The 102,457-nt window shown below is 40.2% G+C and overlaps 2 protein-coding genes across 3 annotated transcripts; one reads left to right on the top strand and one right to left on the bottom strand.

Annotated features, from left to right (window-relative positions):
* Window positions 1–15,147: 15,147 nt before the first annotated feature.
* Window positions 15,148–50,595, bottom strand: LOC131763491 (uricase-like). Its single transcript, XM_059075757.2, is given in 9 exon segments — window positions 15,148–15,347; window positions 17,809–17,892; window positions 19,864–19,986; window positions 21,529–21,725; window positions 36,884–36,962; window positions 37,062–37,178; window positions 39,542–39,635; window positions 39,866–39,990; window positions 50,569–50,595. Coding segments are annotated over 9 exon segments (921 nt in total). The 3' UTR covers window positions 15,148–15,272.
* Window positions 50,596–51,387: 792 nt separating this feature from the next.
* On the top strand, window positions 51,388–65,283 carry DNASE2B (deoxyribonuclease 2 beta). Of its 2 annotated transcripts, none has more exons than XM_059047571.1 (6): window positions 51,388–51,500; window positions 54,698–54,875; window positions 58,719–58,800; window positions 61,192–61,287; window positions 62,653–62,850; window positions 64,943–65,283. In XM_059047571.1, exons 1-6 carry the CDS (start codon window positions 51,388–51,390, stop codon window positions 65,281–65,283), a joined length of 1,008 nt encoding a protein of 335 aa, XP_058903554.1. The 2 variants fall into 2 exon arrangements, with proteins under 2 accessions (XP_058903554.1, XP_058903543.1); XM_059047560.1 differs by having other exon boundaries at window positions 61,126–61,287.
* Window positions 65,284–102,457: the final 37,174 nt, after the last annotated feature.

Below are 102,457 nucleotides of genomic sequence, written 5' to 3'. Positions count from 1 at the left end.
ACTGTCAGCCGGCTGTTGAATACTTGGAGAAAATGACACTGAAAGTGTGTATTTTTCTCTATGTATCTTCTCTATGTATTGTATTTTTCTCTAGATTTGAACTTGGGCTCACATTCCCTTCAGTCTCTGGATACTTTTTATCACAGTCACCTTTCACAGCTGTTGGAAGCCTTGTTCACTACCCTCAACCTAACTCAACTAAGCTTTAGACCTGGACTACTCTATAAATGCTTGTCAGAAAAAAAAAAAAAAAAAAGGGAGAGGAAAATATCTTAATTGAAAAGCAAACTGAAAAAAAAATCAAATCATTCCTCAGTCTCTGTTGACAGCTTTCAGGCAAAATTAGCAAATTAAAGATAGTCTGCCTTTCTTATACCCAGAATAAAGGCCTATGACAGGCAGGCCTGAGTGCCTTGGCAATATCTGAAGGTGCTTTCCTCCCTCCCTCCTTCCCCCCACCCCATCCAGGGAAAAGCAGTGTGATCAAAATAGGCCATAGAGAGAGGCTGGAAGTACTTGAAATTCAGCAGGTAGGCAGCCTTTGTCTCCAGACAGCTGTAAAACCAGAGATGTCTGATTTCTTTTCAGATCACACTGGATTTCTATTAATGTGATCTGGGTCTGCAACAAACAGCAAAAACGCATGCTACATAAGGAAGCAATTCATGAGTATAAGTGGGAATGAGCTTGCCTTGATGCCAATATATTTTATGTGAGAACTGTTTAATGATGAATTTGATTATTCTCAACCAGAGGGGCAGACAGGATATCAGAATCACGAGGGATTTTAAAAAGTAATTGCCATCCACCTCCCCTCCCCACATTTGAACCTCAGAACCAGACTCTACAAAGGACATTTAATGAATTGATTTATAGGCAAGGTCACAAACTGGTTGCTTTTAAGTAGAATCTAAGCTGACATGTTTTCCTTTGGCCAGTGCAGTATGTGTATGTTTTTACAACTACATCTGTGTTCTTCTAGGTGAGGCCGAAAGCCTTTATTAGTAAAGGCTTTATTAGTAAAGAGACTTTATTAGTCTCTTTACTTCCCTAATATCTTGCAACCAGCAGCTGCACCCTTTTACACTAACTGGACTCTGATCTAAAACAGAACACACACAAAGAGCCTCCTTAGAGTAAGTTAATTCCGGAACTAGAAATTGCATATAGATTTAGCTGAAAAGAAAACATGCTGGCATGTTGCATTGGAATGTGCAGCAGGCTTAAGCATCATTTTTTGATACCTACTGGACAGGATGACAATGAAAAAGAGACCGGTTGGTAGCAGTCTCTTCATTTTGTCCTCGACAAATATCCTATGTGAGCAGGAATTTGTCCCTCTGAGCTTAGCATCCACTGTCAGAGGCACACAATGTCCTTCTATTGCATTAGTGAAATATATCTTTGAAGGAATTTAATTTGAAAAAGTCTAATGACCTAGAGTTGCCCAACCACTCCCATATTTAGAAGCGGAATGCAAAAAGTACTTGCTGATGGTGATCCATCTGTCTTTGACGGTCATTACAAATGGGATCTGCAGGGGTCAGGTCTGGGCACAGAGCCATTAAGTGTTTTCTGTAATGATTTGCAAGATGAAGTTAAATGTTCAAATACCTGACTGCTATAGGACTGATATGCCTCTTAGAAAAAAACTTGTTAATTCTGCTTCTAAACCAGGAACAGAGTCTACAGGAAGGAGAGAGTGTGCAATGGGTGCATTAATGAGCAGCTTGTTAGCTTCATGCTGTAGCTCTGTAGGCAATTAAGCATTTTGTGTACCATTTCTGGCCAGTACTGGCAGTTCTATACAGAGAGAAAGAGATTAAAATGATCACATCCAGGCTCATTTGGTGACTGTGGCTGCCGTGTCTTTGTGAACCTCAAGAAAATAGTGTCTAGTCTAACACGGGGGAGGAATAATGGAGGACCCTGTGAGTAAAGCAAGAGCAGTTTTTGGCTACCCACAATAGGTAGCTAGGTTGATGTCTCTTTACCTTAGTTGGACTGGGTGTACCTGTTTACAGTTGTCTTTAGGGAGAAACCACAAAAGCTGGGGATGCCAGGCAATCTCCAAAGAAAAAATATGCCCTTCTTCCACAGAATAAGTGGATTATACTCTATTTTTATATACTGGGAAATAGACAATTTGAAAATAACACTATAAAATTTATCAGAATATAAATGTATTTTGAGGAAAACTCAGTAAAACTCTTCAAGCAACCAGCAGTTCCTGCCTTTAAGAATGAGTGTTTGGGGCTTCAGAATGTTTGGTGGTGCAGTGGTTGATAATCCGCCTGCCAATGCAGGAGACGGGTTCGATCCCTGGTCTGGGAAGATCCCACATGCTGTGGAGCAACCAAGCCCCGTGCACTACAACTACTGAGCCCGTGCTCTAGAGCCCGCAAGCCACAACTACTGAGCCCGCGTGCCTAGAGCCCGTGCTCCGCAACAAGAGAAGCCATCACAATGAGAAGCCCGCACACTGCAACGAAGAGTAGCCCACGCTCGCGGCAACTAGAGAAACCCCGCACGCAGCAATGAAGACCCAACACAGCCAAAAATAAATAAATAAAATAAATAAATTTATTAAAATAAAAAAAAGAATGTTTGGGCCAGTATCCTCCCTGCTGTGCCAGAACCCAGTGACACCAGTTGAAAAGCACTGTGGTACAATGGTGGAAGCACTGGGGCTGCTCCAGATAGTTCTGAGCGTGAATCCAGCCCCATCATTGACTTGACATGGGAACCTGGGTAAGTTGTACGGCTCCTCTTAGCCTCAGGTACCTCATCTATTCTCTAGTGCAGATACAGAGAGCAAAGCAGCACTAGCCTGGCACTGTCCAATAAAAATATAAACATAAGCCACATATGCAATTTAAATTTTTCTAGTAGTCACATTTTAAAAAGTGAAAGGAAACAGGAGACTATATTTAACCTAGTATATCCAAAATATTACCATTTTCCATATGTAATCAATATAAAAATTATTAATGATGTACTTTACAATCGTTTCTTCAGGTCTTCAAAATCCACTGTGTATTTTATACTTACAGTACATCTCAGGACAGACAGTTCCAGTGTATTAGTTAGGATTAGTTTCAGTTGACAACCCAAATAACAGTGACTTAGACAAGACAGAATTTCTCTACAGCATATATGAGGTCTCAAGGTAAGCAGATAAGAGTTGGTATGGCTACTCCATAATCGTTAGGTCCCAGTCTTCTAGAATTTTGCTCTACCATCCTCAACACATAGCTTCCTATGTGGTCCATGATGGCTGCTTAAGCCTCAGTATCACAACTGTATTCTAGCCAAGAAGGAGGAGGAGGAGGAGAGAAAGATACCTGTCATGAGAAGTTGCATACAGCATTTCCACTTGCATCTCTTTAACCAGAACTTAGTCATTTGGCCATACCTAGCTGCCAGGAAGGCTGGGAAATCTAGTCTTTCTTTCAGGTAGCCAAGTATTCAGCTAAACAAGGACAGAAGGATGGATAGTGGCAGGAAGCTAGCAATCCTTCCATAGTACCAATCTCATAAGGTTGATGGAGGATTGATTGAGAGTACATTGTACAGTCATTAGTATTACATGACGAGTACTTTAAAGTGTGGTTTTATTACTATGATCTCACTCCATTTTAAACCCAGCCCAGTCCCGAAATTAACAAACACATGCTAAACTCCAATACTGTTCATCTGGTGCACCCTAATATTACTGAAATATAAAATAATTACTTTCTTAGGTCCTTGGATATTGGGTGGTTCTAGATACTTTATCTTCATAAAGGCACATAAAAGGAAAAAACTTGCATAACTTAAGCTCCATGAAAAATTGTTATGCTGAGTTAAGGGAAATGTGCTCAGCAAAATATATATAAGCTTTTATTGGTCCCCAAAGACGTAGAGAAGTTAGTTTGAGGCATTTGGTGCATTCTAAATACATCCTCTTCCTAATCCAAATTGAACATTCAATGACATTCAAAGTGGTTTTGTGAGACAAAGGAAAGGGAGACCTCTGATACCTTTGTGATTTTAATGAAGGCGTGTGGGTCAATAATAAACAGCAAAAAAAAATTTTAATAAAAATTTTAAAAATCTCAGTAGATCTGCATTAATTTGAGCCAATTAGGTTGACATCAGTTTGTCTAATTGTCTATCTGGGCTGATTTTATAATGAATTTTTAATGCTAACGTGACTTCTCCCAGCCACCAGAATGTCCGTAGGCTATTCGTCAGCCTTCTGTATGGTGTGCATGTAGAATGCAGAGTAAGTTAACATTGGCCTAATCCACACATAGTTAAAAGGGAAAACTGGAGATTTGAATCCACAGAAGAGGAAGGGAACACTGGACTAGGGGTCAGGAGACCTGGGTTCTAGTCCTGGATCCACTGCCGACTTATCTATATAAGACCTTGTACAAGCCTCTTAACCTCTCTTGCTTCAACTGCCTCCCATGTAAAATAAAAGGTTCAATTAGAAGTTTATTTCAGCACTCAATGTCTGATTTTCTAAGAATCCAATTATTTGATTTATATGTGTCACTGCTTCTCTCCACCATTCGATTAAAACTCACAGCATTGTCACGTTTTACAATGTCATTTCCCCTTCATAAATGTCCTATGGTTTCGGTCTGATTATGATTCTGTCTTGGCTGTGTAGTGGGCTGGAAACAGCTGCCTTTCTTGAGAATTGTCAGATTTGCTTATTGTACAACCCCGTGGCTTTCACTTTAAACTACTCTCACTTTAAACCCATGGTGGAAGTATCTCCTCTCTATGAATAGGACCTTTACACAAACAGAGCCTAGAGTTGAGGGGATGGGAAAGCACAAACTTCCCAAGTGGGTCACTAGGATGATGGTAAGTGGGGCCATTTCTATTTTTACACTTTGTTTACCATATCCACGTGTTCTACTTTTGGGAGACATAGCACCAAATAAGAATCAAGTGTTTAGGGAATGTACTACATCCTGGGAGATGATACCCCATCATCACATAGTATCATCCCCAACCTGGAGCCCCAGTTATGCCTTTAAAAAAACCACTCCATCACCATCAGGCCAGCAGCTTCTGGATGGTGCAGTATGTGCTAGGACAAGGGGATCATATGGTCATTTACAAACTGCCACATCTCCTTTAAAATAGGCATTTTGGTCCCTTAGTCTGAGTAATGTTATGCAAGATTAATGTGTAAGCCCTTGGACAGTGCTGCTGGCTTGAGTCCCCACTGGCAGGAAAGGGAAACTTATATCCAAAATATATATCAATTCTAGTTAAGATGAGTCACTGCTCCTTTCAGAGTGAAAAGAAACTATGTATTCAATTTGCTGCCAAGTAGCTGATTAGTCTTCACAAGGATTTGTGCCATAAAGATCTCACTTGATATTGGTCTCTACCACTAGAAAGTTGGATATCTGTTAGCAACAGTTATGATCAGTAATGGAAAGCAGGATTCCAGGCTTTTGGGTCCATGCATAGCCTCCATCCCTGCCACCATGACTACTCTATTCATGAGCTCATTGTGCCAGTGCTGGGATTGCCAATGACAGAGGCCGACTGACATCAACTGGCCAAGTCATTCTGTCTACTTGATTGGCCAGTGCCTCTTCAATGGTTGATGCCCTTTGGTAAATATTATGCAATACAAAAATATTCACATTTAATGACCACTCCCACAGAGACTTGTGCCCAGGTTTTAACTTAAAAAAGAATGTATTACCTACATTTCCTGAGAAAAGGGGGCATGCCATGCCATGCAGGGCCACAATGGAAACATCAGGTTTTGGTTAGGAGGCAGAAGCAGAAGCTAGGGGAAAGCCTAGGTTTTGCTGGGGTAACCACTGTAAAGACCAGGCAGGGCAGAGTAAATTGTTTAAGGTTGGCTGGTTTGAATAATTCCAGCAGGCTTTGGGGTCATAGGGTTCTGGTTCTAGCTCTAGCTCTAGCTCTCTGGGTCCTGGCCTTGGGTTGACATAGGGCAGGGGAAGTATTGGCTTGGTGTTTGATTGTTCAATAAGGAAGTGGTTGACTTGCATATGAGAGGCATGCTGTCAAGTAAGTTGTTTTCTCTCTTTAGGTACTAGCTACCTGTGGGAGGAGCAATCTCTCCCTGGGTCTTTAAGGCCCCCAAGATGTCAAAACATAAAATACAGAAAATTTAAAACATGATTAATATACACAGATCCATTCACAAGCCTCTTTTTTTCTCCCCAGTCTTCCAATCTTTCTCTTTTCAGAATCCTTACCAACCAATCAGGGCATTTGCCACTGCCCATGAGTTTATATATATTATCTAAAACCACTTTCTTCCCCCAGAGTAGATGACCCTTTGGGGCATTTCCTGAAGCTTTATTCGTTAGAAGGATTTCCCATCACCACTGTCATAAGAAGAGAGTGGCTCTTACAGCCACGAGAGGTGCTGAAGCAGTGGTGTATGACATGGAGGTTGGGGCCATATGCCCTTCTTGTGTCCTGTAGCCCTACTTGTGCCTAATCCTGGATCTATCACCTCCATCTTACAATGGATTGTTGCTAGGCTGCAGACTGTAATACTTGATAGGTTTGATAGAAACCAGCTCCACCACAGAATCCCTTTCTTTCCCTTAGTCAGACATTTGTCTTTACCAAGACCCAATAACACACAGGGAGCTATTTTTCAAATGGTCAGTAATTCTCTGCTACAGATAGTATAGACTTTCTCTAGAATCCTAGGAGTCTATCTTGTAATTTTCCTACTGGGACTTACCATAAATCCCATATCTTCCACAATCAGAGACACCTCTAATAGCATAGGCTCTGCTGATTCATATGGCCCAAGTAGCAGGAATATTTGTACCCAGCCTGGACCTGCTGCAGAGTCTTTTACTGCTCTGGGCCCACACAAAACTGGAAGCCCTCTTTTTGTCACTCAGTAAATGGGTTGGATGAATATTCTCACTGGGATATCCCAGTGGAACATGACGCCTCTGAAACCTGAAGAGACTACTAGGCACAGTGTTTTCTTCTTTGTGGTAGAAAATTTGAAATGCAGTAATGTGTCCTTTATTTTGGAAGGGATGTCCTGGAATGCCCAAGACAAGGGATCAAAAACATTTTCTATATAAGGCCATAGTAAATATTTCAGGCTTTGTGGGCCAAATAGCCTGTTATAACTACCCAACTCTGCCATTGTAGCACAAAAGCCACCACGACAATATATAAGCAAATGGGCATGACTGTGTTCCAATTAAAACTTACAAAAATAGGTGGTGGGACAGATTTGCCCTAGACCACTGGACTCCTAAAAACCACTAATATGGTAGGCCTGTGATGGGTTTCTCTACCATTCTCTAGAGAACAAATGTCACTTTTGCTCTTCCAGTCCAATTAACATGATATTATGGATACAATGGACCAATGTGATGTTCTGAGGAATGTCCCCAGGTCACATATACAAATAGCAAGAGAGTTAATGTAGTCCTAGGGCAAAACCATAAATGTATACAATGATCCATCCCATGCAAATGGAAACCACTTCTTTTCTTCCTTGATTGAAAGTCTGATAGGTTTTATCCCATCAGCACCCTCAGTATCAAGTCCCATGTATAATCCTCCAGCTCCTGTATATATTGATTGAGTCTTTGCCACTCTTTTGGTCTATAGTCCCTTTCCTCCTGTAGCAGGCCCAGCATGTCTCTGGGTAGTGTACGATGTGAATTGATCCTATTTATAGGTCTGGTAGCCAGGAGGGGAGGTGGGGATACATCTCAAGGGGGCATGTGTTTCCTTGCCAGGCAGAAGCCTCTGCATTGTCTTCAGGCAAGGAGTGCAGTGCTAGCTTTTAACAGCGAGGATTAGGTCACTTCTGCAGGTCCAGAGAGTTGAGGGAGATCTAAGGATTCAAGATTTCAGATGCATCAGTCAGGACCCTAACCTTGGGGTGGCAGACCTGTCAGGGTTGGAAACTCAATCTTTCTTGGAGCCCTGCTTTTCTTAATTAAGTCCTGGGCCCAATCCTAAGTTTTTCTGCCATCTGGCTGTATCAGCAACATCTGAGATATTGCCCCTGCCAGTATATTCCTGGCCTCTAGTATCACATCCCAACTCAACTCTGGTAAAAGTTGTAACAATGGCATGACTACAACATTCCAGGGGCTCATTGCCAGCTGGCCTATGGGTGGCCCAGCTCCTAAACTCTCATTTTACAGACCCCTTCCTATACCCTGGTATCACAGATAGTCTTGCCCATGAAACACATAGTGAGACCCTGAGATTTTTATGCAGGACGTTTAGTGAGGAGTGCTCTCCAGAACAATGCCTGTGAGCAGAGAGCAAAGCAGGACTGGGCACAGCGAGAATTTGAGCTGTGATGCAGTTGCTGAAGCCTCAGCCAACCAGGAGCTATGGAGCTGGAATGCCCCTGATGGGTTGTCCCAATTGAGGCAAGAGAATCAAGATTTTGTATCTCCCACATTGACCAGCACTGGATATGAGCAGCTCCCAGGGAGTGGCTGTAAACTTGGGTGAGACAACCTCCTCCAGCCAAGGGCAATTCCTGCAGAGGGAACCAACTATAGGTCATCAGAGACCAACACTTCCGCCATCTGAGTGCTTTGGTCCCAGGGGAGACCTGCGTGGGTAATATACCACAGCATCTTTAATAGGAGCTTTCTCATCCACTTTGTGTCCATGGAGGAACCATTACCAAACACTGGAGACAGCAGAGCAAAAGATGGCATGAGGCCGAGTTGCCAAATCAATCCTGGATAGCTTATCTCTAAACTTAGTAAGAAGGCCTTTCCGTTTAAGACACAGTAAGGTATTCAGTTGCTGGCAACCAAAAGCATTCTAACTCATGCATGCATTACCTCAGTTAATCCTCAGTTACTCTGAAGTAGCTATTATTACTCCCATTTCAAAATTAGAGAATTAAAGTTTAGGGTAACTTCTCCAAGGTCATACAGCTTAGAAATTGGTGGAACCTAGTCTAAAACATCACACTATCTAAATCCAAAGTCCATGCTCTTTTCCATTTTAAAAACATCTATGTGATCAAACTGGGAAGGGGATGTGACATCCCCAGATCTGAAAGCAACAGTAGCCTGTGTGTAGCTAAAGATTCAATATTTACCAGAAGAGCTGCCCTCAGGAAGCTTACTGTTCCCTGAGTGGTGGCTCCAAAATACTATGTCTACATCCTAATTGCCAGAACCTATAAGTGTGACCTTATGTGGAAAAAAGGTCTTTGTAGTAGTCATTAAGTTAAGGATCTTGAGATGATGAGAACACGTTGGGTTGTCTGTGTGAGCCCTAAATCCAATGACAAGTGCCCTTATAAAGGTCAAACAGTGGAGACTAACAGAAGAGGTGATGTGATTATGAAGGCAGAGCTTGGAGTGATGCAGCCTCAACCAAGGAATCCCTAAAGGTACCCAAAGAGTAAGGACCATCTCCTCTTAGCACCTTTAGAGAGCATAATCCTGCCAACACCTTGATTTTAGACTTCAGGCCTCCGGAACAATAAGGGAATAAATTTCTATTGTTATGCACACCACCAAGTTTGTGTTACTTTGTTACAGTAGGCTCAGTAAATTAATACATCTGCAACCATTCTTTTATTCTAAACACACTTATATCCTTTCTCATATAAAGGTAACCAGTATGCCTTTCTGCTACATTTGATTGAATATATTCCTTATGTGGTAAATTTCTAATGGAATCCTTTATACTTTAAAGACAGAGTGTAAACATTTTCCTTAGCAGATGTTGAGCATCTGTAGGGATGTGAATGAATGTTTTGCTGAGAAGAAGGTCCATAGCCATTATATTTACAATAGGGTCTCCATAGGATCCAAAGAACATTAAGAATTTCTGAGAAAGAGTTGGGCAAATGGAAGAATGAGAGGCATCTGAGCTCTGGGAGAAGCAAGAACAAAGACTATAAAAAATAAAAGATGAAGATTCCAGTATTTGGAAGCAGGAATAACCCAGTGCGTCTGGTTAGAAGACTGGAAATCCATGTCTTTAGAAATAAGCTTTGGTTTCCTCATACACATAGGTGAGGAAGCAGGAGTTACAAAGGTTTTATAAAGGAGTCTACAAAACGAGAAGTCCAGACAGCCCCAAGTCCAAAGGAAAGAGAGTGCTTTCTCTGAATAGAGGGTTTAGGAGGTTAGAGAAATTCAGATTTCTGTAGTTGAATCTTGCAGGTGATTGAAAAGGGTATATTCTGTTTCAATGACAAAGTAAAATGTTGTCTCAAGAGTTATTTCTATTATATTGGGGGGGAAAAGGGGAGGAAAAGCAGGTTACTAAGAGTAAAGAATGGTATGAACTTAAGTCTAACTGTAAAAAGGAAGGGAAGGGACACTTGCTGAGCCTGTCTCTATGAAAACCTATGAGATGAGATTTAGAGGATTTGGAATAAGTCTTAGCCAGAATCTTGGCTGCCAAAACCCCAAGCGCCATGTGACAGCTGTTCCACTGAGACCATGCAGACTGCCTCCCAGGTAGTGAATGGGCTAGAATCGCCTGCTTTATTCCTCTATGAAAGTACTTGAGGGGTTGGGCTAAACATGGGGAGATGAGAGGGAAAAGTGCTGTGAGAGTAGCTCTGCTTCCCAGAAAATTGGAATAGAGTCCATGTGACCCTCCATAACGAAATTACAAAGTGTTTTGATACAAATTACCTCACAGGTGTTTGCAGTTCAGGACAGCCTGCTCCTCTGCCAGTGCTGAGAGAAGCAGGTGAAACAGGAAGCCTGCTTTTCTGCATATAATTTACAATTCTAACCACAAGAAGACATCTATTGGGCTGCATCATGCAGGCCTTGTAATTGCCCGGCCTTGAGACTGAGGAAAGAGCCCACAGACAGTGACAGAGGAGTCAGTGGCTTATTGGATAGGGGATCTTACACGTCCAAAACAAAGGGTCCACCGCGTCCGCCCGGCAGACGGCAGGCAGGACATGGCGGAGATCTTCGCTTCTTGGGGGAGAAGGAGGCTACAATTTATAGGGGGAATTGACGTCAGGTTGGCTCATCACTTACCTAGGAAACCAGCAGCTGGGGCAGGGGGCAAGCATGTAGGCAGTTACCGCTTAAGCCCTATGATTCAGAGGATTGGATGGTCACGGGAATGAAGCAGAGACTGGCTGAGCAGGGGACGCACCGAGAGCAAGAGAACAGCCATCTGGAGGGGCTGACCACACGCTTCATTCCCACGCACCCTGCACGGCCCTAACCATCTGGGTCTGCCCCTCTTCCGCAGTACCCCTGTGGCCAGGTGTGTAGAGGTGCACTGCAACCGGATGCCGCAAATGCAGCACACACACCAGCAGCTAAGGAGTATCCACAGGAAGCCCGGCGCTTGTGTCCGGTGTCCGTGAAGTCCAGAGGAGGACGACAACAGTATCTCACTGTCGACCCAGAAATCAGATTCGATTTCAGTGAGGCCACCACTGCTGCCCAGTAGGAACAGATTGCCCCTGCTCAGACGCGGGACGAAATGCGAGATGTTTAACAGGTGCGATACCGGGAAGATCATGGCCGTTAAGCGAACTACAAGCAGTAACGGCGGTCTAGATAACACCACCCCTGCGCGTGGTCTTGTCCTGGCCGGCAGCACCATCCCGCCTGTCCGCCCTCAGTGCCCACAGCCGGTGCCGAGGCCAGGAGCGGCGGCGTAACCACAGACCACAGGGTTAACGCAGCGGTGCCTCTCTCGGTAGGGCTGGATTAGTCACCTCGGTAGTCTTGGCTGCGGCCAGGCAGAAGACAGGTGAAACCCGCAAGTCCCTTCCTAATCCTGTTTCCCACAGGGCGGCAAACTCAAACCACCGGGGGCTTACCTGCCAGTCCCAGGGCCTTTCCGTAGTGGGTTCCCCTGGGCGTAGATCCTGTGGCCAGGGCAGAAGCGACTCACGGTCCTGACCAATAGCTGGCGGTGGTCCTTCCACGGTCAACAGTTGAACTTGGATGATGTGGTCTAGTTGCCTCTGGGTTAACGTGGCGTAGGCACTGGGACAGTCGCTCCTGGGGTGTGTCCATGTGTTGGGAGCCTCAGTTGTTGTTGAAGTCGCCCATTCCTCCTTTTGATTAGCCTGGCAGCAGTGGGGTCTTAAGGCAGCTGGAAACGCCAGTGTATGGTGTTTTTATCAGCCCATTTCTGAACTTCCTGGCCAGTAAAGTGGCTTCCTTGGTCACTCTCAATGTCCATGGGCATCCTGTATAGCATGCATAGCTGTTCTAGAACACAAAAAGTGGTTTTTCTTGTTGATGACTAGGGTAGGCCTTTTGTAACGTCTCCCACCTGTTGTAAGGCACTGTAGGCTGCATATGGCTGCTGTTCCATCACACTGTATCCTGGCTCTGCCCCCTTCCAGAGCTGGGGCCGGAAGTCCAAGGGCACCTATTATTTTGCCATTGCCACAGGCCCCAACCAAACCCTTCTGAGGTAACCAGCCACGTCCATTTCACAAGCCTGTCCCTGAGTTAGTATCTCTAAAGCCTGTGTCAATGGCTTATTATTTAGGGGTGGTGGGCTGGGGCTATGTTTGTCTTACCCGACCAGATAACACCCAAGTTTTTGACAGATAATCCAGGTCCTTGTGTTTTGTCTGTATTCACCAGCCACCCCCATGCAGTCAGATGAGCCACAGGCACAGGGCTGCTACTTTTAAACTGGAAAAAGACTCTAAGGTTAATGGAATATATCAGTATAATCGGAGAGAAAGGCATGGTGCTCAGCTGCCACAGGACCCCACATGCTAGTGGATGGCCACCTCTGGGGTACCCCTTCAACTTTCCATTCCCAGTCCTTAGTTCCTGACATCTTGGTGCTCACAGGAGTCTCCTTGGCCTCTTGGCTGACTCGCCAATTGTTGGGCTGCACCAGCAGGACTGCAAGCCTTGTAGTTGCCCAGGCTTGAGACTGAAGAAAGAGCCCAGTGACAGAGATAGCGAGACATCAATGGCTTATTGGACAGGAGATCTTACATGTCCAGAACAAAGGGTCCTGGAGCAATACCCTACCGTGTCTGGCAGATGGCAGACAGGACATGGCAACAATCCTCACTACTTGGGGGAGGAGAAGGCTACCATTTATAGGGGGAATTGACGTCAGGTTGGCTCATCAGTTACCAGGGAAACCAGCAGCTGGGGCAGGGGGCAAGCACATAGGCAGTTACTGATTAATCCTTATGATTCAGAGGATTGGAAAGTCATGTGAGTGAAGCAGGGACTGGTAGAGCAGGGGACGCACAGAGAACAAGAGAACAGACATCTTGAGTGGCCTAACCATACAACATCCTTCACAAAACAGTAATCTGGTCCTTGAAATTTTCACAGACTACACGCTTTCCTGCCACACACCTAGGATATAATTTCCAATAGCTCATTTGTAACTCATTACAATAAATGTTTTAAGAACTCAGGAGAAGCAAAATGCATATATGTATAAAAGAAGCCACAGTTTCTAAGAATTCTGCTCTTCTTCCCTGAAACAAATACAGTGTTTCTAAAATTCATATGATGAAAAAATATCGAGTAAAGAGGACCTTATTAAGTTTTTTGGTTTTTTGCTCTTCTTTTAGGAAAAATCATGTTAGAGTCTAAATTCCTCTTTGCAGAGAATTATCAAATCAGCAGAGGAATAAAATGTACTAGCCATTTGGCCATGCAAGTTACATGATGTAGAAGCACATTTTGTAACATGAGTAGTCAACATAGCACAAAACATTCCTTATCACATTACTTCATCCTTCTTATCTCATGTTCTTTGCAAGTAGGCAGCAGCTCAAGAATGGCCTGTGGCACCTTCTACGGTTTGCTGCTCTCAGACCTCCCATCTTTCATCTCACCCATAAAGTCCAGTGATGACTTTCCATGTAGGTCTAACAACAAATGAAAAGAAGGCAGGATTTTTCATTTAACAAACACAGAAATTTCTGTGTCAGGCATAAATACTACCATTTCTCTTTACAAATATTAATTCATTTAATCCTCAAAAAAATCCTATAAGGCAGGTTCTATTTTCATATCCATTTTACAGATGAGGAATCTTGTCATAGAGCTAGTAAGAGATGGGGCCAGGATTTAAATGAGTTTGTGCAAACACAGCACCATAGTGCCTTAAGTAGTAGTATCATAAAGGTGAATGCAGAATTATCAAATAATACTAAGTACTCTTAGGTAAGTATTTATTAAAAATGGAGACCAAAAGTTTAAATAAATAGAGATTTTTAAATGGAGGAAGGTTATCTAGAATGTTCGTGTACACAACTTTCTGTCATGGATTGCTAAAATTATAGTTTATGAAGCTTTATGGTATATATACAACAGTAGTGTTAGTTAACTGATACAAAGATAACCACCACTCAAATCTGCATACATCTTTAAATCATCAGTTAAATTTATTTCCCTGATTATAAAAGTAATAAACGTTCATATCTGGAAGATTCAGAAAATCACATGACAAAAAAAATAAAAATCACTCATAATCCCACCATCCAGAAATCATCATTGCTGATATTTTCATAAATATAGTCTCTAGTCTTTCTATATGTATATTCAACCACCTGGCTATTGACTTACCACTTATTAAATGTGGCTCTTTGTGCCAAAGTGATGCATTATTCAAAGAAAAACCATTTACACTTTTTTCAGCACCTCAGTGTATACTAAATATTCTTTAAGGGTTGTAAAAGTCATAAAACCAATACATTAAGATTACAAAAGTACTTTCAAAGTGGAAATATACTCCCAATGATACATATGCTAGAGCATTCTTAAGAACTCGAGTATTTAGTCTAATTGAAGTCACAATGGTGATATTTTTCAAAATATGATACTATCATTACATTTTCTGCATTACCAAGGAGCAAGTTTTAGCATCAGTAGGATGAAAACAATGCTGATTTCTTAAATTTGTGCACAAAATTAACTGGTATCACACCTCCATTGATTCATGATTATCTTTTTAATGAATGGATTCTAAAGCTTCTCTAAGAAAGGAAGGAATAAGACCACTGAAATGAAATATTGATTTATGATTATTCTAATACTGCTCAGCATTTGTGAAGTAAACTGTGTCCACAAAGCATGTTATAAATACTAATTCTGAAACATTTTGCTGAGCTAGGTGTAGAAGAATTCTTTCATGTAGGTGCAAAATGAACACTATAAATCAACATACTAGGTTGAAATTTTGCATGGCTACACACCATGATTTCCAGCATCACAAGTGGCTTAAGGAATGCCTCAACTGAGAATGGACTCCCACTGGTGGCCACAATGTTACAGCTTTGAAGTCAGCTTCCTCTTGACTGTACCAGTAATTCTGCCATATGGATTGTCTAATGGTAGCAAGACCTGTAGAAAAACCACATGGTAAATTCAGAGGCATTAAAACAGACCTACCCTTTTTTCTACAAATCAATATGAAATCAACAACAAAAAACAACTTGCTAAACAGGAAAATGTATAGGCCCTACAGTAGTTACTTCAAGCAAGGTAATACCTTACTTTTCTGGCAATAGTTGAGACATGAGGCAATTTTCCTGAAAATTAAAGAGGTTTTTGAAAAATTTTAATCATCAGGATATAAATGTTTCTCAAATGCATTACATATCCCTGCTTTTTAAACAGAGTGTGGTGAACATAATTTGGCCTTTGCTTGATGACTCGCTCTGAACGCCAATCATTGTCAATGCTAAATACTGCCGTGCCCTCAGGAATATTTGAGGTCCTCAGGGCTCTTAGCCCAATGCTAAATGGCTCCAGACAGCTGTGCATTTACAGTTCTTCTGTCTTCCCACCCTGTCATTTGTCCCTTTTCTGCTGTTCTCAGTGTGTCCTGACTCACTGAGGGCTTCTCATATGTTGCCCTCACTATGTACACACCTGCTGAGCGAGGGCCCGAGAGTGGCTCCAGCCGTCCCCAGAGAGCAGACACAGACATGGGGACAGCTTGTTCAGCCACTCAGGTGCCTTTATGCGGAGCCCTGGCCCAAAGGGACTCGGGCCTTCCTGCCTCCAAGTCTCCAGAGGAAGCTTCGTGTCTTACTTCTTGAGCAAAAGACACTGTGGCCTCAGTCTGCTAGCACACCATCGAGCTAGGATCACTGCAGGCCTGAGGCATCAGGGGGCCCTGGGAGACCCTCCTCTCTCCATCGGGGCTCCTGAGCTAAGCAGTGCTCTAGTCATGATGCCTGACCCCTTCTCTGTTTGGGGCCCACTGGTTTCACCTTTGTTGAACATGGCCAGGTCCCTTTCCTGCCCTTTAGAAAGTAATCAGTAGGGACTTCCCTGGTGGTGCAGTGGTTAAGAATCCACCTGCCAAAGCAGGAGACACGGGTTCGAGCCCTGGTCTGGGAAGATCCCACATGCTACGGAGCGACGAAGCCCGTGCACCACAACTACTGAGCCTGCTCTCTAGAGCCTGCGAGTCACAACTACTGAGCCCGTGCAGCACAACTACTGAAGCCCACATGCTCTAGGGCCCCGTGCTCAGCAACAAGAGAAGCCACTGCAACGAGAAGCCCGCTCACCGCAACTAGGGAAAGCCTGCGTGCAGCAATGAAGACCCAACGCAGGAAACAAAAAAAAAGTTCTGGAAATGTATAGTGGTTAAAAAAAAAAAAGCAATCAGTCAAAAAAGTCTTTACATTCTAATTAACAGCATTCTGGGAATCTACATCCTCTCTTTCCTCTGAAGTAAATAGTGCTGCCTCTCCTTCCAGCTGAACGGACAGTGAGTGGGATGAAGATTGGACTCCGCTTTAACTCAGGGCCCTATGCCAGCTATACCCGGCACCCGAGCATGGCCTTAGTTACCCAGCCCTGCTCCCCAGCCTCCAGCTACAGCTGTAGTGCAGAGCCCGATGGAGCCATCAACATAATTTGCAGAACAGAAACAAGGTACCTGTCCAGAAGGGCTGTGACTAATAAGGCTCCTGGATCAGCAGGCCCAGAATGTAGGACCTTTTGGACTCCATTCATTGGCCTCTATCCATCAAAGGATATGAGCAGCAGGGCCATGGTAACAGATAGTCCCTTCCTATCTCACTCCCCCTCCACTCTAAAAGCAGCCAATAGAAGGGTGTTTTTTAGCATTCTAGAAGCCCATGGGAAGATGGATCAAATAAAGAAAACCTGCCATTCTGAGAGTGGTCCAAGTGGGGAAGGGACAGTTCTGATCTCCCAGGACTGACCACAGCAGGCTCCCTGTTGGGACTTCAGCATGGCTAGTAAGACACACTGACTTTGCTTAGCCTTTTGCATGGCTAAAAACAAGTCAGGGTAAGTTCTTTTTTCAAGGCAAGGATTCCTTTCAAAAAATGAACTTCCTCATCTTGCCTGCTGTAATTGCAACTAGAAACACAAATATCTTCACTTTTTTGGCGTGTATATTGTATTCCACTTAAATTGACTACTTAAAAGTTAGAGATGATAGAAGAAAACGAAAATAGAATCTTTCTTTTCCTCCTCATCGCTTCCTGATAGAATAATGGAGCTGTGACCTTCTGTGGCAATTTTCGGAGAAGTAGATCTCAAAGCTATTTCCTTGGGCACACTCTGTTCCTTCTTTGTCTTTTACTCTCTGCAACTTCCAACCTTCCTTTGTAAGTATTCATCCACTTCTAGCATGCTCCAGCCTCAGATAGTGAAAGGCCAGAGTCTAAGAGGGCTCTGAACAGTGGCAACTATAAATATTCCAAAAGCAACAGCTGTTAGGAGTTGTGACAGGGGATAGTATCATGCCAAGTTTATAAAGAGGGGTAAAGAGTAGGTGGGGGGAAATGTGCTTTAAATACATTTGAAGTTCTCTTACCTCTTCCCTGTTGATCAGTCCCATTTGGGACATGTCTATGTTAAAATAGTGAATGTTTGGCAGGCTGATTTCCATAGCTTCTATCTGAAATCCACAACAATATGCATTACATGGGGAAACTGTGAATCTGTCTCTGTTACTCCTTCCCCCCAACCCCCAACTACCCACTAGCTCATTACTCAGATTCTACCTGTCTCTGAGATGTTCCCCTACTGCTTGACACTGTTCTCTCCTGCTAGTACTATTATTAAATGATGGACCCAGTCTTCTCTCTGTGTATGAAATCCGTTTCTCAGAAAATTAAAATCTCCTTGAGTCAGAAACCTGGGACATCTGCAGCATCCAACTGGCCTCCTGGTGCTGGCTCCTCAACCTCATAAGTTCCCCCTCCATCCATTCCCTCCTCTCCAGGCTTGTCCCTAACATTTGCAGGCCCCGGAGTAAGAGTATAATTGGATGTCCCCATACCAGATGTTTAAAGATTTAAAAGTTATGAATCAAGCTAAAATACTTTCAAGTGAAATATATTCTATCCGTCTAACTTGACAAATATTCCTTCATCACAATCTGGAAGGGCAGGATCGAATTTAAAATTCTCTGATTCCTTGCAGTATCGTGCCAGGACCTGGCATCATGGGAAGAGCCAGCCCTCAGCCCTGGCCATCTCATCTTCTCTCTTGGACTCATGTGGGTGGTTACCCCAGTTTGCATGTCAAGTCCCATTCATACCTCTAGCAAATGTCTGCCCCTTTTCTCACTCTCGGGCTTAAGGGTACACTGATGGCATGACCTGCACTCTAGGGGATAGATCTGGGGAACAGGCTTGTACAGGTTCTGGAAGTAGTCTCGGGGTTATTTGGGCAGGACATTCTGGGATGTAAACATCCAGAGAATGGTCTAGAAGGGGAAGCACAGGCTCCTGAAGTGTTTGTTGCCTTGGTCCCACCGACTCCTCACCCAGCGGAGAAAGGCATAGCTAGAGGAGGGCTTGGAGGGGGTGTGTGGGCCATGGCAGGAGTCCCTTGTCTAAGGTGCCCAGGTCTAAGGATGGCACTGTTCCTCTCTATCCCATCATGGCCTTAGTTCACATCCTCGTTGCCAGTTTTCTGCAACAGCCTCCCAACAGGTCTCCTTGTCTATGGCCCATCGTCCCTTTAATCTATCACATGTCTTTCAGAGTGGTCTTTCCAGAGTGCAAATCTGGTAGCACCACACCTTGCTTAGACCCCTCAGTGGCTCCTAAGAGTTTTCAGTATAAAATACACTCTACAGAGAAGCCCACAAAGGGCTTCCCAATCTGCTTCCCAACTAATCTCTAGGCACATGGAAAGACTTTCGCTCCTGGAGCTTCACTTGTGGCAGAACCTCAGCAGTAAATGACTGTTCCATGCTGCCTCCTGTCTCCACCCCTACCCCCTCCCTCACCCTTGAGTATGAACTCAGATAACCCCTACCTGTCCCTTAAGACTCAGCTCAAATACCTCTTCCTCCAGAAAGCCTGGCTTGTACTATCCCTTACACAGGAGTTAGGTGACTTCCTCTGAATTTCCATAATATTCTATTCTCTAGTGAACTGTTAGTTTACTTATTTTCTTCTTTCACTTAATGATGAACTCTTTGAGGGTAGGGATGATGTCTAATTTATCTCTGATTTCCTCATGTGCTGACAGAGACATAATAACCATTCAATAATATCGAATGGATGGATGGATGAAATCTCTCTGCATTTATCCTTCATTCTCTGGCTCTCCTGAAACATAGACCCTTGGGATAATTACCCCTCCTTCAGAGCATGTGAATGTCCTAAATTGTAGCAGGTTGAAGAGACTCAGAATTTTCAACAAAACTACAGAACTACAGCAGTGGCCTGTGTTTTCAGGTCAGACAGATTTTTACATTTTTTTATTCTCTTCTCACTTGCTATAACAAGCTTTTGAGCAACAACAGATGTCATTTTTCATGTGTCTTCCACTTTCTTATTTTAACTCTCTTTCTCAGAGCTGACAGGAGACACAAGTTCTCTCAGTCCTCGGAATGGCAAGTGACAAAACCTACCTCAGGAACCTGGCTCAGGGAGAGCACCTGGGTGTCATAGAGGGTCTTCTGGATAGAGGGCAAGTACTCACCTTTGTCATAGGGCCCAGCAAATTTCTTCAGGACAACGTCCCTAAGAGTGTCCTTAAAACACAGAAAAGAGAACTGAGGGCTCTCACAGGGTGGTCTTTGGGGAACATATTATGAAGCTAAGAAGCGGTACCCTCTCTGTCTCCCCGAAAACAATTTCATTGCTGGTTTTAGAGAGGATTAATATCCTGTAATGCCAAAAAGAAAAAAAAAAAAAAAAACCCTAACTTCCCATTTCCCTACGCACACACAAACATGCGCACAAGTCAATAAACATATTGAGCATAACTAGGTTACCTTCATAATCTGGCACCAGGGCCCAGTGGGCCTTCCAGGGTAAGTTTCCCTCCATGCTTGAAGAGGACTTCCTAGTAATCTAATCTGCTTGGCTTGGCCCGTTGCTTGAATTGCTGCATTTTCAGGGGTATTACCGTGTCAGGCTGTGTGCTAAGTATTTTATGTAATTACTTCATTAAATTCTCTCAATATACCTGAGGCAGGTACTATTATTATCTCCAATTTATAGAGATGAGGAATCCGAGCTAAAAGTTAAATGATCTACTCAGTTCCCCTCCTTAGTGGGAGGCCCAGCTTGTACCCCGACTGGCTCAATTTCGTGCTCTTTTCAACATAAATACATCAGACTGCTGCCCATGGGGAACACTTGAAAAAAGGAGAAAAAAAGATTGAGGTGAGGTTCTCTTCAAGCCATTTCCAACCTACCACATAATAAAAGGAGCAGAGTAACACTCTGCCAGTGGGAGGAAGCTACCAGCAGGCAGATTCCAGCTTATCACAGGGTAGAAGTTTCTAACAATTAGAGCTTCAGCAAAGGAATGAGATACCTGCTCAAAAAGCAAACTGGGATTCAGAGACCTAATCACTGCTTGTTGAGGATGTTAAAATAAGAGTCATACCTTACAGTGCTAAAGCATTTATCATATATAAAATGCTTCTGTAACTGTCATCTCATTTTGAGTTTAGCCTAGGGTGGTCACTTGTCCCAGTTTGCCTGGGACCAAGGGGTTTCCTAGGACACAGGACTTTCAGTGTTAAAATCAGGAAAGTCCTTGACAAACTGGGACAAGTTGGTCAACCTGGTTTAGCCCTCTCTGCATCTGCCATGAAGTAACAAGGCCATTATCCTCATTTGATCCCGTGTTTCTTAAAGTGTGGCCTTTGGTCCAGCAGCATGAGCATCACCTGGGAGTTTGTTAGAAATGCACGTTCTCAGGCCCCATTAGAACCTTTGAGGTTGGGCTCAGTGATCTGCAGTTTAAGAAGCCCTCCAGGTGATTCTGATACACAATCATGTTTGAGTACTACTGATTTAGTCAATTAAAAAACAGATGATCAGGGAAATCAGGTGGTCCGCTCAAGGTCATTATAGCTAATAGCATCTTAGCTATTAGTGCAGATTTACTAAGTCAAAGTAAGACCAGTATTCGTCCTGCTATCCATCAGAAGGGATGTCTTACAATGGGGAGGCAGAATTGAATGGCTTCCAAGTTTCTGTTTCAGATGGAAGACTCCATGAACTCTGGGCCCCTGGAAAAGAGGGTGGACACTACCTCCACCAGCACCAGGCCCTAGCACTCGCTCATACCAGGTGGCCTCAAAGTCCATGTCTCTGCCCTGGTGGTAGCGCCACTTGCAGTACACTTGGGTGGCAAAGCACCAGTCCTTCACCTCAGGGAGGGTGGTGAACTGGTCCCTGATGAATCCTTCAAATCCGGACTGGGTTGTTTTCAAGACTTTGAGGTCCTTGATTCCAGAGTTAATGACTGGAGATCCTGTTTTACGTCAAAAGGTAAGAGGGGATGAGGTCATAAAGAAAACAGTGCCTTCTTTCTTACTGCCTAGTCTTGAGGATCCTGGTCATTAAAACATGGCACACTACATTTGTACAAAGAGCTACATCACTGCCTGTGTTTTCTCTCTCCCTGTCTCCTCTGAAGTCCACATGATGAAGACAGTGTGCCTTTCCCTCTCTTGAATTCCACAACTCCCTGCCTTCTCATGCCCTAGGAGAACTGAAGGTCAGAGACTAAACGTACATGCTGTGTTGAAGCCCACAGGAACAAATACCTTTTTCTCAGCTATGTGCAGAGGTATCTTCTAGGCCAATTACCTTCCACATTTTGAGCTCCATCTCATCCAGCAGGCAGTCATGCTGGAATGAGTTAATAAACTCAAAAGCAGCTCCCATGGGCTTCCCTGGTGGCGCAGTGGTTGAGAGTCCGCCTGCTAATGCAGGGGATACGGGTTCGTGCCCCGGTCCGGGAAGATCCCACATGCTGCGGAGCGGCTGGGCCCGTGAGCCATGGCCGCTGGGCCTGCGCGTCCGGAGCTTGTGCTCCGCAACGGGAGACGCCACAGCAGTGAGAGGCCCGCGTACTGAAAAAAAAAAAGCAGCTCCTCTGTCTGCTATTGTGACGCCCTTTACTGGGGGTGGTCCTCATGTGGATTGTCTACACTGCTGATGGCTCCAATCACCACCAGACCCCTCAGTTCCCTTGCGTTTATGAACTCAGCAACACCAGAGAAGTTCATGACTAGGTAGCATCATGGGCCTGGATGAGCCTAAATAGAGACTGGGAAGATGAGGTCAGAGACCCATGAGGTATAGATTGCCTATGTGGATACTCATAAAGGCCTTTGTTTTTTGGCTGAACTGAGAAGGCGCAAAGTTGGCTTGTGGGGACCCGGGCGGGGTGGGCAGAGTTGAAAACAATGGAGGAGATGACATGGCTTTCTGGCCGTCCCTACATTACCTCATGAGGTGCATCAGGGAGGTGGAGGGGAGAGAGGCATAATCTGAAAAAGCTGTTTACTTATGCCTGGCAGTTCTAGGCCAGGGCCCAGATGACAGGTAGGGTACTGAGTGAGTGAGGGGAAGATTCTCTCTTTCTTTTTCTATGTGGAACACACTGTAGTTCCAGCAGTTTGGTGAAGCCTGAAGAACACATGGCACCAGGTGACACGCCGGGAAGCCCCAGGGTACAGTGTCTGTGGAAGGCAGCCTTCTTCCCGAGGAGGAGTGGTAACTGGCACAGCAAATGCTGGGCAGAGCCAGTGAGGCAGCAGTCATACTCAGTGGATGCAAAATTCTCCCTGAGCATGTGTGAGACAGCCCTCCAGGCTGGGAGAAGGTAGGAACGTTTGGCTGGAGAGGTACAGCAGTTTTGTAATGAGAGAGAAACAAGGTCGGGGAAATTCAGGAATTAACTTCACCATGGCCTTGTTTGTATGTGCAGGCTGGTGAGGCCAGGACACTCAGGGGTCACTTGGGTACAGACTCCCAAAAGCATAGTCAAGGCAGAATGACTTAGATCACCTCTTTTCAGTCTTGAAATTTGTCCAGACTAATATCTATGCGTTTTGACCTGTTGAATCTTAAGCCAAGAGCTGGAGGTATCAGGCATCACTATGTTGTACATGGTCTTAGTTGAAGAATAAGAATGTAACCCATAATGCTCAATTAAAGTCCAGGGCAGCTCTTAATAATCCAATGGTTCACATCATCCTGTGTGATTTCTATTGCTGTGGTTAACTCAGGAGCTGTGGACTTTCAGAAGTAGGTAAATAATGACTATATTTTGATATTTTCCCAACCACATGTGTGTGCCTACCAGAGAGAGCAGTGGTCATAGTTAGTGGTAGATTTGCTGATTAAATATGTGCTGATTAAATAAGGTGTTCTGGTCACAGTGTTCTAGGATAATGTGGTAAGAGAGAAAATGGTATTTTCTCAATTGGAAAATACTGAAGTTCTCATTGGAAGCTATATCTGAATGAGGATCAAGAGAAAGATACCAGCAATGATTTCATGCCTTAGGTTGGCTGGGTTTATCAGATTCTAAGTGTTATCAAGACACGATTCTGCAAAATTAGCATTTCTAACAGTGTACAGCTGACCCAAGTGAGTCTTAAGTCTCAGACCCAAGAGAATTGCAGAAGCAATCAATAAGTATCCGTTAAATGAATGAATGAGTGCAGTAAAATTGACTCACCTTAACAACTTAGCCTTACAACTTAGTGTCTTTTTCTTCTAGACAGTTCTCCTCCATCAATCTTTACCATTTCCCTTCCTGATCTGCCCCCTCCCCTCAACCCTCACACACACACAGTGTGACAGGGGGAGAAGGGGAGGGCATCAACACTGATTGAGAAGGTTCTGACTGCCAGCACGCGTTCTAGTCGTATGGCTAGACACTGGCAGAGGTGGAGTTTGAACTCAGCACCCCGTTGCGAGATTTCATGTTTTTCTTCCCCCTTTTTGGATCACTCCTCATCCTCAAAATGTTTCTTCCTTCCTTTAACTCTCTCTTCCCATTTCTGTAATAAAAGAGGACATTCCAAGAGATAAGAAAGTTGCCACCGCCATTCTGCAATGTGCATTCAAGGCTCAGACAGAGCCCCCAGTTGAAAAATACCATCCCCGTTGGTTTGAAATGAAGATTGAAGCATCACTTTTAGAAATGACCCCATGTGTCTTGCAAACATTTTATCATTAAAAAATTTCCTATTGAAATACCAAGACCCCTTAGAGGAGTGACTCCTTAAGCCTTTATAAACTAATATCATAATTTACTTCCAAAAATAATCCCTTCTAGAAAAAAAAATCCTATAGAAATGAAACTTGAATTTGCAATCAGAAGTGGGGTTAGAACAAGTAGTGGGAATCCTCGAAGGGGGATAAAGAGAAGTTAAGGGAAACCAAAGGCAAACTTTATCTATTTCTACTTTTCCTATACAGCTGGCCTTGATCTCCAGCATCTATGTGAGCCAACCAGACTCTGAATCCTCAGTTGTCTCAATCATAAAAGGATTTCCAGATGCAGGGTTACATATGTTTTAGTCCACAGTCTTGGGACTCAGGTTCCTTGAATTCAGTCTCAGTACTCTCCATGCCTCTCCTCCCCTATTTATGGGCAGTATTTCCTTGATAGAATTACTTAACCTCTCTCTACCTTAATTTTCTCATCTGCAGGAGATGATAATCATAACTATTTCCTAGAGATGATAGATATCTAAGATGATACACATAAAGGACTTAGTAAAATGGCTGTCCAGGAGAAAATGCTCTATAAAATTATTATGATGATTTTGCCCTAATTGACCTTTTCTTATTGACGTCAACCCCCTGTAAATACTTCCCATGTTTCACAAAGGCTCATTGGGTTCTGAAAACTCCCTCTGACATGCCATCCCTATCGACCTCCAGCCCTGTGATGAGATTTATTGATCTTTGGGGAGTGTCAGCCTGCTAGGCAACTTTGAAATGATCTACTTTCTTGCTAGAATCTGAAAATGGAGAAAGCAGTTGCATTTTCTAATGTGTTTTGACCTCAGTTTCACATGGAATAAAACATCTCACGTTCTCAAAGACAGTTCACTACTGCCACAGTTTAGGCAGAACGCAAAACATCTACTCTGGTGTGCTCATCATTCTATGAACAACGACTAAAACCTATTCTCTTTGAATTTGAAAAAATACATTTTCTTGGCATGCATCAGACACCCTGGATGAAATCTGGGAGCTTATTTTATCTTCTCTGTTGGCGGTGCCCCAGCTTTCTGAACACTGGTAGGAACCTGAGCCTTTCAAATGCATGGGCCCATCAACTAAAAATATGATGCTTCACACACTCTTAAAAAGATTCCAGTTTAGACTAACAAGAAGTAATTCAACCCAAAAGACTGTCCTTTTCTAGGTTACTTCCTATGAAACCACTTAATCAGCTCTTTTTTGCCTTTCTGCCATAGTTATGGAGTAACGCAAAAGGAAGATTTTCACATTTTACTTTGCTAGAACATAATCTTTTCTAACTTTCAGTGTCCTCCTACACACTTAACAGATTGTGGTTTATCTCTCAGAGAAGCATACATCCTACCCCTTCAGGTCTCTAAGGGAAAAAAACTGCAAATTAATAGAAACTAAGCCTGATTCCTTACCTACGCATCAGGTGTCACAAAGCACAAAGCTTTACTGAGCCAAGAAAAAAAAAAAATCCTGTCATGAAGGGGATAATTGCTTCCACATTTAACACCTCCAAAAAGGACACAAATAGCTAAAAGGAGGATATTTTAAAACTATATTAAATCATTCTACTAGAAAACCTCAAATTTGTAAAGTGCTAGAAAAAGTGAAGATCAATTAAATATCATTTGCCTTTGAGAGTCCATTTAGCTCATGGAGGTAGGATGAAAGCTCCCTGTGTGCAGTTCTGGATGGGGAGAGATGACGTCACCCAGATGGAAGGAAGTTAACTGGGTTTTTGTACGATGAGGTGACGATCAAGATGATTTTTTTTTTTTTTTTTTTTTTCGGTACGCGGGCCTCTCACTGTTGTGGCCTCTCCCGTTGTGGAGCACAGGCTCCGGACGCGCAGGCTCAGTGGCCATGGCTCACAGGCCCAGCTGCTCCGCGGCAGGTGGGATCTTCCCCGACCAGGGCACGAACCCGTGTCCCCTGCATCGGCAGGTGGATTCTCAACCACTGCGCCACCAGGGAAGCCCGATCAAGATGATTTTTTAAAGATCTTCTGCTTGCCAAGAACTTTTCTTTTGGAATAACTGAAGAGTGTCTTAGTCTTGATATCAAAATGACACAAGCAGCCTTCTTGGCAGTGGCCATCTCTGTCCCGAGTCTCCCACTTTCCCCATCTCATTTTTTCCATCTGCCCTGCTTGACACCTCTTACATCTCTTCTCCTCCAGGACTTTAGTTTTCTCAACCCCATTCCTAAAATCTTCCTCCTACCCCTACTAGTTTCCATGCCAATAGATTTTTTTTTTCACCACAAGACAGTATCTCTTATTTGAAACCTCTTCTCTATCTTCCATTCCTCTATTTGGTTATGCTTTAGTTGAATTTTTATAATTAGTGTCAGATTGGGAGAAATTTGATGCTTAAAGAATTATGAATTAGAATTCAAATTGTGTGTGTGGGGGGGTCGTTGGGGAGATGCTCTGCTTAGTTCAACTAGTTTAAATTAGTGACTCAACCATCCCAGTGACTTCAAGGCTTGGCTAAGCTTGTAGTTCACAGAGACTCACAGAGAAACAGTTTGGAAGATCGAGGTTCCATATAACACCTACATCAACAGCCTGTACCACACATGCAGAGCCTAGCTCTCCTCTCGGAGCTGGGGAAGTCACAAAAATAACATCAGCCCTCATCCCTTTGGTGAAAAAATTTCTCTCTCTCTTCCAGATTCCCCCATGGAACTAGCAGACTTTGAAACAGCTAAAAGAACACTTAATGATGTAGCTTAAAAAGATAACCTAGGAAAAAAATAGTGTAATGGGAGTTTTATAGCAATGCTCAGGGCCTTAAGTGGGTGCTTCAGATTCAGTAGGCTTTCTATAAATGTCTGTTCAATTAATAAGAATGAATCCAGTCCACCAGGAGAAACCCAGTTACATATCCTGCTGGGAAAATTTGCAGGCTGAATGGGTGATTAAGTACATGTGTTTGAGGGGGCAGAATTCTCACTATCCTGGCCAGCCCCCCACAAAAAGCCCTACTTAGAGGTTTGTAACAACAGCCTTCAGCATGTGAATTGGGGTGTGTGTGTGTTGTGTAAAATGATTATTTTCTTTAGTTAAGCCTATGCAAGGGCATTTCTTATGACAGTGATTGTACACTGAAACACCTCATGATATCTGCAGTTTTAGTTCCTGGAAAATAAGCAAATTAAGAATTAAACTTTGTTACCATAAAAAAATGGCATAGACCCCTACTCTCCAAAGAGGGACAGAGTACAAATGTCATCTTCAAATAGACAACACAGGAAGATACACACACTCAGGAATGTGTGCACACATACTGCACACACCCAAGGCAGCAGATGCCTCCTTCCCTGCTGACCCCTGCCGGCCCCCGCATGCTATGGGAGGGGGGAGGTGCTGGACTCCAGACAAGTCAAGCTGGAGTTCTGGGAACACTGCCACAGTGATCGCAACACCCTGAAGTTTTCTGCAGAAAGAAAAAGCTTTGGCCTGATTCTGTTGATTAGTTTCCACCCTGTAGCAGCCAGGTGACTAGAATTCAGGCTGATGATAGCTCCTGGTAATTCCTGGAAAGAACAAGGGTGTGAAGAGCAGCCTGTTTTCTTCCTATGATCAGCTGAGCCCTATACTTGGCCACTCCACTTCCACCTCCAGGGGTCTGCTAAATATTCTTGCAGAAGGAGGTTACCAATGATGCCTACTGGTCAAACTGCACACTCTCTTCAGTCTTCTTTTAAACCAAACTTCTTAACCTTCCTGTGGCGGAGACCACTGGCAGGTCCTCTTCCTCCTGGGTCCCCAGCTAGACTACATTTCCTGGCCTTCCTTGCAGTTAGGTGTGGCTGTGTGACTGGGTTCTCTTCATCTGATGTGCTCTGTGCTACTTCAGGCCTTGAGCAGTTTCGCCTCCTCCTTTTTTTCTTCAAGCTCTTTTCTTCTCCTTGTTGTCTGGTATGGGGAATCTACTCTCAAGGTGATCCCAGAAAGTGAGGATCAAAACTGTCTGGCTGCATCAACCTGGATTCCTGAATAACTTCCTGGAGTGGAGCATCCTCCCAACATACACACACACACACACACACACACACACACACACACACACACATGCACACACAGAACTTGACTTTTACAAAAAGCTGTAAACTTCACATGCGAAGCCACTACATATAAGCCTACTTATTATACATTCTATTATCCCAATAACTATCCCTCATTTCTTGAAATGTATTTTCCCTTTGCTTCCATAACACCACTGTCTCCAAGCCTCCTGCTGTCCCTCTGACCATTCTTCTCTCTCACTCTTTAAACTGTCTAACCCTTAAACTGGGGAATTTTCCCCCAGGCCCTCTCATCTTTCCTCTTCTCACTTTATATGTTTTTCTGGATTGTTCCTTCTTCCCCATGGCTTCACCAACCAGTTTGGAAATAGACAGTCTCCAAATCCATCCCTTATTCCCAAACTTACTAGCTTCCTCTGGAAACTTTCTCATTATATGTATTATTCTTAGTGAACACCCACAGGCCCCTGACTTTAGGATAACTTTAACCTCTCCTTCTCTCTAACCTTCCATCCTTATGCAAATACTCAGACTTATAAGCACACTTCAGAAATGCCTGACATAATGTCTCTCCCCAACCTCTGTAGTCTTTTCATCTCTACCTCTTCTGCCTTAGTTCAGACTTCATCATTTCTTCATCTCTGCAACAAGTCTCCAAATGTCTCACTACTGCCTGTTTCTCCAGCCAGTTTACCATAACCTTGGTCAGAATTACTAAACAGTACACACATACACATAAAGACCTTTCCTGGATCTCTATTATCATTCAAAATAATCATAATAACAGCTTTCTCTCAAGGAGTGCTTCTTATGTGCCAGGTACTGTGCTAAATGTTAAATTAACATTTATCTCCTTTCATTCTCTGGGTAATTGCTGAGTTAGACACTGTTATTCTCATGTTAGAAATAAAAAAAAAAACACTGAAGTAGTATATTTAATGTGCTCACAGTCACAAAGTTTTTAAGTAGAGAAGCTCAAATTCAAAAACAGTTCAGTCTTCATACAATAAAGGTAGGAAATCATCTACATGCAATGCTAGTAGGGAGGTTAAAAGACAAAAGTAGTCAATTCATTTGTATCCATGATAAGCAGTTAAGGGATATACAAAACAATTAGATGTAAAATATAATATCAAAAACAGTAATCATGAAAGGAGCAGAGTACAAATGCAAGGTATCTATATATAGAGAGATTGCTATACAAAAACCTCATGGTAAACACAAAACAAAAATACCCACAAAAAAGAAAAAGAAATCCAAACATAATACTAAAGATAGTCATCAAATCACAAGAGAAGGGAACAAAAGAAGAAAGGGGAAAAAAGAAGACCTACCAAAACAAATCCAAAACATTAACAAAATGACAATAGGAACATACATATTGATAATTATCCTAAACATAAATGGACTAAATGGTTCAACCAAAATACATAGACTGGTTAATGGATAAAAATGCAGCAACCATATATGTACTGCCTACAAGAGACTCACTTTAGACCTAGAGACACACCAGACTGAAAGTGAGGGGATAGAAAAAGGTATTCAATGCAAATGGAAATTGAAAGAAAGCTGAAGTAGCAATACTTATATCAGACAAAATACACTTAAAGACTGTCACAAGAGACAAAGGACACTACATAATAATCAAAGGATCAATCTGAAAAGAAGATATAACAATTGTAAATATATATGCACCCAACATAGGAACACCTTAATATATAAGGCAAATGTTAACAGACATAAAAGGAGAAATTGACAGTAACATAATAATAGTGGGGGACATCAGCTCTCCATTACATCAATGGACAGATCATCCAGACAGAAAATCAATAAGGAAACACAGACCTTAAATGATACATTAGATCAGCTGGCCTTACTTGATATTTATAGAACATTCCATCTGAAAGCAGCAGAATACACATTCTTTTCAAGTGCACATGGAACATTCTCCAGGATAGATCACACTGAGCAACAAAGCAAGCCTCGGTAAATTTAAGAAAATTGAAATCATATCAAGATCTTTTCCAACTGCAACACTATGAGGCTAGAAATCAACTACAAGAAAAAAACTGCAAAAAAACACAAACAATTGGAGGCTAAACAATATGTTGCTAAACAACCAATGGATCACTGAAGAAGTCAAAGGGGAAATCAAAAATACCTAGAGACAAATGAAAATGAAAACACAATGATCCAAAACCTATGGGACACAGAAAATGCCGTTCTAAGAGGGACGTTTATAGCAATACAAGCTTACCTCAGGAAACAAGAAAAATCTCAAATAAACAACCTAAGCCTACACATAAAGCAACTAGAGAAAGAAGAATAAACAAAACCCAAAGTTAGTAGAAGGAAAGAAATCATAAAGATCAGAGCAGAAATAAATGAAATAGAGACTAAAAAAAAACAATAGAAAAGATCAATGAAACTAAAACTGGTTCCTTGAAAAGATAAACAAAATTGATAAACCTTTAGCCAGACTCATGAAGAAAAAACGATAGAGGGCCCAAATCAAAATCAGAAATGAAGAAGGAGAAGTTACAACTGACACCACAGAAATACAATATGCCAATAAATTGGACAACCTAGAAAAATGGACAAATTCTTAGAAAGGTACAATCTCCTAAGACTGAACCAGGAAGAAATAGAAAATATGCACAGAACAATTAACAGTAGTGAAATGGAATCAGTAATTTAAAAACTCACAATGAATAAAATTGCTGGACCAGATGGCATCACAGGTGAATTCTATGAAACATTTAGAGAAAAGATAACACCTACCCTTCTGAAACTATTCCAAAAAATTGCAGAGGAAGGAACACTTCCAAACTCGTTCTATAAGGCCACCATCACCCTGATACCAAAACCAGACAAAGATAGTACAAAAAAAGAAATTTATAGGTCAATAACACTGATGAACATAAATGCAAAAATCTTCAACAAAATACTAGCAAACTGAATCCAACAGTACATTAAAAGGCTCATACAACATAATCAAGTGGGATTTATCCCAGGGATGCAAGGATTTTTCAAAATCCACAAATCCATGAGTGTGATACACCACATTAACAAATTGAAGAATAAAAACCATATGATCATCTCAATTTATGCAGAAAATCTTTTGATAAAATTCAACATACATTTATGATAAAAACTCTCCAGAAAGTGAGCATAGAGCGAACATACCTCAACATAGTAAAGTCCATATATGACAAACCCACAGCTAACATCATACTCAATGGTGAGAAGCTGAAAGCATTTCCTCTAAGATCAGGAACAAGACAAGGATGCTCACTCTAGCCACTTTTATTCGACATAGTTCTGGAAGTCCTAGCCACATAAATCAGAGAAGCAAAAGAAATAAAAGAAATCCAAATTGGAAAAGAAGTAAAACAGTCACTGTTTGCCGATGACATGATGCTATACATAGAACATCCTAAAGATGCTACCAGAAAACTACTAAGCTCATCAATGAGTTTGGTAAAGTTGCTGGATACAAAATTAATACACAGAAATCTGTTGCATTTCTATACACTAACAATGAAAGATTGGAAAGAGAAATTAAGGAACACTCCCATTTACCATCGCATCAAAAGGAATAAAATACCTAGAAATAAACCTACCTAAGGAGGCAAAAGACCTGTACTCCAAAAACTGTAAGACACTGATGAAAGAACTTCAAGATGACACAAACAGATGGAAACATATACCATGTTCTTGGATTGGAAGAATCAATATTGTTAAAATGACCATACTACCCAAGGCAATCTACAGATTCAATACAATCCCTATCAAATTACCAATGGCATTTTTCACAGAAATAGAACAAAAAAAAATTAATTCATATGGAAACACAAAAGACCCTGAAGAGCAAAAGCAATCTTGAGAAAGAAGAACAGAGCTGGAGAGATCATGCTCCCTGACTTCAGACTATACTACAAAGCTACAGTAATCAAAACAGTATGGTACTGGCACAAAAAGAGACATATAGATCCATGTTATAGGATAGAAAGCCCAGAAATAAACCCATTCACTTATGATCAATTAATCTATGACAAAGAGGTAAGAATTTACAATGGAGAAAATACAGTCTCTTCCATAAGAGGACAGCTACATGTAAAAGAATGAACATAGAACATTCTCTAATACAATATACAAAAATAAATTCAAAATGGATTAAAGACCTAAATTTAAGACTGGATAGTATAAAACTCCTAGAGGAAAACATAGGCAGAACACTGTTTGACATAAATCGCAGAAATACTTTTTTGGATTCATCTCCTAGAGTAATAGAAATAAAAACAGAAATAAACAAATGGAACCTAATTAAACTTAAAAGTTTTGCATAGCAAAAGAAACCATAAACAAAATGAATAGACAACCTACGGACTGGGAGAAAATATTTGCAAACAATGCTACTGACGAGGGATTAATTTCCAAAATATACAAACAGCTCATACAGCTTAATATCAAAAAACCAAAGAACCCAATTAAAAAAATGGTCAGAAGACCTAAATAGACATTTCTCCAAAGAAGACACAAATGTCAAGGGCCAACAGGCACTTGAAAGATGCTCAATATTGCTAATTATTAGAGAAATGCAAATCAAAACTACAATGAGGTATCACTCTCACAGGTCAGAATGGCCATTATTAAAATGTTTATTAATACTAAAAGCTGGAGAGGGTGTGGAGAAAAAGGAACCCTCCTGCACTGTTGGTGGGAATGTAATTTGGTGCAGCCACTATGGAGAACAGTATGGAGTTTCCTTAAAAAACTAAAAATAGAGTTAATCATATGATCCTGCAATCCCACTCCTGGCCATATATCCAGAGAAAATTCTGATTTGAAAAGGTACATGCATCCCAATGTTCACAGCCACACTGTTTACAGTAGCCAAGACATGGAAGCAACCTAAATGTTCATCAACAGATAAATGGATAAAGAATATTACTCAGACATAAAAAAAGTGTGAAATAATGATATCTGCAGCAATATGGATGGACCTAGAGATTATCATATTAAGTGAAGTAAATCAAAGACAAATATCATATGATATCACTTACATGTGGAATCTAAAAAAAATGATACAGATGGACTTATTTACAAAATAGAAATAGACCCACAGAAATAGAAAACAAACTTATGGTTACCAAAGGGGATAGAAGGAGTGGGGGGGAGATAAATTGGGAATTTGGGATTAACATATACACACTACTATATATAAAATAGATAAACAACAAGGACCTACTGTATAGTACATGGAACTATATTCAGTATTTGTAATAATCTCTAATGGAAAAGAATCTGAAAAATAATATATATATATACATATACATGTATGTATGTGTGTGTGTATAACTGAATCACTTTACTGTACACCTGAAACTAACACAACATTGTAAATTAACTATACTGCAATTTAAAAAATGTTTTATAAAAATCTGTTAATAAAAATAGCAGGGCTTCCCTGGTGGCACAGTGGTTGAGAGTCCGCCTGCCGATGCAGGGGATGGGGGTTTGTGCCCTGGTCTGGGAGGATCCCACATGCTGTGGAGCGGCTGGGCCCGTGAGCCATGGCCGCTGAGCCTGCGCGTCCAGAGCCTGTGCTCCGCAACAGAAGGGCCACAACAGTGAGAGGCCTGTGTACTGAAAAAAAAAGCAAAGCAGTAAAAAAATAAACAAAAGAAAACAGTTTAGTCTGAAAAGACCTATGGACTTAACTACCATGCAAAAACTGCCTCCTAGTTACACCAATTTTTTTTTTTTTTTTAGCCATGCTGCACGGCTTGCAGGATCTTAGTCCCCAACCAGAGATCAAACCTGGGCCCTCAACAGTGAAAGTGCACAGTCCTAACCACTGGACCACCAGGAATTCCCTAGTTAGGCCAATCTTGCTAGTATGGTACATTAGGCCCAAACCAAGCTCTTCATCCTCATCTCCACTCCTTACATTCTAAAAACTGTACCCTTCAACCCTGCTACCGTTGCTCAAATTCTTTGCCCTTTCAACACTAACATCATTTGCCTAGTGTGGTGATCTACATAAGGCAGATGCTCAAAATATTTGTTTCCCTCTTCCACTCTTCATGACTCCTACCCATGTATATTCTGTTTCTTCTGCCTGTAATATCCTTTCCCCTTTCTATGTCCAACACACTCTGAATCATTTTTCAAAAGTCAGTTGGAATATTTCCTCCTCCCCCATCAAGCCTTCCAGACTGCCCTAGGAAGAGTTAGTTTTCTGCATCTCTTTACTCCCATAGCATACCTTTAATTCCTTCATAGTGGTCTTTAGCCCCTCATACTGCAATAAATCTATTTATAAGTCTATCTCCTACTATTCATCTACTGTGAACTCACTAGGGTCAGAAAATGTCTTATTCACGTCTGAGTTTACCACCACTAGTATACCTAACAAGTCCTCAAAATCATTATTGAATGAATAGTATTTCAATCAATGACATAAATATATTTTATACAGGCTCTTATCTTTTTAGTTAGCTCTCCTGAAATCTAATTCTAGCCCCTGCTATTATTTTACATAATTAAAAGTGGAATGAGAAACATGTTAAGTATTGCAAAAATCACTCAAAATGGTTTAGAGCTAACCAATATGGCAGCCACTAGCCACATGTGGCTATGACGCCCTTGGAATATGGTAAATGGGAAATGAGACAACCTGTAAATATAAAATACACACAGAAATTCAAATATTAAATATTTCATTAATATTTTTTATATTTCTTACATATATAAGTGGCATTTTGGATATATTAGGTTAAATAAAAAGTATTATTAAAATTAATTTGTTTCTACTTTTCTAATGTGACTACTAGGTAGGAAATTTTTAAATTAGATATGTGGCTTGCATTATATTTCTGCTGGAAAGTGCCAGTTTATAGTTTATAATTTTATAATATATATAATATAATATAATATATATTATATATTATAAATATATATAATATTATATATACTATATAATATATATTATATAATATATAATATAATATATTTTATATAATATAATATAGTTTATAATTTTACAGAGGTATTCACTGTGATTTGCATAGGAAAACACTGGCCTGGGGAAGCAGGAACCTCTCTCTCTCCTCCAAAGTCAAATACATAAAGCAAGAAAGAAGGAAGGAAAGAAAGGAAGTTACATTTTAACTAACAAACAGCTCAGTAGCTCAGTAAACAAGTTAATATATCACATGAGTACATATTTGGAGGATTAAAAAAAATCATTATCTTTTCAACTTAACTAGTTATTCAGTCTTCTTTATATAATAATAATTTCATAACTGTTAATCAAACACTGAGAAGGCCCTGGCTGTGTCTAGAATTTAATACAGATAGGGAAAAATAATAAATGATAGCTAAAACACTAAGACTTCCTAAGGGAAGGCATTATCCAATAGAACTTAGAATGAGAGGAACTTATACTTTATTAACCTTTTAATATTTCTGACATTTATGAGACGTCACCTCAAATTCTTACTGAAGAGAGCTAGAGAAGAAAGAAAAAGAGATACAGAAAGAAAAAAAATGAAATGAAAGAAACAAGCAGGAAAGGGAAGGAAAGGAGAAGAAAAAAGAGAAAAGGAAAATAGAAAAGAAAAAATTTCAGTCTACACTCTATATTTATAATGATCATTAAAGTTTATTTTTTATTAGGATAGAGACATTTCTACCATGGTGGGTCTATGGTTCTTAGAGGTCTTCTAGTCTAAGTCTTAGTCAATTATTGAACTCTGCTCTGACAACCTCAACAAATCAGTGGAAAACACACTTTGCTAAGTTCAATAATCAGTACTAATAAGGTCTATATTGTAATTGTTCCACAGTTAATTTTTAGATTTCTTGGTAAATAGAAGGAATTATATAATTGTCACTACTATTTTTAAATGAGGTTTATTTTATGGTAACTATAATAATATCAGTGGTTTTATTATTATGACAAAATTTCAAGGAAATGTGACTGTTATTTTCTAGGTATTTCCTATAAAGGTTATTATAATCATAGCATGGTATGGTACAAAAATTACTGGTCAGAAAATTCAGAAATTTGAGCTTTTGTCAGCCTGTGCCTTTTTTTCCCTCACTTCAAAATCATGCAGTAAAAATGATCTACTCCACTCAACCCACAGATTTGTTGCAAAGGGTATTATTTCATTTTTATATTTTTAAGATAGAAAGCAGATAGTTCTTTAATGTAATCCAAGGTCACACTGTTCACTCCCATCTCAGATTTAAAAGACTTCAAAATTCTCTACAGTTTGCCTTGGTGTTAATAAACAGAGTTGTTTAAAAGAGAAAAAAAACTGAAATTGCTATTGCAGAATCAAAACATGAAAAACATTTTCTCACCACTCCTCAACTGTTCAACCTCACAGAAGTGCGTTCCAGTGAGAGTATGAATAAATGCATGGACATGCTTAACTCCATTCTGAAAATTAGAAAAAAAAATTATTTCCAGTAAAATTTCAACATATGTCATAAAGCCAATTTCTTTAATTAAACTGAGAGCACGAATAAGTGAGGTAACCTTTTCAAAACGCTTCCAAGGGACTTCTTCCACATAGACTTGAACTCAAATAACATGGTTAAAAGAAGAAAGGAAATGCTCACAGATATTCACAGCAAAAGTTTCTATGCTTTTGATCTATAAAAAGAAATAAATATGAATGATCAGAAATACTTGCCCCACTTAAAAATCATTTTTAAATATCCATGGGACTCTCTTTCCTGATAAAGTGTTTTTTTAGAATCAGAGAAACAAATTAGAAAGAATTAGAGATGAATTGGTCCTAATGCCAATTTTTCACAAGAGCTCCTAAGTGTAGTTAATGGATCACCATCATCAGGTGAGACTATCCCGTTTTTAAAAGAAAACTGTGTGCAGGAGAGGATGTGTCTATCCATCAGTGGATGAGCAAAAAGGAACTTAACGTTCAGATTCTCCTCACGCTGAGCTCAGTCATCACCCATGCCAGCTAAAGTAGTGCAGGATACTTCAAAACACTCTGCTCTCTTCATGAGGCTGGGAAACAGACCTCCCAGTTTCCCAAAGAAAAAATGTTAATGAAGGGTCACTTCAGCTTCCTTGCCTTGCAAACAGGCCTTCTATTGACCATCCCCAGCTCTCCACCCCCATAAAGCAGCTCTCTACTTCCATCCAAATTCTTCAGGTTAATCTCTAGGCAATGTTTTATGGTCCTAGTATAGTCTACAGATTATTTATGGCTTTGCCTATAATTAAGGTAGACTGTATAGGTTTCCCAAGGATAGTTTTGTTTTATACCTGTTGTCTCAGAATAATTATTTTTATTTTATTTTTTTTTTTGCAGTACGCGGGCTTCTCACTGTTGTGGCCTCTCCCGTTGCGGAGCACAGGCTCCGGACACGCAGGCTCACCTGCCATGGCTCACGGGCCCAGCCGCTCTGCGGCATGTGGGATCGTCCCGGACTGGGGCACGAACCTGTGTCCCCTGCATCGGCAGGTGGACTCCCAACCACTGCGCCACCAGGGAAGCCCTCAGAATAATTATTGATAAGCATCCTATTTCACTCTGAAAAGTATCCTGGTTTGGATAAGAAATTATACAGTCACTCTATCTCCAATGAATAAATTTAAATTGTTTTTAACATCCAGGTCCATTCTTTCCCTTTTCTGTACTTCTCACATAGTACAGGAAATATAAGAATTTGTGTTATATAGAGACCCTCTTCTCTAACACAGTACAGAACTTATTTTCAATTCATTTTTAAAGAAAGCAATGCCTTTTTCCATAGCCCTGCCTATACGTGCTGGGCCATTGTGATTAGCAAGAGAAAGGTTCAGGGTGTAGACAGACTTTGCAGAAATAATATTTCAGTTAGTTTGTTCGGGCTTCCCTGGTGGCACAGTGGTTAAGAATCCGCCTGCCAATTTAGGGGACACGTGTTCGAGCCCTGGCCTGGGAAGATGCCACATGCTGCAGAACAACTAAGCCCGTGTGCCACAACTACTGAGCCTGTGCCCTAGAGCCCGCGAGCCACAACTTCTGAAGCCCGCGTGCCTAGAGCTCGTGCTCCGCAACAAGAGAAGCCATCACAATGAGAAGCCCACACACCGAATCGAAGAGTAGACCCCGCTCGCCGCAACTAGAGAAAGCCTGCACGCAGCAACGAAGACGCAATGCAGCCATAAATAAATAAATTTCTAAAAAAAAAATTAGTTTGTTCATTTCGTGCATTATGGGTGAGAATTTCATGCAAAAGCATGAGAAAAGAAGCTTTCCAGTCTACATTTCTTGCCTTTCTAGACTTCTTAGCAAATAAAAACATTATCTTGAATTGCCCAGAACTCTGCTGGTCATCCAGCACAGTTTCACTCACACTTAGAGAAACCTGAGGTAAAAGTGCCAAGAGATTAGAGTCTATCAGATCCAAGACCCTTCTGAAAAGTACAACTACCACCAAATGTGGACACTAAGTGGTCACGGAGTTGGGAAAATCAGGAAGGTATTAAAAGTTGGACAGATCTCAAAATTTATCTTATACTTGATTTTCTTCTAAAGTAATGCCAAGAAGAGAAATGGTACTTCTATAAATGCACACCGTTCTAAAAGAAAAAAATAATAGGACTCAAATAATTGCATGACAAAAATGTGTAAAGTTCTATTCAGAAATCTTCTCAGGGCCTTGATTTGCCAATGATCCTAATTAAGAGATAACATGTAAATTTGTCAAGTAGGATTCTCTGCCTAAAAGACGTTGTAGTGAGTTGAGAAACAAGAAAAGAGAACAAATGGGAAAAAAAGAAGAAAAGAAAAGAGAATAAAGAGGTGAGTTTTTTTAAAAAGCAAGATTTTCTGTAAAGCTGAGACTTTTAGAATAGAAAAGGAATTTTTTTCAATGGTTTAAATGTAAAAATAGGGTTAAAAAGTACAGGGAACTTGAAATAAGCAAATAGTATCCTCATAATATAGTACAGTGATTTCTGCATCCAGATGGGCAGTAGTTAAGAAGTAGAATGACACATACGCCTTTGAACTTTGCCAGGACGTGAACTGTGTTCTTGATGGTGTCTGTAGGGATAAGGTCTGAATTGTCTCCATGCAGGTAATCTTTTTTTTTTTTTTTTTTTTTTTTTTTTTGCGGTATGCGGGCCTCTCACTGTTGTGGCCTCTCCCGTTGCGGAGCACAGGCTCCGGACGCACAGGCCTAGTGGCCATGGCTCACGGGCTTAGTTGCTCCGCGGCATGCGGGATCTTCCCGGACCAGGGCACGAACCCGTTTCTCCTGCATCGGCAGGCGGATTCTCAACCACTGCGCCACCAGGGAAGCCCCAGGTAATCTTTTTTGGAGCTCAGAGTAAGTTGCACTGAAGTTGCCACTTCTTTAATGCTGTGATATTTTCCATCTCGCTGAATATGGAGCATTTTTACCATATCCTTCCTACAGCCAGTTCGGACAAGCTCCACTTCATCATTCTGCAATGAAAACAGTCATCTTAATGAAGAAGGCTAAATGAAAACAAGAAGTCAACTGCAATTTCTTTAAACCTTAATTTTATCATGTACTCATGAAAGGTAAGAGTCAGAGTATTCCTGAAAGAAAGATCATGCCCTACCTTTGAAGGAGAATGAGAATTTGTATGGAGAAAAGAGAGTCACAAGGACAAGATGAAAATATATCAGACTGGCCTGAAGAGAGACAGGTAGATGGCTTTCTTGATAATAATAAGCAACAACAATAAAAACCATACCTCCTGAGCCAAACTACTTACTCTTATTTAATCTCTACTAACTTAATCCTTATATCAGCCCTATGAACTAATATTATTCCCATTTTGCAGAGGGAGAAACTGAGGTTCAAAGAATTTAAGTGACTTACCCCAGTTAGTAAAGGATAGAGCCAAGAATTCACCCTCAGGTCTGTTGACTCCAAATTGTGTACTTCTAACTACTACATAAACTGCCTTCCTCTATAAAATCTTTTGACTATGTTAACTGGAAATAATCATATCCCCTTTTTTATAGAGAGTAGTATTCTGGAGAAACTGCCCTGTGATCAATAAAAACAATTTGAAAATTGCTTCTTCTACTTGCTACCAGGAAGAAGAATAATTAGTGACAGGGTCTAGACTACCTTCAGCAGTACAGAGCCAGAGCCAAATGGCTGCAAGGAAAGCTATGCTTTTAGCAAAGAAACACTTAATAAAAGCCTGTGACTGATTCATTAGTATCCCTGTCTGAAGCAGGAGCCCTCACTAGTGAATACGTACATCTCCACTGCTAGACTCTATAAGACTTGTCCCTGGGCTTTATTGGTGTTTGAGAGAAGAGGCAGGAGGGAACAGAGGGACAGGAAAACCTATTTTATTTAGCATGAAAATTAACATTAAAATGGTAATGAGAAAAGGTGACAAAAATAAAAGTAAACCATAAACAACATGCAGTGAGAATCTGGGGAGGGTCATAAAGAAGAAACCTCGTCTGCGAATCCGACATAGGTGATATGCTCAGATAGGCCAAGGGCTGCCTAAATATCTACCCACATAAAAAAATCACCAAATCCCTTGGGAGGGATTTAAAAATGCTAGCCAACATCAGAAATTACTGTCATATTCTTAATCAAAGTGGGGTAGTGAAGGTTGTCTTAAATCGTGGGGATACAGCCTGGTAGGGCATGCTGCTGTTGGTTATTGAACATACCCTGAAGGTCTGTGGTGTCTGAATTCAGTGCTTCCTCCGTAGGAGGGACACATGTAAGGGACAACTCTTGGAGAGGCCCCTTGGATGCATCTGACCCAATCTTTGGGGGACTCATCTTCCAGAAAAGTATCAGTAAGAAAACCTAAAGAGCAGACTTAAAGGATCCTAATAAGAACTATAATGCTGATAGGGAAAGAGGCACAGTTGTGTGATTGTAGTGGCTTTGAAATCAGACCAAGTCCAAATTCTGCCTTACCACTTATAGCTTTGTGGCTTGTGACAAATAATTTGATGTCCCTGAGCCTTGTACAAATGGAGATAACTGTCCCTACAAGTAGAGTTGCTGGTGAATGTGAAAGGGCTGGCTCAGTCCCTGGTACCTGGTGGTGCAGTGAGGTCAACCCCAGTAAGAGTGGCCGTGTCAGGCCTGGCTGTGGATGTAGCAGCAGAAGAGGTAACAGAGGGGAACTTGATTAAGGGCACTAGTTTACAGAGTGGGGAGCACTGCTGGAAAGAGCAGAAGGAAGACTCTGGCATGTCTCAAACCACAAGGGCCAGGGAGGCACTTGGTTGGCTTGGGGTCCCTGGATGGTATGGGCTGAGGTCCAGGACCAAAGGTCTCTGAGACCTTCCATCATCCTCGGCACACGGCAGGACTTAACAAATGTTACTCCTCAGTCCCATGCCCTGCCACTAAATACCCAACTAGGTTAGTCTGTTGAAAGCAAGTGGTACCCAAGAGATACAGAATAAGATTAAATGATAGCTACCCTTCATTTCCCTACCCCTGCTCATCAGTTCAGCTTCATATCTTGCCACACCCTATTTCAAACTCCACTTCAGCTATCCTGAGCTAACTGTGGTCACCCAGGTCCTGCATGTGTTCTTCTTTGCCTGTAGGCCTTTGAATTTGCTATTACCTCTTTCTTGAACATTCTTTCTCTTCCTTGCTACCCAACTACCAATCTCTTTACTTGCCTAACTTCTTCTGACTCAACTTTTTTAAGTCTCAGATGTCACTTCCACTAGGTAATTTGCCCCAGCCCTTCAAGTCTGGAGTAGGTGCCCCTTCTATGTGCTCTCAAAATGCTCTGTTATTGCCTTATCAGAGTCTTTATCAAATCACATTACAATAGCCTCTTCATGGGTCTGATTTGTTCAAAAACAGTAAACTATGAAAGCAGAAATAATTTCTGTCTTGGTCACCATGGCAACCCCAGTGCTCAGCAGAATGCTTGGAACACAATTGGTGCTTAATAAATGTATCATGAATGACCGAATGCCGTCCCACCACCTGCACCTCTTGTGTAGTGACATGGAATAGTTCATGAAAATCCCCCAAAGATTGCAATACAGAAAAAGCTGCTTCAGCTCAGACCCCAATCAGGAAGTTCCTCTTCCTGGGAAAGTGAGGAAAGCAACTTCTGCCCTCTGGTCACCACAGCCTGGAGATCACAGGCATAGCTGGCTGGAGAATAAAGGGCCAGGAAGGGCAGAATTGCAGGTAGACGAAGTTAGTGACACAGCACAAAGTGTTCACATTGCTAATAAGACAGAGCATTCTAGCACCATGCAGCTATCCTGGGGTTCATGCATGACACATGCGGGAGAGGTCAGCACTCTTTAGCAAGCTCCCGCCTGGACTGTGACACTCTGGCAAAGCCTGAGTAATCACGTGTTCTGAGAAAAGAGTCAGAATAAAGAGGACATGACCATCTGAGACTGGAGCAGGATGGAACAAGAACGGTGTGGGACACTCAAGAGTCCCTCAGCAGGACCTGACAGAACAGATAATGGCCCAGGCCAGACTGAGGCTGTTCTCATCAATAAGACCTCCCCAGTTCTGCAGTCTGAAAAACCGGAAGTAGGTGCCAGAATCCTATTGTGTATAACGCACAGTGTAGGGCGGGATCCATGTCCAAGATAACCGTACAGTAAAATCCCAAGGTTGCTCTCATCTGGAGGGTGGGTGGGTACCTGAGAGGATGGAGTCAGACAGGCCAAGTGTGAGACTCTGTTCCACCACCTATTAGCTCTGTGAATGGCGGCAAATTTCTTCATTTATAAAATTAATAATAGTAGTGCCCATCTAGCAGGATTGCTGTGAGGATTACAGGACAAAAAAACATAAAGCACTTAGAAAAGTGCCTGGCAAATAAGAAATGTTCAATAAATGTAGCTATGATTATCATTGATAAATAATAATTATATGTCATATTTTGCATCAAAGGGTCCTTCCAGTTACTGTTAGAGAGCAATAGTCAGACTGTATACCAATCCAGAGCTAGGGTGGCTAAAATCAAAGACTGCTGCTATGATATGGCCTACTTCTGCCTTCATACTTTGGTTGTCTTTCCTCAGGCTTGTGTGGCTTGAGGGAACAAAGTCATAAAAGGAAACAATTTCCTAGAGTAATACTCTGGACAAAATGTCAGTAGGAGTAAATCTATACTTGGTTCTACACAAGAAAAATTCCCTTTTCTTAGACATGTCTTAAAATATAAAGGAATAGAGAATCATTGATTGCCTGCAAGTAATGTTGGAGAGAACTCTCAGAGATTTTAAATGAATCTTACACATTTTCGCTTAGATACTGAGTGTTCTCTTATTTCCACGTCATATTGAAAGTGATGTAGGTTGTCACTACAGGTCTAGGAGTTCTTAGCCTGGAGTCTGTTAAGCTCTATAAGGCTGAGTGGATGGATTTGAAGTGGAAAAATTATTAGGAAAGATAAGGGAAAACTTTTATAAATTTTAATTTTAAAATGACTAGAATTTTCTCTCAAGTATTAGAAGAGCTTTTGTAAGCATATCTCTACCCTCCATAACAGAGGGAAATACAGAAGTGCTAGCTACTTTGGACCCATCATACATATTTAAATATCAATTCAGTTGCAGTGTGCAGTGATAGATAGAAGAACTATGCGTGGAGACATGCCTCCCTCTCTTATCTTTGGAATGTGCTAGAGAAGTTCTTTCAATTTTCCACCTAGATTTTTCCTCTGCCTAGCTATTTTCTTGGGCATTTGTGAACAAGAAGACTTCTGAGAAAAATGCTGAACTAATATGAGAAAAAGAGGCACTCATCTGAGCCATCTTAATATCACTTTGTTGGATCTTAATAATACATAAAGATAAGAACAATAATGATGAATAATAATCTTAGAGGCATCTGGTATTTTTTGGCTGCTTAGGATCAACTAAATCTCAGATGGAAAAATATTGATATCTGCTAGCAAATGTCATGTTGCTTTAGGCTGTAGAGTGGCTTATTTTTACTATCAAGGGGGGATATGCCTTGAGTTATGTTCAAAGTGTGGCTCCAAAGGGATTTGTCAAGCAGATGTTTCAAGCACAATATAACGACTCATATGCATAATTATTGCAGAAAGGGCAACCTGTCACCTAATGAAGACTCCATCTACAGGTGCTCTGTTATTTTCATACTTCTGCCTATTACAAAGGATGAGAGACTTATCACTAAATGTCAAGGGAAATGCTAATTTTCTTCTTGCCAGCCTCTCCATAGTACCAATAGCCTTAGGGCAAGGAACTGGAACAAGGCCTCAGGAGCCTCTAGGAATAGGAGCAGAAAACCTCACAACGAAGAATTGATGCAGACTTCCAAACATGCAGTTGGAAGGAAATTCTACTGAAATGCATACACTGAAAGATTTATCTTTCCTAATGTATAAGACTTGAAAATAAAAATAATAGTAGCAACAATTTAGTGAGGGTTTGATGGGAAATTTCTATATATGAGTTCCTCTAACCCTTTACAAGAACCCTGTGAAGCAGATATCCTTAACCAAGTTTTACAAAGGAAGACACTAGGGTTAGGTAACTTGCCAAGGTCACACAGTTACTGGGTGACAGAGGGAGGAGGAGTACCTCGCTCATTTGCCCCAAAGTGACATGTTCCTTCTCACTACGTCAGAGTCCCTACACTCATTAGGGAGAGAAAGGAAGCATTCTGATCCCTCCCAGCAGGAGGGAAGTGGGCATGCTACTGCAGAAACTTGCATTTTTCTACCATTTAAAATTTTTTCCATCCACTAAAGACCTATATTATCTTATCTATTCCTCACAAAAACCCTGTGATTTGGTGGGAAGTACCCTTATTTTAATATAAACTAGATCAGTGATGTTAAGTGAGCTTCCCAAAGTCACACAGCTGACAGGCAGACTGGTATAGTGTAAAGGGCCCTACTGAGACTGAACAGTGTTATTCTACCTACACTATACTAGGCAGAACTTACCCAAAAGTGGGAGATGCCCCCTGCTCAAACCATTGGTTTTTCTAGCATTTCAGTCATTTTTCTAAATTACAGATAAATTCTAAGCTCAGATGAATTCTTTGTTTATTGCAGGTTTGTTTAAACTGTGAAATAAGGGAAGGAAAGAAGGGTGCTTGCCCTCTGGGGCAGGATTAAAATTCAGCTTCGTGCCTTCAACAACGGGGCACCACTTTTGAGTTGAACATTGACTTTTTTCTGGATCAGGACCATTGAAAACATGAGTAATGGAGGCTTCTTTGTGGTCATTAGAACAATATCACTAAAGGACTAAGGAACCAACATTTAATGAGCACCAGTTATGTGCTGGAGGCTATGTACACAGCATCTCACCGAATCCTGATAGCATTTTGTAAAGCAGCTCATGAGTCCCACCTTTAGAAAAGGAAGCTGACACTCATGAGGTTAAATAGTTTGGTCAAAACCGCATGGCTAATGAGAGGTAGGGCCAGGCATGGAACCCAGGTTTGCCTATTTTTATGATACTCAGCTATCTCCCTGATATAACATTATAGTGAAGTTCTTTATAATGGGATTTTACCTACATACCCACATTTGTTTCTCTGATTAGATTTAATTCATTCTAAAATCTGCATAACCCCAAAACTGAAGTCTCTGAAACCTTTTTCTTTCAATCCGTACATTCATCTCTATTTATTTAATTCCTTCTATTGACAAGCACCATGGTAAGTGCTGGAGATAAACAGCAAACAAGGCAGTCACTATTCTGCCCTGATAGAGATTAGAACAAACTTTAGAGTAGAATAAACTTTTCTGGTAAAGAATCAAAGAGTATTCTAGGTTTTACAGGCTGTATGATCTCTGTTGCAACTACTTAGCTCTGCCATTATGGCATAAAGTAGCTATACATAGTATATAAATGAATGGGTGTGACTGTATTCCAATAAAACTTTATTTACAGGAACAGACAGTGGCCCAGATTTGACTCACAGGAATTTGCTGACCTCTGCTTTCTAGAGGAACTTCAGAAAAGAAACCAAGTATTTAGAACACATTGTGATAATTACTCTAATTGAAAAAATACAGTGGGTTTTGGGACTATTTTGTAAGGGACACCTAAGCTGGATTGAGAGAGATGGGGGATGGCTTCCAGGAGGAACTGGTATCCACAAAGCCCCCTAAGTGATAAGTAGGAATTAACCAAATAAAACTGTCTGTTCCTCTTCCACTTATTTTACTTATATTTCCCTTTAACCACATTTTTCATGAACAATTCTTTATTTTACAAATGCCTGAGTCATTTTGTTTGCCTCATCCCATTTCATCAAAATAATGATGCAACAAGCATTCAACTTTCTGTCACATTCTAGATTTTACTCTGTATATTAACAGTCTTTTAACAGTTTGAACAAAAATGAAGTTGAACTTAAATATGAAAATTTTATGGCATGTAAACCATATCTCAAAAAGTTATTGAGGATAAATAAATAAAGCCAACAGTCTAACTCCCAGGAGTCCTCACAGGATGACTGCACTTTGCTGAAGCCAGCACAGACCAGGGTCTGGAGAAACCTAACTTTATCTCAACCTCAAATTCTCACACATAAAGCTTTAAGGAACATGAACTCATAACCAAAAATCAAAGGTACACATGGTAGCAAAGTATCATGAGAGAGAGTCATAGAAATAACAGGTAGCAAAGTCTGACAGGCAAAGATTGGAATTATCAGACACAAAATAAAAGTCATATATTTAATATTTTTGTAGAAATGAAAGACAAGGTTGAATAGCTTCTCTGGAGCAAGAAATAAGGCACTATAAAAAAGACAAAGAAAATTTGAAAAATAACCCAACAGAACTTCTAGAAATGCACTAATAAGTGGATTAAGAAACAGATTGAACACAACTGAAGAAAGAACTAGTTATTTGTAAGAGGTAAAGTAACATTAATCTTGCCAAAGAGAGAATTTGGGAACTGGGAGACTGATCCAAATAAAGAATCAGGGATTAATGCAGACACACATGAGATAGAATATATGAAAGAGACATAAAATGTACTAGAAATGAACTTATTTACAAAACAGAAACAGATTCAAAGACATAGAAAACAAACTTATGGTTACCAAAGAGGAAAGTTTGGGGAGACAGATAAATTAGGAATTTGGGAGTAACATATATACACTACAATATATAAAATAGATAAACAACAAGGACCTGTTGTATAGCACAGGAACTCTACTCAATATTTTGTATTATAACCTACATGGTAAAAGAATCTGAAAAAGAATATATATATTCAGCTACTTTTGAGTTGAACATTGACTTTTTCATCTGGATCAGAATATATATATTCTTTTTCAGATTCTTTTACCATGTAGGTTAGTACAAAATATTGAGTAGAGTTCCCTGTGCTATACAGTAGGTCCATGTTGTATGCTGAGAAAACCAAAATTCAAAAAGAGACATGTACCACAATGTTCACTGCAGCACTACTTACAGTAGCCTAAGTGTCCATCAACAGATGAATGGATAAAGAAGATGTGGCACATATATACAATGGAATATTACTCAGCCATAAAATGAAACAAAATTGAGTTATTTGTAGTGAGGTGGACAGACCTAGAGTCTGTCATACAGAGTGAAGTAAGTCAGAAAGAGAAAAACAAATACCATATGCTAACACATATATATGAAAACTAAAAAGAAAAAAACATGGTTCTGATGAACCTAGGGGCAGGACAGTAATAAAGATGCAGACATAGAGAATGGACTTGAGGACATGGGGAGGGGGAAGGTTAAGCTGGGATGAACTGAGAGAGTGGCATGGACATATATACACTACCAAATGTAAAATAGATAGCTAGTGGGAAGCAGCTGCATAGCACAGGGAGATCAGCTCGGTGTTTTGTGACCACCTAGATGGGTGGGACAGGGAGGGTGGGAGGGAAGCGCAAGAGGGAGGGAATATGGGGTTATATGTATACATATAGCTGAAACTAACACAACATTGTAAAACAATTACACTCCAATAAAGATGTTAAAAAAAGGATATATATATATATATTCTTTACTGTGCACCTGAAACTAACACAACATTGTAAATCAACTACAATTTAAAAAATTTTTAAAGAATAGTATTAAAAATGTACTAGTAAGATATGATAGAAAGAATGTGGAAGAGACAAAATTTGAAGAGCTCAAGACTGAGATTTTCACAACTAGAGATTATCATACTAAGCGAAGTAAGTCAGAAAGAGAAAGGCAAATGCCATATGATATCACTTATATGTGTGGAATCTAAAATATGATACAAATGAACCTATCTGTGAAATGGAAACAGAATCATGGACATAGAGAACAGACTGGTGGTTGCCAAGGGGGAGAGGGTTGAGGGAGGGATAGAGTGGGAGGTTTGGGTTAGCAGATATATGCTTTTATATAGAGAATGGATAAACAACAAGGTCCCACTGTATAGCACAGATAACTATATTCACTATCCTATGATAAACCATAATGGAAAAGACTATTAAAAAAAGAATATGTATGTATAACTGAATTACTTTGCTGTATAGCAGTAATTATCACAACATTGTAAACTGAATTAAATTTTAAAAAAGACTGAGATTTTCTAGGATTATTGGATGAATGAATGCAAATTTTCAACCATTAAAAAAGAAGCCCATTACCAAGTAAAGTACTCGTCTTTGTTCACTATACTTGGCCAAATTACAATGAAGGGACCTTCTACTATTTCTACTATATAGAGGTAATCATATTGTGGAGACGTGATATTTTCATAATATTGTACTAATTGGGCTTCAAAAGTGGGTAATGTGAAAAACATTCTGCTCAGTTTGTGTTTTCTCCATCCACCGAATTCACTGTGCTTCCTTCCACAACATTACTTTGCTGTTTTTAGTAAAAACCCAGGACTGGAATCTAGGCTTTAGGGTAATGTTGAAATCCCTGGAACCCCTCAACCACCAGTACAGTGTTTGACACCTAGTGATTACATAAGGAAGGTTGATGACTGACAATCTGCATGATCAGGTCAGCAACAACGGGAGATAAGAAAGTTTATTGAAAGTGACACCTGAAAGGAAAGAACCTAATTGCGTTTTTCCAGACCTTGAAATAAAATTGGCTTTAGCAAAACCATCCTAATACAGATATCCTGCAGCTCAATCACAGGAAGGGCTCAGGTTGTAGTAAAAATAATCTTAGCTAACACTTATGGATCATTTACTATTTGCCAGTCATTGTGCTAAGCGTGTAATGAGGAGAAAACGGGAATTATTTTATATCCTATTCAACAAATGTTCTTTAGCCTACATAGATGCAAACAAGTTGCTTGCATTCTGTATATGAATTAATGAATCCTAAGCCTAGTGTACTCACCTATTATCATTATAATACCAAAAGTTATCACAAGATAAAATTAAATTTATTTCACTTTAACTTAGAAAAGTAAACTGCATGCTATGAAATTTTTTAAAAAACTGATGAAATTTTGGGGTTGCTGAAATCCTTTTTTTCTGAGTGCAGTGAACACATACATTAAATAAAATGATACCCATGGAGGAATGGTCAGAAAAATGCTTCTCGGTTTACCAGTTTGGTAGGTTGTGAAACCAGATACAGCACAACGTTGGCCTCAGGGCAGTAAGTCTCAAAATTTAGGGTGCGGCAGCATCACCAAAAAACTTGTAAATAATGTAGATTCTGGAGCTCAACTGGAAGAATTCTTATTTAGCAGGTTTGGGTTGAGGTCCGTTTTTGCCAGCACCACAGGAAAATGTGGGCAGGTAGTCCATAACATTCCTCACAAAGTTCTGTTTTAGGAGAAAGAGCTCTAAGCCCTTCGTTTTTTATGAACCCCAAGAATCCTGAACAATTTAGTCTGAATCCCTAAGTGACTCTGATCTGGATCCATAAGCAAAGGGGCAGATCAGAGCCATAATGACTTTCAGGCATAAAGTAAACTGCTATTTATTATTACAGCATCTTTAATAATTGATTCAAAGGCATCATACACTTAAAGAAATGTTTTCATATGCCTATCTACTTCTTCCCTCCTCCAAAAAGAGAATGGTCTCACCTTTTTATAGTCATGGAAATTAGCCATTTCCCCTTTGCCTTCAACTTCAGATTCAGTTTCAAGAATGGGAAAGAATAATTTGGGCAAAACAGATGCTTGTAACATTTTTATTTGATCTGAAGCATGAGCGGTCAATATGTTTACCTGATTGCATTGCAACCAATTGGACACCAAGGCCTCTTTGAAGTAAAGCACCATGCTAAGTGGCTAAAACCAGGAGGTGGAGAGGCTATGTAAACATCTTCAGTAAAATACAACTGAATTTGCTCTTCTTTGAAACAAGCCTTTGAAGTACCCTTTAGGAAATATTTCCTTAAGATAGAGAATATTACAAGCGATAGATCCTAATTATTATTAAGATATAAAGTTTTGTCATTTCTGTGTAATGTCTGAACCACAAACGTTTGCTCTCACTCATAGAGAGACAATCATAAGGGAAAAAACATGAAACAGATTTTATTCAACATCTATTTATCAATACAGAGTTCTCCTGACCACTGAATTTCGTACTACATGATGTTTACTCCCAAGAGTTAACTATACACCCCTTTTTTCTCGCCAGGACTCTGATGACACTGCAAACTATTCAGCAGTCAACAATTCAGCACAAAGGCATTCGGAGTCATGCTGGCATGTTGTGACAGAATCACACAATTACATGGGATTTGTCCCATTCTGAAAATGCCTAAGCAGCAAATGGCAGAAGTAAATGGAATCAAATGTCAGAGCCAGTACAGTCTGAGAGACTTGAAACTCAGACTCCACGATCCATGGGGAAAGTTTCCTGCTGTGCCATGGAATAAAGGTGCCAGATAGAAAATGACAGCAAGACTTCTAAGAACACCCCTGGCTTTGCTCTTCCTTGGCCTCTTTGGGATCCTGAAGGCGACAACAATATCGTGCAGAAATGAGGAAGGTGAAGCTGTGGATTGGTAGGTAAATGAAATGTAAGGCTTGGTGCGTGCAGATAGAAAGCCAGAGTACTGGTGGCTAACTGGTGCACTGTGAAGTTCAGGAGACTTCCGCTCCACCTCTGCCCTTAAAAAGAAAGCAAGTTGAAGTGTATAAATGAGCCACGTATCCAGATAGGGGTAGGCTTCTGAATGAGAGAGCTTCCCTTGGAGAAAGAGCCTAGCAGCCCCTCGTGGGCCTGATTCATGCTCTCAGCAGGGCAAGGCTGGTGGCCACAGAGGTGCATTAGAGCTGACAGCTTCTCTCAGTTGGCAATTTCCTTTAATTGCATTGTGGCTTCCCTAACAGAACCCTTCCAACATCCTTTTAGAGTTGATGAAGGAGAGAGGTTAATTTTTCCCTGACACTGGAGTGTCTCCTTATGTGAAGGAGAAAGAGGGCTCGATGGTACAGAGCACTGTTTGGTTACCCTTGTAACAGGCAGCTGTTGGAGTGGGTGGTAGGTCACCAGTCTCCTGCAGTGTCAAAGAGACGAAACACAGCTCTGCGTTACAGTCATGGATTCTCCAAAAGCTTTGATCACTTTTTCACTCTTTAATTATGGTTGGCATCAAGCTTTGTGTAAACTTCAGGCTAGAGAACATAGATCCACTCAATCAGTTTCTCAGCAAACAGTTACTGAGCTCACACCAGCCCTGTGATGAGTTTTGAAAATACAAATATGAACAAAATATAGTTCTTACCCTCGAGGAGCTCATAGTTATGTGGTAAGGGCATATATGGGGCATTAGATGAGGCATTGGGGAGGATAGAGCCCAGAAGACTTCTCTGGGGAAGTATTGGGCTGGCCAAAAAGTTTGTTCGGATACCATTGCATGGAAAAACCCGAACAAATTTTTTGGCCAACCCAATAGTTTTGAGCTAAGTTTTGAGAACAATCATGAGTTAGGTAGAAAAACAAGGGAGATGCAAGGGCATCTCAGGCCAATGAAGAAGCAATGAGGAGGTCCAGAGGCAATAAGCAATGGGGAGAGTTTGGAAGCAGTTAAGTAAAGTTGGCGTTTCGGGAGAACGTGGGGAAATGGCAGGAGGGGAGAGGGGAGCTTAGAGAGACAGGTGAGAGCCAGGTCATGAGGGGCTTCATGAGTGAACTGCTGAGTCTGAACTTGACCTTGAAAGGGAGCTACTGAGAGACTTCAAGTGGGGACTTGATAAAGTCAGATTTGCATTTTAGAAAGCCCACTGGCAGTACTCTGAAGGCCAACTGGCTGGGGACTAGTCTAGAGTCATGGAAACCAATAGGACTTCGGCAGTGTTACAGGTGAGAAGAAGTATGGATCCAAGTTAAAGAAGAGGAAATAGAGAGGAAGAACACCCTGAGAGGACTTGGTAATGGATAGGCACAGGGCAGTAGGAGAGAGGAAGAAGTTAAGAAAGACTTGCGGGTTGCTGGCTTCTGTGACTGTGTGGATGTGTTCCCTAAGAGCAGGGAATGAGTAGAGTTGTTGCAAAATATTGTGAACTTGGTTTCGAAAATATGGAGTTGGAGGTCTCTGAGACATCTTTGTATTTGGGTTTACCTAGACCTCAGCATAGAGATCTGGGCTAGAAATAGATTCAGAAATCTTCAGATTATAATTGGAGATGGTCACCCAAGGAAAATGTTTAAAAGCACTAGTCCTTAATTGGTGTGCCATGATAGTTGACAAACATTTCACTGGTGGGCCACCAAATTGTGATCAATATATAAAATTTATTTTTGCCACAACCGAATGGACATATTACTTAGCAATATCTGTCAGAGAGAATGCTGAGCTAAGCAGACAGGGAGGCATAGTCTCGAGCTGCTACAACTACCTGTGAGAGTTAAAGGGCAGAGGAACATGAGGTCAGCATCAAAGAATAATTTCATGTTTCCTGCCATGTGTGAGGACCTGGCCCTGAGAGTAAGAATGCCTGGACGGGGCAGGAAAGAGCATAAATGGAAGCATAAGACTGATGAGAACCAAGTGAACATTGAAGCTTTTCTTGGCAGTGTGAGACACTGTTGTGTGGTAATAGTGAATGCGTTACAATGTTTGGTCCAGTGTGAGTATTTGAGGGTTAATCATGGTGTTTGTGCTATTAAAGAGTGTTTGGCTAGACCGGGTCAATTTTGCCTTCCAGGTACTTTTGACAATGTCTGGAGACATTTTTGATTGGCACGACCTGGGGAGTACTATTGACATCTAATAGGAAGAGGCCAGGGATACTACAATGCACAGAACAGGTTCCCAGAGAACAATGGGGCCCAAAATGGGAATACAGCATATTGAGAAACCCTGGGTTAGATGATCCAAGAATGGCTGAATGCCATGTGGGTCTAACAACCTCTCCTCCCTGTGAGATAACCAAAGGAGATATACAGATAGGAGACAATAGTAAAGAAAGCAAGGCATTTACTTAATTGGCTGGTCTTGGACCTGAATCCTCAATGCAGAGCATTTTGATAAACTGAGCTGAAGAATGTGGCTTAGGCCAGAGGCTCAAGAAAGCCTCCACTGACTCTGATGCCTAAACCCAAATCTCAGACCCAGCCAGCCCACTACAAAGAGATGAGCATGCCAAGCACCTAAGGCAACAGAGAAAAACATATCTAAGATCTCTCTAGTCCAGGCCTGGGCCTTGACATTCTCCCCACTTCAGCCTTATAGACTGTGGAAAGAACAGAGAAGCCATTCTCAAAGTATGCGAACTTCTACTACGGGGATCCCACCCCCCAGACCAGTAAATGTTTTTAGAACATGTACAGTCAGATTTGCATTTCCTTCATTGGGAAGGAGCAACAGTAAGGGTGGAAAAAGAGGCAGAGAGGGCTTCCCTGGTGGCGCAGTGGTTGAGAATCCACCTGTCGATGCAGGAGACACGGGTTCGTGCCCCGGTCCGGGAAGATCCCACATGCTGTGGAGCGGCTGAGCCCGTGAGCCATGGCCGCTGAGCCTGCGCGTCCGGAGCCTGTGCTCCGCAAAGGGAGAGGCCACAGCAGTGAGAGGCCCGCGTACCACCAAAAAAAAAAAAAAAAAAAGAGGCAGAGAGCTTGTGCAAATCCCCTTCCTTAGACTTAGAGGCCTTCTGTGAAACATAAGTGAAATGATTACATTTACGTGCTTGACACAGTGGCTTCCATCAGGGAAGCAGTTAGTAAATGTTAGTAATTCCTAATTATTTCCTTTGTTAGGTTTACATTTTATAAGTTGCCTAAAAGGCAAGACAAGGAAAGTAGAGAGACTGGGGTAGAGTACCTATACCTAGACTCTGCAAGCAGAAGCTGGAAAAGGAGTAAGCAACTAATGAATACTACCAAGAGTGTTTTGGGAAGGACATTACAACAGCTATATGAAGCATATGCTTCTGAGGTATGTTATAGTTAATCATTTATTTGAATCATATAAAATGCATAATACAGACTCCAAGGCTTCCAAAAGATTTTAACTCCTTGTCTACCCAATGCCCAATCCTAGCAACTGGAAGTAAGCTAGCTCAGAATCTGAATCAATCTAACTAAGACCTTAGGGAATGCGTCAACGTACTCCATACAATGCCAAATTGTTGATATGTTCGACACTATGTCCAATGGCATCACTGGGCAAAGTGTGAACTAATTACATATTGAAATCTTTTGGCTGCCAAACTCTGCCAATGTGCACAGTACTTGCTATCTTACTCCTTTAATGGAAATAGAGAGAAGAGCCCTCTCTTATTACAAAGCAATATAGATCTGTGATCAATATGCCATGAGTTACGGGTTGTTTAAGCCATGGTGGGATGAGTTTGGTGGGAAAAGTAAAGGGTTCCACTTGGTCTTCCTTTTAATTAATCATTTTTGAAATAGTAGGTTGAGAGCTAGGGCTCTAGTTCAAGGCCCTGCAACTAACTTGCCTGAATATGGAGCTTAAACCTGCTATCTGGACTCCATCAGGCAATGAGTTAACTGCCTCAATGTGGGCAGTCTCCCAACATTCCAGGCACCATCTGCTGTTCAGTGACAATATACTGCTTTTCAACCAGGGGTGACAAGTAAAATCGAACAATAATTAACATCCAATTATACTCATCTATGCATTTCCTAACAATAATTTATAGAGAAGTAAATATGTAAAATAACTCAGCACCTACAATGTGCTGGGTCTTTACATATGTCAACTAATTTAATCCCCACAACACTACTGAGTTAGACTCTAGCACCACTATTTGAGCATTTACTGAAACTGTGCAGAGAGCTGTCACCTTGGGCACAAATATCCACTTTATTCACCTGTCATTAAGACCAGCCTTCGGAGCCAATTTACAAAGTCAAAATTTATTTGTAAGCTGTTTGAGTACATGTGATGTTCCAAACACTGCCCTAGAGGCTTTTAGAAATTGTTCATTCTCAGCAACATCCCTGTTTTGAATTAATCGATTATTGTGTAAAAGCAAAACTACCTGTAGCTGCTTCTGCTTTCCAAGGTTGGGGATGGAAAACCTGGAGTATAACCCATCAGTGAGAAAATGAACACATTCTTCCCCTCCCAATTGCAGACTGCCCAAGAAGAGAAAGGCAAGAGCAACACTGCAAAGCCTCTGTCATTTATCTTATTTGGGGAAGATGGGTCTTCGTTTGGCAAACTATAATAATGATCTTTGGAAGTGCAAAAGTAGCCCCAGAGCCTAGGAGGGCGTGAGAGCTAAACTGCTCTGCAAAATAAAGAAGGGGTAGATGGGAGCTAGAAGTTTAAAAGTATACAAAACATGGAGGGAGACTGGAGGCAGGTCAGCTTGGTGATGTAAAACCATTCAATGTTTCATACCTTCAGTAAAACCTGCTCACACGCAATGTGTTGAGTGGTGGATTCTGGGAAGAAAATGACAGTAAAGGGGCTGATTTCCATGTCTGATTGGCATGGAGCCCAAAGAAGAACAACTGAAAAGACTGAGTGTTCTTTGAAAGTTGGAACTATGTGGCAGAAGTGACTATGAGAACACAACTTCCCCACCCTCTGATCTGGAATTGAACTTCCGACAGAGAGTAGAATGCAAGATCAGACCAACTGGTTTTAAATATCAAATGTCAAGTTATGCCAATTATCGGGGTTATGTTGGGAAAATATCCCTTCTTTTGCCTTTGTAAATGAGTACCTTCCATATACCTTGATAATAACACTTATCAAACTATATCACAGTTGCCTATATTTACCTGACTATTCCCTGCTAGACTGGGGACAGAGACCATACCCTTCTTATTCAACATCCAGTATTCAAAATAATACCCAACATAAGTGTTAAAGGAATAAAGATGTCCTGGGAATTCGCTGGTGGTCCAGTGGTTAGGACTCCATGCTTCCACTGCTGGGGGCCTGGGATGGACCCTAAAGCCTGGTGGGGAACTAAGATCCTGCAAGCCACGAGGCCTAAAAAAAAAAAAAGGTCTAGAGGCACAAGCCTAGGTCTGCCTATTCTTTTTTTTTAATTTTTATTTTATATTGGACCATAGTTGATTAACAATATTGTGTTAGTTTCAGGTGTACAGCAAAGTGATTCAGTTATACATATACATGTATCCTTTTTCAAATTCTTTTCCCATTTAGGTTATTACAGAATATTGAGCAGAGTTCCCTGTGCTACACAGTAGGTCCTTGTTGGTTATCTATCTTAAATATAACAGTGTGTACATGTCAATCCCAAACTCCCAGTCTATCCCTCCTCCCCATCCTTCCCCCTCTGGTAACCATAAGTTTGTTCTCTAAGTCTGTGAGTCTGTTTCTGTTTTGTAAATAAGTTCATTAGTATCAATTTTTTTTAGATTCTGCATATAAGTGATATCATATGATATTGTCTTTCTCTGTCTGACTTACTTCACTTAGTATGATAATCTCCAGGTCCTAGTCTTAGTTCATTATTTTTCCCCTTTATGAGAGAGCCTCTTTTCACTAGAGCTACATCCCATTTACCTTAGCTGGCTGTTATACCTCTGGTTAGAATGATAAACTTCATCTATTAGAAGAATTAAGTTCCTTACCGAATTTTCCCAGAGGCCTTCCACATTGTACCCCAAAGGCACACAATGGCCCTGTTACCGCATTCCATACAGGCTCATAGAATAACTAACTGTCAGAGTTCTCCAGTGGAGAATCTGAATGCCAATGGTAGAGATGGTCAATTACTGAAAATGCGGGTAAGAAAACAGCTTACTTTCCTAAATATCCCTAAACATAGTAGCCAAAAATGTTGTGGAGACTATGCTGTGCCTTTTTTAAAAAAAAATGGTTTTAGATTATATCAAATAATGAAGCAACTGTAAGAAACTCAGTTATTGATTTTTTTTCTGAGAGACAAGCAAGGGTCTTTTTTTAAGGGTATGGGTTGTCCTTTCCTGCTTTTAATTATGTCACTGAGACTTTTTAATATTGACATAATTGGCTTCACTAAAAGTCACTGTATCATGACACAATTGAAATGGAATGACACAGACAAATATAAGCAAGTTTCCAAAACATGACAAAGAGACATTATCAAAATAATAGCTTCATTTTGACTCAGAGATTCGACCAACTGTTTGGAGAATGTACTCGCATGTTGCCTTACCAGAGGAAATCCATTATCACATTCCATTATACCACTTTTTTTAAGCAGGAAAATGTCAAGTTGAAAAGGTGAAGTGACAGGAGAATGGATTGAAGAAAAATCCTCCCCTATCAGGGAGGTAGCAGAAGCAGAGAATGAGGAATCCTGATTAAACAGGAAGCTATGACCAAGCAGCGAAGCACAAAGTAGGCAGAGGAAATCAGACCCTGACAGCCAATTCTGCATTGTGCCTATAATATCAATGGAGAAAGCTTAGCTGTAATCCTTGGCTGGTTGTTCCTACTGCATTTCCTGAACAAATATTTAAGTACCCCTTTATTATACACTAGTTGCCAGATCAGAAACATGGGTCCAAAATAATTGAAATAGGAATATTGCCCTCACACACACATCACAATGCACAGGGCTCCTGTCACACGAGACAAAACCATGCGTGGTTGAGAATGGACTTCTTGTCCCTTGTCTTGCACGTCACAGAATTCATATCGATGGGAAAGCTGCCTATTAGGGGAATGGATGACTTCTCATGTGTATTAATGAAAGTTCTGTATTGCAGGTCGGGTAGCTGGTAGAAATGTTGTGAGCATTTATGAGTGAAAGATTTATGCCATTATAACCCTAAAATGTTCCTGCAGGATAACAACACAGCCTATCTAATATACAATGATGGAGTCCCTAAATCCATGAATTACAGCAGAAAGTATGGACACACCAAAGGTATGACAAAGGCTCTTATTTTCTCTTTCCTACTGGAAATCAGTATTTTCTTAAACATTCCATCTTCAGTAGTCTTATACTCCATACTAAAAAGATAGCCTTTCTTTTTAATGGTCTGAGTTATCAAAATGAGTGATTTCTGTATCACAGGTCATAATGATATACTTTGACTTTGCAATATCCTTCTCACAAATCCCATTTTATTTCTTAATGTATCTTTTAATATATACTTTAAAGAAGAAATCCAAGTATTGACTACTGGGAATACCAGCCAGACTATATACGTGTGTGTGTGTGTATACTGTACACACATTTTAGTCAGGTTTAAAGAGGTATAATCTGCATAGAGTAAAATGCACCCTTCTTAGTGTCAAGTTCCATTTGAAATATAGTAAACATTTTTGAAAAAGTATTTTAAAATAATTTTTATATTATAATAATTTTTGTTATATATTTTGTTCTATAATTATAATAATTTTTATTATATTGATTTTTGGTATTTTCGATTTATAAACTATGTATATATATATATACGTGTTAAAGAAAAATTCAAAATGATAGTAAACAAAAAAATCTGTAATCCTAATACTCATTAGATAATTACACTTAATACTTTCTACTTTTTCTATGATACATATTTTGAAACATTTTTATAAAACTATTGTAATGACTACTTCAAACCTTTTTCAACTTAATATACCATGAATAACTTTCCATGGCAACAAGTATTCTTCAGAAAGTTCCAAACTCAAATGCCTTCAGAGTTAGGCAAGTGATGCCAGCAAGCCGAGGGGGCTGAACTGGCAGGTAACTAGAGAACTAGAGAGTATATACTTGGTCTAAGGAAGCAGTTACTACTCAGCTTGCCTTATGGGAATGCAATTTTTCCAGAGAAAATTAGAGTTTGTGGGAAATCTCCCCAGTTTTTAAATGTTGGTAATAAATTCAAAGTTTAAAAAAATACTCTGCAAGCATAATAATATGTATCTGCAGGCTAGATTTGGCCTGTGGGCTGCCTGTTTGCAAACTCTGATTAAGAATATAATTTGTAATGGCTGTCAAATGTCATGAGCATTGAAAGCCTTTGATTTAGCTAAGTTGCCTTCCTGATGGTTCTATTTGCATGGAACCCAACAATTTTTATAACATGCCGCATTCTGCAACCTCTCCTTTACCAACCTCCCACCACCATTTTCACTCCACCCTGTTAGTTGATACAAGGGTTTAGAAAAAAGACTGGAAAAGGAGTGGGACCTGATATCACATTGGGGAGTTCCCTGCCAACAGGTGTCCCGACATCCTGTGGCATTTGTACCAGGAAGTTAGGATTTCAGACAAACAGCAATACTCATCTGGGCCGAAGAAAGTCCCTGAAGATCATCCAGCTCTGTGAGGCAACTGAACTTTGAACATTTTCCATCTCGACACAGGTATTGATTCCATAGCCACTGACAAAGTCACTGACAAATACTCTGCTTCCTTAAAGTGTGTTCTTTGAAAAAGGAATAACTGGCAGGCATTTGGTTTCTGCTCTAACACTAAGGCAAACGTGACTTTTATGTCTCCATGGTCATATGCAAACTGGAAAGTCAAGTTAGCATACCAAACCTGTCTTGATATATTTATAAACACAGAAATAGTCATAGATGCCTGTTGGACAGGGTTCTTTGTGCCATGTCACAAGATGATGAAAATCTTTCTCTTTTCTTCTTTTCTGGCTTTCATGTCAGTCTGCTCTAGAGATTTTTACTAAATACAATTAACTGAGGTGCTTTAGAACATGGCTTCCCTGTTTTTTTTCTCTCTGCCTCTTTTCTCAAGCTTGTGGAACTGGGTGAATTCTGCACATAAATGAGCATCAGTTTCTCACAATAAATTACTGCAAGTACATGTTTTCATTTGATATTTTCTCTTTCAACTCTGCTTTTTAGCTTTTGAAAATAGCTTAGCTGCTTAGCAGTAAAGACATTATCTGAAGCTTGCCAGGTGACTACATAGTCTAACAAGGTCAAATTCCAATTTAGCAAATTTGCATTCTGCCAAAACAAATTTTCCTTGTAGTTTCAACATGAAATGCCTCTCAACTCTTCACAGAGTGGCTGCCCTAGCTCCCTTTTGTGGTGGGTTATTAACAGTAATAGGGCAATATGATGTGTACCTGAATTGGTTTTGAAATTATTGAAAAAGAGCATGATCCTTGTAATTATTAGCCTAATAAAAAATTAGCCTGAAGTATAAAGGACTCAAATGTTGTAGCTTTGAACTCTGTTTTTTTAAAGGAGCTTTGCTTTTCTAATTTATCTGTATTTACTGTATCTTTGGTAGGTTTACTTCTGTGGAACAGAGTCCAGGGGTTCTGGTTGATTCATTCCATTCCCCATTTTCCTCCAATTCCTGAAGAAGGCTATGATTATCCACCCACAGGGAGACGAAATGGACAAACTGGCATCTGCATAACTTTCAAGTACAACCAGTATGAAGCAATAGGTAACACTAGAGTGTGTAAAAACAGAGAGAGAGAGAGAGAGAGAGAGAGAGAGAAAGAGAGAGAGATAACAATATTGAAGAAGGGATTTGGAAATATATTAATAAATTTATCACTTCATTTGCTTCTCTATTCATAAACCCTCTGATACCTAGATTCTAATATTGGCTTTGGTGAGATCTCGGGCAGGCTCACTTACTGGACCTTGGTTTCCCGGTCCACCAATGAATTCTTTGAACTTGATCAGGGGCAGTAGTTTCAAATGTCTACAGGGTCCAGGCAGGTAACAAAAATGGGTGACACAGGTGGATATTGCATGGGCAGTGGGGACAGTGACAAACTGGGTTGTTGACTCTCCCCTAGCTTCCCCCAAAAGCTTCAGCTCCATTATACTGTGGTTCTGTGGGAATAGAGACCTACATCTCCATATTTTTTAGAGGAAGCAGAAACCTAGGGGAGGATGTAAGAATAGAAGAGAGGGAAGGAAAGAGAAAGATAGATCCTCTGATTTTCAAATATGGTCTCAATCTTATTTATTTTTTAAATTGTGTAGACCTCATGTTGTTTATAGGCCACCAACATGACACTTCTGAGCCTAAACCCGATGATCTTCCCTTAAGATCTCAAGCTCAAAGGGCCAAAAATACTTGGATTTGGAAAATCCAAAGTAGGAATAGGGAAGAGAAGTAGGAGTGGTATTTTACCAATCACTTTTTACTGAGGAAGCTTCTAAATAGTAAAGAGTGATTTGCCTCTGGATATAGGAGGTTTAGAATATTTTTGTTTTTTATCAAATTTCCATCTTATGGAAAGGATTACTGAGCCTCTCACCCAAATTAAGCCCTAGTCTAACTAGCTGAGTTCTTATAATGATTAGAGAGCTTAATAGCATAGAGATTAGGTGTGCATGCTGATGAGTTGGTCATTCTTGGAGCTGGATGATCAGTACATGGGTGTTTTCTACTTTTGTATGTGTACACATGGGAGAAAAAACACATGGCCTCCAAGGCCAGACTACCTGGGCTTAAATGCCAACTCTTTCAGTTACAAGCTTTATAACCTTGGGCATGTGACATAAATTCTCCATTAATTTAGCTATAAAATGAGGATAATGATAAAATAATTTACTTAATAATAAGGTTGTTCTTATGATTAAATTAGTAAACCCACATAATAATGCCTGGAAAGTAGGGAGTGTCAACTATTTTAACCAAAAGTTTGAAGGCTATTGGCTTAAAGAAGGGAATACTTTTGTTTTTGTTTTTCATTCTGTTTAGTTTTTTAATTCACAGCAAGATCTAAAATACCAACAAGCATTTCCATTTGTGTCTTAATTCTCAACTTTTCTTTATTGTTTCTTGATTCAGATTCTCAGCTCTTGGTCTGCAACCCAAACGTTTATAGCTGTTCCATCCCAGTAACCTTTCACCAGGAGCTCGTTCACATGCCCCAGCTGTGTGCCAGATCCAGCTCATCAGAGATCCCTAGCCGGCATCTCACCACACTTCAGTCAGCCCAGGGACAAAAATTCCTCCATTTTGCAAAGTCTGATTCTTTTCTTGACGGTATGAAAGGCTATCATCAAACAATATGCTATTACACTACTGCTGGACTCACTTCGGATTGCAAAGAGGAAGTATTCTGATTATTCGGGGAGTAGAAGTAGAAAAGGAGGGAGGACAAAGAAAGGAAAGGGAGAAGGGACACCAAGGGCCAATTAAAATATTAGCCACTTGAATAGAAGGGTTGCTGATCCAACCACAAAAATATCTCACAACCATCTAGCCAGAGGCCAGTAAAAACTCAGTCTCCAGCCTCAGCTGGGCACAGAACCAAGCTGCCTCCTTTTTCTTTCATTCCCTAAGTAGTTATTTTAAGCCTTCCTTACCCTCAAGTCCTGCCTCTTCACCTTTTCCTTCATAGAGAGAATAGAAATCACCAGGAAGAAACCACTTCAAGAGCACATCCCACCCTCAACAATCTAAGTTATTTTCTTTCTTTTTTTACCAGTTTTCTCTCATCCAAACAGAAGCAGTACACCCCATGCCCTGAAACCTGTCCCAGCCTCAGAATACTTTCATGAACTCAACCTCTTCTCCCTCTGTAGAGCAGCTCTCCTGCTCTACAAGCCCCTTAGAATATAAACATTCCTAAAAACCCTCCCTCAATTCTAGATTCCCTATATCTCTGTTTTATTTCTTCTAAATTTACTTTTAGAAAACTCTTCAGGGTCTTTAGTTGCTCACTGCTCCTTGACTACAGTGTTGCTTCTCTGTCTGTAGACATTACAGTCTCTCCCCAGTCACCAATGGCCATCTTAATTGACCTCACTGTCTTTCTTTCCTTCCTTCCTTCCTTCCAACTTCCTTCCTAACTTCCTTCCTTCCTTCCTTCCAAATTCCTTCCTAACTTCCTTCCTTCCTAATTTACCTTCCTACCTTCCTTCCTAACTTACTTCATTCATTTGTTCGTTCCTTCCTTCCTTCCTTCCTAACTTCCTTTCTTCCTTCCTAACTTCCTTCCTTCCTTTAATATTGAATAAAATTTACTGAATGCCTACTACTCGCCTGTGTTAGGCATTAGAGATCCCAAAATTAACAGGACAGAAATAGCTTCCACAGAATTTGGCACAGTTGGAACCCTTTCTTTTTTGAAACATTCTCCTCCCTGAGTTTTGGAAGTATATAGTCTTTTGGTCTTCCTCCCACTTCTTATAAGTCTCTTCTGCCAGGTCCTCCTTCTCTGCATCCTCCTTACGTGACTAGGTTGCCCTGTGGTCCTCTACTCTCCCTTATCGCACATACATATTCCTGCTAGGTGATTCCCAAGTCTAGATCTCCACCCTAGACCTCTGTTCTGACAGATGTATTCATCAGCTAGTGGGACATTTCTGCTCGTAGGGTGGCACAGCCACACAAAATTCAACATGCCAAACTCATCATTATTCCTAACATATCTCACTCTTTTTCTCATATTCTGCATGGTCCCCTAGAACTCTTGATCCCTTTTTTTTTCTCTTCCCCTTTATCAAATCATCAAATTAAATCAGTTCCCAGTCCTTAATAACTCTCACATTTATCTCGCCCCCTCTAAACTTTCTGCCATGGCCACAGTTCACACCTGTGTTTGTTACCACACTTATTGTGACAAGCTGGTGTTTTTCCTCTCTCCAATCTAAGGTACCCTTCCCAATTCATCTTGCACATTGCTTCTCAATTGATATTTATGATCATAAATCAGTTTCTATTAATCCCCCAATAACACTCCTTAAAAAATTTCCCATTGATTTCAGGAAAATTCAAACACTTTGGCATGGTTTATAAAGATCTCTATATGCTGGCCTCTGGTTACTGCTCTATCCTTATTCTTTCTGAAGGTCTTTTCAGGACAAAAAACTATATTGCTCTCTTGTATGTGTGGAATAGAAGACGTTTTCAGAGACCAATATCATCCTAGTAATGATGATAATAACTTATTTGCATATCACTTTAGCGTTTACAAAATGTTCTCCTATCCACTCTCTCAGTCATGTTGTTATCATTGTGCTTGTGACATCCACATATCAGGGATGAGTGATGATTCTATTCCTGAGGATATTTTCAGGGATTTATCTAAGTTTAAATACTAACCTCACTGTTTTCTCTTTATAAACTCTAGACATCTTTGCAGCCTGGATGGCTCAACGGTTGAAGACGCACTTGCTAACAGAAACCTGGCGGCGAAAGAGACAAGAGCTTCCTTCAAACTGTTCCCTTCTTTACCATGTCTACAATGTCAAAGCAATTAAGTTATCTAGACAATCTTATTTCAGCTCTTATCAGGATCATGCCAAATGGTGTATTTCCCAAAAGGGCACCAAAAATCGCTGGACATGTATTGGAGACCTAAACCGGAGCCCACACCAAGCCTTCAGAAGTGGAGGATTCATTTGTACCCAGAATCAGCATATTTACCAAGCATTCCAAGGATTAGTTTTATATTATGAGAACTGTAACTAAACTTGGTGAAAGGACATATGTGCTATCATTTTCAACACTGATATGGGATCTTCTACTAGATCTATTCTTCATATACTAAAAGCCTGTGAATTTACTTATGGTCCACATACCATCAAATAAAATGTTTTTCTCCCATGCTCACCATTTTATCTTCCAAATAGTGGCAATTTATCTACTTAGCATGTATTTATTTATTTTTTACATCCTATTGGAGTATAATTGCTTTACAATGGTGTGTTAGTTTCTGCTTTATAACAAAGTGAATCAGCTATACGTATACGTATATCCCCATATCTCCTCCCTCTTGCGTCTCCCTCCCACCCTCCCTATCCCACCCCTCTACTTACCATTTATATGCCATAAACACACTCTGTTATGTATATCTAAAGTGAGACTAGAAGGAGTGAAAGGAAAAAATTTGTTCCAGATTAGTCAGCTTTCAATTGTCCATGGATTGACTGGCCATCTCTTAGAGGAATTTCATCTTCACAAAGAATTCCCTGACTCTCCTCCTCACCCCTTTTTGAAGAAAAAAACATTTCTATCTCTCTGTGCATCAAACTACTTAGTCATATTCCTCCTAGAGTTCTTTTCAATGGTTTATGGTCAAGTCTAATTGGTCACTCTTGAGCTACTACTTACTAACTGTATGATCTTGGACCATTCACCTGAACTCTCTGAGCCCTGGTTTTCTTCTCTATGAAATGGAGATAATATCTAGGTATCATCAAGCAAATAGCACAGAGCCTGGCCCAGTGGACACTTTAAAGACTGATGGAATTTGAATGTGAATCCCCCTACAGTGAGAAAAGACAAAAGAAAGTTTAGAAATGAGTAATATTTTTCCAAAAGGAAAAAATAAGTCAGGGACTTCTCTGGTGGTGTAGTAGTTAAGACTCCATGCTCTCAATGCAGGGGCTCTGGGTTCAATCCCTGGTCAGGGAAGTAGATCCCACATTCATGTCGCAACTAAGAGTTCACATATGACAACTAAGGAGCTCGCCTGCTTCAACTAAGACAACCAAATAAACACAATTTTAAAAATAAATAAATAAAATAAAATACTTTATAAAAAAATAAAATAAAATAAGTGACAGCCAAAAAAAAGAAGTCAGATTAGGAGAAAGAAATAAAACAACCCACCAACTTGGGGGAAATAAAGAAGTGTAACATAAGGAAATCAGAATCAAATCTAGTAATCTTAATTCCAGTGTGTTTCATTTTCTGGAATTCTTATCACTAAATATAACCATTATATAAATGAATAATAATAAATTTGTATTAAGCACTCATTGTTTAATAAAATTTGAAACATGGTTCCTAATTTCAAGAAGCTTACAATCTAACAAAAGTAATCATAAGAATAACTAAAGCTAGCGCTTATTGAGTGTTTACTATCTAGTAAACAGTCAACCCACATTTTCTTATTTGATCTTCATAACAGTGCTATGCAGTAGGAACTATTATAATCCTTATTTTACTGACAAGGACACTGAGGCCTACAGAGTTTCAGTAAGTTGTCCACTATCACAGAGGTCTATCTGACCTCTAAGACTATGCTCTTAACTTCTATTTCAAGAGACAAGTTTTAAAAAGTGATGTGATATACGATAATACATATCTTGAGGTCTTAGTCAACCAGAATTCATAGGACATAATGGCACTGGTTCAATGGAAAGCAGAGAAAAAAAACAAAGTTTGTCTTCCTGTCAGAAGCAAGCATAAGTGATGGGAATGTTGAATACAAGCTAACTAACTTACATGCTTGAAAACATAGGAAGGTTTGAAAAATATGTTTTAGCTTTGCAGAGAGCATCTGAGCATAAATAATTCCAATAAAATCAGATTAGAAGAGTACAAAATCCTGACTTTAAAAATGAAGAGGATAAAAATGTTACTGAGCCCAAGCTTGGTAAAAAATTTTGGCGAAGCCAGCCAGGAGAGCTGCTGCTTGTGGCCCGCCAGCCCTGGTTGGGGAATTTTCGTGTAAGGCCCTAGCAGCTGCCAGGACCACTTGTCCTGAGGATTTTCCCTTCGAAATTCCCTGAAGTGGCACCAGCTGCCCCAGCACTTGGCAGTTGGAGCAAGGAATCAACATTTGGGAGTCAATGGGCTCCATATAGTAGGGTAAGTCGCTCCGGTATGTACATCTGGGAATATTTTCTCCTCTCAGTTAGGGCTCTTCCTTTAAGGGAAAAGCCAATTTGTTCATTTGATTGGGGTACCCTGTTGGAGAGGGGAATTATTGTTGGACGCTACCTGATTTGTAAACCGGTTCGTTGGTTTTTGTTTTGCGTTCATGCATGATGGAATCTGTTTGTGTTTTTGGTATTGGAATTTGCTTGTGCTTTTTGTGTTTTGCTGTTCTTGAACTTATAAATATGGGAAATATTCCATCTGTCCCTAAGGAAAGCCCTTTGGGGTGTATCTTAAATAAATGGGCAAAATATAGCCGTGGGCCTATGACTAAGGAAGAGAGGATATTCTATTGTAATCATGTGTGGGCCGAATATATGTTAGGATGAGAAGAGTGATGGCCCTTGAATGGCTCATTTAATTATTATACAATCTTGCAATTAGAATTGTTTTGTGAAAGAGCAGGTAAAAATGATGGGATTCCTTACATAGAAGCATTTATGCTATTGCATCAGGAGGAAAAGAAGTCAGAAGGCTCCCACCTTATGGTGCAGCAGTCTAAAAGGAAAACCACGGGAAAACTTGCTCTTCAAGAGGGAGAGGGTGAAAGTGAGAGTGAGGACATGTTATTCCAAAACTTAAACGTCCCCTCTGGCCAACCAGACTCCTCCTCTGGCCAAGCAGGCTGCACCAGCAGTTGTTCCGACCACCCTCATGCCACCAACATATTCACTGCCTCCTGTTTCCCCTACTTATGGGGATCAATTAGAAGTTTCTATGTTAACACCAGGGGCACAGGGGCCTGGTTTGGTTTTACCATATAAGACCCAACAGGGCATCCAATTTGGACTGGGAGTCACTTCTGGAGCAGGGCAATTTCCCTTGTGCCGATATCCTGTGGGAGGCCTTAATGCAGATGGCCAACCACCTGGGTTTCTATGGATGCACAAGCTGTTGTCAACTTCAGATCTGTTTAACTGGAAAAACCATAACCTTACATACTGAGAGGACCCCCTCCATATGACTGAACTTTTCACTTCTATCTTTGCCACTCACCATCCCTCTTAGGCAGACATTCACACTCTTATGAATATGATGCTTACTGGGGATGAAAGAAGGATGGTCATTGACAAGGCTAGAGAGGAATCATGCCAGCTTCATCTAGCAGATCCAGATGGAGCTCCAGAAACAAATTTGGCAGTTCTTATTGCTGAGCCTGACTGGGATCCTAATAATGGAGATATGCCACTCCCAAAACATTATAGGAAGTGTATCTTAGCGGGTCTTTGAAAAGGAGTACCTAGGCAAAAGAGCTTAAACAAAATTCAGGAGACACACCAAAAACCCAATGAGGATCCATCAGAGTCTCTAGAAAGAATTTATCAACTTATAGGTGCTACATTGATACAGACCCTGAGTCCCCAGAAAATATGAGAATGGTAAATATGACCTTCACTGGGCAAAGCGTCCCAGATATAAGAAGAAAATTGCAAAAGTTAGATGGTGCATTTGGAATGAACCCTTCTCAATTGGTAGATGTTGCTTTTACAGTGATCAACAACAGGGAACAACGACAGAAGCAAGAGGATGCAAGATGGAACGCCACTTTTCTGGCAGCAGCACTGGATTCCTGGAAAGCAAGTAACCCAAAGAGAGGTAAGCTACCATCATGGAGGGACCAATGTACTTACTCTAAGGAGGACAGGCATTGGAGAAAAAGATTGACCTAGCCTAAAGCATAAGAAAGAAAACAATAAAAGAAAGATGGAAGCCTCTCATATGTTAGAAAAAGAGGAACACTCTCATGATGAATGAAGAGGCCTGGGGGCTCCTTTGGACTTGAGGTGTCCAATTCTAATTTCCCCACAGGAGCCCTGGGTAACTTTTGATAGTGGGGGACACTTTGATTGACTTTCTGATAGATACGGGTATAACATACGCCATGGTAAACACCAAGGTGGCACAGAAAACATCTCAATCCATCCCAGTCATGGGAGTCTCTGGAGAAATACAATATTGTTATTTCTTACCACTTCTGGAATGCCAATTAGCATACCTCACCCTGAAACACAGTTTCTTATATATGTCAGCGTGTCCAATCCCTCTTTTGGGCCGAGACCTCCTTTGTAAATTAAATGTTCAAGTAACTTTTTTGCCAGGACAGCTTGACATCAGGTTCCCACTAGAGCATGCTATAAGCCTACATATGGCACTCGTGGATGCCCCAGAAAAGGAGACAGAGCTCTCCCCCAAACTCCAAGGACTATGAAAAGGTAAGGCCAGAAGTGTGGGCTGATGGCACCACAGAGAAGGCCAAAAACACATGGCCAATACAAATCCCATTAAAAAAGGATGTTGGGGGACTTCCCTGGTGGTCCAGTGGTTAAGCAGGGGACACGGGTTCAATTCCTGGTCAGGGAACAAAGATCCCACATGCTGTGGGGCAACTAAGCCCACATGCTGCAGCTACTGAGCCCACAAGCCACAACTAGAGAGCCCCCGTGCCGCAATGAAGATCCTGCATGCTGCAACTAAGACCCAATGCAGCCAAATTAATTAATTAATTAATTTTTTAAAAAGGGATGTTGGGACACCTAATCTAAAACAATACCCTCTAAGGCAAGAGGCCCCAAAGGGAATTCAGCCAATTCTCGAAAAGTTGTTTAAAATAGGACTGATTATACCTTGCAGGTCCCCATATAACACCCCTATCCTCCTGGTCAAAAAGCCAAACTCAGCAGAGTATTGCTTTGTCCAAGACCTGAGGGCTGTTAATGAAATAGTCCAAGATTTGTACCCTGTGGCACCTAATCCATACACTCTGCTTACAACTATTCTTGGAGAATACAGCTGATTCTCAGTTTTGAACTTGAAGGATGCTTTTTTCTGCATTCCTATTGCAGAAGAATCACAGCAGCTGTTTGCTTTTGAATGGCAGGACCCAGAAGCACAGGTAGTCCAACAGTATTGTTGAACAGTCCTGCCTCAAGGATTTAAGAATTCCCTGACTTTGTCTGGGGAAATGTTGGCTAGGGACCTTAGAAACTTAATATTGGATGAAGGACTTACTCCAATATGTGGACGATTTGCTCATAACAAGTCCTACATATGATAAGTGTCTACAAAATACCATAAGAACCCTGAATTATTTGCCCAATTGTGGATATAAGTTCTCCCAGAAAAAGGCCTAAGTATGTAAGCAACAAGTTACATATTTGGGTTTTGTCCTTTCCCAAGGACAGCAGGGTCTTTTGCCTGATAGAAAACGGGCAATGGCAGGCTTGAGAATACCCAAGACTCGCAGACTACTGAGGGGATTTCTGGGAATGGCAGGATTCTGTCGGATTTGGATCCCAAACTATGGGCTCATAGTAAAGCCCCTCTATGAGGCTTTAAAGAGGCATGAGGGCTTCCCTGGTGGTGCAGTGGTTGAGAATCTGCCTGCCAATGTAGGGGACATAGGTTCCAGCCCTGGTCTGGGAGGATCCCACATGCCGCGGAACAACTAGGCCCGTGAGCCACAACTACTGAGCCTGCGCTTCTGGAGCCTGTGCTCTGCAACAAGAGAGGCCGTGATAGTGAGAGGCCCGCACACCGCGATGAAGACTGGCCCCCGCTCGCCGCAACTAGAGAAAGTCCTCGCACAGAAACGAAGACCGAACACATCCAAAAATAAATATAAAAATAAATTAATTAATTTTTTTAAAAAAAGAAGCATGATTTTGAGCCCCTTACTTGGACTGCAGAGTGCCAAACAGCCTTTGAAATAATAAAAACAAAGTTAGTCCCAGCCCTGGCTTTGGGACTACCAGACTTAAAGGAACCTTTCAAATTTTATGTCCTTGAGAGACAAGGCATAAATCTCTGGGTGTTAATTCAAAGTCTGGGGAATTCTCAAAACAACTAGAACAGACTGTTAAGGGATGGCCTCCTTGGCTTCCAGCTGTAGCAGCTACTTGTGACATACTTCAGGAAGCTGAGTGGTTTACCCTGGGGCAACCCACCACTGTGTATGTCCCTCACCATATCCTTTCTTTGCTGGAACAAAAAGGGGGCAATTGGCTGACTTCTGGGAGAATGGTAAAGTACCAAGCCATTCTCTTAGACAATCTCAATGTAGGACTTCAGGTCACTTCAGCCCTAAATCCTGCTGCATTGCTTCCGATTGATGCTGCACAATCCCCAGAGCAGGACTGCCTATGGGTCACTGAGCTCGTGTACTCTAGCAGACCAGACTTAACAACACTTGGCCGAGCCAGAACATGGAACTTTTCACCGATGGAAGCAGCTTCATGGACCAAGGTAAGTGGTACCTTGGGTATGCGGTGGTAACCCTTAAAAAGATTGTTGAAGCGAAATCCCTGCCCCCAGGGAGCTCAGCTCAGAAGGCAGAAGTCATTGCTCTGAAAAGAGCCCTACTTCTCACTGAAGGCAGGCAAGTAAATATATTCACAGACTCTTGCTATGCACTCTCCACGGTGCATGCTCATGGGGCAATCTGGAAAGAAAGGGGGTGCCTCACTTTGAACAATAAAGACATAAAACATGCTTCTGAAATCCTGTCACTCTTAGAAACAGTCCATAAGCCCTCACAAGTGGCCATAATGCACCGCCCAGGCCACCAAAAGGGTGAAACTCATATAATGAAAGGCAACCAGTTAGCTGACCAAGCTGCAAAGAAAGCAGCAAAGGAAGGGGATTGTCAAGCCATGAAAGGGTCACTTCTACCACAGGTCAGCTTGTCAAAATACCAGATAGTGTATTCAGAGAAGGACAAGGAGAGGGCCAAAGAGTGGGGATTCACTCTTGATCACACCTCACATGGCTGGAAATGTAGTGCACAAAGAATTGTTTTGATTCCTGAGGCCCTCTTGGACACTGTGCTGCAGCACACTCATAATAGTACCCATTATGGGAGTGATGCCACTCTACAATGGATTCAGAAATACATAATGGGGCCTAAGCTACAAAGGACCATCCAGCAAATGATGCAAAATCATAGGATTTGTGCTGAAAATAACCCAAAGACTGCTCTCAGAACTCCCCAGATGGGGACCCAACACAGAGGAACCTCCCCCACCAAGGACTGGCAAACAGACTTTATTCAAATGCCCCGAGCCACAGGAAATTTCAGATATCTGCTAGTATTTGTGGACACTTTTTCAGGATGGGTGGAGGCATATCCTACCAGAACAGAAAAAGCCTCCCAAGTGGTAAAAGTCCTCCTTCAGAAAATTATCCCCCAGTTTGGAATGCCTAACTCCCTTCAAAGTGATAATGGGCCTGCTTTTGTCTCTAGCATAACCCAACAAGTGTCTAAAGCACTGCAAATTAATTGGAAGCTACATTCATCATGGAGATCACAATCAATAGGAAAAACTGAGAAAATGAATTATACATTTCAAAGGAGCATTGCTAAAATATGTCAAGAGACTAATTTTACTTGGGATAAGGCCTTGCCAGTTGCCCTGCTATGGATCAGAGTGGCTCCCAGAAGCAGGCTTAAATTAAGCCCCTTTGAAATATTGTATGGTAGGCCACTCCAGGTGTCTGCCCGGGTGGGAGAATCTATAAATGCTCTGAAAGATCCAGCAGTTGCCAATTATGTTAAAACTCTGGGCACAATACTAACCTCTGTTCATGAGTTTGCTTCCAACAGGTCTGCCTATCCAAGTGAGGTAGCCTTACATCCTTTCTAGCCTGGAGACTGAGTCCTCCTTAAAATCTGAAGAGAACAAGGGCCTGAGCACCAGTTGAGTGCAAGGTGGACAGGACCACATGTGGTATTACTCACCACACATTCATCTGTCAAGTTAGCTGGAATAAAGCCATGGATTCATCACACTTGGGTTAACGTAGCCCCACTGTCATCAGAAAATGACCCAACTCCTGAGAGGCTTAGAGAGCAATGGGTTTGTGAACCCTTAGAAGGGTTAAGGTTGCTCCTTAAAAATAATAAGTATTGAAATTAAAATTTCATTGTAGAAGGAATTTCATTAGGTTCAAATAGTTGTAGATAAAGAAAGAGAACTGTATTGCTTACTAAAAATTTTAAGCAACATTCCCGACTCAAAACTGATCAATTCCATTTCATGATCATACCCTCACTGCCCCTGTTCAGTGGGAAGTAGCCAGAAAGATCATCGTCCCTTTTCCTACAAGATTGTGTAATGGACATTGACAGTGGGGAATTGTAATAGGGATGGGGCTGGCATGAGCTATAGCAGCCCCATTCAGCCATTGGTCGGCGCCGAAGTGGGCCCCTCCCCAAAGCGAGCAACTGTCAATGAGCAACCGTTAGTGGTCCTGCTAAGCCATTGGTAACACAGTGGGCCCCTCCCCCTCCTCTGCATAAAAGGAGCCAGAATTTAGACTGGGACAAGATGGGGTGGTTTTTTTTTTGAGATGCTAGTCTGCCATCTTCTCGGTCTGCTAGCTTTCCTATTAAAGTCGTTCTTCCTTGCCCCAACAACTTGTCTCCTGATTTATTGGCCTGTTGTGCAGCCAGAAGAGTGAGCTTGGGCTCGGTAACAAAAACTTGATCCAATAGTATAAAGAGGAATGAATGGGAAAGAAAAAGAGAAAGCAAACGTGAAGAATTTCTATTGAACTAAACATACACAATAGGTATGAGCTTACTCCCAAAAGTATTGATAAACCAAGACCTTCTAGAAAAGTGGTTTCATCCCAAGCTCAACAGAACAATCTGAAGGAGAAGAGAATTAAAATCAGAATCCATAGAATAAAGAGTATAGGAATGTGACAGAGAAAGAAGAAGAAGATACTGGTCTGCTGGAAATGCACGTAAAGATGTGTTTCCCATTGAAGGAGAGAGAAGAAGTGGCTAGACCTCCCTTGAGGATGGAAAAAAATGCCATAATTGAACAGTCCTGGTAGTTCGAGAATATCAAATACTGACCCTGGGATGAAGGAATGTATCTTGGTGTTGGTAGTTCCCTGTGGTAGAGCTTAGAGGCAGCTACAATAAACAAAAGGACAGTGAGTATTGCTATCTTTCTCAAGCATATGCCCAGCATTGCTACCCAGTCATTCTGACTCCCATAAAGACAATGGGTACATATTTTTAGGGTAATAACATCATTGGAAGGAAACTGAAATATTTGAGAATATAGGGGACATTTTAATTGATTCTCTTTGGGAGAAAGAGGAAAATATTGGAGATATCAATAGATGAAATTTAAGTCCTAAACCATGATTTAAAACACTGAAATTAAAGAACCATGTCTAAGATGGGAATGTATCTTTCAAAGAAGTGTAAGACTGTGTTTGTCTATAAACTACTTAATGTAATTTGAAGAAAAGAAATTAAAAACAGAAATAAACCTATGGCAATAATAATTGGAGTGGAGGATGGCAGTTCTAACATGGAAACTCCAAGCCATTTTTCTGCTGTGCTCTCACACTCCCTCCTAGAAAACCTATTTTCCCCAGTTTGTGGTATCAAGTGACCCTTTCTTCTCTAGCTCTAAATGGTAGGACTGAGTGAGTTTGTGATACCAAAGAACATAAGTCAAAGGCCACTCCAAGGTGATTATATAGAGAGAGTTTAGAGTAGGGGTACCAAGACAGAGTTTGTGGGGGTTGGACACTTGATCTGGAGGGTCATGTCCACTGGAGATAGCATCACCATTTTCTGTCTTCTACACACTGAAGCAGAGAATGCTGGGCTGCAGAAGCTGCAGAATGGTGCAAATGAACCTCAAAATCAAAGAAGCACAGAGCAGTATCAATTCCTAAGTGTCCAGATGTCAGCTGATTTCCTTGTGGAGCCAGCTATTCTCCATGGTCACATATCCTATGACATACCCTTATATTCTGTCATTAAGTCCCCTATTTTTAGTTTAGGTTAGTTTGAGTAGGTACCTAATTCTTGCAAGCAAACAATTCTTATCTAAATTATGTAGAAAAAAGCATGACAGTGTGAGTGTGGTGCCAGATCATTTCAACAAAAATAATAGAGAAATGTGTCTTAAACATGTCTCATAATATCAGGTGTTTTATATACTAACACAGAATATGGGTTATAAAGGAGAGAAATTTGATATTGTAGCATGGTATGGTAAATAGGCTTTCACAGGAAGCAATAGAAAGCACTTGATGGGATGGAATAAGAAAGAGTTATGGTGTAGCTTCAAATATTCAGACATTTACTAAAGGTCTCATCCAGCTAAAATAATTCTTGATTAACTTTCGGCTTAATACACAATTTCATCTCCCAAAGAGTAGATGAAATGTCTAGAGGAATTTCAACTCTGAACCTAAGACTTGCCAGAAAGGAGGAATTTGCTGGTGAAATGAAAGTAATGGTGTCCCAGGAGAAAAACATCTCTGGGAATGTTTTCATTTTCTTTTCATCAGGGAAAGAAAAGTTGAATATACTCCAAGATTAGAAAGTCTGAGATTGAAGTACAGAAGAAAATATGATTCTATGGCAGAAGATTCTTAAAGGGAATGTAGCTCAAGAGGTTAAGAAGTTATCAAAAGTGAAATTCTGACTGTGATTTCTCTATGAAGAAGAAAGGGAAAAAACAATGTAATTACACAGTTTTCTCATGAGCTTATATATAACAGTTGCATACAACGCATAAAAGGAAAAGGCCAATGAACAAAGAAGAATAAAAGAATGGTACCAATCTGTATACAGAATTACATGAAACAGCAAAGGCTAATTGTTGCAAAAAATGTTAAGGTTAACAAAAAATGTTTTATAGTTATATTTGATCAGGATTACATTGGAAAAAATAGTAGTTTGTGAATGCCAAAAAAAACTTTGTCTCTTTATTTCTGTCTTTTCAGTAAAGATGAATGGTATTCAAACTGAGAAGGTAGGGAAAAAATGGTCAGGGATAACTAAATCAAGACTTCTGCAAAGCAATTTTAAGAGCGCACACGGCTCCCTACAACGAATTCATGTTTCCAGGCCTGAAGAATGATAGCGAAAACTACTGAAAGACGAGATCTTTGAGGAAACGTGGAAGACAGACAAATATCATCTTACTTTCCAAAAGTGAATGGAAGGTGTGGTCTGAAATGTAATCCCCAGAATGATCCTGTAGTGGATTTTTAAAGGGCCATATTGTAAGCACTTAGAAAATGATCAACTAGACAATCTGCAGGTGTCAGCCTGAACCAGGCTCTCTACAAGACAGGTATCTCAGGGCTTCCCTGGTGGTGCAGTATTGAGAATCTGCCTGCCAATGCAGGGGACACGGGTTTGAGCCCTGGTCTGGGAAGATCCCACATGCCATGGAGCAACTGGGCCCATGAGCCACAATTACTGAGACTGCACGTCTGGAGTCTGTGCTCCGTAACAGCAGAGGCCGCGATAGTGAGAGGCCCACACACCTTAATGAAGAGTGGCCCCCGCTTGCCACAACTAGAGAAAGCTCTCGCACAGAAATGAAGACCCAACACAGCCATAAATAAATAAACAAATACATTAAAAATAAAATCTTAAAAAAAAAAGAGACAGGCATCTCTGACTACCTCATTTCCATTTAGACAAGAGTTACAAGACTGGTGGATCATGAAATTGTAGTAGGTAGGGAATCCTTGAACAGCAACAAAACAGAGGTCTCTCTTGATATCCTGTGGTCAAGATGATAACATTGGGTGAAGGTGAATATAGTCCAATGAACTTATACGTTATTCAAAGGGTAGTCAAGGTGGATTTGTGTCAATTTGAAAGGAGGTTCTTGATGTCATACCAAAGAGCATGAGCACTTTTTCCAATTTAATCCATCAAACATACTCTGTACTAGACACTGTGATGAGCAAAAGGAACAACAATGAACAAGACAGACAGTCTCTGCCCTTAAAGATCTTATACTTGAGTTCTGTCCTTAGCCCTATTCCATAAACATTTTTAGATGACTTTGATGAGTAACCACAAAATATGTTTATTAAATTTGTATATGACAAACAGGTAAAAAAAACAGTAGATCCAGCAGATGATGAACTTTATTCCCAAGGAATCTTGAAAGGCTGGTGTAATAGATTAAATAATACTAAATATAATAAAGATAAATGTAAGTCTCTTCCCTTAAATCCAAAATCGACAACAAAACCCCATAATGACCATGACAGAGGTACAGGTTGAAGAAAAATATAATTTAACAGCAGATGATGTAGAAAATGATTCAGAGGTTTTGGCAGAAAATTCGATATGACTAAACGGTGTGATTGGCTAAAAAAAGAAAGAAAAAAGAAGATACTATAATATTGAGACGTATAGATACAACATATATTATAAAGAGTAAGGAAATAGGCGTACTCTATCCTACGTTAGTGGCCCAGGTATCATTTTTATGAGGAATATAGAAAGAGTGAAGGATGTATAGAAGAAATTGGCCAGAATAAATATGGCTTCTGTGATAGAAGAGGGAACAGTAGAAAGAAATGGAAATGTCTATCCCCAAAAAGGTTCACTGGGGACAGGATACATACCTTCAAATATATAAAAGACTATTCTGTGGAGGAAGTTATACACTTGTTCTATATGACATCTAGAGGCTGAGGTGGGATAAAGGAATAGAAAATAGAGTGAACCACATTCAGCTCAAATTAAGTACAAACCATGTTGTCTAAATATTTTGCCATGGCTAATGAGCTCTACAGGATCTACCACGGACTTCCTTTCCATCCACTGTCCCACAGCTCTCCCACCCACTCATTACACTTCACCTACTGCTATTCTTCCTATTCCTCAAACTCACCAACCCCACATCAAAGTCATGCAATTGCTAGTCCTGCTGACTGAAAAACTTTTCTCCCAGATGTGTACATGGTTGGTCTCTTACCATTAAGGGCCTCAGCATTAAGGTAATTTCTTATGAGATGCCTTTTCTGGTCATGCAATCTAAGTTAGCATCTCCAGTCACTTTCCAATGCAACACTCTATTTTATTTTAGCATTTATCACTATATGATATTATCTTCATGATGGAACATGGATTTTTTCATCTTGTTCACTGTCAAATCACCAGTCCCTGTGCAATTCCTGGAACACTGACTGCTCGGTGAATATTAGTTGAATGTATGAATGAATGAATGTAAAGTTGGCAAGACCTGCCAAGAAATGTGTTTGAGTGAAGAGCAAAACTCATTGGGAAGGCTGTGGTAGGGGAGATTCACACACAGATTGAGAAGTATAACTGGATGATCTTAAAGTCATTTTCAATCCTGAAGTTCTATAATTAATCACTAATTTATGGGATACATTATAATTTCACTATTGGTTCAGAGAGAGATGACAAATGAAGACTGGAACAGCCAAGAAGGCTTCATTGAAGATGTAGAGATAGGTGGAATTTAGACAGTTGGGATGGGAGAAAAGATGTTTGAGGAGAAAGAAATAGCATGAGCAAAGTCTCAGAGGCAGACCTAAGTACCATATGAGGAGCAGACAACTGTTAAGAAGTTAGGCTCATCCAAAGGAGAGGATGTGCTTTGGGAACTTGAGAAAAATGAGACAACAGGTAGAATAGGGCCACAATGCATGGTTGAACTTTAAAGCCAAACTATGAATTGAACTCAATGGGCAATCCCTGAGGTTTCTTGAGAAGACAGATGAACACCATGATAAAGGCAATGATTTAAGAGAAGGTAATCTCTGGTAGAATCTAAGCCTTGTAACTGATTTAAACTAAATTATATCCTTTCAACTATAAAACAAATTATTCTTATCTATTCTATGATATTTTAGGAGGCTCTGACAATAATTCTGATGTAAGATATGATGTCCTGACCTAAGATAGTAACAAGTGAAACAGCAAAAGATCAATGTGAGAGACTTTAAAAAAAAAACATAGAAAAATGAAAAGGCAGAGGGCTATGTACCAGATGAAGGAACAATATAAAACCCCAGAAAAACAACTAAATGAAGTGGAGACAGGCAACCTTCCAGAAAAAGAATTCAGAATAATGATAGTGAAGATGATCCAGGACCTTGGAAAAAGAATGGAGGCAAAGATCAAGAAGATGCAAGAAATGTTTAACAAAGACCTAGTAGAATTAAAGAACAAACAAAGAGAGTTGAACAATACAATAACTGAAATGAAAACTACACTAGAAGGAATCAATAGCAGAATAACTAAGGCAGAAGAATGGATAAGTGACCTGGAAGACAGAGTGGTGGAATTCACTGTCATGGAACAGAATAAAGAAAAAAGAATGAAAAGAAATGAATACAGTCTAAGAGACCTCTGGGACAACATTAAACACAACAACATTTGCATTGTATGGGTCCCAGAAGGAGAAGAGAGAGAGAAAGGATCCGAGAAAATATTTGAAAAGATTATAGTCAAAAACTACCCTAACATGGGAAAGGAAATAGCCACCCAAGTACAGGAAATGCAGAGAGTCCCATACAGGAAAAACCCAAGGAGAAAATGCTGAGACACATCGTATTGAAATTAGCCAAAATTAAAGACAAAGAAAAATTACTGAAAGCAGCAAGGGAAAAATGACTGATAACATACAAGGGAACTCCCATAAGGTTAACAGCTGATTTCTCAGCAGAAACTCTACAAACCAGAAGGGAGTGGTATGACATATTTAAAGGGATGAAAGGGAAGAACCTACAACCAAGATTACTCTACCCAGCAAGGATCCCATTTAGATTTGATGGAGAAATTAAAAGCTTTACAGACAAGCAAAAGCTAAAAGAACTCAGCATCACCAAATCAGCTCTACAACAAATGCTTAAGGAACTTCTCTAAGTGGGAAACACAAGAGAAGAAAAGGACCTACAAAAACAAACACAAAACAATAATGAAAATGGTAACAGGAGCATACATATCGAAAATTACCTCAAATGTGAATGGAATAAATGCTCCAACCAAAAGAAACAGGTGCATTGAATGCATACAAAAACAAGACCCATATATATGCTGTCTACAAGAGACCAACTTCAGACCTAGGGAAACATACAAACTGAAAGTGAGGGGATGGAAAAAGATATTCCATGCAAATGGAAATCAAAAGAAAGCTGGAATAGCAATACTCATATCAGACAAAATAGACTTTAAAATAAAGACTATTACAAGGGACAAGGAAGGACACTACATAATGATCAAAGGATCAATCCAAGAAGAAGATATAACAATTATAAATATATATGCACCCACCATAGGAGCTCCTCGATACATAAGGCAACTGCTAACACCTATAAAAGAGGAAATCGACAGTAACACAATAATAGTGGGGGATTTTAACACCTCACTTACACCAACGGACAGATCATCCAAACAGAAAATTAATAAGGAAACACAAGCTTTAAATGACACAATAGACCAGATAGATTTAGTTGATATTTATAAGACATTCCATCCAAAAACAGCAGATTATACTTTCTTCTCAGGTGCACATGGAACATTCTCCAGGATAGATCATATCCTGGGTCACAAATCAAGCCTCAGTAAATTTAAGAAAATTGAAATCATATCGAGCATCTTTTCTGACCACAACGCTAGGAGATTAGAAATCAATCACAGGGGGCTTCCCTGGTGGCGCAGTGGTTGAGAGTCCGCCTGCCGATGCAGGGGACACGGGTTTGTGCCCCGGTCTGGGAGGATCCCACATGCCGCGGAGCAGCTGGGCCCGTGAGCCATGGCCGCTGAGCCTGTGCATCTGGAGCCTGTACTCCGCAATGGGAGAGGCCACGACAGGGAGAGCCCCGTGTACCGCAAAAAATAAAAGAAGAAGAAGAAATCAATTACAGGGAAAAAACCGTAAAAAACACAAACATGTGGAGGCTAAACAATACATTACTAAATAACCAAGAGATCACTGAAGAAAGCAAAGAGGAAATTAAAAAATACCTAGAGACAAATGACAATGAAAACATGATGATCCAAAACCTATGGGATGCAGCAAAAGCAGTTCTAAGAGGGAAGTTTATAGCTATACAAGCCTACCTCAGGAAACAAGAAAAATCTCAAATAAACAATCTAACCCTACACCTAAAAGAACTAGAGAAAGAAGAACAAACAAAACCCCAAGTTAGCAGAAGGAAAGAATCATAAAGATCAGAGCAGAAATAAATGAAATAGAAACAAAGAAAACAATAGCAAAGATCAATAAAACTAAAAGTTGGTTGTTTGAGAAGGCAAACAAAATTGATAAACCATTAGCCAGACTCAAGAAAAAGAGGGAGAGGACTCAATTCAATAAAATTAGAAATGAAAAAGAAGTTACAACAGACACCGCAGAAATACAAAGCATCCTAAGAGACTACTACAAGCAACTCTATGCCAACAAAATGGACAACTGGAAGAAATGGACAAATTCTTAGAAAAGTAAAACCTTCCAAGACTGAACCAGGAAGAAATAGAAAATATGAACAGACCAATCACAAGTAATGAAATTGAAACTGTGATTAAAAATCTCCCAACAAACAAAAGTCCAGGACCAGATGGCTTCACAGGTGAATTCTATCAAACATTTAGAGAAGAGCTAACACCCATATTTCCCAAATTCTTCCAAAAAACTGCAGAGGAAGGAACACTCCTGAACTCATTCTATGAGACCACCATCACCCTGATACCAAAACCAGACAAAGATACTACAAAATAAGAAAATTACAGACCAATATCACTGATGAATATAGATGCAAAAATCCTCAACAAAATACTAGCAAACAATCCAACAACACATTAAAAGGATCATACACCATGATCAAGTGGGGTTTATACCAGGGATGCAAGGATTCTTCAATATATGCAAATCAATCAATGTGATACACCATTTTAACTAATTGAAGAAGAAAAACCATATGATCATTTTAATAGATGCAGAAAAAGCTTTTGACAAAATTCAACCCATTTATGATAAAAACTCTCCAGAAAGTGGCCATAGAGGGAACCTCCCTCAACATAACATATATGACAAACCCACAGCAAACATCATTCTCAATGGTCAAAAACTGAAAGCATTTCCTCTAAGATCAGGAACAAAACAAGGATGTCCACTCTCACCACTATTACTCAACATAGTCTTGGAAGTCCTAGCCACAGCAAACAGAGAAGAAAAAGAAATTAAAGGAATACAAATTGGAAAAGAAGAAGTAAAACTGTCACTGTTTGCAGATAACATGATACTATACATAGAGAATCCTAAAGATGCCACCAGAAAACTACTAGAGCTAATCAATGAATTTGGTAATGTAGCAGGATGCAAAATTAATGCACAGAAATCTCTTGCATTCCTATACACTAATGATGAAATATATGAAAGAGAAATTAAGGAAACACTCCCATTTTCTATTGCAACAAAGAGAATAAAATACCTAGGAATAAACCTACCTAGGGAGACAAAAGACCTGTACACAGAAAACTATAAGACACTGATAAAAGAAATTAAAGATGATACCAACAGATGGAGAGATATGTCATGTTCTTGGATCGGAAGAATCAATATTGTGAAAATGACTATACTACCCAAAGCAATATACAGATTCAATGCAACCCCTATCAAATTACCAATGGCATTTTTTATGGAACTAGAACAAAATATCTTAAAATTTATATGAAGACACAAAAGACCCTGAATAGCCAAAGCAGTCTTGAGGGAAATAAATGGAGCTGCAGGCATCAGACTCCCTGACTTCCGACTATACTACAAAGCTACACCCATCAACACAATATGGTACTGGCACAAAAACAGAAATATAGATCAATAGAACAAGATAGAAAGCCAGAGATAAACCCACGCTCCTATGGTCAACTAATCTATGACAAAGGAGGCAAGGATATACAATGGAGAAAAGATAGTCTCTTCAATAAATGGTGCTGGGAAAACTGGACAGCTACATGTAAAAGAATGAAATTAGAACACTCCCTGACACCATAGACAAAAATAAATTCAAAATGGATTAGAGACCTAAATGTAAGACTGGGCACTATAAAACTCTTAGAGGAAAACATAGGAAGAACAGTCTTTGACATAAATCACAGTAAGATATTTTTTGATCCATCTCCTAGAGTAATAGAAATAAAAACAAAAATAAACAAATGGAATCTAATGAAACTTAAACGCTTTTGCACAGCAAAGGAAACCATAAACAAGATGAAAAGATAACCCTCAGAATGGGACAAAATATTTGCAAAGGATTAATTTCCAAAATATATAAACAGCTCATGCAGCTCAATATTAAAAAAACAAACAACCCAATCCAAAAATGGGCAGAAGACCTAAATAGACATTTCTCCAAAGAAGAGATACAGATGGCCAAGAGGCACATGAAAACTGCTCAACATCACTAATTATTAGAGAAATGAAAATCAAAACTACAATGAGTTATCACCTCACACCGGTTGGAATGGGTATCATCAGAAAATTTACAAACAACAAATGCTGGGAAGGGTGTGGAGAAAAGGGAACCCTCTTGCACTGTTGGTGGGAATGTAAACTGATACAGCCACTGTGGAGAACAGTATGGAAGTTCCTTAGGAAACTAAAAATAGAATTGCCATATGACCCAGCAATCCCACTACTGGACATATACCAATAGAAAACCATAATTCAAAAAGACACATGCATCCTAATGTTCATTGCAGCACTATTTACAATAGCCAGGTCATGGAAGTAACCTAAATGCCCATCGACAGACAAATGGATAAAGAAGATGTGGTACATATATACAATGGAATATTACTCAGCCATAAAAAGAAACGAAATTGGGTCATTTGTAGAGACGTGGTTGCATCTAGAGACTGTCTTACAGAGTGAACTAAGTCAGAAAGAGAAAAACAAATACCATATATTAACGCACATATGTGGAACCTAGAAGATGAACCAGTCTGGTACAGATGAACCAGTTTGCAGAGCAGAAATTGAGACACAGAAGTAGGAAAAAAAATATGGACACCAAGGAGGGAAAGCGGTGGGGGATGGGGGTGGTGGTGTGATGAATTGGGCAATTGGGCTTGACATGTATACACTGATGGGTATAAAATAAAATGGATGACTAATAAGAACCTGCTGTATAAAAAAATAAATTAAATTTTTAAAAAACTATCAGGATTCCATGCCTAAATTAATAATAACTATAGTTATTTCCATAATGGGAACACAAAATATAGTAGATGCTCAATAAATATTTGCTTTTGTACCATAAAAAGATTTTATTACTGAACATTAGCAAGGTATCTAGAAGTCCTTGTGTAACAATGGCAATGAATTTGCACATATTCTCTAACTCAGAATCCGTTGTCAACAGCATCCTGCAGGTGGCTGGGTGAGCATGGTCAGGATAAAAAGATGTCCTCTACTGTAGACAGTCCCTATGACTTATATGACTGTGACCTTATTAGAACCATGCTCTATTCAGACCAGTTTTTATAACCTTATGTTAACAGGCCTCTGTGAGGCAGCACCATAAAGGGATTAAAATGATTTCTCATCCGTCTTGCCAGTACTTATACATTCAAATGAATATAGTCCTTTCCAATTAATCACTTTAAAAGACCATCCCTTTAGTCTCATTCTTCCCACCCTTTCTGACACTTCTCTTTACAGAAGAAGAAGCCACACACTAGCCAAACAATTAAAATAACTCATTACTCTATAGGCATTGGCTCATGCCATGTAACTTTCTGCCTAATATCCTTTAAAGCATCAACACAACTCCTTGCCTTAACCAGTGCTGGTTAGAGATCAAGATCCTCGTTGTCCCTAACCCCATTTTACTCCCTCTCCCTTGTTAACAGGCCCTTCTTTTCTGTTTCCATTTGACTCATTTATTTCTAATATTGCTTGGGTTTTTTTGTTGTTTTTTGCCCCCCCCCCATTTTTTTTGCAATGCTCTTTGAAGGAAATGTCAAATGTATTCATGTTATGTGAATGAATTCCGTATGCCGTCCTATGAGAGCCCAGCTGAATTTGGGAAGAGGCACAGTACAGTGTAACAGCTCTGGAATCTCACAGCCTGCATTTGAAACCTGGCTCTGTTGATCTTGAGCAATCACCAGCTGTATGACCTTCAACAAATTATTTAACCTTTCTAAGCCACTTTCTAAACTGAAAAACAAGAATGTTAATAATAGAAATAAGATAATCTTTGTAAAACACTTAGTGCTTAGCACATAAAAAATTTCCTCACCTTCCATTTAAAACTATCAGAAAAACAATAAAGGTTTACTATATTAATTAATCTTATTAATTCAGAGGTTGGAGGAAAAGCAATTGTTCTGTCTATACCACATTCTAATAACTACTCAATCCCTGAAGAAATCAGTCTAACAGATTGGTGTAAATAAAGTAAAGGAACTGAGAATGCCATTTATTTGAATTGTTCCCTTTCTCCATGGTGATAGTGTTTTCTCAATAACAAATAGACAAATAAATAAAAGCCAGTCATTTTTTACTTTGTCTCAGACTTGAGGAATCATGATGAAATGAATATAAGAAATATTCTCAGAGAAGAGGAAGGTGCAGGCATAAGTCTTACAAACATCCATGAGAATTCTTTGCAAATGCTTTCAATACAAGATGAATAAGTAGACTAAAGGGCGCTGCTGTCATTATTTGCAGAGCAAACAGGCATGAGTCCCTTCATGAGAGGAGGGCTTTGGAGGTTTAAATTTCAGTTCTGCTGCTTTCCATGCAGCCTCAAACAATTCAGTTAAGCCTTCAAAGCCTTGATTTCCTCATCTGTGAAATGGAGAAAATTAAGAAAAATAATATATGTAAAGTTCTTATACAAGATAAGCATCAGTGTGTATTGTATCCCTACCCACTTAGGGCAGTGTTAGCTAAATAGAATCGTTTGTTCTGATCAGGGTTACTAGGCTGCATCACCTGAAGTATACATGGTACAAAGGAGGACTTTGTATGTGGATATTAGGCAGGCAGATATTCAATAAATATTTGATCATTTGTTTTGGTTTTAATGGAAGTACTTTGTGTACCCGATACCTAATCTTGGATCTTCTTCATAACCTTTGTAAGTAGAGAAGCCACCAGCTTCCTAGGTCTGGAGCATCCTTACCTAATCCCAAGATCCTGTCTATTTCATTCACCTCTGTTTCTTCATTTCCTGTAGTCTCAGAATGTTTCCAGTGGTTTGGCAGAAGAGCCATCCACGGAAGGCAATATTTTTGACATATCTAGAGTGTGTTAAGCTTCTGCTATGTTTAATTATCATTCTATGGTTGGGAGGTATTTCAAAGAGAATTGAAGGAAAAGGAGTAATTTAAGTGATTGTCCCATGCAATAAGTTATATCAATGTCATATATCTACAACCTTCTGAAAAAGGAGCTATCGCCCTTTTTACCGTTTTGGGTGAGAAGATTGTTATAACCCCTAGAGGCTACTGAATCATGAAAGGGGTGGGGCAGGGTTGGTCTGAGTGACTCTGGGTCAGCTAAATGACTGGACTGTGGGTGGGTGCGTGGATGCGGGAAGTCCTTTAGAGTCAGGGGGCAAAGAAGGACAATGAAAATCCTACCCTTTGGTGCATATGTTATGTGGGAGAAATAAATTTGGAAATAACTTTATCTCATAGATTAATTTTTTGCATTTCTTTCATGTTTTTTAACATAGTTTCTAAATTGTTTTAAAATTTTTGAATAGCTTCTTTTTTCTTTATTAAAAAAAAGATAGATGTTCACTGAAGGATATTATACAGATAAGCAAAAGGAAGAAAATTCAAAGTACTTCTGCAAAGAAAGCACATCAGTGGTGGCCTGGGCCTGGAGGGTAGGGGAGTTAGAAGTGATTAAAAGGGACATGGATAAACTTTTTGTGGTGATAGTGATTACAAATGCGTATACTTTGTCAGAATTCATCGAACTGTATACTCAACATGGGTGTATTTTTTCATATGCAAATTATACCTATATAAAGCCAATTAATACTTTTCAAAGTACTTCCGCCATTACCCATACAAAACTACTGTTAATATTCTTATGTACATTTTTTCAAATGATTTTTCTATGTATCTATGAATACACATGTTTATTGGTTTACACAAAAAGGTGCCTTTTTGATCAAATGTAACTGTTTTTATCAATTTCAATTTTTTATTCTCTTACTTGGAAGTAGATTTTACCACCATAACCAACTGCTCCCACAAAGCTTATTACATAACAACAAAGGGGAAAAAAGTGCTTTGGAGGAAGAGAAGGAAGCTATTTTGACTTTTACAGCCTCCAGGATCTCATTATTGACGATTCAATAATCATTGCGCACCTAATAGGTGCTATATAAGTGCTGGATAGCAACATTTGCCATTGGTAATGTCATGGCAACTGACTGCTGAGAAACCCATTGACAGCCCCTGTGAATACCACTGACTACGTCACATCTGCCTCTGAAAATGTGAGTCCACCTGTATGTTTATGCCTGATGTACAGCTACACAACCCTCTGCTTCTAGCGGTTTACTAGACATTCTAAAGGAGACGACAACAGAAAATTCTGACCACTTCTTCCAGACGCAAAGTTATAATTTTCCAGAAGTAACTGTAAGAGAAGCAAAACTTTACCCTGTTAGAGTTTCCAGCCAGGTCTAAGAATTAAACTGACATAAGACAGATTTAACAGGAGAAAATCATACAAGTTTTATTTAATATAAGTTTTACGTGACATGGGGGCCTTCATAAGGAAATGAAGACCCAAAGAAGAGGCGAAACCTAAATGCTTTTACACGAGGTTGAACAGCCAGAGGCAACTGTAGAAAAGTAACTCAAAAATATGGGGAGGTTAAGAAAGAAAAGAGTCATTTTAACAAGGTCTGTTTGTACAGAATTCTCTCAGCCTCAACTCCCCACTTCGGGTGATAAGAATGTTTCTTTCCTCCTGGTAGAGGGAGGACATCTTTCACATGGAAGCTTTATCTCCTGCTTTTAGGAAGAAAAGGGGAGGTCAGAGCACCCTTCTTGTACTTGCTGTTTTTTCAAGTGCCTTTGGATTAAAATAATCCTTCTGCCAAAGTGGTATATTTGGAGTAACATTCTGGTTTCCTTCATAACTCTGAACCCCCAGGGGCCAACTCCCTCTTATCTATGCGAGACCTTAGGAATGGGGAAGGACCCGGAAGAATTAGTCAAAACCATCCAGGCAGTTAATATGGATGTCAGGCAGTTAATATGGATGTCGGTGTACAGGTCCTATTGCAGGAAAGGAGCAGCAATTACCACCTGGTTTCTGCCTCTGCTGTTGTGGATACCTGTGTGTGCAGAGGGGCTACTCAGTCAAAGAGAGAGAGGTATATCTCCTACCAGGGATATCAGACAAAGATTCTAACTATCAGGTAATCTGTCTCTGGAGTAGATGTTTCCTAAAGAATAGGAAAAGAAGCTATTAAAATCCAGCCACTTTTACCAGGGCCAAAATAATTTGGCCTCACTGACAGAAAAACAAAAACAAAACACTGGTCAGGTTTTGTGACTCATTTACAGCAGTACCATACGCAAATGAGGGTTTAATCAGAGCCTCCTGATGACTCAGGTGTACATACCTCCAGGAGAAGGAAGAGTGCTTGGTGACCAAGGACAGGCTGAGCCCAGCTGGAGGGCTTGCCAGTTGTGTTCTCTATCCAAGAAGTCAGACTTGCAGTGCCCTCAGCTCCCAACTGAAGCTTCCTCTGGAGACCTGGAGGCAGGAAGGCCCTGGTCCCTTTGGGCTAGGGCTCTGCATAAAGGCATACAAGTGGCTAAACAAGCTGTTCCCACGTCTGTGTCTGCTCTCTGGGGACGGCCGGAGCCACTCTCGGGCCCTCACTCAGCAGGTGCGTACATAGTGAGGGCAACATATGAGAAGCCCTCAGTGAGTCAGGACACACTGAAAACAGCAGAGAAGTGAAAAATGACAGGGTGGGAAGGCAGAAGAACTGTAAATGCACAGCTGTCTGGAGCCATTTAGCATTGGGCTAAGAGCTCTGAGGACCTCAAATGTTCCTGAGGGCACGGCAGTATTATAGCATTGACAATGATTGATGTTCAGAGAGAGTCATCAAGCAAAGGTCAAATTATGTTCAGAACATTTTGTTTAAGAAGGCAAAGTAAAGCATTTTGGAAAATCACTTTCCAAAATAAAGTTTTAAAGGTGGCATTTAAGTTTGGGTTATATCATGTTGTCTGCTAATAGCACCTCCACTTAAAATATTAGGTATATTCCATATCATTATATTAAAAATCCCATCCAGAGAACTGATTTTTATCTATATAGTCTTATTGATATATAAGTATATACATACAGACATTATATACCTATTTTTAAACCAAATCCCATATCTTCCTATTTCTTCCGGGAACTGACGCCATTATTTACCTTCTCCCACATTTTCAGTCCCTTGCTCTCTACTAGATCTTTGTCTTCAGTATATATGCATGTTCAAGTCTCTCCCAGCTTGAAAACAAAACAAAACAAAAACCTGCCTAGGTCCTACAGTACCCCACCCTCTCCCAGCACTGACCTATGTATGCCTTTCCTTTCCTTCGTAATCAAACTTTTAGGAATAGCCCTGAATCTTGTGGCCACTTCTCCAACAAATTCCTTGCTACTTTCCAATGCTTTCTTTTTTTAAAGTTTTAATCTTATATTTTTCATATTTGCATTTGCACAGTTGACTATGCCCCATTTCTTAAGCCATGCTTTCCTCCAGGCTCATGTGATACTTCTTTGCTTTATTTTCTTGCTACCTCTGTCCTACTCGTGTCCCTTTTCAAGTTTACCTTTCCCACCTGAACCCTCAAATGTCAATATTTCTTAGGATTCTATCTCTGGCTATCGTCTCATTTGAAACATTCTCCACTATTTCTTTGATGACACCTATATCTATATTTCTGACAAAGTTCTTACCTGTGTTTATTTATGTGCATGTGAGTCTGTAAACCAATGTGAGTGAACATTTCCACCTGGATGGTACTTAAAATGTCCCATATTCAAGTCTTGTTCTTCAAACCTCTTCCTCCTTGGTTTTTCCCTGTCTAGGAACCACCCATCAATAACACAACTTTGGAGACACCATAGATTCTTCCCTTTCCTTCATTCACTCATCCAAACAACCACCATCTCTTCTTGATTCTGCTTCCTTAATATCTGTCAAATATATGCCCCCCAGCCTGCCTCCTGTGTGCTGCTTTGTTGGATCAGGGTAAGTCTTCAGTCCTCACCTTCACACGTCAGTTACTGATTCCTGAACTTTTTGCTTGTACTCCTTGGTTCTTCTTTGGAATTTTGTATTTGGTGATCTAGATTTATTCTCACTCACAATTCAGGTTATGAGGCCCTGGTCCTGTTGTACAGTCCAAAGATCATTCTTCCCTTTATCTTACCAGCACCCTCCATGAAATGGAGAGAAACAGGATAATTTCTCTTGAGTGAGGACACTCCCCCACAAACCATAGATCAATCATAAGTGATTGTTACTCTGTATTGAAATTGTTGGTGCCTTTGTTGGCCTCCTCTTTATGCTCTGAATTTTATAGTTCTTGACTGCTGATTTTGATATCTAGATCATCAATGGGCCTACTTCTATTATCTGCATTTTCTCTTGATTATTAGTCATATTTTATTGCCTTATCAAATGTTAACTAATTTTATATTATATACCAGACATTAGGCATAAAAATATCATGAAGATTCCAAATGTTACCTTCTACCAAAGAGGGCCTCGCCTTTCCTCTGTTAGACAGAGAGAGTGAGGAGTTGGTCACTTTCATTATATTGAGAAATTGAGGTGCATTGAGCATGAATTGTAGTTTTACTAAGACTTGATCTACCTCTGATCTGCCATCCTAGCATATGGCTCTCCTGGGCTTATGATTGTAAACCTAAAGATCTTCAACTCCTCAGCCCTGAAAGACTACAAGAGATCCGGCTCTGCCCTTCAGAAATTCCAGCCCAGCTCATCAGCCTTCTGTCCTGCACAGCTTAAATGTCTGGTAAATGTCTTAAGGAGATACTGGAGGCAAAGTCTTCCTCAGAGGGCCTCTGTTTCCTAAGCATTTCAAGACTAAGGGAGGTAGATTTCACTCTGCCTTTTGAAGCTTTTGCCCTAGCTCTGTAGCCTCCTGTGCAGTACCAGAATTCAGCAAATATGTTATGGGGGAAATATGCCATGTGTTTGAGTCTTCTCCTTCCTATTTGTCCCATCATCCTATTATACTTGCTAAGAACTTTACTGCTTTTTCTTTGCCCCAGCAGAGGTTCTCTGCCTAACCAAACCTCTCAACCCACACTCAGAATCAGCAAACGCCTTTGGGAACAAATATCACACAGAGTCAACTCACTTTAGAAAGGACTCTACTCTCTGAAATTTTAGTTCATCTAATCCTATTGCTTCCATAGCAACTTGATGCCTTTAAAATATAATTTTTGTCATTTATCCAGGTTACCCTAGTTGTTGTACTGGGAGGAGTGTTGGCCTGCCATGGAGTACTATATCTTACCCAGATGAGAAAGCCTCATATGAGACTTTTTGATCCCTATCCAAGTATTTTGTGCATAATACACAATAACTTGCCAAATGAACTTTTAATTCATGAACAAAGAAATCATTTAATTTTTCTTAGCATCATTTCCTTCTAGTGAGATAGATTTTACATGAATTTAATGCTTAATGGTATATAAAATATTTTCAGTTCAAGAAAGAATTCATTTAATTCTTACAATATCTCTTTGATAGGAGCTATAATAAAGATGAGGTGGATAAAGATGGCTACTATTTACTGGGTACTTACTCTGTGCCAAGGCTTATGCTAAGTACCTTACATATATTATCTTATTTATTATATTATCTTATAATCCCTTCAATAAGCTGGGAGATAGGTATTTCTCTCCCTTCTTCCATGAGAAAATTGAGGCTGGAAAATGCTAAGTGACTTGTCTAAGTGCTCAGAAGTGGTAAATGGAAGAGTTGGGATTCAAATACAGTATGTCCGGTTCCCAGTCCAGGATATTTTTCACTGCATTTCAGCTTTTGTCTGAGATGATATCAGTTTTCCTACAGGGTTCAAGTAAAATACCTGGAATTCTTCAACCTATAACCTTTCCTAAGCACTACATAAATACGAAATATAATTGTGAATGAACTGTCCCAAAATGATACTGAAAACACTTAGAAGTAGGGTAAAGGACTTTAGTTGGTTACCTCTTATTGATGAAGATAGTTTTGCCTTATATAGATGACATTTCATTGTGTGGTCTCAGTTCTGGAGGGCAATAATTATTTGTAGCATGAATGACTAGTTAGGATTAGGGATGGGTGTGTCTGTGACCACAGTAATGCATAAACCTAAACCACATAGGAATTAAATTACTTTGACTTCATTAGCACCTCACTTTGAACCACTGAATTAACTAGTCACAGATCAAATTAGATCCAACTGCATTTAAAATGGAGGAATATATTGGTAAAAATGAAAGCTATTCCATTTGTTCCTCTAAAATACACTACTTTAAAAAGCAACAATTCTAATGTCACATATTAAATTATTTGTTGTCACTTGGAAAAAGAGAAAGATTTATTGAAAAAAAATCAGCCATTTTAGAAACTAAGTGAAGGACTTCCCTGGTGGCACAGTGGTTAAGAATCTGCCTGCCAATGCAGGGGACACAGGTTCGAGCCCTGATCTGGGAAAATCCCACACGCCCGCAGGGCAACTAAGCCCATGCGCCACAACTACTGAGCCTGCGCTCTAGAGCCCACGAGTCACAACTACTGAGCCCGTGCACCACAACTACTGAAGCCTGCGTGCCTAGAGCCCATGTTCTGCAACAAGAGAAGCCACCGCAATGAGAAGCCCACGCACCGCAACAAAGAGTAGCCCCTCTCGCCGCAACTAGAGAAAGCCGGCGCAGCAACGAACACCCAATGCAGCCAAAAATATAAATAAATAAATAAATTTATTTAAAAAAAGAAACTAAGTGAATAAGGTGCACACTTTACATCATACTGAACTAGATTTCTCTTTATTAGGAATGATGTATATTTTTTAATCATTTATTTCTCTCAAAATGCTTACAAAAATATTTTGATGCCATGCTTCTATTCAGGGTACAAATGAGACAAGGGAAAAGTGAACTGCCAAACTGTCTAATCAGGTACATTATCAGATAAGGATGGGTGTATATTATAAGCTTTAGTTAAAGCATCATCTCTAATTTTTTCTTTATAAAATGTGCATGGGAAATAAGAGATACAAACTTCTCCTCACCAAATAAGAATTTTAGGAAGTAAATGATTATCTATAGAGTCCTGGATTCTTTATTATTTCTACCTGTAAGCTATTATTATTATTCTGAGTGAGTGGAATGATTATTATAAACAGTACAATACTTTCAGAAAGAATTGTCCTTACCTCTTTACCTCCTTTATGTGTATAGATTTCATATTTATGTATACACATATATACACAAATTTATACACATATATTTATTTGTGTATATATACATGTCATATATATACAGATATATCTTATACAGATATATCTATTTAGCTACATATATGTATATATATACACACACACACATACATACACATATGCACATAGGGTATATATGCACTATGTATGCACCTATAGCCTATGTGCATACAGGTATATATATGTCAAACTAGACCTCTGTGTAAATTACTACATAGCTATTTCCTGATCTTTCAAGGTATTTTCAAATATATTATGTCATTTCCTCTTCATAAAAGTGTGTGATGTTAATAAAAGAAGAAATCATGGTACAAAGAGTTAAGTTAAATGTTTTGTCCACGATCACAGAGCAGAATCCAGATGAGAGCCTGGTCTCCTGACTCTTTTCACAATGCTGCCACTCTTGCTTGATAGGCTTCACTCCAGCTGAGTCTGAGAAGGACACTATGTCCCCATTTCAATATCCTTGAATCAATTTGCTTAAACCAAAGGTCATTTTTAGACAGAAATCCGGTTTGACTGATTTCTTTCACTGTATTGACCAGTTTAAATAAAATGAGCAAATCAGTGTCTTTGTTTCTGTGTCACATAGACACAGCCTAAATACTCACTAGGTGCTGTTACACTAGCCTCCATGACCCATTTTAAACCCTGTCTCCTGGGTTAAATAAACACCTCTCTCTCTAATTAGAATGTGACTGAAAGGCAGGACAGAGAAAATGAAAAGACAGCAGATGACACCTTCCTAAGCAAACACTATTGAATTACAAAGGCAAGAAAAGCTATTTTTAAAAATTGCAACCACAAGGGAGCAAATTTATCTATCATCTCATTGTTTTTTTCCTCCTCGTTGCTAGGATGTGATCTATATTAAAGATAGTCGTTGCCTTGGTAAGAAGCTTCCCAGAGCAAAGTAGTAGTGCTCCCCCTTCTGACTGAGATGCCCAGGTTATTTTTTGTTTTATCATTTTAAAACAAAACAAAAAATAAGGCAATTGGACGGAGCTAGTAAATAGCTTTAGACCTTACCTGCAAAATTGTATTGCAAGGATATTAGAAACTTATTTAAACAACACTGGAAATTTCCTTTCCTGCTGCACATGATGAGACATAAGGCAAATCCTGACTAAGTGCCAGGTTTCTCACTTCTTAGTGCTGTTTCTTTGTTTTGTCTCTTCAACTCAGGGTGAACCTGGTGATTGAATTTTTCCACCTTGATAATTTAAATTCTGGGTGCAATTTGAATTTTTGAAAAGTCCAGGAGTGGGAAATTGCTTATAATATTAACTAGTAACTTTTGCTAATCACTAGTTACTTGTAATGGTGGAGAGGGAGAAAGAGAATTCTACAAAGATCTTAGTTTATTTCACCATGGAAATTACTGAAAGCATCTAACATTAAAACTGAGAAGTGATAGGGATGGGGTGATCAGATTATGGAGGGGCAGGTAAGCTCCACTGAATTTGAAGGGCCTACAACTTATCCACTTAGCTATTACCACAAAGAGTAGAGTTTAGGAGAGGGATTTAGAAACGGAGTCACAGATTTAAAAATCACCAGCCTACATACATATCAGAGTTAAAATCGTAGGTATGGGTGAGATCATCCAAAGAGAATATAAAGAAAATGAAGAGAAGAGGGCTGAAAATGGAAACTTGGGGAACATCAACAAAATTTAAAGAATGGTCAGAAAAGGAACCATTAGTGGAAACTGAGACAGAATCCTCTGATATTTTGGAGGAAAACTAAAAGAAATTATTATCAGATTGACCAAAGTAGGAGAAAATTTCAAGAAGTCAACAATGTCAAAAACCAAAGAGAAGCCAAGAAGGATGATAACTTAAAGAAACCATTGGCTTTGCTATTTAGAAGATCCCTGGTGACCCCAAGGGAGTATAGTGGTGAAGGCCAAACTCAATTTTAGTGACAGTTTAAATGATAGATAAAAAAGTAAATGTGATGAGGATAAACAACACTATTGAGAAATCTGGCATTGAAGTAGAAGAGAGAAACAGGGTGGTGCCCAGAGGACAGAGTGAGGCAGGAGAAACTTTCCTAAGACTGGCTGACTAGAACATGTTTGAAGGTTAATGAGGAAGAAACAATGAAGAGGGAGAGACAGATGAGAGAATAAATGATTGGTTCAGACAGGCTCAAGAGAAGTTGGGAGGGGAAAGAATCAAGAGCACAGGCTCAGTCTTAGAAAAGAGTAAGAGTACATGTTCTTCTTGGACAGCTGGACAGTTAAGAAAGGAAATACAAATGACTTTTGGATGGTGATGGGGTTCATGTTTTCAGGAGGACAGCATTGAAATGAGGGTTTAAGGAGAACAGTAAAGGTTTTGTGCTGGAGTAGTTCTGTAGGAGGAAAGGAAAATCAAACCAACCAAAGGTTTGTAAAAGAATCCCTGGGCAGTATTGAGAGGACAGTAAGACTGGAAATATAAACTGAAGGAGATGAGTGTCGGCATGGTTGAGTGCTTTTCTCCAGCAGCAACGGGTAAACCAAAGGTATGAGAAGAAAAAACAAGTAACTGGGCTGAATAAGAGTGATAGATTGCCACAGCCAATGCAATGAGTAATGTCCTGGTGAGACTGTGGCAGTGAATGTTTGGCTGTGGTGTGCAGCAGGAACATGAAAGGAAATGAAGCTGGCGGAGAGAAGGAATGGGGTGGAGTGCAGAAGGCTGACAATTTGGGAAGCTGAGATGAGATCCAGAGATCAGAGATGTAAAAGGAACTGAAAATCCCATTTAGTGGGAGAGCGAACTTGGAGAGAGAGGTTGAAGGACAGAAGCTGGAGTATGGAAGGGGCTTTGAGAATTCAGCATCTCTGGGATGCCATTGTTGGCCTATGAATTGCTGACTGAGGCAGAATGAAATTTAGAGCCAGATGTCAAAAACCTCAGAGAATTCCTCATAGAATGTGAGAAGATGAACCTAAATATCAGGTTACAATGACTATAAAGATGGGAATCTATAATGGGATCCCATTTTTTGAAGTCCCTAGTCTGTGCCAGGCACTCTGGGGAGGTAATTTGCACATGTTATCTCATATAATTATTTGGTTGTTGCTACTCTGTGAAGAGCTACTACTACTCCCATTTCACAAAAGATGAAACTGCAGCTCTGAGACTTTAAGTGATTTGACAAAGGTCACTCAGTTAGTAAATGGCAAAGGTGGAATGGGAATCCTCCCCAGGCCGTAAGCACCGTACTGTGTAATTTAGTTTTGTGACTCCAGGAGCTGACAACACCAAGCACATTTTAGGAGCCTAAAAGTACTGTCAAGAGAAGAAAGAGGGGCTTCCCTGGTGGTGCAGTGGTTAAGAATCCACCTGCCAATGCAGGAGACATGGGTTCGATCCCTGGTCCGGGAAGATCCCACATGCCGCGGAGCAACTAAGCCCGTGCACCACAACTACTGAGCCTGCGCTCTAGAGCCCGTGAGCCACAACTACTGAGCCCACGCACCTAGAGCCCATGCTCCACAACAAGAGAAGCCACCGCAATGAGAAGCCCGTGCACCGCAACGAAGAGTAGCCCCCGTTGGCCACGCACAGCAACGAAGACCCAACGCAGCCAAGAATAAATAAAATAAATTAATTAAAAAGAGAGAGAAGAAATAAAGAAGGGGGGCAAAGCATAGATTAATGACAAAAAAAAAGTCATGAAGAGATTAGTGGTAAAACGGGAATAAAACACAGACTTACTAGAGCATGGGCTTGAGGATATGGGGAGGGGGAAGGGTAAGCTGTGAGGAAGTGAGAGAGTGGCAGGGACATATATACACTATCAAATGTAAATTAGATAGCTAGTGGGAAGCTGCCGCATAGCACAGGGAGATCACCTCTGTGCTTTGTGACCACCTAGAGGGGTAGGATAGGGAGGGTGGGAGAGAGGGTGATGCAAGAGGGAAGAAATATGGGAACATATGTATATGTATAACTGATTCACTTTGTTGTAAAGGAAAAACTAACACACTATTGTAAAACAGTTATACTCCAATAAAGATGTTTAAAAAAAAAGAGAGAGAGAGAAGAAATAAAGAAGGGGGGCAAAGCATAGATTAATGACAAAAAAAAAAAAAAAGAAGGACTTGAAAGCTCCTGAACTTTCCTCTATACCCCATTGCCTCTCCAGAAGGGTGTGGTCTGATATGATGGCAAAATCTAATTACCAGCAATAAAAAAGAAAGGAGCCTTCTATTTGCTCCCCTCCTCTTCTCTCAACATTAAACATGGGGTTTTATTTCTAAATCAGAAGCCTAAAAGAAATTAAGTTGCCTATGTCAAGCTTCCTGATTATCTTTTATCTGTCCCAAATTGTCCTGTAGGTCAAGTAAATAAAACAATGTGTTCTCAAGCACGGACTTTCCCAAAATATGATCACCACTATCAGCCTCGTGCTAGTCCTCCCTCCACTTCCATTAAAGTAATGAAAATGGGCTTAGATTCCTCCAGGGACAGAGACTATTGATATGAATGGAAATTCAGCTGGATTTTGCTGATCAAAAGCTGAAGTGAGAATGAGAAATGTTTTGTGTCTTTGCAAACTCACAGGGAAGTACTTTCTCACCACAGTCACTGGAAAGGAGAACATTTTCACAAGTCTCTATTCTTGTTAAATATTTTTAAGAGTGTAATGTTGTAATACGAGAAAACTTAGCACTTGTATGCAGGCTCTTGGAATAGTTTCCAGGACCCTTATCCATCAAATACAGCCTCATGACACTCACCATCATGGCGAAGTGTTGTTAAGACTGTGACTGCCAGGGGGCTGGCACCTCACCCTCCAAGCAGGTTGAGGGCAGGTAAATAACAGCCTCAAGTGTACGAGAATAGAGATCAGACCTCCAGGAAGCAGGAGGGAGTATACAAAATGAAGCTCTTGGGCAATCCTCATCTAGCATATCAGGCAGTTTTCAGAGGTCTCTGTGGGAGAGTGTTGCTACGGTGTCTCTGGGGTGCTCTGGGGATGTGGAGAGTGAGAAGCTGGTGGATGTGGGAACCCATTACTCCTCCATCTAGTGCAGCTCTACTCTTACTTGTTTTATATGTTGGATTTCCAAATAAGGTTTCTTTTAAGCAAAGATCATGATTATTAAAAAACAAACAAACAAACAAAACCAGAAAAGTGCTAAGGTTCTTTCTAGTTCTAAAAATATACTACGGTTATAAATCTACAGAGCAGCTACCCCAAAGGTGGAATGCTGTGATTTACTGTGGTTTGAGGAGATCCACGAGGATTTGTTTGCTTAAAAATTTACCCTATAAAATTCTAGACAAAAGATTGAAGAAGGAAAGGCAGCTAGGAGAGGTTCAGATTGCTCTGGGGAGGAAGGGGACCTATCAAGTGATCCTGAGGGGACCACCAAGAGCCTTAGGGACATCACAGGGGCCCTGAAGGCCTGCAGTGGAGAAGGGTCTTGAACAAGGCTATGAGCACCTAGTAAATTCCATGCTTTAGCAAGACTGGCCCTAAACACAGCTTAGGCAAAGAGCTTGAATTTTTTTCTGGTATCCAGGGAAACATAATTGAGGGAACAGAGGTGGTAATCCATCCTAGAATTGACAGGGAAATTCCTCAAAGGCATGAATACTGGGTTTGTGTCAAACAAGCTTGGCTAATCAGAGGGAATCAGCAACTGTGATCAGACAAGATGAAATAAATGTTTAAGAACTTTGGGCATGGGTGGGAAGTGGAAGGATAAGGGACAACTGATCCTTCCCTATTCTAAGCCTGAGGAGAAAAGACAGTGATTCTCAAATTCAGGGTCAATACAGAATATGTAACGTTCCGTATTTGTATGTTTTATGTGATTAAGATTCATTTTCAGTTTATGAATAGTAATGCCTAAGGACAGGGTAAAGTTGTTTTTAGTAGGAAAGTATAAGTTGAAGACAATGCATACATTTACAAGGCTATTTCTTTTGATTCTTGAATATCTGTATCCTCCCACATCAACTTGCACATAGTAGGTGTCCAGTAAATATATGTCAAATGAACAAATAATGAAAGATTTTTGTGAGTATTAAGTCATCGGATCATTGAAGGCTTTTCTTACCTCAGACCACTGACAGAGTCTTTTAGGGGGCATGGGGTGTGTCCTTGAGAGTTGCCACATCAGTGTTAGCTGAACGTCATCAACACTATTAAAGACTTTATTGCTCAAATCAATGATTCCTGAGTGGAAGGGTTATTTATATAAGGGATCTCTGCAAATCTAAAAATGTGTTAAGCCCTTACTAACAGTGTATACAGAAACCACGGTTTGCTTTCAGGGACTAGCTTTGGGGTAATAATGTTAAAGTTTCCCAAACATTAATTTTTTAAAAAGTGAATTGAGTACAATGGTGATGCAGTGCATTTAAAGTAATTCTGGGAAAAAAGAAACAGTTGCAATATAAACCAACACTGCTGGGAAGTAGAACTGGTGCAAAGGCTGAGTGCCTGTATATAAAAGAAAAGAGAGCAAGTTTTTATTCCGTTTCTCGTCAAAAGATCTTCATAGCTGAAATTTTTAGACTAGATTAACACATTCAGGAAAGCGTTGCTCTTTTAGAAGATGAACTATTCCTAAGTGCCCTAAGTTTCTTTCTACATACGGCACAATTTTATTAAATGGGGTAGGTTTCTACAAACACAGAGAATATTAATTAGAATCATATTTGCATGTCTATTCCCAAATCTAATCATTTGCTTGTTCAAACGGAAATCTCCTTGTTGATTACTGTTGAGAATTCTAAAAATTATTCCCTACTCAGTATTCAACTTTATTATATGGTAACTTGTTATTAGTAACAAACCCTTGATCATGAGAAGTATCCTGTATATTACTAACAGATTCTTGGTTCATGAAGGTATGCATGTTCCAGAATAGATGATGGAATGATTACAAAATCAAAATCCAGTCCTCTAGCCTTCCACTCTACTTTTACTCTTACCTGTTTTCATTCTATTCTATTAAAAAATAAGTCAAAATAGCTCACTCCTCTGCTCAAAACCCCACAATGGCCTAAAACCCCAAACCCTTACAAAGGCTATGAGATTCTGTCTGGTCTCATCTTCTATGACTCTACTGCTTATTCACTCAGCTCCAGCCATGCTGGCCTTCTTGCTGTCACTCAGATAAGCCAGGCACACATTCCCTTCTCAGGACCTTTGCACTTGCTGTTACCTGTGCATAGAACAGTCTTCTCCCAAATATCCTCACGGTGTGGTTTGCTTTTTCTGCTCTTCCCCTCACTTCACTCTAATATCACTTCCTCAGTAAGGCCTTCTCTGCCACCCTAGCTAACACTGAAGGTCACTTCTCACTTTGGACCTTCACTACCCCCTTTCTCTGTTTTATTTTTTCTCCTTAGCACTTATCACCATCTAAAATAAAAGACTGTTGGCCCTTGAAAAATGAGGGGGTTAGGGACGCCAACCCTCTGTGCAGTCAAAAATCAGTGTGTAACACATAATTCCTCTGTATCCACAGATTCAACCAACCACGGATCCTGTAGTATGATAGTATTTACTACTGAAAAAAATCCGAATAAAAGTGGATCCATGCAGCTCAAACCCATGTGGTTCAAGGGTCAACTATATATTTAACTTTAGTATCTTTTAAATCTGTTCCTCCACTAGAAGATAAGTTCTATGAGGGCAGGATTTTTCTCTGTTTTATTCTCCACAGAATCTCCAGCATCTAAAAGAGAGCCTGGTAACTAACAGATGCACATAGATATTTGTTAAATGAATTGCATGGAGCCAAATAGCACCAATCCCCTGAACCAAGAATAACTAGGAAAAGGTGAGAAAATACATAACTTAAATGCATCAGGCTTAACTACTTTGGATCAACTTCTTTTGATAAAGTTAGAATACCTGTATAATTTGAATCTTCTAATTAGTGGATTGTTTCACTTATCCAAAGATTTCTATCTTCTTTCCAATGAAAACTTCCAAAGATGATGTAATGGGTAGCAAAAATATTGCTTTGTATTTCATCCACTCTCTCTATTGCTTTCTACCAGTTTAAAGTCATAATGAGAGGGATTAGGAGTAAGAGCAAAAAATATATATAATATCAAATTGGGCAAACAGTCCCTGAAAACAAGACAGCTGGTCTTATCAATGGAAATTATCAAATGTGGGCACAAAGAGATTTTCTCCAGTGAGGCACCTTATCTGGTTTGGGTTGTTTAAGCATCTAAATTCAAATGGCAATACATTATTATTATTATTATTTTTTTTTTTTTTTTTTTTTTTGCGGTATGCGGGCCTCTCACTGTTGTGGCCTCTCCCGTTGCGGAGCACAGGCTCCGGACGCGCAGGCTCAGCGGCCATGGCTCACGGGCTTAGTTGCTCCGCGGCATGTGGGATCTTCCCGGACCAGGGCACGAACCCGTGTCTCCTGCATCGGCAGGCGGATTCTCAACCACTGCACCACCAGGGAAGCCCGGCAATACATTATTTTAATTATGTAGATTAATGGACTAGAAGGTAATTCTCATTACACAAGGAGGCAGTGTTGCTCTGAAAAACTAAAGACTCCACTTCATTAGCTAAGTCATGGCTAGGAATCATCATCATACACCCAAAACCACTATGGAAAGAGCCAGAATAATTTTCCATTTGACTACTGTCCAACTTCTCTAA

This window comes from Kogia breviceps, chromosome 1 (assembly GCF_026419965.1).
Source record: "Kogia breviceps isolate mKogBre1 chromosome 1, mKogBre1 haplotype 1, whole genome shotgun sequence".
Lineage (NCBI taxonomy): Eukaryota > Metazoa > Chordata > Mammalia > Artiodactyla > Physeteridae > Kogia > Kogia breviceps.
This window is presented reverse-complemented; position numbering and strand designations above follow the sequence as displayed.

Excerpts from the sequence above, each read along its gene's own strand:
- DNASE2B (XM_059047560.1), top strand. The coding sequence starts at position 51,388 with ATGACAGCAAGACTTCTAAGAACACCCCTGGCTTTGCTCTTCCTTGGC. Across the intron at positions 51,501-54,697 it reads GAAGGTGAAGCTGTGGATTG|GTTTACATTTTATAAGTTGC; the intron begins GTAGGTAAATGA and ends TTCCTTTGTTAG. Across the intron at positions 58,801-61,125 it reads AAAGTATGGACACACCAAAG|GTTTACTTCTGTGGAACAGA; the intron begins GTATGACAAAGG and ends TATCTTTGGTAG.